This window comes from Gobio gobio (assembly GCF_949357685.1).
Source record: "Gobio gobio genome assembly, chromosome: 10".
Classification (NCBI taxonomy): domain Eukaryota; kingdom Metazoa; phylum Chordata; class Actinopteri; order Cypriniformes; family Gobionidae; genus Gobio; species Gobio gobio.
In genome coordinates, this window is record NC_137116.1 from 33,242,598 (window position 1) to 33,386,776 (window position 144,179).

Consider the following 144,179-nt stretch of genomic DNA (forward strand, 5'->3'; position numbering starts at 1 on the left):
TGCAATGTTCGTGAACTGAAATTCAATTGAAATATCATTATTATATATAATATGTGATAATATATTATAATCGTGTAGCTTTGTCAGAATCAAGACTTTGGGTAACCGAGGTTATGTATTATAATAGTATATAATAATAATAATAATAATAATAATAATAATACAAATAATTTTCCCCAAAGTATTTATTTTAAATAATATAATAATATATTATTATATTATTTAAAATAAATACTTAGGGGTAAATTCAGGTTGATTGGGACACATTTTGATTGGGACCCAGTCATCTCAATGCCAAAATCAACCTGAATTCACCCCACACTACACTGTAAAACTCAACAAGTTCAGCTAACTCATTTAATTTGAGGACAACGATTACCTCAAACCATTTAGGTTTATGAAAACCAATAGTTATGAGTACTCTGCACTTATTTTAATCAAGTCCACTAAAAAAGGATATTTCTTAATATACAATTAAACTTTAAACTGCATTCAAATACTTTATAGCTGAACCTTCCCTATATTGAGTAAAACAACTGAAATTACAACCTTTAAATTAACTCAGAGTGCTTGCATTTACTGCTAGCTCACAATAGCACACTCAAAGTCAAATCTAGTAAGTTAAGCTAACTCATTAAATTTGAGGACACTGATTACCTTAATTATTTTTAGAAAACAATAGTTATGAGTACTTTGAACTTATTTCAAATGAGTTCACTAAAATAAGACACTCGTTGCAATCAAGAAATTAAGTGATTAATTAAGTGATGATTGAGCATTAGGGATGAACACCTGATGATAATGAGCAGAATCACAGAAGGAAAGAGAAACACAAGAACTAAAACTGACTTAAGCCGCAGCTTTAGATGAAATAACAGAAGATACAATAAGACATTAAATCTCTGAAGATCTCAGCAGAGGAGGATTAAACAATTTCACAAAACAACACTACCAGATTCACACATTACTAACCAGACTGACTTAATTTATGTCATTTCTGTTTTAATGAAAATAATAGTTTATTTGAAGTCACCATGATGGAGATGAGTGTTTGCTTTAGTTGGGCTCTTGACCCTTAAATCTTTAACATTAGTTTTTTTCTTTGGCTGCTGTAACTGTATGTTTAAAAAAGCACATTTGTTGTGGTAAGGAATGCCAAGAGAAAATGTGATTAGGTGATATTGGTTATACAATGATGGGTGGTATAATCATCATGTAGTGGCTTAAGTTACTGAACTCACTCAGAGTCTTATGCTTTGGTTATTGCAGTATTGTGTTCTTAATTTTTGTATTGTTCATCATAATGGTGGCTTCATGATTCAATAGCACGAGATCCAGCACTCTTGTGGTAATTGAATAATATGATTTTAAAATCATGTAGTGTTCAAAATGTTTTAATCTATGGCATTACTTAAAAACACACAGACATCAAGAATCTGTGTATGAATCTCAACAATGGTGATAATCAATGAAAAGCTTCATGCTGCAGTGCATGCTGGGTACCACCGATCAAAACTCCCTCATGGGTCCCAGCATGCATTGCGGCATGAATAAATTATGCATCTGAATTGTGACAAATTTTCTTTGATTCTTACTATTTGCTTTTACTTTTGCTGTGTTTTTTGTGATGTTTTTGTTGCTTGTTTTATGTTCAAAGTTGATCTGTTTATCTTAATTTTTTTTGATTGTCACCATTGTTGAGATTCATACTCTGATTATTGATGTCTGTGTGTGTCCGAGTATTGATGTACATTAAAACATTTTTTGCATACATTTTATTCATTTAAATTCTGCATATTGTTTGATTACCATAACCATCCTGGATTGTGTGCTGTAGAAATACATATAGGTTCTATTATGAATAATACAAAAAAATAATAACACAAAACCTCTATAACCAGAGCATTAGACTCTGAATGAGATCAGTGATTCAGTTACAACATGACGATAATATCATTAGCAAAAAACAACCAAAACCAGTTGATCACATTTTCTCTTGGCTTTTCTTACCATAACAAATGTGCTTCGTAAACACAGTAAAAGCAGCCAGAGCTAGACATGTTTTGTCAAGGGTCAAGATCCCAACAAAAGCAAACACTGAACACCATCGTGGTGAATTCAAACAAAACTATTATTTTCAATATAACAGAAATGACAGAAATAAAAGTTAGTCTGGTTAGTAATGTGTGAGGCTGGTAATGCTGTTTGTGGAGTTGTTTAATCCTCTGCTGAGATCTTCAGAGATTTAATGTCTTCTTTTTTTCTTCGGTTGATTTCATCTAAAGCTGTGGCTGAAGTCAGTTGTAGTTCTTTTGTTTCTCTTTCCTTCAGTGATTCTGCTCATTACCATCATCAGGTGTCACCACCAATACGCAATTATCACTTATTTAATCACTTAACAATACAATTATTGTCCAATTATCATGCTGGGCACTAGAAATGTTCTAGAACTCATTCAGTTTGAGTTCTGTTTCAGTCATTGTGTCCACACAACATTCGGTAATATTTGAGTGCAGTGAACTCATTTTTTTTTTACTACATACAACTGTTAGGTTTTACAGTGTACTACATAAATAAATAAATAAATAAACACATACATACATACATATATATATATATATATATGTTTATGTATGTAAGTATATGTATATATATGTATATATATATATATATATATATATACACACATACACACACACACACACACACACACACACACACACACACACATATATATATATATATATATATATATATACACACAACATACATAATACAATATGTAATATATAAATAATATATTACCTCTGTTACCCAAAGTCTTGAGTCTGACAGAGTACACTGTTTCAAAAAGATAATTAGACACCTGGTAACTACATAAGAAGGAGAAGTTCTCAGCTCTAATGCCGCAGGTCTGTTCTTTTCTAGGCTGTAACCCATCTTCCACGCTGACCTTTGATGAGGGAGACCACAGCAATAAATCCTGTGCAGAATCCACTCACACCTTCATGTTTCAGCCCGGTAACTACATTTGACCATTCAGAGGGTTCAAAACTGCAGGCTCTAATAGCCGAGCAGATGGACCAGTAAATGATGGCCAACACACGGCTACAAATCTGAAGAGTTTAAGTGCTCATGAGATAAAACATAGCTGGTTGGAAAGGGTTTTTCTAGCCTTACACTTCTGATTTGAAGTTAAATTTGGAATGCTATCATTTGCTTAAATATTTGCATAATGCATTCCACATACTAAGAGTACTTTCAAAATTCATATTACATTAGTAAGCTTTATAAAGGCCTCTTTGTCTTGGCATTCATTTTTGATTTTGGCTGAATTCAAATATGTTTTCTGTAACATTTTTTTTTGTTACAACATAAAACAGAGATCAACAGCTCTACTCCAGGTCATTATTTATCCGTGATCTTAAACACACGGGGAAAAGGATCAATGCTTGGACCGGTTTCAGTGCTCTGAAAGTCTCATGGGTTGCACCGAGACCCCCGGGTCAGCACATGCAGGGAGCATTGAATGTGTTGATAGAGATGAGGGGGTGCTGGATAGATTCGAAATGTTCGCTTTTGACAGACGCTGCACAGATCTTCATCTCCAGATCCAGCCAGCTGAGGAACATCTGGAGGGATCCCCACTCAGACGCAGACCTTGAGAGCTGTGTCCTGAGTTGCATTTATGGCACGGCAATGGCGAATGCGGTCTTTGAATTTGTCACAATTATATTATAACACTAGTGCTGTCAAATCGATTAATCGCGATTAATCGCATCTAACATAAGAGTTTGTAAATATCTAATGTGTGTGTGTGTGTGTGTGTGTGTGTGTGTGTGTGTGTGTGTGTGTGTGTGTGTGTGTGTGTGTGTGTGTGTGTGTGTGTGTGTGTGTGTGTGTGTGTGTATACATACATATACATGTACATACATAGGCCTACTATATGTTCAAATATGTAAAAGAAATTATAAAAATATATAAAATGTAATGTACACACACACACATATATATATATACATATATATACATTTATACACATATATACATATATACACACACATTATATATATATTTAATAATAATTATATAAATAATTAATAGGAAATAATACATAATAATTTTGCACTGAAGAAATAAACTATATATTACATTACATTTGATATATTTTTATAATTTTCTTTTACATATTTGAATATATATTAATGTTAATATATTAATAATATATTAATATATAACATATTTTATATAAATTAATGCTGGGCAATCGATTAATCACATCCAAATTAAAAGTTTGTGTGCATACTGTGTATAATTATTATGTATACATGCGCACACACATGCATGTATACATTTAAGAAAAATATGTTATATTTACATATAAAATATTTAATAATAATAATTAATAATATCTGTTGTTGTTGTTATTATTATTATTGAAAAAAGAAGAAGACAAAGAAATACTATTTTATATTTCACATTAAATACTTAGGAATGTAGACGTCCTGAGGTATGACATACAATTATTAACATTATTGTTATTCATAGAGATTTAATAACCTCATGTTCATTTTACAAATTAATTTGTCAGACCACAAGACTAAATAGACTAAAATAAACTATTGACAAAAAGCAATATGGCACCATCCACAGTATCTAAAGTAAGATTAATAATAATGATAATATAAGATATACCCATATAAATTGGCATATGGTTCATCATGGTTCATGGACATTCGTCAACTATTATTGTTATTATTATTATTATTATTATTATTATTATCTGTGTAAGAGGTTGAAAATCTAAAGAGAGAGACCAAAGGGCTGTCATTCATCAAAGCACCTTAAATTTGACTTGAAGTCTTGATGTGAAACATTAAGCCATTACCTTGATCCCTATGTTTCCCCTTTAATCTTCACGGCACACTGTTGGTTTGCCATAATTACAAACCAGTGACAAATTTTCAGACATCAGCTCCCCTCAGTGTGGCGACTCTAAATCTATTTAGAACATCTCAATTTTCAGGCCGCAAGACTGGTTACACACATTTAATTTCAAGAGCTCTGACTGAAGTTATTCCTCCCACAAAAGAGAAACAGGGGATGTATGTTGTAAATGGCACGTATCCTAAAATCAGACTCAGAGCCGCCACTGAGCCTGCTTTGCCATGGGATAAATAAATCAGTCTGGAGAAGAACCGAATGAACAAGACAACCATCTGCTGAAAAGCATCGTAAATCTCCTCTGGTTTGGGAAACGTTACCATTCCTTCAGTTGCTCTATAAGGAGTCACAAGCCTCACAAATGTCTTAACAACACTCTTTTCCAACAACAATGCAAATGCTAATAGTGTTATCATGACTCTGAGTGCATTACCATTGCCTCTCTGCTAAGGATCATTTGTTGTTTGGGATGTGTGCTGGTATTTCTTTAGCATTAAAAGGATACAAATTTGCCAAAATCTGCAAGCATTTTCATCAGACATTTTCCAGATTCAATGGAGAAATCAAACACATCTTCTCTCAACACAGTGCCTTTGTTAGCTTTACCTAAAATAGTCTGTTTCATCTTAAGCCAACTTTGATCTGCTTGAGATCCTGACCTTTGATAAGAGCACTCTTATGAAAGTGAAAGAAATCTATCTATCGTTCGTTTTGTGTATATTTTATTTAAAATGCTAAAACCATGAGGATAAAATAATAATTATAATGTGAAAAGAATATTATGTGGATGATAATGATGTATATTGTTTCACATGTAATATCATAAAAACTATTGAATTTGAATGTTCATAAACTGAAATTCAATAGAAATAACATTATATATAATAATATATTAGTTTAGCTTTGTCAGAATCAAGACTTTGGGAAACTGAGGTTATATATTATATATTTTATTATAGCAACAGCAACTACTATTATTATTATTAAAGGTTATTATAAATTATTATTATTATTATTATTATTATTATTATTATTGTTATAATATTTCAGATATATACTTAGGTGTGAATTCTGATTGATTGGGACACTTTTTCCTAGTCATCTCAATGGCAAAATCAACCTGAATTCACCCTATACTACTAAATTATATGTAGTATAATAAATAAAACTCAAATGTATATAATATAATATAATATAAAATAATATAATATAATATAATATAATATAATATAATATAATATATAATATAATATAATATAATATAATATAATATAATATAATATAATATAATATAATAATATAATATAATATAATATATAACATGCGTTATCCAAAGTCTTGATTCTGACAGAGCTACGCTATTTCAAATAGGTAATTAGACACATGGTAACTACATAAGACTGAGAACTTGATTATTTCTATCTATCTCTTTTCCTAAATGCAAAAAAATAAATGTTGTTAGTTGTTTTCTGTTTAAAACACTGAGTCACAGAATGTGTGTTGTGAGCAGTATTAGATAAAAGTGCATACTGAATATGCAAAATAAAAAAACGTTGCAAACACTGAGACAACCACGTGACTGTCAAAACCATTAACGTCAACTTACAGCTACCAGTCTCATTAAACATGTTCAATGCCGTGATTAATAAATCTGAACTAAGACGGCTCAAAAAACTAAACAAAACCTGTTTCATCATGAGTAGCCTACGTCAGTGAAAATGAAAAAGTAAAAATGTGTTTGGCCACTGGAGGGCGATATTTACCCTCTATATATCACTGAGAATTGAGACAGCAGGTCCTTCAAGGGTAAACTGAAGGCTACTGAACTGCTCTCGGCGCTGAAGAAGTAATAACTACACTATATAAGTCATTTATCAATATTAATGGGTTTAATGCAAATAAGTAGTCAATGTAAATTCAAAACTTGAAATATAGCTAGAAAAATATTTGACTCAAAGTTTCATAACGAAAAGTAGCCTATACATTAAAGTAAATCATCTGTTCATCGCACGCCGTGTAATGTAATTTGTTTGTTGATATTATTATTATTTATTGTTAAATCAATAATCTTACACAAGAATTCGTGTGGTTGTATAAAGCATCTTTCTGGAAAAGAACTTTGTAAGGAAGACGCTATATTAAATTACTAAAGCTATACTAAGTTAGTTATTACATGCTCCGAATGTCTTGTTAAATTATTCATTCTTTTTTTTTTTATTCTTATTCAGTGGATTTTGTAATGCATATTTGTAAATGAGTGAAAATAAGTTAAACTAAAGTTGCCTTTTATCTTGTGTTCAAGTGTCTGAAAAGTGAAAAGGTTCATTATAGCAAACAGTCATTAAAAGATCAAAGTGGAACTAGACATGAAAGTTCACTGCCACGTACAATTTACTGTATGTGTCTGTTTCTCACTGTCATTAGCAGGGTTGGCTTTCTTTTTCAGGATTTGTTAAGATAAGTGAAGGATTAACCCGTATGCTCCAAAACAGCTCCAAGATTTACCCGACATCTTTGTTTTCTTTTGTTTTGTATAGACAACGTTCCTGTGTGAGACTTAAAGGGAAATATATTTTAAAGGAAAAATTGAAGATTAAAACGAGACATAAAGTGAAAATTATACTTTTTCTTTTAATTAAGACATCTATATGCAACTTTAAATGCTACATAATCGGTTAGATGCATGATAAGAATTCATGATAAAGAATTGATGGCGTTGTTTGTGTAGCACAAGTTCTCTTCTTTTTTTTATCTTTTTTTTTTGCCTACTTTTTATTTTCAAAATTAGCCGCTTTCTATGTAGATTTAACGAATTATTTATTATTATTATTATTATTATTATTATTATTATTATTATTATTATTATTATATTTCCATCGCGTAAGTAAAGCACGCTGTCCAAAGGTAGTCCAATATTTTTGATTATTCTATTTTTTTGCAAAACCTTTTACATGCATTTTGCTAAATTTGTCGATTGATAGCCCTACTATAAAATGTAAATAATGTAAAATATATATATATATAATAATTATAATTATATTTCGATGACGTTATTTCGTTGCGATCAAAAGCGAGTATGCATCGTCAGATGGTAGTGATACTCTCAGAGCGCGTCTTGTCGCGCTTCGTCTCAATTGTGAACACTACACCGCCATTATTTAAATGAGCTCCAATCTGAGGTGTTTCTAGTTTAAACAGATTCCATACTTCACTTCATAGGCTACTTCATTTACAGCCATAATTGTGCAAATTCCTATTTGTATACAGAGTAGCCTTTTATTATTATTAGGCTATTAATATTATGGCTATTATTATTGTTGCTGCTGATGTCAAATGTGTATTATATTGTCGTTCCTTTGATTTTGTTTGCATTATGACAAATTATTATTTATTGTAAAACGGTATATGGTTATAAGTAGGCCTATTAATAGTATAACAAGTTCAATTTAAAGATGTTAATAAATGCCAATACCTCGCATTATATAGGCCTACTTAAAGGGAAATTTCCCCTCAGGAAACGAAATTATTAGGCTGATTTATCTCAATTCGATTTTATTTATTTTGAAATGGAAACGCACTTAACAAAATACTACAAATAATACAATAATACAAAATACCCCTATTTTATATTTTCGTTTTCGGTGCGTAAAATAAATTTTTTAATCTGTCAGTTAGCTTGGATTAGCCTACATTACGATCTTTTATCCGTTTTCCATTCTGGATAAACATATTATTGCGACCGGACATAATAATCACTATTAAATATTTGCATTTTTCATTATTCGTTTCTTTATAAACGAGCAGTTTAAGCCATCGTAATGTATGTCGCGTTGTTCTTACCTTGTGGTCGAATTATCCGAGTTGTTTAACTAAAACAGTGTAGCAAAGCTTGCAAAGCTTTATTGAGTTTAGATTGGCTTTTTCGCCCTCTCTCTCACTCGCTACGGCGCACGTGCCACACACCTGCTGCTCGGAGAGGGAGGGGTGTCTGAGAGAAAACAATTAAAGAGAGTTTCTCAAGCAACATTGCATAAATCACATGTATTTGCGTTTCTCGCTTTGGGCCTCCTTGTCAAAATTCTTCAGAGACCAAAGTTCAGAACCCATCTCGTGCGTTCACTAAAAGCCTTTCAACTTTTGTGGGCACAACATTTGGGCCTTTGCGCCACCAGTGACGGAAGTCAAACGACTTTTAAGGGACTCTAAACATGTAAGGCGTTCGCTCTGATTGCCTTTCATGCTTGTCCAATGAGATCCGTCTTTATGAAACACTTCGTAAACCAGAGTTCCAAACAAAAGGCCAAGTCCCTAAAACACACAAGTCACGCCACCAGCATATTGCTGAAGGCCTTGGACACAGTTCATTCCTCTCTATAGCAATTACTTTCTTCATAGCACATCCCTGCTGCGGAAAAAAAAAACATCAAGCCTAAGCTAGTTCCCTCGATTTAGCTGGTTCGCAAGCGGATTTTTAACAGACATGTTTTGTGTTAAAACTGTGATGCAAGAGATATTTGTGAATTTTGAGTGCACTAAACATGTTATGAAATCTCTGTATTAATTGCTCTTGATCCAGACATCTTTATACAATCGTCTTTCTAATAATAATCTTGTGAGTTTCATTTTCTCAACACTTTCTCAGCAATCTGTCTGTCATTACTCCGTTCCTCTGCAGATCATTATTGAAACGCAAGGGGGAGCCTTACACAAATCTGGTTTAGGCACAAGAACGAGCCTCGGGCTCTAGTTTCACTACAATGGATGTTCAGTGGACCTCAATCAAGGTAAATGATCCATCGATCTTTTCTAATGATAGTGAGTCACAAGGTGTTTTATTTTTTACATTAAATTTAGAAATAGCCTAGTGCCTCGTTGTTTTTATTGTTTTGTTTTTTTAATTATTAGTTTTTGCATTAAATATGCACGTAATGATTTTTATGTATTGGAATTAGATCTCTGCAAGGGTAGCATCACAAGTGAACATTCTCGAATTTCCTTCGACACTGCAGAATAGCGAATTACTTTATTCTGAAACGTGAAATGTTGGATAATAGATGTTAAATAAAGATGTTTTGCTGGTCATGTGATCTCAACATGGCAGCGACCATGACAGGCGACATGCCCGATGTAGAATAATGAAATCTTCCACTTTAAACACAGAAATATTATTCGTTTATTTGTGGGTTAAAGTTGTTTGTTTCAGAGTATTTTTAACAACACCAATATGCATTAAAGAAAATGAGCCTAGTTTTTGTTTTTAGCTATTATTGTTGTCATTATTATTATTATTATTGTATTAATAATAATTGTATTTTATTATGTGTATATATATATATATATATATATATATATATATATATATATATATATATATATATATATATATATATATATATATATATATATATATATATATATATATATATATATATATATACACACACAATAAAATGTATATATTATATATATAAAGTGATGTCATAGCCACATAACCTATATTTTTTATCACATACTTGCTTATGATGAGCTCAGTGTTGATTTTTATTAATGGAAACATATACATGTAAATATAGAAATTATAAAGCTTAACTGTCCCACTTTACCTGTATTCGCCCTATATATATATATATATATATATATATATATATATATATATATATATATATATATATATATATATATATATACATAAATATATATAAATGAGAGAGAGAGAGAGAGAGAGAGAGAGAGAGAGAGAGAGAGAGAGAGAGAGAGAGAGAGAGAGAGAGAGAGAGAGAGAGAGAGAGAGAGAGAGAGAGAGAGAGAGAGAGAGAGAGAGAGATTATTTATTTTGAACTTTTAATGGGTCACAGTATCCAGTTGTTGGTGTACCATCCACCTTCCTGCTAATGACTATATCTCAATAGTTTCCCTTAAATCTCTGCCCACAATTTATCATTGTTATCATCTAAATGTAGCCTATTGTTCGTCCTTTGACTCTCCTCCTGTCTTTATATTGAGTATTTGATCGCTGACCAGCAGCTTTGCTGATCATCACGCGCGCACGCTGCAGTGTAAATGAAGAAAGTGCTAAAAAATACACAATCAGTAGAGTTCGACTGAGAAGAATAACCCGTTTAGGAGACGGTAATGAACTGTCCGCCGTGGCCTGTGGTTTTCTGAGTGTCAACTGAGACATTTCTTTTTAAAGGTGTTGGGCTGGTCGGGGTTACTCTATAATGAAGGGTCGTCATAGGTATCTCACTTGGCGACTGCTTGAAGTCTCCTAAATGGCTCGGAGGTACGGAATCCCGGGAGTGAGGCGGTAACAGGGGAGCGTGACGAATTGTGTATAGCGCGAGGAGTTAAGCGCGTGCATTCCTCCCTCTCAGTGTAGCTATATGATGTTGGGAAAACTCCCATGCTTGAGTACGTGACTTAAGGCGTTGAAGGCAAATCGTTGTTTTTAGTTATATTAAAAACTGACGTTTCAGAGAACAAATCCCATTATATTTGATGAAATATGCAATGAGCTAAAGTCATTTTCCTTTCTTATTTTGACGAATTTGAACTGAGGCTTTTTACTTTAAGAGTTATTTTTTTTGCTAAATAAATAGAGAACTAGAACTTGTCTGTGTAGTTAATCTCAGCAACAACTGAGGACACGTGCAATTAATAAAGAGCTGAAGATGAAAGGCGCAACCATTAGTGGCTCTCCACCAAAATATCCAGCACTGGGATCCTAACAATTGCTCTCAATAGGTAGTCAATGTATATCATTGGTAGTCATGGCTATCGTTAGCCTGTCTCAAACATTTGTGAAGCAGTGGGTTGCCATAAATACAGCTGATTTATTGCTTTCCCTCATGATCAAAACGGTGAGCAAAAAAAAAAAATCCTTACAATACCGCTATAAATTATGCTGCGCAAATATATTTTTTCATTGAGTTAAACGATTCTTCGTTGTTTTTAATAAGAACGAGATGTCTAATGGTTACTGGAATTTACTCCCCTAAATAAATTGCCAAGGTAACAGAATAATCAAATTACAAAGAAGCTACACATTTTAATAATGTATAAAATATGCATCACTTATCTGCTGCATCATTTCATTTGTTCAGATGCGTCCTCTTTTTATTGGTTTATTGGTTTTTGGATGAGAATAGATCGAACCAAAGTGGTCCCGCCGGAACAAAACCACAAAGCGCACTAAATAAAATTAGCTCGATTTTTATCTTTTCTGTTTAATCGGTAGTATTATTACTCTATCCCAGCCTACCAATACAGGACTGCGCGAGGGCTTGCATTTGAATTCATCTGACTCTTGTCATCCGCTGTCTGTGGTTATCGGCCCTGATCTCCAGGTGCATCGTAGACGAGGGTCAGAAGGTTCGAGGCTTCATAATGGACACAAAAGCACAAAGCATGCGGACGGAGCAGGCGTGATGCTCCGCTACCTGATATCAAAGCCAGCAGCCTCTGCATGAGAGGAGAGGAGAGGGCCTCGGAGCAGCCGGAGGAAAACCAAAGAGTAACATGCGCTTTAAGCTCTATTTACGACAACAACAATAACAGTAACATTTTACATTACAATTGCGCATGGTACAAATTTGCCGTTATTGTGATTGGCTAATTAAAAAAGAAATTACGCGTAATTGCAAACAGAGCCAGATTAATTACAAATGACGCTTTCTTCTGTATTCACCTTTTAACATAAACACTGCGATACATCTGCTACTACCACCACTCCTAAAAATGAACAGTACAAATAACAGTTAGATGTTGTTTTTTAGACTATTAACAGATAAAATACATGTGCAATTTTTTTTATTTAATTTTTTTTGCGTCGTAATTTCGATACATTGGCAAGTTGTTCATTAATACGCAAATCATATATTGTCCACAAATATGAAATACGCGCGACTATTATGTGTCTATGTATTACTGTTTTTCAAAATGCAACATTTCTACATAGTCTGTGGGGCAAAATCCATATTTGAAGTGATAAATACATGGATATAGGCCTATATAAAACAATGAATGAATATAGACCATATTGACTCATATTGACCATATTGAACATGCTTTCTTTCTTTCTTTCTTTCTTTCTTTCTTTCTTTCTTTCTTTCTTTCTTTCTTTCTTTCTTTCTTTCTTTCTTTCTTTCTTTCTTTCTTTCTTTCTTTCTACGCTTTAGGCCAAGCTTTAGTCTGAATTAGACTGTGTTTTCAGACTCGTTTGTTTCACCACAATTTTCCTAACGTTGTTTACCATCCTTGTGCGCCTCTAGTTTGGGAGGCAATGCGATTTTGAAGGCGGAACGCATTTAGTTCCACTCGGCAGAGCGCACGAACACTGGCGCACCAATCGCATCCCTATGTCAGTCAATAGTCTGCAAAGTGACGCGACCAAAAGGGGAGGGTGCTTTCTCTCAAGCCTATCTCAGTTTTGAGATTTCTCAAGCTGCAGGGAGCCGAATGGCGCACTAATTTAAGAGTTAACGTTTAGACATCTCCTTTATATTTTCCTGGATTTTATACTAATTTCCTGAAAACTTTTGCGGGTCAAGACGACTTGTGCACGGTGTAGGAAAGGGAGGATCTTCCCTTGCAGCTCGTGATAGCACAGCCGGGATACAAACTTTACGCTTCGTGCAGAAAACGTCTAGACTGACTCGGCCGTTAATTAACAGGTGATTTAGTGCGTGTTTTAAGTTTTATAGTTATGTCTTGTTGTTCTTCAATATCGAGGTTTGATCAAGAGCATATAGTAATCTTGCAAGTGCCAGTTGCAATGAAAAGTTTACTTGTGCTGGCCATCTTAGAGTGAGATTTCTGTAATATCAACTGATGTTGTGTGCTAGTTTTTGGGATTTAAAGCGTGGACAACACTGACAAATGTCTTGTTATGGATATTACAACAGGTCCCGAGTCACTAGGACGGAGTTTCCTTGCAGGTAACAGTGGGAATATTTCAAGATGTTGGACGGTATAAAAATCGAAGACCATCCGCTGCGGTCGGGACAAGCTACGCTTGGAGTTATGCTGGGTAAGTGCTTCTATGTCTTCAGTAGCCTGTATATTTGGGGAACACGAAAAGCTCATTTCTGAGACTTTTGCTGTTTTTTATCAAGATGTTCAAAAGAACTACAGCTGGAACTGTGGCAGGCGGCTGGGATGCATCCTCCTCATGTGTCATGCATTTCACCGGCCGGCCGCATATCTGTGGAATATTCAAAGTTATTTCCCAGAGAAAATAACCCCAATGCACAACTGATGGATCAAACCATTTCTCTTAATTTTTATGCGCAACATAAGGCATTTATTTCGATGCTCCAATACTGCTATTTTCACGATACAAGCGGTTCTCATTTACACACCTACACACACATTATCACACACACACACAATTTTTAGTATGGCTGCATCAACGATTGCAAGGTCTAAATACTGACGAATAAAAAAAGCTTACCGTAAAAATAAAAAATAGGACGAAATAAATATAAATAAAAAGAATACACACAGTCACACACACACATACACGCTGTGTCCAAGCAAGGAAACAAACAACAAAAACAAACAAAAAGGCTGCATAATTGTAGCCTATATTTTTTTTATTCCAACTGTTTTTGTACGATATATAAACAAAAAGTATATTATGTATTATATATCCAATTATTTAGCATCGCATAGGCTATAACACCACAATTATGTACATTTTTATAATAGCTTTTTAGTTTGGGCTGAAAGTTTGTGCGTTATTTTAATTTTTGAGCATATACTATAGCCTAATAATACTAGTAATAAATCCCATCACAGTAGGTTGTAAATTGACAGTTATTCAAACACCACTTTTTCCACCGTGTCATATTGGTTTATTTAATAGGCTAAAATATTAAGAACATGTTACCATAATCACTTGTTCAATAGGCCATTTATGAATCCTTATTTTTAAAAATTCAGATGCAGTCAGCGTGTTATTAAAATGATGCATTTGCCCTCCAGGGACGGAGTGCCATCACCAGGCGGTGTGTGAGGGGTGCCAGCGGCCGATATCTGACCGCTTTCTGATGCGCGTCAACGAGTCTTCATGGCACGAGGAGTGTTTGCAATGCGCCGTGTGTCAACAACCGCTCACCACCAGCTGCTACTTCCGGGAGAGGAAACTTTACTGCAAACATGACTACCAACAGTAAGGGCATGGATTATTTGAATGATATTATTGGTGTAACGCGCGCAGGTTCATTGCTTTACTTTACAAGTGATCAAGCAAAGACAGATGTCATTTTCGTTTTTACGCACTGAGACTATTTCCGTTCGTAAAGTTGAACTGGTGAAGTTGGTGGTATGATTTTGTTGAACGTGTCAACATTTTAAAATGCTGTTATTTCTACAATTGAGCCACCAAGTGCACTGTGGTGTTGTCAAAGATTAGTCGATATTTCTAGACCTCCAAGTTATAGACAACCTAAAGAATTTAGTTTGCATTTCATGCGCATTCTTGTTCTTTTTTCTTATTTCTGAGATTAGCCACTGTGATTTTGAAGGAACCTTTGGAATGTGATATTTTGCAAGGCAATGACAATGACAATTAAGCGATTTCATTTCATCTTTGACGAATCCATGCCGACATAATTATTTGATCACCTGTCGTTCATAAAGTAGGCCGCACATTGATGCTGATGGTCCCCAACGATTATGAACATTGTACCTATATTTACATGCCAATGCTAAATCGCCAGAATTTATTTAAATGAGACATTCGGCGTTATAGCCTATATTTCTGGGAAATATATATTCTTTAATTTCTTGTCTGCTCGCAGATAATAAACAAACCGTTTTTCCTATTTATTTTAATTCCTTCATCAAAGTTTTTACATAAATGTATTTAGCTATACATTTGTTTTATAATTATTATACTTATTGTTAGTAGCTAGGTCTATTAATAATATCATAATCATAATAATTATTATTATTGTTGTGTTATGCACTCGTGGTCGTTTTGTTATATTGCAGAATGCCATTGAAAAAATTTAGCTAACCATACAATCATGAATGTCCAAACGCTGCGGTGCAGATACAAAAAGCCTTTTCTTTTTTCTGTCTTTGTTTTTGTAACACCTTGTAGCCAACAACCATTCAAATCTGCTCTAATCGTACTTCTTATTCCTCTTTTCTAAAAACGATGAAGGCCTAGTCATGGTATGGGACAGTTGCTCAGTTGGTGGGTGCTGTGGTGATATTCACCCGGTCCTGAAGCTGTGAGTGGACCGCAGGGCGCCTTATGTTGCATGTCTTCTTCCCGTGTTTGTCTCTATACTTTAGCTAGCTTTTGTGTCAGGGGTTTTGAAATATTACCCCCTCTTTTATGGTGATAACTGGGAGGTCCCTATCGGACACCAAGCAACAATTAAAGGGCCATATCTACCGCCTGACTTTAATAGTCGACGATTTTTTTTTCAGCTTGACCGTGAAGAGTTAGTGTTAACTAAATTAATTTCATAGCTCTGGTCTTATATTCCATTGCCCTGGAGACGGCCAAACATGTGAAAGAGGTTTTTGAGTAGGCTATGTTTAGCCTACCTGTCATTAGACTTTCTCCCTTTTTTTTCTTTCTTTTTTGTCCTTTATTTTTTTTGCTCTGCATCTAGCACTAACTCTGATTTCTAAGACTGGATATCAATCAGATGTTAGGTTAGTGTAAATAAATAATATTTTCCAGTCTGATCTTTTATTTTTTTTTTATTTTTGGCTCGCATTTAAACCTGCCATTTCATAAACAGCAGTTTCGTTCACCTGCAATGGAGGTCCTTCCACACGCGTGCTACACAGGTAGCTAGCAGTAATATTTGTTTATTTATTTCTCAATGACGGGCCACTTAGTAGATGTAATTGGCACCTTTTTGACTTTTATGACGTTCATTTAGGTTGTACTTGTCAACCCCGCAAAGCGCCCGTGGCTTCAAGATGAAGCCTTTGGCCGTTTCTGGTGGAACTCCGCCTAATGACATGCTAGCATCAACTGATTCATGCCCTATAATCATTAGAACCGTAAATCACGACATTGGGCAAACGTTCATATTCACACCTCTCTGTCAGCTATTTACAGCACGAGCTTACCGGCGGGAATTTATAGCTTGTTTTGGCGCGGAAATTTCACCTCGCTGTAGTTCAAGAGTAACCTGGAATAACAGCCTTTCGTTATTAGAGGATTAGCTTTGGAATTACGATCTGCATATAATGTTCTTTAAATGGCTCAGCAGACCTTTGTGTTAGTGCCAATTAAAGACACAGGTCATGGAAATATAAAATGTGTTTTCAACCTATTAGTGGGAATCCTCGTTAGGCTACTGTATTGTAAATTAATCGGAATTCATTTTAACTGCAACGCCACTAGCCTCTGCACTATTTTAACATTTATTTTCTTGCTTGCTTGCTTAAAGGAGGCAGAAAAAAAACCCAATAGACTATTAAATTAGACTATTATATAAACTATTACATCTCAATTTAAAAACATTTACCTGTTAAATTCAGAAAAGCTGTAAATACTTTTTTAAGTTAAATGTTATTATAATAGCCTAGTTTTATATGAATGTTGTTAAAATACATGTTTTTATTTATTACAATGAATATATTTTTTGAAAAGGAAATTAATTATGCTTTAATGTTATGAAGTGTGAGTACTGCACATCCACTGTAGAAGTTTTGAGCTTTTTGTGGCTGTATAACATGTTGTGACTTGAATTATTCTCAAATAGACATAATTTCTGTACCACATACAAGGGGAGTAGGTAATGAGGATTTCTGTGCACGTGTGTGCAAGTGAGATAGATAGATAGATAGACAGACAGACAGACAGTCAGACAGACAGACAGACAGACAGACACACACACACACACACACACACACACACACACACACACACACACACACACACACACACACACACACACACACACACACACACACACACACACACACACACACACACACACACACACACACACACACCGTCTGCAGTGCAATTGTACAGTGTTATTAATTTAACAGAAGTGTACACTATATACTGCATTATTTGAATGCCGAGTGTTCGGATGTTCCCCTCTGGCCCTTATGTCAGTGGAACCTGGCTCAAGTCTGTTGTTAGTCTTGGTCCAGGGATAATTTGCTCGAAGTAGGAAGTTGTGGATGATCCCCTGGTGTGCTGATAGTTCTATTTTAGCACCGTGGGGGCGTCCTCCTGCGATGTGTTGTTTTTTAATTAGCTCTGCTTTGCGAGCGGGATGCCATATTCCCGCTGACATGAGTGGATTTTGGGTCTGGCAGTGTGTTTTCTACATGACTGGAGCCGTACACCCTCCCAGTACACCCTGACATCATGAATGCCTTTACTGTCCTATAGTATCATTGTTTTAAAAAATCCTGTGAATCAGCATGCGAATGATTTGTAATGTTCTTGAATATTTGTTTCGCCAGTTGTGTAAATATAAAAATGAAAGCTGTTTTAATGAAAGTCTGAGTTCTCGCATGTTTAGAGAAGCGGGGAGGCCGGGTACTAATCCTGCAGCGTTCAGGGGTTTTTGCTTGCAGTGTTGAAGGCCCTCGTATAGCGCTCTGCTCTGGGACGAGGCCGAGCCTGAGCCAGCCTGTTCCTCTGCAAGGAAGTATTAGGTTTTGTGTCAACATTAGCCCAGCCTCTCCTGGCAGCATTAAAATGATGCAATCATCTGTCATCTCATGACTAGTGCCACACACCCCCCACCACCACCAGACGTTTAACGCTTTGACCTAACGGGATGTTATTCTGGTGTAGAGAGGAGCGTTTTGCTTTTAAACTCATTCATGGAATAGATTATTTCGTTTTCTCTACAGGTCTCTTCTCTTTTAGATGTGTTACTAAATGTCCTTGACATGTAACTCCACAGCTGTGAGATTATTTAACCATAGGATCGACAGTATGTGTGCTATGTCTAAATGTTTAATGTGCCAGCCAGAGACAACTTTAAAGGATATTTATTTTGCTATTATAAATTCAGTACATGCAGAAGCTAATATTTCTTGAGTCATTCTATACATTATGAATGTGATATTATGAAAATGTTGTCATATATCATATTATATGTCATATGTTCATAAATTTGAACTGACCTCGGAAAAATGGAGCTAAAATGACGTTTTGTTGACACACTTAATGATTTTTAAAGCTTGACTTTTTGATTTTGAAATGTGTTTTTACCTAAACTGAATTATTAATCAATTTAATCAAATTATTAAGTTTAATACTTGAACTTATATATTAATATTTATATTAAATCGATTCATCGTGATTATAATCACATCTAACATAAAGGTTTTTGTTTACATAATATATGTGTGTGTGTGTGTGTGTGTGTGTGTGGGTATGTGTATATATATATATATATATATATATATATATATATATATATATATATATATATATATATATATATATATATATATATATATATATATATATATATATATATATATATATATATATATATATATATATATATATATATATATATATATAATATCGATTCATCGTGATTATAATCGCATCTAACATAAAAGTTTTTGTTTACATAATGTGTGTGTGTGTGTATATATACATACACACACACACATACACACATACATACATACATATAGACACACACACATCTTATGTTAACAAAAAACTTTCGTTAGATGCGATTAAGCGCGATTTGACAGCACTCATTTCTAAATTTACATATCTATATTTACATACTCAAATAATTTTGTACATATCATTCGCTCTACTATTTATATTATAATTGCTAAGAATAAGATGACATTTTTGATGGATGTCACTATAGCATCACAATGAGGATATCTCCTAGAACTTCTAATACAAAATGAAATATCTTACAATAATGTATTAAGACATTTCTAATCTATAACTTTAAACATTGGCTAATTATCCAGAATATGATACTCAATGTGTGTAATAAAGTGTGTAATTTATTCACCACTGTAACATCACCAAACAAAATAGCAGAAATAATGACAGGAACACTCCCCTCGTCAACCATTGGCTGAACAAACAGATAAGGCCGCCCCTAAATGCCATTTATGATGTATTTTGTTGGACTGGTTGGGATGCTGAGCAGCAACAGTGGGTTTTTTAATTTTGTTTTCAGAGAAATTAACGGATATCATCCACTATGCAAATAAAAATATTCTTTCTATTTTAGCGTAATACTAAGAAGCCATAAGCATGACATATTTCCATCATTCCTCTTTAATGTGCTGCCTCTATTTCACAGTGTTCTCAACATAGTAATGAAGCTCAGTGTCTCCACAGTGTTATTCCTACAAACAGGCTTTTCACAGGTACGCTAGAAAACATTGGCACTGGGGTGGCAAGTGGTGCCCAAGGGCATCACTATCTCCACGTTACATTCTACCTATACATGAAGACATTACGCAAGTGGGTTTGTCTCAAAACAAGGATCTTGAGTTTGCAAATTAAACTACATCGATAGAACAAAGCTAGAATTTGCAGATGCAAAAACAGCAGCTACATAATCCAGTGATATAACAATTATTGGTCTCTTTCAAAGTCTCCGCATCCTCCAAAATAATCCTGGACTATTAAGTTGTCTTGCAAGAGTGTTTCAACTGTCTTGTCATAGACAAGAAGATTTAAGCTTGGCGCATGTCTTAGATGCGAGTTATGAGGATGATAATCAAATCTCATTGGACTTTCAGACTCTGTCTCTCCCTCTCTTTCTTTTTCATATCCTAATGAGATTAGCCTCCCAACAGCCATAGTACTAGCCGATTTGAATGACAGGTCTGCTCCGCTATCCAAGGCTATCTTACTAAGCTCTTCGCCGCATTGTCTTGAATGGAGGGACTGACGGAAGCTGTGTGCCCTAATCCTCTTATTTGTGTCAGAGGGAGAAAAGAGGGAGGAATGAGGTGGAATGGGACAGCGCTTTGGAATGGCACCGCTGCCACTTCCTCACTCTGAGCCCTCTCTCACAGCCAAGTGAGCATGAGAGGGATCTTATGGGGCTCAGGCTCGCAGACAGGCACAATCACACATGCGTTAAGCAGTTTGCTCCCTCCATTTAACCCTTGTTCCGAATGCATTTTCATAAAGTACAAAGCTCTTGATGGTCCATAAATAGAAAATATCTCGGTAGCATTTTGACACAAATTGACGAATTCTGGCAGGCGTTCATGTACCATTAAAGGGATACATTTACTTGCCCTCTCGTGGATACAAACTTGTATGACTGACTTCTGTGGAACACAAAAGAGAAATTTCTGTGTTCTTTGAAGAACTTTGTTTGGACTCTAACATTCTTCGAAATATCTTTTTTTCTGTTCCACAGACAAAAGAATGTCATACAGATTTGTGAACGACATGAGGGTGAGTAATAATGATGACAGAATTTTCATTTTGGGGTGAAATATCCGTCTAAATGTCAAATCTTGCCTCACCATGGATGGGCCCCAAATCAGGGTGTTTTAGGGGTCATTTGAAAGAATGACTTTTGCTGGTTCTTGCTGGATGCTTTGTGGTCTTTTGCACCCGCTCAGTTTTCCTTCACGTGGAATAAGCTTTCTCCGGGTCGGACCCTCCTGGAGCTAGAGGTAATCTGTCTTCAACTGGAGCTCCCACAGTTCTTTATTTACTCATTCAACTAGTTGGAAGTCTGTTAGACTGAAGATCAGATGCTCTGAAACCAATCTGATTACCTCAACCAGCCAATTACCTTCCTCCTCGCGACCACGGTTCTAAAGCTCCGCATTCCAGATTGGGATATTTCTTCATTTTCATTACAAAGGGAAAGAGAAGAGTAGCAGTTAGAGCGATTTTGAATGTTGTCATACCACCAATGGAAAATTAAACCGTAATATCGGAAAAGTTACTCAATTGAATTCCTACCATTTAGCACATTCTGATGTTTGCAGTGAACATGACAGTTTGCATTTTGGTTGGCTAAAATGTTTGTGTGGTTGAAAGATAAAACATTATTGATGGAACTTTTTTTTTTTTTTTTGGATCAATGATTTTTTGGATCAATCAACTTTACAGCTACGGAAAAAAAGTTTAAGCAGAATTAATGAAAATTCTTTTAACATTTCCTGCTTTTAAATTTGGCCCCATCAACTTCTAAATGCTTAAACCTCATTGACCTCTTGTATATGATAAAAGGAGTTTCCTTGGTGTACTAAATTAGTTTAATTAATTCAGTCTATTAAATAATTATTAAGGTAAACCCTAATTTATGAGGAAAAAATGTCCCCACAAAGATGGCAATATCCGAAATCCGTGTCTGACATTTTTTGGTTTCCCGAAGGAAAACAGCTTATAAATCAGACTAAATTATGTTTTTTGAAAATGTAAAAATGCAGAAAGTTTTCTGTGATGGGTAGGGTTAGTGTAGGGGGATAGAATACACAGGTTCGTACCATTATGTAATCATTATGTCTATGGAAAGTCCCCATACAACATGAAAACACAACGTGTGTGTGTGTGTGTATCCGGGACGAAATCCTGAATCTCGAATGTAGTGGTCTAAATATTCCTAATCTCCCTCCCAGGGTTGAGGGGAAGCTGAAGTAGGAGACAGGTTAAAGGGAACTGAAAAAAAAAACAGCGTTCTAACCAGCAAGACCTCCTGTTTCCCCACCCACGGTCCTGATCTTATGTCGCTATGGGGATCACTGCTGATCGGCCCATCGCTGACTGGACCAAGGAAAACAAACGTGAGAAGGAGATGGTGGGGATCGTATTTCCATACCTCCATGGGACTGCGAGCCCCCCGCAAGCAGCTAAAATGATTTGTGCTGGAGGTCAAAAGACCCATGGCAGCTTCAAAAAGTGGAGAGTGGAAATATTTGGATGTTAGGCGGAGACACAGTGATGGAGAATGGAATGACAGGAAACAGAGTTGAATAAGCAGCTAACTGGATTGCAGATGTTTCAAAATTTTAATAATCTTCTATCAGAAGATTCAGATGTGTTAAACACATTACCGCACCAATGTAAACACAATTGTTTTTAATTTCATAGTCATAGGAACTAAAGGAATATTCTGGGTTCAGTGCAAGTTAAGATCGTTCGACAGCATAATTGCAGCATAATGTTGATTACTACAAAGCTGCTTGTACATCCTTTAAAAAAATGAAAAGGTTTTCAATAAGGCACTTACGATGGAAGAAAATTGGATCAATGTGTAAAATTACAATAGTTTCAATAGTATAGCTAGTAAATATTAATAATGACAAGAACAACATTACAATAAAATACTAAAATAAAATACAATTATAAAAAGAACAGTTAATGTAAGTGCTTTTATAAAATTATAAGCTTCACATTTTTTATTTTAAATCCTTTAACAATTAGCCCCATTCACTTCCATTGTAAATGTCTCATTGTAACCTTGATTTTTGCCTTTTTAAAGAGAATGAGAATCATATTTGTATTGAACCCAGAATAGTTTAATATATACAGTATATATAATAATATATAATTTGAGGTCTTTGGGATGTCATCTTTAGGTCAGGTCCCATCTTGCTTTTTTTATGCAGGGATGCAACCTTTGTGAGCCAAAAAAAAAAACAATTCCTGAAAGTATGATACTGATCGTCTGTGCCTTTTTTCCCTCCCTCCCCCACCCCCCTCTCCACTATCCTTCCATGTCTCTCCTGCCTGGATGCTAATATTTCCCTGAAAAGAGCCACAATACATCTTCCTGGAAATTTCCACGACTCGCAAGTGCAGCAAAATGATCTGCTTGTCTAAAAAAAGGTGGATGAGGGAATGAAATATTGAGGATTTCTGAAAATCGAATAAAGGAAAATGATTTATTCCATAGTGCCATTTTAATGAAGACTCATGTGTCTTTGTTTACAGAGACCGAAAAAAACTAAAATATTGTCTGATTAATATTGAGATATTACGTGTTCTTTGTTTTTGTGTCAAACAATGCATCCTTTTTATTCTGTTTTAACTCGTGAACGCTGTTGTTTTGATAGTACACTTTTTACCAGTCCTCCCGATGCCCATCCTTTTTGGCAGGATTCATAACCACAAACACAAACATGCTGTTCAGACATAATAGTGTTTTCGAAGAAACACTGAACCTTAGGATTGCTTATTCAGCAGTAAGGACTGGATGAGAGTCATAGCGAAACTCACTGGAGTCACATATGGAAAATAGATAGACCTGACTTTTGCATTTTTTATCCCTAAAAAGATTGGCTTTGGAGTCAAGCATTTCTGTTATGGCCTCAGACATGTTCTCCATCTCAGACCAATCCATCTCTTCTCCTGGCTTCCCTGCTTCTGTTGTTTTTTCTTGAGAGTGAGTGAGTAAGTCCATTCCCTCCTCCCGAGGTGGGCGTCTGTCTGTTGTCAGGCGTGAGGAGCGGCCCCTGCCCCTGCAGTTAGCAGGGGGAAAGCGATCCTGACCCCCGGCCCAGAACATGAAACCAGAGCCGGTGTGTGGCGCTTGGTGCTCAGCTGGAGAGGCGGCAGAGCCCTGACCTCTAGCTCCACATCACACCGTGCGCCAGACTCCTCTCTGCCCTCCTCCTTCAGCTCTGTAGTGGTGGGACACGGTGCCAAACCACCTGAGGGCAAAGCCTGAACACCCCACGCGCTCAAAAACATCTCCATCTGTGAGATAAACAGTCTGCTACAATCCAAACAATTTACTGTCACATTCATCCTCGTTTGCATAAGTACTCTTTACAAGAGTTAAAGGATTAAAATATAGCGTTATACATTAGGCTATCTAAAATAATACGCTTCCAATATTTAATGGAATAAAAGCAAACTGTAGTCAAATACAGAAATGAGACTCTTTATTTAACTAAAGTGCATTCCTATTGGTTGTGAGGCTCTGGGTTTTATTAGTATACAAAGAGATTGGTATCTAACAAAATATTTCTAAAACATCTCAGGCACTGTTTACATCGGGTATTAAGATGCGCTTTGGTCGATTTGATCACAAGTGGACAATGCTAAATACAGGTCTCAACAGAGTCTAAAAGGTTTTGAGCTAGTCCACTTTCGACCACTTCCATAGTCTAAAACGCATTTTCACCGATTTCTTTCCTAGTCTAGACGCTCATGTGGTCGAATACATTCGAACAGCTGCAAAAGACCACCTAATGACGCATAAACATTATGGGAAACGCGCTAGCCAGACGGGATTTAAACTTTGGATGGAGAACCAAGTTTGGTTTGAAGACAAATAAGGTAACAAGCACAATGTTCTCTCACCATTCCTGACATATACTCACTGCATTCGGCATAGTCTTGCGGATGTAAGAGCAGATATGAAAGCTACTGCTCTCCGTATGTTTGCACAAGCTTATTTCATCCATTAGGTTGAAAGATCTGAAAAAGTCCATATATTTACCCGCCCATAGACCCTCCCCTTGAAGAAATCAGGACAGAAATGGTTAAAAGTGGACAAAAGAGACAGATTAAAACACCAGGTGTAAACATGTCTTCCTCGTTTACTTGTGATCCTATCGACCAAAATATGTTAATAACAGGTGTAAACAGGGCCTCAATTATTTATTTCTCAAATATCATGTGTTTCTCAAAAGCTAAATTGGTCGTAGAGATCATTGGTGGCAATAGTTGTATTTAGGCCTACGATGCTTTTGAGAAATGCAGCCCAGGGCCGTTCAATCCATTAATAGCATAGTATTTAATGTTCTAAAGTCCTCCAAAGTACATGTCCAATAACTCTACATCATGTTGCTGTTTTGGTCGTTCACAAGTTTCACATGCAGGTTTTGAACTTTTTAAAGACCTTCTTCTTCGTTGTCAAATGAGAGGATTTGCAGTGGATTGTAGATATATATTCACTCAATCCAGCACTCTTTTCTCCATTCTCTGTGTTCTGAGAATAGTGTTGTTTCACTGAATGAAAACCACTCCAAATGATTCAGTACGTGAATGAGCTGTCCGAATGTTTCAGACTGAATCGTGAACAGATTCATACAGTTTTTCCAATTTGTTTTAATGATTAGTTAGGGGAAAAAAGGACTCAAAGGAGTGATTCATTCGAGAATCGGAAATTGCTATGATTCTAAACCGAATGTCTATTTTCTGTCGGCGGTTTAGAATCATAGCAATTTCCGATTCTCGAATGAATCACTCCTTTGAGTCCTTTTTTCCCCTAACTAATCATTAAAACAAATTGGAAAAACTGTATGAATCTGTTCACGATTCAGTCTGAAACATTCGGACAGCTCATTCATATATATATGAATATATATATATATATATATATATATATATATATATATATATATATATATATATATATATATATATATATATATATATATATATATATATATATATATATATATATATATATATATATATATATATATATATATATATATATATAGTAATCTCAGTGTAATCCACCACCAAACTAGAATTTATCAGTATTTTTTTTTACTGGGGCTTGTGCTAAAATTGAGCAATGCGCAAGTTGTTCAACAAATCCTGAAAATGGCTTGGTAAGTCATCGCCGCTTAACAGCATATGCTGGTCAGGTATGTTCTGAAGCGTGACAGCTGGTTTGAACTGGTTTAAGCTGGTCATGAGCTGGTTTAAACTGGTCAAGTGCTTGTCCTAAGCTGGTCCTAAGAAACTAGCTCCAGCTCAGGACCAGTTTGAACCAGCTCATGACCAACTAGGACCAGCAAAAACCAGCTCAAACCAGCTGCCATGCTTCAAAACATACCTAACCAGCTTATGCTGTTTTTTTTTCAACCAAGTGGTCGGCGACATCACATTTACCATTTGATTCCATCATTGTACCATAGTACTGCTACAGCAGGCTACTTTTAAAAATGGCAATTTAGTGCAGTGTCATGTGAATAAGTCTTTTAGAAATGCTTTTGAGAGAGTGTGCCAGTGAACCAACTTCTTATTTTGGTTCTGTTCTCCAATTTTGTCATCCCTCTCTTTTTTTTTTTAATCAGTGAGCTTTACCTAGATCAGTGGTTTTGCTTCAGGGCTCAGATTTTGCATTTGACATTGAGTGGGGAACACTGCACCACAATTTCCAATACTATAAAAGTAAACAAAAATGACTCTTTTTTGTTGTTTTTTTGCGTTTTTTTTATTTGCATTTTAGCACTGTTTGTTCCCCTGCATTCTAATATATCGAAATAGTCTTGCAATACATTTTTGCGTCACAAAACACCACTTGAGAATGACTGGTCTAGATAAGATGTTCTCCCAACCATTTGACATACTATTGGCAAAGCACAATCAAAGCAATGTCAGTAGTCATAGTTTTCAAAAGAGCAAACACATCGTCCATAACGTTGGACCCAGTGATGTAAGCGGAGAAGAACAAATGATCTGCTCTGAAGTGTTAAGTGCTTTAGTGTTATGATATCAAATGGAGCATGAAGGCTTGGACAGAGGTTTATGATTTCACTTCTGTATCCCTTTCATGGCTCTTTCCTGTCATTATTTCCCAGTCTCAGAGCAGCTGTCTGTCACTCACACGTGGGCTGTATTTGCATACAGTTGCCGAGTTGTCTTTGTAGTTGACTACATAACATCATGTGACAAACAGAAAAGGATACAGTATATATCAACTGTTTTTGCTCCTGGGGTGCATTTGTGGCAAAATCCTTTATTGCACAAAATCAAACCAAAACTGCCTTAAAGTGGACTAATATTGAACTGCACAGGTCAAACTGTTCCCCAAATGAAAATGACAAACTTATCAAAATCAAATCTGCAACCTGATTTTGAAAAATACTTTCGTAAACCATGCGACGCTCACACAGACACATGCTCTGTAAAAATCTATCTGTGTCATTGTGGTGTGGGTGTTTGCCTTTTTAACAAAGTGGCTGGTGGCGTATTTGTTTCGTGGTTTTCAAGTAGTGCTGATGTTTCTGCATCTGACAGGCTGCAGAGTTTTTTGAAGAGCTGACATTCGGTTTATTCGCAATGGAAGGGCAGCTGCTGTATCCTCTCAACATTTTGGCCTGATCCGCCGGTTACACGCTTGCAGGCACGCATACACGCCGCACATCTGCATCCCACATGCTTCGATACACGCGTACACATGTTGTCGGATTTGAGACTATAATCAGATTAATTGGTCCATCTTTCCTTGGAAACCCAACATACATTTTACGTTAAAGCATTTTTTTTACAAGAACCGTATCGATGTAACATTAACCAGAAGCCATGCTCGGAGTGTGGGGTCAGAGGGAGACTTGAGGGCCCCTGACATGACATCCTAATGAAATAAAGACTGCAGAAAGAGAGCGAACGCAAGAGAACCTCTCAGAATTAGCTATTAAGAGAGAAGAATGATTCCTTTTCTCTGTACTGCGCTCACAAATTATACCCCTAAAAGTGTTTTCTACCTTTTTTGTTTTTAAAAATGTTAACTTTTACCTCAGATGTTATGTCTCCCCATTTGAAAAACATGAGTAAAAATCAGTCATGGCCCCACGAGGGAACCCGAACATTAGTTGAAGTATGTTTCTAATCCTTATTAACATTCTCCAAAGTCATGCATGAAATATGTTTTGTGCCACACTACGCACCATGTGTTTTTCTTTTGCTCCACAAGTATTTTTCAAACAGAGATCCACTACACACACTGCTGTGCATTATTTTATTATAGGGTTGAAGCTCACCACAGCCCTGAGAGTTTAAGAGAAGGAAAAACTGGCCTTGATTTTCCACCAGGTTACGTCCTATAGCAATCCTTTTTGCTTGATTGTTATTTCGTAGTGATGTCATCAGTGCACGTGCGACATGAAGTTTTATTTCTTTTCGCAAACTGTCTGTTGTTTTCCGACAGGCCTTTCATTACTCAAGCGCATTTTCTCAATGAGGACCGTCCTCTGCTGTCTCTGCCATGAATCTGTATTTTTTCTCTGTCAGGATTTTAAGTCTCCCAAAAACCGTATCAAACTCCAGGGAGGGATGTATGATCAATCAAAAGGCTCAAACGTCATTATTTTTTGAGAACTCCAAGTATCTCCCACCCATGTGGGTTTTTTTTTTCCCCTCCGTGGGAGACGTGCGAGCAGCTGCGAAGAAACTCTTTTGCCAGCCATCGGATGAACCTCAGTGGACATTTGTCAAGGATTGTGAGAAGTTTTTCTTTCTTTTTGTTTTTCGTAATTGAAATGTTACGTTGTTCTGACCAGTGAGAGAAAGACAAACGAGCAGCTTGAGAGCCAAACAGGACTCTTGGCCTCTTGGCCCGAGTTCACGTAGTGTATCTGAAAAACACTTTTACTTGTGCCGAATTTGAACATGTAGTCTTTCAGTCCCACATAATATGTAATCAGCAGAGAGCAAGGAGGAATGAGGGAAAGGGAGAGAGAAATACGGCGAGTGGCAGCATTAACACAGGGTTCTGGAGTATTAAAAGAGATTTACACCCTAATGTTTTAAAGCAGTTTTCTTTAGCTCACTAGCTCCTCTTTTACAGATATTTCAAGGAAGCTATAAAAGTGAACCGACAACTGGAGCAAAAGCCCTGACACAGCATTGGAGAGCGGCCCTCAAGCCATACTGCATCTAAGACCCGACAACTCTTGGGGCCCTTGGGTTTGAGTTCAACCGCAGTTGTTGAAAGTCAAAGCAAGATAAATAAGTATACGCTTGCTCTAAGGTTTCATGTGACTTCGTTAGGATGTGCTTTTTCTTGCGTTCAGCGAAGACCAGGATTGTATAGCTTGTGCTCCTCATGATACCTGTTCTTACTTTTTCTGCTGGAGGCCCATTTGTGACCCAAACGTAGCAGTGTTGTCTGTTTCCCATGCAGTTCTTTTGAAGCATGGGGTCTGCGTGGTCCAGAACTCCTCTGTTCTGTGTCAGATGTCATACTCCCCTCTGGGCTGACCAACTTTGCACCCTGATGTGCCCATAACATTTAACGGTGCTTTGGCAACCCCAAATGGAAACTCTTATTTGGCCTCTGCAATCAGTGTTCATTTCTTCTCTGGTTGAATTTGTATCTTTGTTTCCCTCGTTATTATTCAATTCGCTATTTAACCCTGAATCTTTATCTGCGAGGACGAAGACATGGACATTTGATGGAGAAAGTTAAGTCTTCTCACAGGGGTGCTTGTAGGAGCAATAGCTTGTCCAACGGTAGTAGATATGTTTTGACGGCAGTAAGTTGCAGTATTTGCAGGGTTTTTTGTGAGTGTGTTTGAGATCCACAGGTTAAATGGTATAGTTTTGCTTTACAGTAGACATTTGGTGCACATGCACAACACCAAGCCCAATTGTAGTCCAATTAACCTGCATAAATGCTAGATAATGCTAGAACAACCCATTTACTCACCAAACATAATTTAAAAACCAGATATTTTTTTTTTACCATACAATGGAAGTCAGTGGGGTCCAATGTTGTTTTTGATTGTGTTTGGAATCACTGGAACTCGTTTTTAACGCTATAAATTCTCATTCCACAGAGGAAAGGAGTATATGAAAAGATATCAACTGTCATGGGATTTGGAGTGTCTTTCATTTGTTTCACCAATGTCCAGCGTTTGCAATTGCCTCTATTATCTATAAACCAGTACCACATCATTATTAGTCCTTGGTAGTTTAATGACTATACTGTATTTTGATTATATTTCAGGGTACTGTACGTGGGACGTGAACATCAGAGACTGATTTCTGCAAGGTGCACATTCTTTATCTCGGTTTTCGTGTCTAGGCTGTCCTCTTCGAGATGGACACTCGCCCTGTGGCGGCAAACCACCAGAGGCCTGTAGGTAATTGCACAAGTGGTTGATATTTCAAAGCCTGCGCTCACTCGCTGTCCTCCAAATGTGTTTAGGTGCTAGACTGGGAGCGTGTAACCTATTCTTAAGATATTTCAGATAGAAAGAGATGTCATTTTCCAGTGGTTGCATGAGTGTAGATGTCCGTTTCATCCCTGAGATTTGTGATTCTGGCGACATCCATGCAGATGCATTGCATCAAACCCAGGATGCACTTAAAGTGTCCTTCGCACGTAGCAGTTTATGTGGGAGGTTCATAAGACCCGCAGGATCAAAGAAAAGTAGGAAAGAACGCCATAGAAGGGAACAGGAAAAATAAATAGAGAGGGCATGTTTTTTCTTACTTTTTATTTTTTTCGTTGTCAACACTGTTAATCATGTTAGCATCGGCTTTACAGCTCCTCCCACGGCGGGGGCTCATGCTGTGGAGAGTTGCCCGTTATTTTAATTCGTTATTTTTATTGCCGTGAAGAAAAATAAAACGGAGAAAACGCAAAACAGACCTCTTAAACATAAGAACAATGGCAGTTAAAAATGGAAAAAGAAACACGAAACTTCACACCACAGACCTATATCCCATTTCTGCATATTTTTTATTGTGCTGTAACAATTTGTTCTCTGAAAGGCCAGTGAGCGAATGAAGATCATACTTGACAGTTGCTTATTTCTTTCCTACATTCACCATCGCATTTGTTTATTTTTCAGGTTAGCTCTGCATGGAAACATTCATCAATCTGCTGTATAAATGATACAATGTGTGTCAGGCCGGTTTTCACAATAAATGCCAATCCTTTCGTGTTCAGCGAGTCTTAATTGAGCTTATTGCCACGCAGATCTGTTTCTCTAACTGTTATCATTATAAAAACATAGCTTTTTTTTGTTTTGTATCCCCATGGCATATTCCAATACATTTACCACAAGGCCAGTAAAACCGATTCCCATCTGAAGCAAAACATTGCTAGAAAGCAAAGCAAGGGGGGCCGTGCAGGATCGGGCAAAACTACTAGGTATGATTCTCTGATTTATTAAGGCCACACAGACCTCAGAAATGTGTGGTAGGGATTCCGCAAGCACATTTCACCCCTATAATCAGAATTTATATGCCATAGGGTCGCAAGCGATTAGTTTTGGCTGTCCGTTGGAGTGCGAACGCGCGAGTGAAGAGGCTGGCGCGGACGGAAGGGGCGAACGGCCTCGGAAACCTCTGGTTCCTGTCTCGCACTTCATCTGTTTTGCTCTCGCTGAGTTTTAATTGGGAGTTATTGCTGGTGAGATAAGTGTGTGGATAAGCTTGCTCTGATCTATGAGGTGCTTGGACATCGCCAGTGGCGTGCAGTAACAGAATGTGTTCGGGGTCTTGGGCGTGACCCCTACTCCACTCCTCTTGCCCTCTGAAGACGTCTCCTGATCTCTTGCACATTTATTAATTCCTCGTCCCTTCTCTTATTTATTGAACACTTGCAATCAAGGGTTTGCTGTAGTGTGTTTAGGGGTATCGCTCATGCCAGTGATGGTGCGCTTTGGAGCATTCCAGCCCTGGCCGTGTTAATGCTCAGCCTAAGGGGGGCATTAAGGAATGTGGCGGCTTTGAAGCTATCACCTCTTTCCCTTTAGTTTTCTCTCCTTTGCTTTTTCTGGTCTCGTTTCCCAGCTTTCGTCTGATCCCACCTTCCTCCTTTTTTCTTCTCCCCCTCGTTATTTATAGCCATACCCATCCTTCACCTGTGAATAGATGGTGAGGATGACAGATTACCGCTCTTCAGGCGTGCATGACTGTTGTTTCACATGGATTAATGGAGCTAGGAGTGCTTTCCCTAAGCACAAAGAGACAAATTTGAGCATTAAATTAGACAACTCTTACATGCCAAAAGTGTTTGCTCATTGGACAATCGCCAGCTTGTTTCCAGAGCCTGTCAGAGTAAATCACCTTAGATTCACTGATGAACGCTAATCCTGTAAGCAAGCATGAGTATGCGAAGATCTAGACCCCGTTATATTCTCTTTTAGGCTAAAGTAAATCTTGCTTTGAGCTGTATATTTTCAGTCCGCAGGAATGCTTTGACGTTTCATGGATAGTTACAAAGACTTTTTTCTATCACTTGGAGTTCACTTAATGTTGGATGTAATTCACTCGCACCAACGTGAAGTTATGATTATTTGTGGCCCGTGCAGTTGCAGATTGCTCATGTAACTATCCACACTCTTTTGGGAAGCCTGTGAAATGGCTTTGTGAGTACAGTTTTATTGTGCTGATGTATTGAAACGGGAAGTTGGGATGGGACATACCACATGTTGATTGGCTTGTCCCTTTTTTAGGCTTAAAAATAGCCATAATTGTATATGTCAGAAGTTAACCATTATTTATTAATTGGCATTAGTGGGACGGACATTTACATTCTACATTTTATTGGACACGAATTTGGAAACGGTGAGTTCAAGATGAGTCATTGATATTTTTAGTCTCTTTTTATATTGAAGAGAAGTTGTGTATAATATAAATGAGTATATCTGCTAAAAGCTACATTTTCAAGAAGTTGTAGGGATGCACTTGTGCTAAAATTGGTCAATATAAAGGTGATAATTTTCAACAAAAAACAAAAAAAGTGTATATATATGTATATATATGTATATATATATATATATATATTATATATTTAAAGTATAAAAATGGATTGCTCTAAACAGGTTTAAATTATTAGTGTTTTTAAATATTAACTTTTAGTGAGCATTAGTAAATGTAAAAAAAAAAAAATTCTCTAAAATAACCGATGACATGTGTATATATATATCATACATCCCTAATATAGATGACCTCAACATATATAAAATGCCTTCCAAATTCTCGAATGTTTACAATAACAAAGTGTGTTTACAATTGTGACATCCTTCAGCAGTGCAGTTTCCTTCAAAACTCACAACCTCGATCCGCCCAAGGATACATTTACATACACATGGAGAGAAACAAATGCACAGTTTTCCTATTTAGAGCCGTTAAACACAGCTCACTGCACATTAATCATTAGATTGGTGTTGTGATCACTCTTTGGGACCGCGGGCCACGTTTAGCCACGTCTGTGTCTCAGGACCCCCGGGCTGACTCCCTCAGTGCCTGTACCTGTGCCTCGATTATTAGCTCTGGATCCAGAGACTGTGGCTGCTGTCTCCTCCTCCCCCCTCAGGGAGAGCCATAGCTGGGCTGCGAGATGAAGTCGGGCAGGGGTGGTGGGGAAAGGAGTGCTGGCTGTGCTGTAATTACTCCATTGATATTCCTTCCACAATAATGCTGTCACTGCTCATTTGCATAAGTGCTTCTCCACTCTCGCGGGAGCAGATGAGCACAGACAGAGGAGGAGAAACCTGGAGGAGTTTGGTTTTCAGTTCAGATTAACGGGTTCGGCTCACGCCGTCATCTGTCCTGATGTATTCCCCTAGAAATATACAGATATATAACGGTGTGGGCAGCAGTTGAATGCTAGGATAGTAGGAGAGGGACAGGAGACTGTCCCCCGAGTTGGACCATCAGTGTCAGGATGCTGATATGATTATAACATATGCGAGGTGATGGTCTTCGAGTGGTCTGTCTTGATGCAATGCAGCTGCCCTTGAATGTCCATTGAGATCCGGCTTCATTGAAATTCTGATGTATTAGTTCAGGAAACTCAACCAGTGTTGACTCTCGCTCTAATACCACTCTATCATGAGCATAACAGGTCAGTAGCCCATAATGCAATAACATTTACATAAGAATTCACCATGTCACAGCGTTAATAGTTTATTACTCAACCTAGTCGCATGAAAATTTGTGCGAGATGGCGAAACCGGTGGGTTTTTGCAAAACGTACAACCACAACCTAAACCATAGACCACCTATGCTGTTTTTAGCACTTCAAATAATAGAAAGATGGAAATAGTGGAATATTACACTAAAATATATATTTAAGTTTCAAATAAAGATATTTGGAGAACGGTTTACTATTTCAGTCTTTCTTCAAAATGTCTAGTTTTTCTTAAAATTATTCAAAAATGACTTTGTTTTCAAAATTAATGAAAAATTTTCTTTTTACAAATGGAAAAATAGGAAATGAACTAATATCATCATACTAATGATCCATTCATCATAACTGTACAGAAATCGTACAAACATGATTTCACTCCTTTGTACTCGGGTGTACGTATGATGTAAAATAAGTTGAAAAAACTTTACGATTTAGTAATTTCTGAGTGAGTTTGAGTGAACTCAGAGCAGTACTCTATTCAGCGAGTGAGAAAACCTGAAGTGGAGCTGAAACTGGAGTGGTCACAGAACGCTTTGAGTGGGGAGGAATATTGCCATCACTCCATTCCGTTCACACACTGAACCCAACCAGCTACTGCTGGTATGATCAAACATGTTTTCTCATACGGTTAACAAATCTATTTGTTTAACCCTGAATATAAGACCTTGTATGGCAGCCATCATAAACATCTGCATTGCCAAAATGGTTCTTTGACGGTGTGCATCCATCCAGTCTTGCCTGGACAGAGAGCATGCTGGGTAGATTTTGTGGATGTGTGCGCCCATGACAGGTCCTCCATCTTGGTAGCGGGAGGTGTTCGGTGCCTTTATTTAATGTCACTGATCTTCGCCTCGGTGCTGACGTGATGAGCATTGGTCATTGGCTGTTTCTCCTCTATTGCTTTTTCTGAGCAGGCTGAGGCCTCGGCTCTCTCCCCTTGGAGTCAGGCCCTCAGGCTCCACATCATTTATTGCTGTCAAGAGTCAGGGAGAGAAAAAAGATGGGGTGATGAGTAGAGAGCGCGAGAGATGGGGAGAGAGAGCGAGAAGGAGAGGCAAAACAGGAGAGAGTAGCGATTCCAAGGGGGACGCACAGAAGCGAAACAACCGATTTAGTCAAATCTCAGCTGTTGAATATTTAATGGAGCCTGCAGTGTTTATTTAGTTAGCCTGTCGATTTTTAGCACACTGTCAATAGCAGGCTCGCACGCCGGGCCCTGATGATCTTTAGTGTCTGTGCTCCCTGGGGTCCAGACGCTAAACACAATTATGGATTTTTTTTCCCCTCCCTCTCCCTTTCCTCTCTCTCCCCCACCACCGCAATGTGTTTGATATTTTTACTGATCTAATTTGCAATCTGGTAGTTTATTGTTTGGCATTTTAGTGGCGCTCAAGTGGCGAAGCAAATTCGATTTCTGCTCATAATTCTTTATAATGTCATTAATGCTGTTAGCGCACAGGCGCGGATCTTAAATAAAAAAAAAACTGAAACGTTGGGAATCTGTCCGCGGATGCACACATTCCTGCTTTTATTGTCTCTCCTCCCACTTTCATTTCACTCATTCGGTTTTTAATTAAAAATCCTTGCCTTGGTTTTCTGTCATTGTGAAATATGAAATTACAGTTGTATTGTATTTCAGAGTAAGAAACAGGAAGCTAAGCCTACGCTAGGATGTATAGCAACACGTCTCGCAGACAGACAAAATGGGAATAAGGAAAATAAAGAAATAAATCAATTATTGAATGAAAACCATGAAGAAAAAATGCTACTTTTTCCTTTTCTAAAGATAAATAAAGGAGGGAATTATTCATCCCACTGAACGTCTACAGTTAGGATTTGCATCAAAACAAGGTTACTTCAGCTTCAAATCTCCGAACATTCTCAACGTTAAATTTTTTAGCAGTTCGTTTGATCGTTTTTATTATGCCCAATGCAAGCCACGCTAGACGTGTTTGAGCGCTAGCTGATGGGGAGCACACGGCAGGTTAATAGTGATGGTGTGCCGTGTGCTAATGGTGATGGTGTGCAGCTCTTGTGAGGGATCTATTTGCTGATGATGGATGAGCGGTAAGCCACCCAAGGCCTGCGATTTTCCACACTCAAGAGTCTGTCAGCTTTTTAAGTGGACGAGCACAATTAGCACTGAAACCAGAGCGCAGGCTAATCTGATGGCACGCTTGACAAACAGAGAGGCAGAGAGAGAAAAAAAAGAAATGTGCTCTTTGCAACCAACCTGAAAAGAGATTAGAGCAATAGTTTCTGTCAACTATGACTGAGAATGCCAGGGATGGATAAGCATAATTGGGCGTTTCGTCAACTGTGGGCACTGGAGGTTAATGTTCATGGAGTTGATTTATATTTAAACTAACAGATCATATAATTCCAAATATATTCTAATATGTATATGGATGGATGGATGGATGGATGGATGGATGGATGGATGGATGGATGGATGGATGGATGGATAGATAGATAGATAGATAGATAGATAGATAGATAGATAGATAGACAGACAGACAGACAGACAGACAGACAGACAGACAGACAGACAGACAGACAGACAGACAGACAGACAGACAGACAGACAGACAGACAGACAGACAGACAGACAGACAGACAGACAGACAGACAGACAGATTTTTTTTACCCTGCCGTTCAAAAGTTTTTTATCTGTAAGATTTTTAATGTTTTTAGAAGAAGTATCTTATGCTCACCAAGGCTGCATTTGTGGTATTAAAAATACACAAAAAAGTAATATTGTGAAATATTGAGAACAGTATTTATCTGACATAGAAAGCTTTTGCAACATTATACCTTTCAACAGTTTTGGGTCAATAATACAAAAAAATTTGGGGTGGGGGGTGGGGGGTGGAGAACTTAAAGAAATTAATACTTTTTTCAGCAAGGAGGCATTAAATTGATCAAAAGTGACAGTAATGTTACAAAATATATTTTTTAAAAATAATAAAAAAAAATTAAACATTGATAGTTATCATAAATGTTTCTTGAGAACTGGAGTAGTGATGCTGAAAATTCAGCTTTGCATCACATAAATACAATACATTTTAATAATATTTCACAGTTTTTTTTACTTTTTTTTTGTTGGTATTTTTAATTAAAAAAAATGCAGAGAGAAATGAAGAGATAAAAGACATAAAAATCTTACCAATCCAAAACTTTTGAACAGCAGTATATATATATATATATATATATATATATATATATATATATATATATATATATATATATATATATATATATATATATATATATATATATATATATATATATATATATATATATATATATATATATATATATATATATATATATATATATATATATATATATATATATATATATATACATACATATATATAAGTATATCATATTAAGTATGAGATATGATGTGGAAATAATATTGCAGCTTGATTGGAAATGACCTGCAATAATTATGCAAAAGTGCAAAAAATGTTATTTAATTGTATTATGCATTTAGGATACATGAAATGCTAGTTATTAAATTAGCCTTAATTAGCCGAGCAGAAATGGGCAATATTGTTCCACAGTGTTTTATAGAGTAAAATTGGCCATTTTGTTCCATAGAGTCCAAAAATGTGTTTTGAGTGAGTCCATTTTCTGAAAGTCCACAGGCCCAAAAGTGCCCGTAGTTGAAGAAATGGTCTCTCTATTTCTGTTGTGATAGCATCAAGCACATGCAGAAACTGTACATGCATTTTGTTTTTTGTAAACAGTCAAAAATATTGGTAATACAGGTCAAGGCTGGCAGTCGAACAACTGTGTGCGTGTGTGTGTGTGTGTGTGTGTGTGTGTGTGTGTGTGCACGTGTGTGTGTGTGTGTGTGTGTGTGTGTGCGTAAGATTCCCAGGATGTCAAAGTAGTGCAGACAGGGGACATATCATCTGTGGGGTGATCTCTCGGGCACGTCACAGCAGCTCGAATGTGTTTCTCGAACAAACTGGCTACACATCAAAGAACGGCAACACCCTAGCCTGTCAGCCGTGTGTGTGTGTGTGTGTGTGTGTGTGTGTGTGTGTGTGTGTGTGCGTGCAACTTAACCTGTTCTCACCTGATACATACTTGCCATCGCTGGAGGGATTACCCGCCTGTAATTGAAGGCTTCTGTGTTGATGGTTATTTTAACACCTTGAGGAAAGAGCCAACCTTTGGACTCATTAAGCACTGAGCACGTATAGTCTTTGCGAACACCTGAGAAGGCTTTTCAGAAGTGCTCCACTTAATGTGGCTTCTTTGTATTGCAATTACAGCATAATAAATTAAGAGTTTAAGAAGAGTAAGGAGAAACCGCAGAGCCATGGGGGCCAAAACAAAGGAGGTCTCATGTGGAGCCAGAGACTCTTCCTTTTCTTATCCATTTTCGGCTCTTATATCTTCATACCGTTGTCTCTTCCAATGGCAAATAATTCAAAAAGGATATCAGATGTAGGTGACAGTGATTCATTGTAGTACGATTCTCTTGGGAATATGGTTAAAATGGACTGTGAAGGAATACGGTAACAGTTCTAAATGGTTTGGTTGAACCACATAAAAAGATGAGAAGCTCTGGACTAATAGACAACGTCTGTTCAGACATTAAGTAGTGAGTGGCGGCATGAGTTTAATTTCCTTTGGTTATTGGGAAATTATTATTGCATACTTGGGTGTTAAATACCAGTGTAGTCGCACATTTACGCATGAGAAAACACATCCTGTCAGAAGTATTTAGGACGGGCCAGAGTGTCATTTAAATACTGTAAACATATTGTTTTGATTGTCAGTCATTCCAGCAATTGCTACTGGTATGAAACTTCACCACACATGTTTTCCACAATTTATGAAGCTCTTCCACTAATTCTCACGCCCTTGTTCGCTGAATGTGATGAATATGATTTGGAACAAATATCACTGCAGTGAAGAGTTCTTCTGTCTTGTCTCATGCTGTATTTGGTGTGACTTTGTAGGGTAAGAGTATCTATCTATCTATCTATCTATCTATCTATCTATCTATCTATCTATCTATCTATCTATCTATCTATCTATCTGTCTATCTATCTGTCTGTCTGTCTGTCTGTCTGTCTGTCTGTCTGTCTGTCTGTCTGTCTGTCTGTCTGTCTGTCTGTCTGTCTGTCTGTCTGTCTGTCTGTCTGTCTGTCTGTCTGTCTGTCTGTCTGTCTGTCTGTCTGTCTGTCTGTCTGTCTGTCTGTCTGTCTGTCTGTCTGTCTGTCTGTCTGTCTGTCTGTCTGTCTGTCTGTCTGTCTGTCTGTCTGTCTGTCTGTCTGTCTGTCTGTCTGTCTGTCTGTCTGTCTGTCTGTCTGTCTGTCTGTCTATCTATCTATCTATCTATCTATCTATCTATCTATCTATCTATCTATCTATCTATCTATCTATCTATCTATCTATCTATCTATCTATCTATCTATCTATCTATCTATCTATCTATCTATCTATCTATCTATCTATCTATCTATCTATCTATCTATCTATCTATCTATCTATCTATCTATCTATCTATCTATCTATCTATCTATCTATCTATCTATCTATCTATCTATCTAGGAAAACATTGCTGCCTCCCCATCGTTCTGCTCTCTCTTTGCACCTTTTGACTGTATAATGAGAGATGACAATTAGACCAAGTCAAAAGAGCTGCACAATCAAAGGCCTGTGATTCCCCTTGGCAGAGCGGGCCCTCTTTTTACCCGGTTTGTGCCAAACTGGAAGCAGATGTGGGCTGCCACAGGGCCCTGACCAGACTGCTAGAGTGTCTCAGCAGGGCCTCCGCTCCCTCCTGCCATGCACACGTCCCCGTCTCTCAGCCCGCACAGCACCACACACCACCATGAGACGTGCTGGAGCCCAGCGGTGCTGCCGAGCCAAGTCGCCACAATAAATGAGAAAAACTCTCCGACTGGTTTCAGTAATGACAAAGCCCAGAGCTGTGGTCGAGACATAAGGTGGGCTAACCAGTGCTGAAGTTGCCTTGTTTTATCACTTTGTTCCTCTATATCTCCCTTTTCTCTTGCCTTCAGTTCGAGTACTTTCTTTTTCTCTTTCTGCGTTCCCATCTGTCATGTCTCATCCTTCTCCCCCTCTTTTCTCCTCATCTCTGCCTTTCTGTTCAGCTCTATCCCTCCTTCTCTCCCCAAAGCGACTTTCTGCCCTAATTTGATCTTTGTGGCAGATCAGAGGAATGTGATTGAATTTGCGGGAGAGAGTGTGGTGAAAAAAAAAAGAGAAAAGAAATCCATTCTGATTTATTCGCTCTGACTGAGGTGTATCACCAGATGTGTCGCTAGACCTGGGCTGAAGGGGCTGTAGTCTTTTCTTTTTTTTCTTCTTTGGGGTAGCGGCAAATGTTTTAGGGGCACAAGGATGATGAAAGTAAATTAATTTTGACTTTATTATTATTAGGTTATGAAAAGCCATGCCTGCAAAAGGATTATCCTTCTTAACATTTAGAACATTTCTCACGAAATAAACTCCGAAACAGTGGTGGATATAAGCAATACTTTAATCTCTTTTCTAGCTTCATTACTACAATAAAAGTGTTTAGTCAGTGTGCATTACTGTATAAAATTGGTGTTTGAAAACCTTGATGGCAGCATTAATAGCCAATGTAAAAAAATTAAACCGTAATTGAAAATAAATGTAATTATATGTTTTCTGCCAGGCCGTTTTCTGTGAAAATAAACTACTGTTAATAAAAAAGTGTAGTGTATATAGTTTGAAGTCATCACTATGTCAATTGGTCAAAATTATAGATGTAAAATGCAATGAAAGCACTGCAATTATTAGCCAGAAATATCCTGTAAATCTACCATAATTTTTTTTACAGATATTATTTTCTGGCTGCAGTCAGCACCAGTTCAGTCGTCTATAATAATTTTTTATCTGATTTACTTAGTTAATGAGAGATGTTTCTGGAGGCATATTTTGTTTGTTTTTATTTTGTTTCAACTTCTGTTATGTGTAAATATAATAGTTGAAAATGCTAGAACGATTTGCTTTAAATAAGTTACAGCGAGCCAAATGTGGTTTTGTATTTGCATGAAACTGAACCTGTGGATTGCTCTTGACAGACTGACTGGCACTCGATACTGGCCCGAACAGAGGGATGAAATCAGGCGGGGAAGAAACAGGGAGGGTGTGAACGGGCCAATAGAGTGCTATTGATTTGTTTAACAAATTAGCCATGATGATGGCAGGTGCGGTCGCCAGGGCAGGTTGCCGGGGTCAGCTCGTCATATGGTTGCTAACAGACATAATATTGCTCTGTGCTCTGATCTCTTCATACTCATACAAAAGGCTATAGGGACACCCATGGGAAATAAGCTGTCTCTCTCTCTCTCTCTCTCTCTCTCTCTCTCTCTCTCTCTTTCACACACACACTCAAACCACCCATCACTGCCACTCTTCAAATTAACTCCCCAGAAGGTTAAGCTCCCTTGATTCATAATTATTCAGTGCCCTCTCTCTCTCTCTTCATTCTTCCCACTCTCACCTCCGTTGCTTCTCCTGAGTGGCACTTGCCTTTTGGTGGAGGACCGAGGGAATTAAATTAGCTTTACTGACCTGAGAAAAGCATAGCCAGATGACGGGCAAGGGGAATACGGCTTGATCTCTGTCTGTTTGCCTGTCACTCCTTCTAATCTAGCTGTCTATCTGTCAGACGAGAGTGTTATTGCCCGCAGACCTCTCTGTGGACACGAGGCCGCTCCGGCTTCCACGCTTCGCCCTTGTGATTATGTTACCAATAAACACACCGGTGGCGACGGCCGTCCGTGCTTGTCCCTCACCAAAAACGGTATACACGAGGCCCTTTCGCAAGTGTTCCTTCAGTGAAATTTAATCTAATGGCTCAGGACAAGAATCACTCCGAAATTCCTGAATGACGTGTACAAATCCCAGCCAAGCCTGATCGTATTGTAACAGCAGTAGCTGTAGTTCATGCCGTAGTTCCCGTAGGGTTGCTTGGCATGGGGTTACATAAGGCAAAGAGCGAAAACAACCTCAAAGTGGGAATGCTGCGGAGCGCCAACACCATAGTGGTTTTGTTTTTAAGAGTGGGACTGACATGAAGCCTTTATCTCTCTACATGATATACTGAGTCATTTGGGCCAGTTGGCTCAGAGGACAGCAATCATTTCACTCCCATATCCAGGGTTTGTAAAAAAAAATAAAAAAAATGAGGAATGGGTAGCGATCAGATGTTTCAAGATTTTGTTAAATATTCACTCTGAACTATTATATGTATGGATTTCTGGTATTTTGTCCATTTCAGATTTGATTTGTGATATTACAGTTACACTGTTTATGATGTATCCATCACAATTCAACCGAGCTGTGTTGGGTTTCAGGGTAAATGTACTGTAGTTGTTTTTTTAAATGAGGCTAAGCATTTTATTTCACATTTATTATTTCACCACTAGTTACAGATTTTATCACACTGGTTCAATTGGCAATATGAAACTGTAATATTAAGATCATATAAAGGGTGATCATGGCAGTGTTATTATTAGTTATAGTATATATATATATATATATATATATATACATACATACATACATACATACATACATACATACATACATACATACATACATACATACATACATACATACATACATACATACATACATACATACATACATACATACATACATATATATATATATACACACAATGTTTATTTCAAGTAATGAAAATGTTTTCTTATGGTTTTAGTTAAAGGAACACGCCGACTTTTCGAGTCTTTAGCTTATTCGCCGTATCCCCCAGGGTTAGATCAATCTGCACATACCATTCTCATCTCCGTGCGTGCCATAACTCTGTCTGACGCACACCCACCGCTAGCCTAGCTTAGCACAAAGACTGGAGGTAAACGGCTCCATCTAGCCTACTGCTCAATAAGTGACAAAATAACACCATCATTTTACTATTTACATGTTGTGATGAGCTAGGCTAGCGGTGGGTGGGTGCGTCAGACAGAGTTATGGCATGCACGGAGATGAGAATGGTATGGACTTATCTAACTCTGGGGGATACGATGAATAAGCTAAAGTCCCAAACAGTCGGAGTGTTCCTTTAACTATAATAATTCAATGCACTCCATCATTATTGAAAAAAAAAAAAATAGATTGATTTATGTACAGTTTACAGTTCGCTTCACTATTTCACTATTTGTAATTTTTTGCAATTTATTGATGCTCTCAGTAAGTTTTTGCTTGTGTTAAAGGTGCAGTGTGTACATTTTAGCAGCATCTAGTGGTGAGGTTGCGAATTGCACACCCCTCCCTTTGTAGCTGTATCCCTTCTAGTCTTTACCCTTTTGAAGCACATAGAGAAGCTACGGTGGCCGACACAGGACAAAGATGTTGTCATCTGAGACCGCAGTGAGTAGCTAGCGCTCTGTAGAGCAGTTTGTCCGTTTAGGGGTACTGTAGAAACATGACGACGCAAAATGGTGACTTCACTGTGTATGTAGATAGAAATGGCTCATTCTAAGGTAATAAAAACATAATGGTTCATTATGTAAGGTCTTTATACACCCCTGAAAACATAGTTATGTATATTATATTGCATTTCTGTCAATATATCCTCGTAAAAATTACACACTGCATCTTTAAGATGGCTTATTCATCCCAGTAGTAGCAGTGGTTTTGTATTTTATACTGACACCTATTGGTTTGGATGTATGAAGTTTACTGGATGCTTTCCAGTTGTTTTGTGGTGCAACAGCTGTGACCATTGTGTGTTAATGCTCAGCACTTTTTGCATTTATTACAAATCTTAAGCTCTGTTTTTCGGTTTATGTTTTTATTAATAGTAGTAGGGGTGGATTCAGGTTGGATTCCAGTCATCTCAATGGCAAAACGTTTCTCAATCACCCTGAATTCACCCTGATGTGGATGATCATGTGATGTCAAAATGGCGGCACCCATGACGGGGCGACCCACTCTATGTAGAATTAAACAGCTGGGGTCTTCATCTCATTTTAATTATATTTTTTTTCTTTATGTATAAAACTTTTTTTAATTAACAAAGATTTAAATATTTTATGCTAATTTGATTGAAATTGCTAACACAGAAGATTTCTCAGTCATTCAGCTGCATTATCTTCTATTATTACCATTTCAAAACCCCTGAGCATCAATCGTGTCTTTCTCTTGAACATTCTTTAATGTAATGAATGTACCGACTAAAGTCTGAGCTGCTCTCCCTCAGAATACCGCTTAATGAATGCTTCTCACAAGCCAGGCAACAAGAGGCTATTCTGTGTCTCGTGATAGCCGCGTTTGCGTTCACTGCATAAAGGCCGTGTTCAGCTCTATGCTTGCAGTCTTTAAAACAGTTACGAAGCCATTCTTGTATGGCCTACAGAGGATTAATTACCAAACTACACCCTCCCTTTGGGCCCTATTAGGAGATAGAGCAAACGTAAACACACTTACAAGTACACATCGACACGCATGCAACATTCACACGTTCACTGACACAATGGGGCACTTCACAACCGAGTACTCTAATGATATGTCGTCAATTTAGATAATGACCTGCAAAGAGATAAACTGAAGTGTGCATTGGAGGTAATTAGATTCACAAAGCTGCAGAGCTAACTTCAGGTAAAGACCAATGGAGTATGTGTTTTTTTTTTTACTGTGGACCTCCAGTGTCAGAATGTCATGACATTTGACGAGGGATTCTTGTACAGTGGTGGAGAACACAAAGATAATCTGAGAGGTTCAACATGACTCCGAGTGAAAATAAATCATTTCACAAGAACAAAAAAGAAAGGCAGGTCTTCAGACTTCCTATTGTCATGGAACCCATCAATCGTTGTCAGTTAAGTGTTTGTTGTAGAATTGAAGATTGATTGATTGTTCGTGTAGCTACTACTTGTCGTTTGTTGAAATTGAGAAGTTATTTCAGGGCTTTAGACTAAAAAAGATGACCAGATGAAGGTGATCTACTGATGATCAAGATAGATACTGGCTCCTAAGATGAAACATTTAGGAACTGAGTGATTTTTTTTTTTTTATTTCAATACAAATGCGTTTTTCACTGCTGTAAGTGACGTTACTAATACCACAGCACATGTGACCCTGGACTACAAAACCAGTCATAAGTCGCACGGGTATATTTGTGGCAATAGCCAACGATACATTGTATGGGTCAAAATTATCGATTTTGCTTTTATGACAAAAATCATTAGAATATTAAAGGGTTACTTCACTGATTAGCATTAAGCTTTGTATTAGAAGAAACCCGGTAGTATATTCGAATGACCGTGCTTCCCTCCCTCATGTCCCCCTGAGAAGAGAGATTTCTGTATTTTTTTTTTCTGGAAAAAAAAAACTCAAATGATGCAAAAATCGACAATTAGACTACAGCCAGTAGTAGGAGCTAGTTCCGCATGTTTTTAACCCGTCCATGGGGGGTGGGATCTCACTCATAAAATGTAAAATGCGCACGGCCGCTCGGGCATTCATAATGGAGCGGTGCGGAGCAAAGCGAGTGTTTTCAATGAATTCCTATGAAAGTTAAGCTAAACTGTTAAACGCGGCAGACTGGACACGCTCCGTGAATGACAGTGCAGCCGTGAATGAATGACAATGCGACCATAAATGAATGCCCATGTGGCCGTGCTCATTTTAGTTTCGGTTTAGAATTAGCACCAATTCGGGGGCGGATTGCTTGAATTGTCGGTTCATTAGCCTATTATTCTTAATGAAAAACAAAATGGTACAATGACAAACTCGCTTAAATAGGTGCATTTCGCTTTGAAACCAAATCTTCGGCGATCATCTTGTCTGTCAGCTGTTTGCTCCCGTGATGAATGAAAGCTGACTCCTGCTGCGTTTGTGCTGTGACACTCATTCGGCTCGTGTTGTATTAGTCAGACACGTTCAGTTTTTAATTGTAGTGTATGTTCTCTAACTGAACTAATGGTTTTATTACTATAGAAATGAAACCGACGGTGGGGGCGGTGGGCAAGTGATGTAACCAGTAGGCGTGGCTTGGGAGTGGCCTCAGTGAAGCAAATGCATTCTGGGAGTTGTTGTCTTTCATCCAAATGAGCCAAAAATACATTTTCTGGCTTTTCTCAGTCTAGAAGGCACCAACTTCTAAAATAATTTTACATTTCACATTTCTACTACATAAATGACCCAATTTAAATACACATTCATATACACAAGTCCCCCTTTTAGTAAAGATCATATTCCATGAAGATATTTTGTAAATCTATTTTTCGGAGTAATATGCGTTGCTAAGGACTTCATTTGGACAACTTTAAAGGCGATTTTCTCATTATTTAGATTTTTTTGCACCTTCAGATTCCAGATTATCAAATATGTAATGTTGTATCTCGGCCAAATATTGTCCTATCCTAACAAATGGAAAAACATCAATGGAAAGCTTACTTATTCAGCTTTCAGATGATGTATAAATCTCAATAAAAAAAAATTGACTGGTTATGACTGGTTTTGTGTAAATAATCAATATTGAAATCACTGGAAGGAGTGACTATATAATTATTATTATTAATTGAAAAGAACCAGTGCATAAGTAAAAACTGCACTGTGTGCAGTTTTGTTGCTGACAGAGTGATGATTTTAAATGTGAAAAAATGATTTTAAGTTATTGTCACTTTTCTGTGGTCTGGATCCTGAACTTTCATGAAAAATGAACTTCACTAAATTGCTCATGGTGTTGAGTTTGTATTTGGCACTACTGTATTGACTTTGCACAGGCTACTATTATACTAATAGAGCATAACCTTGATTTAATGCTAGTTTTGATCATTTGTACTGTTGTCCTAACTACATACATCTGCAAAACACAGCATCAGAATGAATTGGAAGCTTGAAAGAAAAAAAAAAAAAGTAGCCTGTATTGGATATTGTGTCAGATCTTCTTAAAAAATAGCTCACTTTTACCACATAGCATGAGAACCACCAAAGAAAAGTCCCTGCCATTATGTGTGCCTAATGAAATAAACAGTGCAGTCAAGCAAAAGAGAGAATTTTTGCCCAAGGGTTCAGATACTGCCAATCATCAGAAAGAAATATGTCTGGCCAGTACAGTCATTCAAAACTTTCTCTTGCCAGAAGAGAGTATGTGTTGTGTTGGTTTTGCAGAGTGTGCTGCATGCGACTACAATCGGGGTCAGATTTTTTACCTTCTTAATTAGATGTGGGACAGGCTAATTAAATCAAATTCATTATCCGCAGGTCTGGAAATCAAGCGGCACTATTGGAAATAAGGTTAGGCTAGCCCTCATCCATCATGCTCCTAACTAACCAATTTACGGGCCTGACTTTTGCATGCCACGTTATTAGCTTGTCATAAACAGTTAGCTTTAAGATCCGTGAATGGAGCCCTGATAGCGTTGGCGTTTATCACATTAGTTTCTAGCACTGTGTCAGCCTCTTTCGGCCCAAGATAAAGCACATAGCCGGTAATCACGTTACTTCACACACACACACACACTCCATAGACTTACAGTACAAACGGCCGCCACTTAAAGCGAGCCTCTAATTCACTGTAATTAAGACATACTACTGCAGCCTTTTGCAAATAAAGGCTCTTTAACACTCTTTAAATGGGAACTTTTCCTTATAAAATGAAGCAGACAGCACGTTTATGCTTTTAGGATTTGTGCCTCATGTTTATCACAGTTCAGGGGTTTGTATTTTTATGCTGAGGTAAATTTGGCGGGTTAAGCATCATTTTGAAAAATGATGTTTTTGTCTAGTGAAAGTCAATGGGGTTCAATGTTGTTTTGGACCCCACTGACTTTCATTGTATGGACAAAAAAAACGGTCAAGCATTCTTCACCATATCTTTTGTGTTCCACTGAAGAAAGAAAGTCCTACAGGTTTTGAAACAACATGAAGGCGATTAATAAAGACACAATATTTATTTTTGGGCAAACTTTCCCTTGAATGACCAATTACACTGACTTTGTTTTACTCTACACCCCCTCCAAAAATGCACTGTAAAAAAACAGTATGGTACAAAAAATACTATAAAAAAATGTTCTACTTATAAATATTATGTTTAATTCAATGTATTTCTTACCATTTCTTTGTAATTGTTTGTGAAATTTACTAGCAATTTCTGAGTGAAAATTGTTTCTACACAAAAAATGTTTCAGTGTATCTTTCTTTTTCATTGTTTACAGGTAATTATATTCTTTCCTCCTCAAAACAAGCATTTGGCTACACACTTTTGTGTCTACAAATGGCACTTGTCCTCCACTTTGGGCATGAATCCGAGAGCAAGACTGTGGAGAGAATGATAGAGAGAGGGTATAAGAGAGGCGATTTGTCGTCTGTGTGTATTATAGCGCTACGGTCAGCCTGAGAGAGCGAGAGAGGAGGGGTGGAGGGTAAGAATGAGCGTGTGAGGGATAGCCTCATCATTCAGAGTTTACTCACACTAAATTGAGTTGAAATAATAGGCTTATTCAAGCAGCCCTCACACAATGACACCGAGGCAGGTCATATCAAAGGCTGGCCTGAGGGCCGGGGAGACACTGCACAGGGGGAGGGCTTTCAGAGGACGGGTGACGGCACTGTCACGGAGCAGGGGACCCCACTGACAGACACCTGGAGGAAGGGGAGAGGGGTCGGGGGTTTGGACGGGGCCCGGAGGCGCTGTCATTCGACATGGGTTGGAGGTTGATGACAGCCCTCGGGTCATTGGGTACCGAAGAGCCACAGTAGGGTCGAGGGACATCAGAGACCAGCCCAGGGTTGGTGGGACATGTTAGTAGAATCAATCACACGTCTGACGTCTTGACTTGCTGGTGTTTGGTAGTTTCAATCAAACACTATGTGTGCTGCTGTATTTCTTTGTTTGATGTGCCACTTTTATATATTCCTTTGTGAGTCAATGATAATAATTTTTTATCCTAAATGTTAACTTATTAAAAAAAATGTACAAATTATTTGAATACATGTCTTCTATGATTGAAGTGAACATGTTTCATAAATTTAAATTTCAGATTTTTTTTTAGAATAATTCACTGCAAAAAAAAACAAACATACAAAACCCAACTAATGCAGTAAAAAAAAAATAATAATAATAAAACATGAAAGTCATAAAGAGGATCCCTGCAGACCCTTGTAATGCCAGGAAAACAGAAAGAAAAAAGTCAAAATTGCGAGTTCATGTCTGGCATTTCTGACTTCTTTCTTTTTTTCTTTTTATTCTTGCAATTGCAAGTTTAAATCCTGCAATTCTGACATTTTTTCTTAGAATTGTGAGATATTTCGCAATTGCGAGTTATAAAGTCAGAAGTGTGAGATATAAACTCATAAGTGCGAGCAAAAAAGTTACAATAGTTGCAATAACCTTTCTTTTTTTTTTCATGGGGGAAACAAGCTTCCATACTTATGACTGTGTGCCAATGTCAATGTAATGTCCTGATATTTATGAATTAATATTTCATGATATTTGTAAAAATACACCTTATTTAAAATCTTTTAGGAAACTAATATTAATTGTGTAAGGAAAATGTGTTTTTGGTTTTTACTTCATGGATAATCATTTTAACTGTTGAACTAATGTACATGAATACAAAGAATATGTATATTTCTAGGACTTTAAAAAGCTTTTCCTTTTATTCATCATGGACACTCTTATGTCATTAACTCTTCTTACCCCAGGATCCTTGCTGTGTGTTTGTGTGTGCCAATCATTTTCACTGCCAGTCATTAGTCACTATGAGGCATAAAGTGCTGCCTTTGCATTATAGAAGCAGCTGCTTTTTCGACAGGCTGTGCGAGTAAACAATAGCCCACGCCGATATGAACAAAACTAGCCAAGACTGTGTAAAATCAGCCCATGAATACATCACGCACACTCCCAAAGTCAAAGGGTGTCCAATTGGTTCATGAATACACATACACTCCCTCCGCCACCAGGCATTTGTTAAAGGGAGTGTGTTGTCTGTGTGTAACAATATAAAGAGACGGCATATCTGATCAACACGAGGATTCGCACCGTGTAGGGAGTTGATGAGCCGCCCCTCCTGCGGGCTTACATGAGCTGTGCTTCAGACAGCTGGTGGGACAGAACTCAGCTGTGCACGGATCAACATGTGTCCGTCATACATTGTCACGTCTTATAGTTGCATTTGCAGTTGTGATTGTTATTCCATTAGCACTGTTTTATTAAGGCTGAAATAGAAGTTCCCACATTCAGTTGAAGAGTGCACTTTGGAGATGGAGGGTTTCCTGTCACTTTCACTGCCAGATCACTTGAGGCAAAATAGTTGAACACACAGGGATGAGAAGACTAGAATAGTAACGTTAGATGGGACGGGTGAAAAAAAAAATCCCCATTGCGATGATGGAGATAAAACATCCCTCCAGATCAGATACACTGGACGTGTTTAAGCAAGCAGCATTTTATACAATTAATTTATTGTTCTTTTTTGCCTGTTGTTTTTCTGCTTTAGTATTTATGGTGTAATGTCTAGACGTTACGATGTGTTGGGTTCGGTTCTCTACCTCTAAGATGAAAAGGAATTTTTGTATTAACTCATCTGAACCGATAATGATGTATGCTGTTGTTTTGTTGCCGCAATGACGCAATGACGCAATGATCACCCGTAGGATCAGGGTACTGAGGAATTTGACTGGGTTTGAAATATTATAAGCAGTGGCAATGAAACATGAGAATGTTAGTCTTTTATTGAAGTTTATCTTGATTAAATATTGTCAAATACAATTTGGGTCAGCAGTTTATTAGTGGTGAACAGGCCATCACAAAATCACAATATTTCATTAGGATTGCATAATATATCGGTTCCATTGTCTGATATTTGAGGGGGGGGTTTTGTTTTGTTTTTTGTTTGTAGAGGTATTAGTTGATATTGGATATTTCACTTCTTTCTCATTTCCTCTATCTTTACATTTCGATTACTTTTGCATAATCTAATGCTCATCTAAAGTGATAAAGTAATTTTAATAACAATCTTTAACAAACCTCAAATGAATATCTGTTTTCATACTGCAGATTATGCAATTACTGCAATGTTGTGTTGCCTAAATTCACTTTTAGCATGTAAAAGTACTGATTTTTGTGTTATGCGTTTTATATTTTTTCAATAAAATAATTTTAGAATAGAATTTTAGCATCAACCATTTATTGGTTAAAAAATATCATCGGCTTATTGGTATTGGCCAGAATTGTAATATCGGTGCATTTCATCGTATATATTCTGGCTAGCTATTTGCTTGCCATCTAAGGTATATACAAATCTTTTTATTATCAAAATTATATTATTAATGTTCATTTCTAAAAACTTTGCTGTCATTAAAAAAAGTAAAATGTCTTAACACACAGCATTTTAACAGTATACTACTGCATCAGAACATGTATAGTAGCAGAACATGAGGAGTGAGTTTAGTACCAGGGAAATTCTTTCTGAATCAAACTGGAAAGTCTTCTCCAATTGCATTTGTAACTGTAATTCAGTCAACTGCGGCCAACTCCATCTGTGTATGCGAATTTGTGTGCGAGTGTATGTGTGTGTTCAGAGTGGCTTTGTGGGCTGAAATGGAGAGCCTTTGGTAAGTGGCTGATTGGAGGGGAAGTCTGTCGGTTTGGCACGTGCCTTGTCCCATGGGACATGTGATAGCCCGGTGCCCACGCACCAGCGCCAGTCTGTGCCAGCAGGGGATTTCATTTCATCCTGCCTGTGCCAGCCATGTGGAATTTCTATAACAAAGATCTGAAGGCCTGGCTCTTTTCAAACAAAAGGTCATGCATGACGGCCTTCAGAAGTATTGTTCTGCTTGATTTCAGATGAATGGAATATGGTGACATTACTGGGTGTTTTTTCTGCTTGAGAGGAAAGAGGCTTTACTTAGACATTTACTATAGGTGCTACGGTATCTATATCGTGATGTGGCCCGTCAAAATGTTATGGCAGTGTTAATGCATGCTGATCTTTCAGCGTGAAGACCTGCCGTTGCCTCTTGCCCTGCTCTGCGTCCATGGTGGATCCTTTACCACTGCGCTCTTCCTGCTTTCTCTCTCACATACCAGAGGAGTTCAGGGGCATCTCCACATCTGACCCTGTCCTCTGCAGCTCGAGGATGGGCTTTCAAACCCAGCCAGCTCCCCGTCACGCCTGGAGCCCCACCAACTGGCCCAGACTCAGGGCAAAGAGAGCAGAGAAGAGACTGACTCCTCCTTTCTGGACATTAATCTGGCCAGTCGAAACAATTGTTGGATGCCTTCTATCACACACACCTGCTGTTTTACAGATGCAGTCCTTCTCAAAAGTATCCAGACCCTGTAGGCATTTCTCTCGCTTTTAAACATGCACTGTAATGCAGCGCTGTGGTTATTTTTAAGCACTAAAACTCTAATGTATTATTGTGAAAATAATAAATAAGACTGAAGTAGCCATACATATTTAATTTTTACATTTTCACACGTTATAGAGCCACATTTTGAAGCAGGAACAGGTTTACTGATCAAATTTAGACTTTTTGGCCCATTATTTTAGTGAGATTCGTTTTTTGGGTCTTTTGCTCAGGGTAGGTTTATTTTTTAATTAATTCATATTATTGTTATATGATATATTATAGACATGTGCCTTAAAGTCATGGCTGCAAAATAGCCATTATCCATACATTTCCACAATTATCACACGCACACAAAAAAGGAACACAATCGCAAGGGATTTTGTCACAAGTGTTGCCAAGTACACGGTTTTCCCGTGGAATTAGGCTACTTTTACACTGTTATCGGAGGTGAAGCGATCACGGAACGCGTATTTCTGCAATTTGGGCTAATTTTGGCCGTGATTGGCTGGATTTTGAATAACAATTTGGCTGTTTTTTTTATACAAACCTGGCAAACCTGGTTGTCACACTATGTGGGGTAACTGCCTATTATAGAGATTCCAGGTAAATTTAAATAGTAAAACAATCCACCACGCAGAAAATATTGTCATTAAAAATTGTTATAAATGCCACATATTTTGTCTTATAATATTTTTACAGTTCAACCATTTTGTCCTTGGACTTTTGACTCAAAACCTTATGAAATAGCCCTTGTGACATCATCTCCATGTGACAACTGGCCAGGGTCTCCTCTACAATATATACAAGTATATGTTTATCATAGAAGTCAGAAGAACAGCAAAGAAAAATCATCAAAATGCAACAAAAGCAAGAGAGGAAAACATCCTTTGTTCATTGGTGGTCTCGGATGGTCTCTTGTGTGTGTTTGTGTCTTTTTCCCGCATTCCACCATCGCTCTTCCCTCCACTGCGCTCTCACTTTTTTGCCATCGTTGCCATGGTGACATCTACACATTTCATGCCAGCCCCACACACTGCAGACATATTTGTTTGGCTAGTGTAACTCGGCCCCACAATGAAAGACGCTTTTCAGCATAACACCTCCTAATCTGGAATTGAGCTTTTTGAAGGGGCCTGCTGAGCACAAATTCAAATATAGTTTCTCTATGCTAATCTGGCTGGTAATCCTCCAGCCTTTGGGTCCCGAAACATCCTGTCAACAACAAAAAAAAAACCTTGTTTGTTTTTCATTTTCTCCAGCACTTCCCCCTCAAATGTAGCATTCTTTACCAGCAGAAACCGATAACCAAGCGCCTTTTTTCCCTTCGCCACCAAATTTCCTTTATGCCCATGTTCCCATAGTGAAACCCAGAAATGCACCAAGACTAGGATCCCTTCATGAACTTTGCCCTCTACTCCCCTGTAGCAGCTGGTCTTAGCATGTACTTGTAGCCATCAGCCGCCCAGACACCGCCTTGGTTAATATGTGCCCGCAACTGCTAACATATCCATCATGGAGGATGTGTGCTCTCCCCGCACTGACTAGCGTACCCTCCCGGCTCTTTCTCGCACACCAAGCTTCTTTTCCTCATTCATCACCGGTGGCTTTAATGCTAGCGAGCCTGCCAGTGATGCCATGGCAACAAGGCTCTGTACAAAACAATCTCTAACAGGTTCTTTTAAGAGTGTTACACTCAGGTTAAGTTCTCGAGGCATTTTGGCCTCTTTTGTTGAGATGTAGAATCAGAGCAACATTTACAACGTCATTGTAGTAGCTATGGAGCTGTTAGTGGCAGAGTGCAATATGAATGGCAGAGTACATTATAAATGTACAATGTAAATGTGACAGTAATGAACTGCTAACCAACCCAAACTTAAATAGCCAAAGTACAACAACCATAACTTGGTTTTAGGTGTTATTACAATATTATTACAAATTAAAAATAGCTGTTTACTATCTTAATATATATTAAAAAAAAAAAAAAAAAAGATATAGTTGGTTTAACTTAAAAAGTTGGTTACCTGGTACATTTTGAGTTCATTGAAATTAAAAAAAAAATAGTTAATACAATGAAGATTAATTTAATAAATAGAAACTCAAAATATTCTGTTAACTAAACCACATCAATTATCTAAGTTTGCGATAACATATCATGAAAATAAAATTACAGTGTGTGATGGTAAAGCTGAATTTTAAGCATCATAGTCCTGTCAAACGATTCTTCAGAAATCATTTTAATTTGCTGGTAATAATAATTTGGTGCTCAAACATTTCAAGATTCTTTGATTAATAGAACATTATGTGAAATGTTATTTTTTTTTGTAACATTTTAAATGTCTTTATCGTCACTTTTGATCAATTTAATGCGTCCTTGCTGAATAAGAGTATAAGTTAAATAAATTACAAAATAATTTGTTTAATATTTCACCTTACCATCTTAAAGGTGCAGTGTGTAGTATTTATGAGGATCTATTGACAGAAATGCAATATAATAAACATTACTATGTTTTCAGTGGTGTATAACGACCTTACATAATGAACCATTATGTTTTTATTACCTTAGAATGTGCCATTTCTATCTACATACAACGCAGGTCTCCTTACAGTGAAATCGCCATGTTTCTACAGTAGCCCTAAACGGACAAACTTCTCTACAGAGCGCTAGCTACTCTCTGCTGCTCAGACGATGACATCTTTGTCCTGTGTCGGCCACCGTAGCTTCTCTATGTGCTTCGGAAGGGAGGGGTGAGCGGTGTCCGGTTGCAATTCGCTACCTCACCGTTAGATGCCGCTGAAATTTACACAGTGCACCTTTAAACCAGCAAAGGCCGATTTAAGCATTTTTTTTTTGGCAGGTTAATCTGGACTTGTTTAAAACCGGCATACCAGGTCAGGCTAGTTCAAGCACTTTTGTCAGCAGTGCTTATGACAAAATGATTCAAATCGTGAAAACCTTGCTAGTGCACCTACAGAACGCAGTAGAGATTATCCTTACAAAATCGTCCAGTGGCGATCTGTCAGTAAATCGTGCGTTCCTCCACGGCTCCTATCTCTTCCACTGCCCCGTGAACTGACATGGGCCTCTTCAGCAGCTTTTCATGGGGTCAAGAGAGCAGCTGTTGACTTTATAACTCTGCAGAGCCTGCCGTTTCACAGCTAGCTACCGACTTTAAACAGGTCTATTAAATGTGCATTCGCCACATCTCAGCCAGACAGTGACAAGACAGCCAGGGAAGGGGGTACACAAGTTTGGAATGCTCTTGTCAAGTCCGCTGAAATATATCTCGCTAAGAAGATGTGTCATTATAGAGGTGAAGAATGGGGTAGAGGGACTAAATTGACTTTTACGGTCACATACTCTCTTTTTATTATTTTTCCTTATAGTCCTATACTATGGCAAGACTGTAAAAGCACATGTAATATTACAGTTACATTAAGATTGTATTATTCATATTGAATGTCAGTTGTAAAAGACAGAACTGAAGATAAGCCTATCAATGATTTTGGCTTGTCACATTGGATAAGTGCAATCTTAAATCACAGAAGAAACCGTGGGAAGCTTGATTTCAATGTTTCAAGAGGGATAGTTCACCCAAAAAATGAAAATTCAGTCATAATTCACTTACCGTCATGTGCTTCCAAACCTTACTTTCTTCTTTCTGTACATTGAGAAATGAAGTGTTTTTCAAAACAATGATAGTCAATGGGGTCGAAAAACAACAACCTTTCTTTGTATGGACAAAAACAGTAAAAACTTGATTTAAAATATCTTCTTTTGTGAATTAATGGTTGCAAATGACATAAAGGTGAGAACATAATTAAAGTGAAAGTAAAACTATTTATTTAAAACAGTGAATAAGATTCCATCCATCAGCATGACCAATTTACCAATTTAAAGTGTTTTTTATTAAAAAGTGGGCATAATAAGGAAATAAACAGTGATATTCTTTTTCACAGTCACAGTTGACTTAGTGGGAGAATTTTCCCTATTTGAAACAGGAGAAGGAATCTATAGGAATAAAGAAATAAGTAACAGTGCAAACAAACGAGTCCGGGTTCATCTCCACGTCGACTAAGCCCTTGTCACCACACATTCTCTTGATTTCCAGCTTAAACTAAGACTCTGTCACGTAAATAGACCCCCCACCTTAGCGTGCTAGCATCCAAATAATGACAGGGTCATTCCTGCTAATTAAAACGAAGGTAAACACTCCTTCTTTTTTCACTTTTTCGGGAGTTAAGGGGTCGGAGAGAAGAGAGGGGAGGACACACATACGCGCACAAGCATCTTTCCAGACTCTGCTTTTGGTAATCCACTATTTATTCATTCCGGGTAAACTCCACAAGATGGACAGGGCATGGTTCTCCATGGAAGAGTAGGGGGTTGGGGTGAGTAAGCAGACAAGCTTCTCCAGCCTCTGTATGGAGCTAAGGAATTTTTCATTAGTGAACAGCTGGGTCACAAGTGGCTCCAAAGCCATCTTAATATTGTGTAGGCCCACAGATTAGGCTGCCCTGAAAAGGAGCCAACGCGTGACGTTCTCCACCGAATCCTGCCTTTGCATATTTGCAGAGCCCTCGCTTCAGAACACCTTATATTACTGTTTGTTTTATTTCTCAGAAGAAGGCCCTCCAGGGTCAATAGTAATTATGAAGCCCTCTACTCCAAATGTTGCTTTTTAACCACTTCAGCGCTGAAGAATTCCGCTCTTTGTTTTCCTTCTCAAGTGCGTCTCAGGAACGGATGGGAACTAGAACGCTAGACCAGTATTTCAGATCTGTGCGCCATACCATTGATGATAGAAAGTGGTACTTTGATATACCTCATGATAGTAGTAGTAGTAAATCATATTAGACGGACACATATAAAATCATATTGAAAAAAATATATAAATAAAAATAAAAAAATTCATTTTATGTGTATACTGTGAACATATATATAATCACATTAAAAATATATATAAAATATAAATAAATAGTAGTAAATAATATTAGAAGAACAAATATGAAATCACATTGGGAAAATATATTTTATATATATATATATCTATATCTATATATATATATATATATATATTGTGTTTAGTATAAATTAGATCAATATAGTAGAAGTAAAAAAATATTAGATGAACATATATAAAATCACATTGAAAAAATATATAAATATTTTTTTTCCGATGTGAATCGGAGTAGTAAATAATATTAGATGGACATATATAAAATCACATTGAAAAAAATACATAAATAATATTTTTTTCCCCGATGTCAATATACACTCACCTAAAGGATTATTAGGAACACCATACTAATACGGTGTTTGACCCCCTTTCACCTTCAGAACTGCCTTCATTCTACGTGGCATTGATTCAACAAGGAGCTGAAAGCATTATTTAGAAATGTTGGCCCATATTGATCGGATAGCACCTTGCAGTTTATGGATTTTTTTGGGATGCACATCCAGGGCACAAAGCTCCCGTTCCACCACATCCCAAAGCTGCTCTATTGGGTTGAGATCTGGTGACTGTGGGGGCCATTTTAGTACAGTGAACTCATTGTCATGTTCAAGAAACCAATTTGAAATGATTCGAGCTTTGTGACATGGTGCATCATCCTGCTGGAAGTAGCCATCAGAGGATGGGTACATGGTGGTCATAAAGGGATGGACATGGTCAGAAATAATGCTCAGGTAGGCCGTGGCATTTAAACGATGCCCAATTGGCACTAAGGGGCCTAAAGTGTGCCAAGAAAACATCCCCCACACCATTACACCACCACCACCAGCCTACACAGTGGTAACAAGGCATGATGGATCCATGTTCTCATTCTGTTTACGCCAAATTCTGACTCTACCATCTGAATGTCTCAACAGAAATCGAGACTCATCAGACCAGGCAACATTTGTCCAGTCTTCAACTGTTCAATTTTGGTGAGCTCGTGCAAATTGTAGCCTCTTTTTCCTGTTTGTAGTGGAGATGAGTGGTACCCGGTGGGGTCTTCTGCTGTTGTAGCCCATCCGCCTCAAGGTTGTGCGTGTTGTGGCTTCACAAATGCTTTGCTGCATACCTCGGTTGTAACGAGTGGTTATTCCAGTCAAAGTTGCTCTACTATCAGCTTGAATCAGTCGGCCCATTCTCCTCTGACCTCTAGCATCAACAAGGCATTTTCGCCCACAGGACTGCCACATACTGAATGTTTTGCCCTTTTCACACCATTCTTTGTAAACCCTAGAAATGGTTGTGCGTGAAAATCCCAATAACTGAGCAGATTGTGAGATACTCAGACCGGCCCATCTGGCACCAACAACCATGCCACACTCAAAATTGCTTAAATCACCTTTCTTTCCCATTCTGACATTCAGTTTGGAGTTCAGGAGATTGTCTTGACCAGGACCACACCCCTAAATGCATTGAAGCAACTGCCATGTGATTAGATAATTGCATTAATGAGAAATTGAACAGGTGTTCCTAATAATCCTTTAGGTGAGTGCATATATAATCTGTGTATATATATATATATATATATATATATATATATATATATATATATATATATATATATATATATATATATATATATATATATATATATACACACATACATACATACATGCATACATGCATACATACACTCTAAAAAAAAAAAGGCTCGTAATCATAGGGGAACCTTTTTTAGTGCTATATAGCACCAATTTTGGTGCTTCAGTGGTTCTTCAGAGGTGCTATATAGCACCTTAGTCAAAGAACCTCTGAAGAACCGGTGAAGAACCTCTGAAGAACCGGTGAAGAACCGCTGAAGAACCACTGAAGCACCAAAATTGGTGCTATATAGCACTAAAAAAGGTTCCCCTATGATTACGAGCCAAGAACCATTTTTGGTGCAATATAGAACCTTTTTTTTTTTAGAGTGACATGCATACATATTGTATGGACGGACGTACATAAAATCCCATTGAAAAAATATCACCTTTGATTATATAATATTTAATCATTATATTATTAATATTTTTAATAACATTTCACCATATGTCCAGCCTGTAATTGTCATAATTAAATGGTGGTCTAACATTGTCCATGCACTTCATCTATAGGCATGTCATATACCAGGGACTGACGCTAATGCTGAGGATTTGGTCTGACCAGTATTCCTTTCATTAGGCTATCTATAGGAAGTTATGGCTCATAGCATACGTTATGCCATCTGAAAGTTATTAGTCCCACTGTAAGCAGATTGTCTGCAATGGCCTGCACAGCAAGGAGGCCTGTTAGACCTCATTTAAAGTGGCTTGGAAGGGTGAACCACTGAGTTATTAGTATTATTAAATAGGTACAGAAGACTTTACAGGGAGTCCTTTGTCTGTTTGCTGTACAAAATCTCTTTCCTCTGTCATTTTTCTTTTGTTCCTTCCATTTTTTTTTTCTCATTTGAGTGCTTTTTTTTTACTCATATACGGTTTTCAAAAATAGAGTTGAATCAAGAGTCCTCGCGTCCCCCCTTTCGCTCTCTTTCAGATGCTCTCTCATTTGCAGTGCATGTGCTGTAAAGATGTCAGGTCTCCAACGGGGCCAGAGAGGAGATGAGCATTACTGCAGGCTAGAGTTACAGAGCAGAACGCTGTGATGAGAAGCAGAGCAGTCTGCAGAGCTCTGCCCGTAACTCACGCCCTTCTGCCTCCTTTACAAGGGAACACGCTGTAGCACAATGACAAAGGGTTTGGGAGATGCTAAAAGGGGGAAATTCACTGATCTTTACATCTATGAATCTTGTCTTTTCCACGCTGAAAGAGACCTCTTAAAGCAGGTTTGCTGGTCATAAGTTGTTTAGGATGGTCTCCCAGAATAGCCAAGCTCATTAGGTTGGTCTGGTTTGAGCTCATTTTTAGCTGTCCAGGCTGGGAATCCAGTTAAACATCAGCCTAACCTGGTTAAGAAACCTTTTAAGACCAGCAACCAAGCTAGTATCATTTTTTTTGGTTATTTATTATTGCACCGGTGAACAACATTAGGCTTGTTTAAACTTTCTTTACTTTATGAATGCAGTTTGATCTTCTAATATCGTGATTAGCACTATCACAAAGCAAGGGACAAGTTTCAGAACTCTCATGACTCATCATTTTGTGTTTGTTGTAAATCTGACTCGGATGGGTCAGTTCTTGCATACGGATCGTCGTGCTCACGCCCACTCAGTCCCCCTTTTCTTTTATGTTTTGTGAGAGGCAGCGCTGTCTCTTTGTACACAGGAGATGTGGTTCTGCATTGAGCATGCTCACTTGAGATCTACAGCTGTCCAAACACACACTGTGTACCTGTCTGCCTGATGCCCAGGCTTAGCTGTGTACTCAACCTCCACCGCTCACATATCCTTTTCATATCAGTGTGGCCATCTTTCCACACTCATCCTTCTCTCTGATTTTTTCCTCCCATGTGAAGTGAATACTTATTTAGCAAGAACACATTAAATTATGGAAGCTTGTTTCTGCCATGAAATAAATAGATTAATAAGGTAATTGCGACTTTTCGTCTCACATTTCCTTCTCTCATTTCACTTTTTTTCCCCGCAATTTCAAGTTCATATCTCACAATTCAGACATTATATCTTACAATTAAATTCTTTCATGGTGTATAACTTGTTTATATAATTATCATTTATAATCGTTTATAATTATAAAGTTTATAATTGACTTTTTTCTCAGAATTGTGAAATATAAAACTTGAAACTGCAATAAAAAGTAAAAATTTTGAGATATAAACTCACATTTGCAAGAAAACAAATCAGAATTGTGAGATAAAAGCAACCTTCCATATTAAATTTATCAAAAGTGACAGTAAAGAAATGTTTAAAGTTACAAAATATTATTTCAAATAAAAGTTATTTTGAATCAAATAATCCTGAAAATTGTATTACAGTCAATTACAGTTTCCACAAAAATGTTAAGCACAACTGTTTTCAACATTGATAATAATAATAAGAAATATTTTCTAAGCACCAAATCAGCATATAAGAATGAGTTCTGAAGGATCATGTGACCCTTAAGACTGGAGTCTGGAGAATTATGTTGAAAATTCAGCTTTGCATCACAGAAATAAATTGCATTTAACAATATTTAAAACAGTTATTTTAAATTATTTTTTACTGTTTTTACTGTATTTTTTATCAAATATTTAAAGCCTAGGTGAGCATAAGAGACATCCCATTAAAATTGTACTGACCCCAAATGTTTGAACGATGTAGTGTATATTTTTAGTGTTTATTACTAGTATATTACTAAACTAGTGTAATGTGTGGTCAGATTTTGGTTTCACTTTATTTTGATGGTCCCTTTGACACATTCTGTCACATTCTACATGTCTCCTAACTCTCAGAGTGTTAGTAGAGTATTAGACTGGTAGGGTTAGGGTTAGAATAAGTTGACAAGTAGTTGCAAAGTTACTTCTAGTCAGTAGAATGTCTGTTGGAGGACCATCACAATAAAGAGTTAGCAGATATTAAGCATACAGTCTACTAATACTCTAATGAGAGTTAGTAGAGTATTAGTAGACTCGTAGGGTTAAAATAAGCTGATATGTTGTTGCAAAGTTACTTCTAGTCAGTAGAATGTCTGTTGGAGGACCATCAAAATAAAGAGTTAGCAGATATTAAGCATACAGTCTACTAATACTCCAATGAAAGTTAGTAGATTATTAGTAGACTGGTAGGGTTAGGGTTAGAATAAGTTGACACGTAGTTGCAAAGTTACTTCTAGTCAGTAGAATGTCTGTTGGAGGACCATAACAATAAAGAGTTAGCAGATAGCATACAGTCTACTAATACTCTAATGAGAGTTAGTAGAGTATTAGTAGACTCGTAGGGTTAGAATAAGCTGATATGTAGTTGCAAAGTTACCTCTAGTCAGTAGAATGTCTGTTGGAGGAGCATCACAATAAAGAGTTAGCAGATATTAAGCAGACAGTCTACTAATACTCTAATGAGAGTTAGTAGACATGTAGTTGCAAAGTTACTTATAGTCAACAAAATGTTCAAAAGGGACCATCAAAATAAAGCGTTACCCAGATTTCTTTTTTTCTTTGAATAGTGTACGATTGAAAACATAATGTGCTATTTACATAGACAGCATTTAAACTATGATAAACATGAAAGCTGTTCCAGGAAGTACAGTTGGCATTTGCTGGTAGGCTGCATCCAAAAACTTAAAAATGCTGCTTTCGTAGGAAGCATTCCGAGATGGGAAGCCACCAAGACATGTCCGAATCCAATGTTAGCTTCACTTCCTGTCTCCTGACATACTTTCATCTGATCGATTTTTTTTAAAGCAGCAAAGATGTATCCTTCGCTGCCTTTATTATCCCACAATCCTGTGCGTTCCATTCCGTGAAAGATGGCATCTAAAAGTTGCAGTTTCGTGGTCAGTTTCTGTGTAAATGTATGTTTTATTTAAAAAATTAATCCAAGATGGCGGACAAGGCAAATTGTTGATTGTAAATAAACTTTGATTTCATTCATCACATGTATTGTTTGCTGAGAAGGAAATCCCAGATTGCATTGTCAAAAATGTGAAATAAACCCTAGATGGTGGACAAAGTGAAATATTTAATGTTCATTAGAGTAGCTAAGCGGCATAACACTAAACTATTGGATTTAAAAGTATGCTAAATGTATACAGATGCTGCCTAAAGAGCATTCCAAATCTGTCAATTGTGATGTTCAATGATGTTTTTGATGCCACCTTAGAAAGCAGCTACCTATAGGCAACAAGGTGGCTCGCTAGGTCTTGAAACAGAGCTACTGTGTCTACAGGAATTTATAGATGGACTTTTCTGCTCCAATTTTCTGACAAAATATGATAAGACAGCTTGAGTTGTGTTAACTCAGACTGTGAATGTTGCGCTTGGCCCCGTGTTTCGCTGAGAGGCATTGAGGTAAGTGTGTAGACATGTTTGGACACTGATACTCTCCCTCAGCCATGCCTCCCACCTTTGCGAATGACCCCTCAAGTTTCTTCGTCTTTCAGTTCATCGGAGCAGAAAGCATAACATTACTCATGGACATTTTTGATGATCACGCCTGAGAATAATTTAACCGCTCAACCAGGTAGAAAATGCGTTGTACATTTGAATATATCGCCTCATGTTGTGTGATACCGCTCAGTTTGTCAGATCAATAAAGGGGTTTCAGCCATGCGTGGAATATTATCCTGTCAGATGTATAACAGGAGCCGCACGAAACATGTGTTTCTGTGAGCAGAAAGAGAAAATTTAACATGTCACGTAACCACTTTCCAAAAGAGTAGGACAGAACCCCGAGGCACTAATTTCATTTAAGTCCTCAAACATCAAATGGGTTTTTGGATCTTCAAAAACACAGATTGGACATGAAATATGTAATATAATGAGAGTTTCCATTCAAATTTGGCATGTGTAAAGCGACATTGCTATGCATCCTTCTCACATTGATTGCGGTGATTAGATGTTTTTGTGAACGTCATTGACCGTTTCAATAGTCTTATATATGGCAGATTCAGGACTGTGGGAATTCATGTGAGCTCACTTGTATGCCATATAGAAATTCAGGTGTTGAATTCTGAGGGGTAATAAATCAGCTGTTGCAAAACAAATATGAATAACAATCCCTGCAGCCAGCCAGCCACCTACCTGCGCTAAAAACCTCCCAGCATTCTTAGATGCATAAGACAATGGTGTCATAGACCAAAGGAGAACCTGTCTAGACAAATCCGCTTATCCATCACGACGAGGTAGATGATCACAGAACGTTCTTTGCCGATATGGTGACTCATACCATGGCTTACGAGCCATTTGTTAGCCACAAGGCATATCATCAACACCCCACAAGCTTCAAAAATGGTTTGCTTCTAATTTGATAGATATTTTAAACGTACAGGGGACAAAATGAGAGATGAAACGTGTCTTCTGAGATCTTCCTTCTGTGTTCGTCAAGAGAGAGAGAGCCCAAAGATTGTTTGATGGAGGAAAACACCTCTGGGCCAGTAATGAAGGTGCACATTCTCGTCTAATGTGTTTTACTTTTACCTGCTGGGAGTTTAATTAAAAAACAAAGAGCCTCAATTTAAAGCCCATTACTATGCTAATTTAGTATAGAGAGGGTGGTGATTAAGCAGCTCTTAGCGTTGACTTGAGCTTGCCCAGGGGAGCATGGAGAAGACACTCTTTATTTGCCTTCATTAGTTCACACTGTAATCTCTCCACGCCGAAAAGAAACGCTGATTCTAAGCAGTAATAGAGGCCCATTTCCTCATGGATTATTAAAGAGAAGTTTTACTTTAATGATTATGGTATTTGTCTAATGAAACAGCATTTTTTAGTCTGTGTTTAAAGTTTAAGGACTTGAGTTATGATCAATTGCATTTAATCTCACCCCCATAAATGGCAGAAGGGTTGCAGTTATTCTTAAAGAATATTAAAGAGCAATGATTTTATGGCACTCTAAACCAGTAAAAAACTTGATCTATGTTGGTCGTTCACAACCAAGTCATGATTTTGGCTTCCGTTTCACATGCTGATTTTTTTCGTGCTCATATTTGCTTACGTAATATAAATGTATTTTAATTCTATGGTCTTTTAGAGTATAGACTGCAAAAATGTGCAGTATAACCAGCAGGATGTACTGCAAGTACAACCAGCATGTGTACGTATATGGAAGGTGTCACAGCGTGTGTCTCAATCAAGTGCCCTACTTCAGTAGCCAGTGCAAATTGTTCCAATGCAGTAATGGATTATGAACAAAACTATTTATATCAGAAAAATATCTGTTCTGTACTGTAGATGGATGGATGGTTGGATGAAAGAACACTACATTTCCCAGAATGCATTACATCTGTAGAATTTTTTGTAAATAGCAGGAGACACAACAACAGTCTATACAATGTTACACAACATTGCTTCACCTATGTCTATTTCTATCTTGTACACTCTAAAAAATGCTGGGTTAAAAATAACCCAAGTTGGGTTGAAAATGGACTAACCCAGCAATTGGGTTGTTTTAACCCAGCGATTGGGTTGTTTTAACCCAGCAACTGGGTTGTTTTAAGCAGGTTGGGTTAAAACAGGCTGGGTTAAAACAACCCAATTGCTGGGTTAGTCCATTTTCAACCCATCTTGGGTTATTTTTAACCCAGCATTTTTTAGAGTGTATTGAATTTTCAAAAATACAAGATACAGTCTCAGAATAATCTTTCCCAATGGATCTTTTAGCATTCAAAAATGATTTTACCACTTCACATGTCTTTCAAATTGAATCTGTAACTGGGAAGCTGCCCTTCATTGTTCTCTTTTACACATGTCCACCAAAGCATTCTTTCCCAAGGCTAGCGTATTTTTTCAATGGGAGTGTCGCAATTTTAAAGCGGCAGGAGCGTAACGAGGCACTGAGCGTCTATTTCACGCTGAAGCGCTGAGTGTTCAAAAAAAAAATTCTGGTCACCGAAAGTTGAAACATTTTCAACTTTGGGTAAAACGAAGCGCTCATCACCGTCACTTTTTACCCAGCCGACCAATCACAGTGGAGGAGGGGCGAGACAAATACAACACAGAGCAACTGCCACATTCTGCTTGTACAACGTCAACAGATGACAACAACAAGCATGCTAACGGAACAATATCATTTAAAACAAGAGCCAGAGCAAATACTTTACATTGTATCGACCTTTTTAGATAGAAATAATACAGAAACAAACTACCAGTTAAATGAGTAAAACTTCCGTGGATATTCGAAAACGCTCTCAAGCGCATTTTTAGCAGAGTGCTTTGCGTTTTCAGCTGGCTAGAAATGCTTTGGTGGACACGTGACCTTACTCTTTTTCTTTCTTCCTCTCTTTCTGTGTTGGTCTCCAGGACACAAGATAGCCTTGTCACATTAAAGAAAAAGCTCATGAAAGCCATATAGCCTGTAACCAGGTAGCTCCCTGATGCAGATTCTGACAAATCTCCTTCAACCGGCCCCCTTTTCAAACACCTCAGTGTTTGTGTCTTCATGATTGACACAACCAGAACACATCGCAGGCCTGGGGGGTTCAGTTGAAGAAGCCTGGGGGGACTTACTGTCTTCAAAGTGATTGTTTACAGCTGTTAGACAGAGCCTTTGATGGAAATGTGGTGACATAAGAATCCATTCTGAAATTGTTGCAGGCTTTTTTTTTTCTCGTTCCACTGGATGTTCAGTACAGACAAGAGGATAGGTGGGAATGAGAGCATGTGTTGCTAAATGTACGACGATTATCGAGCCGCACACTCCCCCACACCTCTCTCCCTTCTCTAGACTCATCTTTAATCTCCTCTGGGTATGTGATCCTTATCAGCGAGTTAGAGGCATTGAGGGAAAGGTCTTTAGTGGTCGGGAAATCATTGGCAACATGTGGTGAAAGCTTTAAGATGTTGTCACACTTAAAGTTGCTCATAAGCTGTTCAAAGAGAATATGCGTACTCTGACGGCAACCACTCTGTGAGGAATTGGAAGATGAGGGCCTAGACTCTGGGCCTGTTTCGCTTTTTTTTTCTCACAGAAATGTCTTCCTCTGATGAGCTGTCAAATGCTCTGTCCGTGCAAGACGCAGAAAGCCTGCAGGGAAAACATCATGCCAGAAAACAGGGAATGTAACGATCAGTATGCAGCATTTTGGGGGTCTTTTGCCTTTAACAGGGGAATGAGGTCGGGATATAACGCAAGCCAGATTCAAACATGGTCCAAATGAGCACATGATGTAGGCACAGTGCCCATAATATTTTTTTTTTAATATTCTTTCATAATTAATTTTATTTTTTATTTATATTATATTATATTTTTAAATATATTCTACTTCATTGTGATTCCTGGTAATTGAGCACCTGTTGCACTGAGATTCCAATGGTGGACATTTCCTCTGGCTGAACATACAGTCTTAATGCATGATCAACCGGCAAATACACTGAACTATGAGAGTCTGGAAACAGATAATGATCTTTCCCGAAGTTATCTGTGTGGATTATCTCTGATTTGACTTGTGGGGTCTGAGTCTGGGAGGGTCTGAATCAATATTGGCACCGCGCTGCCTGAATTGTGCCTGTTGATCCAAATGTGAGGGTCTTATCTGCTAATCTGTGCGCTCAGGTGTTTGGTGGGGAGTGTACATCCTCAAGACAAACAAATTGGGTGTCTAGTGGTCTTTAAAGTCTCCCCCTCCCCAATCCTGTTTAGCCTGTGTCTTTTTTCGTTGTAATTTGTGTTAATATCTCAATAGACTTGACATAGTCTTGGCACTGTAATTTCACCTTTATAATTCATCATACACACATTATTCACTCTCATTATAGGATCCACAATAAGCTCTGCTTCACAACCTAGTGAGCCACCTTGCTGTCTATTGCCTACTATGCCTTCTAACTAGAATGAAATCTGATTTGCTCTGCATAGGCAGCAACTAGCACTCTGCACTGGCGACTCCCAATTCATTTCAAATTGATTTGTGCTATACAGAATTATTATTATTGAGGTATTTTAGAAGGAGTCTTCATAAGCAGCTTATTATATTTTGGAACTGTGCAGTAGTGTCCACTAATGCATAATGTAAATGACTCTTCAGAATCGATTTGCTCCTCAAAACTAATACTAGGAAAGGTGGGATCTGTAGCCCTAGCCCTACATGATCTTGTGTTTTGTGTCCGATGGTAGTACTTTCTCTTATTGAGTTTGTAGAGGCAGATCATCTAAAAAGGCCCAGATGTGTCTCAACTGAAGGATTCTACACTTCAGACTCTCTTGTGCTTTCATCTCAGACCGCAGGACAGAAATCCCCTCCAGAGGATGCACAGCATCCCAGTAAGCGCTGCTGTTGTTTACGTCCGTCCTGACTGTCTGGTCCGGTCTTCCCCTCCGCAGCCATACTCCATTCCTCGCCCAGGCTAATCAGGTAATGTTACGGGGTATTGAAAGCAAACCCCCCCCACCCAACCCGGTCAGCCTTTGCCTGCTCACACTGCGGTGTTGTTTTAAAGCGCATTCTTTCGGCGCTGAACTTGGAAAGGTATTAAAGTGGGATTAGGGGCTCCTCCACAATCCAGCGCTTGTGTCATTCACTGGGCTGCTCTCTTTCACCCCCTCTCTCTCTCTTTCTGTTACCCCCCGCCTCTGCCCTGTTTGATTGTGGCGATCAGTGGGAGTTGAAGTGACTGTGCCTTTCAAAAGGAAAAAAAAGGGGTAGGGTTAAATCCCTACTCCACTGCTCCCTGCTAATTCCCCTTGTTCCTCCAAGAAGGATTTACTTCTGCTGCCAGCTTGTGAAAGGCTTTCTCTGCCCATCCGAAAAGTTAGCCGTCGCCTTCCTGCGGAGGTGTGGTTGCTATAGCAGAGGCGTCATGCGTGGCTATTCCATCAGAGGTCCCGCTGAGAATGGGGAACGGGTCAGGGGGGCTGACGACAGCCAAAAAGTCCGGATTAGATGCCGGGACAAAGCCAGGACAGGAAGATTCCAGAAGGAACAAATGGGAATTACAGCAGCAAAAATAATGCAAAGTGACAGAGAGGGGAAATAGAAAAATAATGGCTTACAAGATTAGAACGGGTGGGGGAAAAGGAGGTGAGAAGAAAAGAGGCGGATGAAAGGGAATGTTTTCATTTGGATGAGAAGGATCCTGAGAGCGGGGCGGCGTCGAGGTGAGCGGGCGAAACTAGAAAGTGTCACCACTGCTCAATAGGGATCATTTCCTGTGCTTTCCGGCCTTTATCGCCTTGGAATATTTGGAAGGGATTCACATTGTTGAATAAACATTTGATTCGGACTGAGTCATGACGGATTCATTATTCTGTTTGACTTGTTTGACAGATCCGGCATGTAACTGGTTAATCTAGTCAAAATACCGTGTCAGCCATCATTTAATATGAAAGTCGTGAGTGTTTGGATGTGTTTAGACAGCAAAGATTCCATAAATATGATGGAATGTGCAAAATCATCTTGTTATTGTTACCCACTCATCTTTTTGTAATGTTCTTTACAGATGTTTCAGAAGATCATATCACAGCGCTGTGGTCTTCATGCCAAAAATTACAACCATGCTAATCTTCAATACTTGATTTGTTGGGAAAAAATCATTCTATTTTCATGTGATTAATGAAATCTGTATGGACATAATTGCTTGAACAATAGGGAGTAACCACAACAGATCAGGCTGTGTCTAAACACAAAATGATGAAGGTGTATTCCTTAGAAATACTCCTTTGCTTCCTTCGCTCAGATTGGAGAACGGAGCCAGGTAGACAAATATCCCATGAGCACAAGAGAATTGTCGACATGCCAACAGTTTAGTTAGGATTAATAGTTTTCCACTGGCAAATCAAAATCTTCTAATCTTCTTATTGTCCAACAATAAATAAAAGATTATAAGCTTATGTACAGCCTGCTCCATATTGTTATACTCCAAAAATAACAGAGTTTGTTCAACTTTTTGATGCCAAAGACCCCCAAATATGATGACCCCCTTGTGAGGAAGCTAAAATATCGAGGCAGCTGTATATGTCGATGTAAAAAGACTTATTTATGTTGGGGAAAAAATAGTGAGCATAACATAATTCAGAGAACAATTCAATTAGAAAACTGCTAATCATAAAATGATATAAATTGATATTATGTAATTTCCAAGTTAATACGAGTATAATATAAATGTATAGTAAATACATCTGTGGAATTTAAGTGGGATGTTATCATTGAAATCTAGTGGACACCAATTAGAATACAAGTTTAACAGAAACTGAAAGTACATAAAACCAACAGTATCCACCAATGAGCATTATTTCCCTGCATTAATAATGATGCAGCTCCATAAATGACAAGGCATTTCCACTGTATGCAACATCATTTTTTTTCTTTCTTTCTCATGACAGCTCAAAAGACGCCCATAGAATCTCTGACGTGCACAACAACAGTCGCGACAAAAAAAGTACCCAGCTATACAAACTCCAACAAACAGCGATGCAGCTGGTCGTGTGTCCAGCGGGCTGTCATTATCAGTCCCCCATCACCATCTCACAATGAAATTACCATCACAAAACCCACCATATTTACACATATTCATCTGAACTCATATTAACACATATTCATCACTGTCAACCATCCCTGTCCACCATCAACAGAATATGATGATGGGCATTCTCCCTGTCTCTCCCTCCCGATGAACAATGCCACAGATGAAACGCAGAGATACGCACAAGCGCCGGGGCAGCTGTCCTACCAGCCAGATCAAACAAAAGAACCAAGGCTAATAAATCAGCTTTTATGGGCTGGACACTGTCACACACCCGCTTCCTGTAGAGGTGGGCTCCCGCTGAACCTCAGAAGATGAGAGCGAGATGGCAATATCTCTGCCTGTAATGAAAGCAAAATGATTTTATCGACACCCTTAGGAGGAAATGAAGGGTTGCGGGGGCGGCCGCGGTCTGTTATGTAAACAGACATGTATTGTGGCATGGCGTATGATTTTAGAGTATATCTGACAGGAGATGAAGATGCCATTCACAGCAACATAGTGTACGTTTTGCATAAAATGTGAGCATTTTTGTATTTTATTATTGTATGAATTACTTATTTGATCAGATCAATAGGTTGTTGATTGATTCCAAAAATTTCCAGTTTTCTTTTTATTTCATGAGCAGCGCTAACCGACATCTCAAACCTCACACTTTTTAAGCTATCTTCCCTTAAGAAATAACTTCCCGTTTCAGTAGCATTGTGTGAGTGGCGGTGGAGCCTGTCTAATCACTGCAGTGAGTGGGGTAAAGCCAGTGGAGCTGAGGGCCCACGCCGCTGATTGAGGTTTGCTGGTGCGTTGGGTCGAGAGGTGATCCCGTATTTCCTCCCATTGGGTTCTGCTGAAGCGTTGAGGGGTTATGCGGGCTGCATTAACAGATGAGCCAGTGTCAAAGCAGATCGCTCAGGGGCTCAGCCTCATGCCCCCTGCCCCCTTAATCACCAAACTGTGATGGACAAGCACATGTAAAGACATTCGCTGTGCTGTGATGCCTTCTGACTCTTTACTCTTATGGTATTTTTAAAATCTCTGAAGAGCTAGTTCACCTTAAAGTTAAAAGTCATTATTTACTCACGTCACGCCATGTCGTTTCAAACCTATGCTGTTATTTTTGTTTTCACCATAAAAGTAGTCTAAATATATAGTTTTAGATATATATATATATATATATATATATATATATATATATATATATATATATATATATATATATATATATATAGTCCTAGATAAGTATGTATCAATCAATCCTACCCTAACCTAATAGTAAGTACTTGTTGTTAAATAATATTATGCAGTACTTAAATGTATAATTACACTGTAATGACAATGTACTTATTGTGTTCATATTGTATTGCAAAACACTTTTGCTGATATTGAGGTGGATACGGGTAAAGTTAGTGGAATATGTGGTGGCATGGGTAAGTTTAAGGGTAGGGTTAGGTGTAAGGGAAATTCTGATATTGATTATGTAATTACAGAAATTTATTACAGATGTAATTACATGCAGGTATTTTTAAAAATGTAAGTACAATGTAAAAACATGTATGTACACAATAAATGCATTGTATCAAATGATTGATTTAAAATTTTAGTACATAGTAGTTAAGGCCACCTAATATAAAGTGGGTCCATAAAGTTTTACTAAATAATTTTATTCGGCAAGGAAGCAATAGTTGAAAATTGACAGTTAAGACATTTATGAGATTCTATTTTGTTAACACTTTACAATAAGGGAGCATTTGTTAACGCATTAGTTCACATGAACTAACTATGAACAATATGTTACAGCATATTTTATTTAATCTTTGTTAATGTTAGTTAATAAAATGTTCATTTTCATGTTAGATCACAGTGCATTAATTAATGTTACCACATTTGATTTTAAAATGTATTAGTAAATTCTGAGATTAACATTAACTAAAAAAGTTAACTAATGAAATCTTATTGTAATTTATTTCTAATTTAAATCAAAGTAAATGGGGGGGGGGGGGTATAAATGTATCCCACTTTCTACAAAAATATCTTGTTTTCAACATGATCATAACAATAGGAAATGTTTCCTCACCAAATCAGAATATTAGCATGATTACTGACAGTGTGACACTTCACTTTGTAAGTAATTACTGCATATAGTTATAGTAATAACTGCTCAAAATTCTGCTTTGCTTGATTACAATTTAAAATAGCAAATTTTCGATGAGCATAAGAGTATTCCTTTGAAAACATTTAAAAAATATTACTGACCCCAAATATTTGATTGATAGGTTTAAAACAAAGTTTTGACCTTGTATATGCCTTTATAGAGAGAATTTTCTTTTGAGCATTTATACATTTCTCTCTTTCTCTTTGTCAATTTCTCAGGTTATTTGCGACCAAATGCAGCGGGTGTCTGGAGAAGATCGCCCCCACAGAGTTTGTGATGCGGGCGCTCGAGTGCGTGTACCACCTCAACTGCTTCTGCTGCTGTGTGTGTGACCGACAGCTACGGAAAGGGGATGAGTTTGTTCTGAAGGACGGACAGTTGCTGTGCAAGAGCGACTACGAGAGGGAGAAAGACCTGCTCGGCTCTGTCAGCCCTGATGACTCAGATTCAGGTATAAATAAAGGCTATTCTATACACCGTAGACCATGATGTCAGTGTTTTCATGATCATATTATTGGGCCGAGATATCATTCTCATCTCATCTGAAGACTTTCTTTCTTCAGCAAAACACAGAAGATGATATTCTAAAGAATGTTTCAGCATTCTACGTCAGAAAAGTGTAGAATATGGCCACTTTAAACAACAATCATTTGGAGGAAGAGTAGTTCTGACAGAGAGAAGCCACACTGTGCTGTCTGATTATTGGCTGGGGGGGGAAATGAGCTTGAATATCTGAATGACAAGAGGGATTTCAGGCCCTGCTCACTCCTTATCGGATGCCCTTTCCCTCACTTCACTGTAATGATGCATCTCACCAAGCCTCACTTTTAACATCCCCATGTGGATTTCATTTAAACACGCGCAAGCACGCAGCAAACTCTCTCAAATGCAGAGAAATGCTTCAGCAAGTCAACTTTCTAGGACATTTGTCTCTTAAATTGTTTTTTTTTTCTGTATGTGTGTTTGGGTTTTAAGTTGACCTGAACACAAGAAGTGAAGTGCGATGGCTTGGAATTCATTTGGTTTGCAGCTCACCACACTACTGGCAGAAAAAAAGATCGGAAACAGATGCGAAAGAGGACTGAATCGGCCCATCATTGTATCTCCCGCTGATTACTTAAAAAGGCCAAACCATTTGCAGGCCTAATCGCCAGAGATGTTCACTGCTGATGCCACAAAAGCCACTAGTGCCAAATTGCAGAAGCCCTTAATCTCGAAAAACAGTCACTCTGGGAACGTGCCCATTTGGGTTTTTAACTTTTGAACTGGGCCACGTTATGGAGTTTGGCACCTTTTTTTTAATTACTATTATTATTCTATTAAACACAAGCTGATGTGGCTTATTGGATGAAACCTCCACCCACTGAACAATAAAGCCAATCCCCCGTTTGGCTATAATAATTACAGTAGGAAAGCCAGGAGCCATTTTGTGAATATGGCACATTAGCTGGACCTACTGAGAGAGATTACCACGACACAGGGCAGGCTTGATTAACCCGCCCGAGGATCACCTTAGACTAATTGAGACACTTTGATTAGTTCATATGAACAGGCAGTGTACATTTTGTGATATGAGGCGAGATATTGAATTGAACTTCATGGATCGGTGATCTTAAATTGTGCTCACATAGTTTTTTTTTTTTTTTTGCCTCATGTTCTTTCTGTGAGCATGTTCACTGTTTGAATTTGCGGTTTTGCTATCTGTTTCACTTCCCCTGGATATTAGACCTCTTTTCCCATATGTACTCCACTTTCATACCTTCCCCAAAACGTTGTATCCGCTGTGTGTTGGATTCTTATCAAAGATTTATATAGTGTTAAACAGCCAAAGCCGTGCGCTATTAATTTTAAATGACACAATGTCGAGTCCAATGACAAATTCACATACTTCACAGTAAGGGCTGCAGTCTTGCAGTGGATGTGGCCCACTCGTGCACTAATAAATTGATAACAAAAGTATTAAAACCACATGTGTCTCCTTTCATTATGGATGCACTGTGACTGAATCTCCTAAAATTGAAAAGAACAAAAACATCTATTTATCAGTAGGTTGTCAAAAAGTTTTAAAAGTAAATACTGATTCTTGTGAATGATTGATTTCTTTCCAGAGAAAAGCGAAGATGAGGAACTGGATATCAAGCCGGAGAAGGGCTCAGGAGGCACTGGGAAGGGAGATGATGGGAAAGACCCGAGAAGACCCAAGCGACCACGAACCATCCTCACCACGCAGCAGAGACGCGCCTTCAAAGCATCGTTTGAGGTGTCTTCCAAACCCTGCCGGAAGGTGAGTTCCTCTGGAATATCACTTCATTTGTCTTTCTATGGAAGTCACTTCCAACTTAATAAACAGAACATTTTGAGATAACGTTTAAAATAAGAAATAGTCTAATTGTGAGATATAAAGTTGCAGTTGTGGTAGTCACAATAGACCCTTTTCACATTTCCGGGTTTCTCAGAGCGGAAGTCGTCATAGTTGGGTTAAATATTATAGCTGTAAATGAGAGAATACATTAAATATTTTTTTGTGTGCCCATTTGCTCAAACAGCAAAAGAAAATTGCTACAATAGTGATTTCACAACTTTCAAAAAGAGGGAAAAAATAGAGTGAGATTGATAACGGCAGTCAAAAGAGAGAAATATGTTAATTTTTACAATCACTCCCATAGACGCTGTATTACAAACACCCTCACAGCAGCGGTAACTGTTTTTTTGTAATTTGATGCAAAAATAAAAAAAGACAAGTATAAGTGTTATAAATGTGCTTTTTTTTTTTTTTTAATGAAAATGCAAAAAAAAATTGCAGGATTTAAGATATTGATGACCGTTAAAATGCGTCATCACAGTCTGTGAAAATGGTCTATTACGTTTTTATAGTATAGTATTACAGTGTAATTATACATTTAAGTACTGAGTAATAATAATTAACTACATGTACTTACTATATATTTAGGGTTAGGATGAGGGTTTGATTTAGGGTTAATTGCAATTATGCATAATTTATAGTTATGGAACATGTGTAAAGTTGTAATTGTGAGAAATAGTCAAAAAGTTAAGAAATAAAACCACAGTTGTGGGTTATAAAGTTATTATTAAGTTGTAGTTATGTGAAATAAAATTGTAATTGTAAGATATGAAGTCACACTTATGAGAAAAGTCACAATTACAGGATATGCAGTTGCAATTGTGAGATATAAAAGTTGCATTGTAACATTGTAGTCGTGATTGCATGAAATAATGTGTAAGTTAAGAGTTTTAATTAACGTGGCAATTGTGAGACATTTGCCATTCAGATTTGAAGTCGCAATTGTAATGTATATTAACTGTAACAGTCACATATGCAAGCAATGAAGTTGCAATTGTGAGATGTCGTCACATTGCAATAAATAGTCAAATAAAAAAAGTTGGGTTACACTTTATGTTAAGTTGTCTTTGTTACACTGTAATTATACATTTAAGTACTGACTAATATTAAGTAACTACATGTACTTACTATAGGGTTAGGGTTTGGTTTAGGGTTAGTTGCATGTAATTATGCATAATTTGTAGTTATTACTATAGTAACTACATGTAACATGTAACAATGACACCGTAAATTAAAATGTTACCAAAAGTAGCAATTGTGAAATATCAAGATGCAATTGCAAGATATGAAGTTGCAATTGTGAGGTCAAGTTGCACTAACAAAAAAAGTTGCAATTGTAAGATATGCAGTCACATTGTTTGAGATGAAGTCACAATATTGAGAATTTTCAATTTGGAGTTATTTTTTAAACACTTTGAAACGGGTTTCCAAATATAATACACAGACTCTTCACTAAAGACATAAATATTTTTTTGTGTGTAATCTAGGTAAGAGAGACGCTGGCTGCAGAGACGGGCCTGAGCGTGCGCGTGGTTCAAGTGTGGTTCCAGAACCAAAGAGCTAAGGTGAGTCTAGACCCTGTACACTACCTTATTAATCATCCAGTATTACCCGCGCAAACCTGATAATGTACATCCAAGGACCAGATAACACAACAATTTGCAAGTAATCCTCCAACAACGCACTAAAGTCCTCGCAACCGCTGCCAAAAGGGAAAGAGCGAGTGAGGCTCGAGACAGCAAATCTCAGTCGCTATCTGCCTGAAGCTTAACCTCTCGACGCATTCCACAAAACTCCCCAAGAGTTCGAGAGAGATGTATTCACATCCATCCTGCTCTTACGTTAGCGTCTGAAACCCACCTCAGAGCACTGATTTTATCTTCAAAAGGCTGTGGATAATATAATGCAGCCAGATCAAGCTTGGCGTAGTTCAAGCAGAGGTGAACAACAAGGAGCATCTCTCTTTAGATAGCCGAGAGTTGGTCTGGGGAGTCGCGAAAGTTTTCTGATTGTGCTTTTATCGTTATTTTTTCAGATGAAGAAGTTGGCGCGGAGACAGCAGCAGCAACAGGAGCAGCAGAACTCCCAAAGGCTGGGCCAAGGTAAAATGTCCTAATATGAACCTGAAGGTAACCAGATCAGTCCGAAAGAAGATTCCTTGGAAATCAACAAACAGAAATGGCATTTATCTCCAATCTCCAGATGTTTTGTAACATTTTTGTAATTGTGTGGACTTGTTAAAGGCCCCCTGAAATCAAATGTTAGTTTTTTAGCTTTTAGTATGAATTTTTTAGCCTTTAAGGTTATGAATAAAATATTCGCATTTAGGAGATATAAGCATTCCACTAAAATGGATCTCGGATTTTTAGGACATCACCACAGACTTCAGCTTCTCATCACATCTTCTGTCCAATCAAATGCTCTCTAGAATCTGAAGCGCCCCGCCCCCAACGGCTGAAATCGTTCACTTGTTCACTTGTTCACACATTTACTATTTTCTACATGGTGAAAGCACTATATAGGACATAGGGAGTGATTCAGACAGTGTAAATATGCTTTCAGTTGAGGTGAATGAAGTCTGGTTTCACATTAGTTTCACACGCACCACCGTGGTGCGCACACAGTCTGCTCCAGTCCAGAGACACGAGAGCACAGGGTGGATCACATGTGCGAGTCAGTGCAGACAACAAAAACATATCGGACCCATTTGAATTCTGCACAGAATGCTGTATTTCAAAGAGATATGGAGGAGATTATGATGAGAAACGGTTAGAGATTAGGAGGAAACTGCGGCTTTACCGAGCTGAAAGGCTCTCGTCAAACTGTGATATAAACGAAACGCTATTGGCTGTTTTTAAAAAGGGGAGGAGTTGTTTGATAGGTCACGCCCTGTCTTCCTGTTTCAGGGGAAATTACGTCAACACATTGAATAATTTTAAATGTTTTAAATGCATCTGAAATTGCTACAATCAGATTAGCCAAAACATTTAATAAAAGCACACGTTTGTAGAAATACGATAAGAAGTTAGAAATAAGAAGTTATCTCATGAAACTCTAGATGCCATAGGCATAGATCCCTAAGGGAACACTCCCCTTTTTTTTGAAAATCGTTTTTCATTTTCCAGCTCCCCTAGAGTTAAACAGTTGAGTTTTACCATTTTGGAATCGATTCAGCCGATCTCCGGGTCTGGCGGTAGCACTTTTAGCATAGCTTAGCATAGATCATTGAATCTGATTAGACCGTTAGCATCTTGCTCAAAAATGATCAAGAGCCATACCATGAGTGCAGCGGCGCAATGATAATACACAGCGCCTGAAAATAGGCTAACTTCCGTCAACATAACCAACGTGACAACCTGATTACACAGAGAGCGCTGGGGACTATTTTCAGGCGCTGTGTAATATCATTGTGCCGCTGCACTCATGGGACGGCTCACAGCTCTTGATTATTACTCAAGAATGAGAGTATAGTTCCTAGCCACATCGGTCTAGAAAATCAAAGTTTTTCATTTTCCGCTGGTCTTAGTACACAATGTATATACAGAAGAAGTTTTAAATAGGAAAAATATTGAAACTCTTTGGTAATTTTTGAGCGAGATGCTAACGGTCTAATCCGATTCAATGATCTATGCTAAGCTATGCTAAAAGTGCTAATGCCAGACCCAGAGATTGGCTGAATGGATTCGAAAAAGGTAAAGCTCAACTGTTTAACTCTAGGGGAGACGGAAAATGAGCCTATTTTCAAAAATAGTGGCGCGTTCCTTTAACTCAAATTGTTAGTGATCACATTGTTATCTACATAGTGTCGCTGATTGGTTGCTGTGGCATCAGCAGCCAATGAGCTTGCTGCTCAACATCCAAATAATTGGCATTGTTTGCTGTTAGCAGTCTGCAGCGTGCTTTCAGAAACCCTCCACCTTCCCCAGCTCCACCTGTATAGATCGGGGTTATTTAATGTAAGTTTTATGTGCAGCACCAGAATAATAGTGTCTGGAAAGGTATTGTCAGTAGCAAGTCTCTGTACTTGCTCTGCAGCAGCAGCAAAAGTCAACAGCAGCAGCAGCATAGCAGATCTATTCTGCCAAGACCAAATCTCTTCAAGAGTTGTCATGAAAAATCGTGTAGAATTACCATTTTTCTTCACTTAAATCTGATTTCAGCAAGCGCAGATAGCAGGCTTTTTATAGGGAGTTTTACTCCATCTAGCTGTGACTGGTCAAAGTTCAATGTTTGAAAGAATATCTGAGGGTAGAAAGTGAGGTATCCCAACTGACCTCCTTCCACATCATCCCTTGCTGTGTGAGTTGTGTCCACCCTCCCAAAAACAGGGCGAGCGACACAGACGCTGACCCCTGGTCGCTGCAGATTAGGTGGAAAAACGAGTGCAGCCCTTGTGTGAGGGAGGAAGTGTGGAGGTGGATGAATTAATTTACAACATAAGCGCATTGAAGTTGCCTCCACTTTCCCGTTCCCTCCTCTGTTGGAAGTCACCCAGCATCCTAGTTTCAGTAAAGCGGTTGTCTCAAGTTGCCATGCAGCCAGGCGCAAAAGATGAGCCTCTGTATGTCTGTGATCTTCACACTCATGGAGTTCACAGCCTTCATGTTTTTAAGACAATCTGTTGCTGATCATGCTTGGCGACGTTCCATGTATTAATACCATTTTTTTAGCAATGCAACAAGGCTTTTCATTTTTGAGTGTTAAAGATCTAATCCGTCAAGTAAGTGTCTTTTCGACAGTTAATATGTTGTTGAGACGATCCAACTGAGCTTCTGTAACAGATGAGTTTGGATGAGACTGTCTGGAAAATAGAAATGTGAAGAATATTATTCCAAGCGCTACGGAGGAGGACAAATGTTTCCTCTACAGCTCAAGAGTCTTAATTCCTGTACAAATATTTGTTGTAAGGCAGTGGAGTCCATTCCTCCATCAGTCATATTTATTCCTTCGCTCTCTGCGTTTCTCTTTAGCGACTGTGGAAATCATCATAATGCAGTTTTATTTTAGAGATAACGTTTGAATACAGAGAACACATTTCCTTCTTATGGCTGTGTTGGATAAAATATGCACCTTATTGTACTTAAGGCTTACATTTTAATAATCAAAACATTTAAAGCAGACTATACTGTATGTATTGCTTAATAATGTTAAGACCTTGAATTTAATGATAGCACAGAGTCTGTTTACATTTGATATCCTTAAAGCTAAGCTAATCTAAATTTTAATAATCAAACATGTTAATTCTATTGAATGTGGCTAATAATATTGCTTAAGACCCGTTTTATTTACATTTTAAATCCTTACAGAGACATATAAACACGTGTTTTGTTCTTTGAGATAAAAGCTAGTCTTCCTATCTTTATTTTGTGGAAAACTGAGGGTTTATATTGACATTTTATTGCTGAACAGAACCCCTTGTGCATGCTTTCCTGCAAAGCCATAATCCAGGCGATCATTGAATCATCTTCAGTGATAAACCACAAGCAATAATACTTTTATTTTATAGACCGATGTTGGACTATTCTCACGATGCATTCATTTATGGAGCTTTGACTCTGCTGTGTCGAGCAAAAAGATCACTGCCGAACATCAGAAGTGTAAAGTCATCACATTGATTCTAGTTTCTCTGCGTTTGCTTCAGCACTTTTATGGCCTTTGGCTGTGTCACGTTTAATGGGATAACTCAGGTCAGATAGTGATCCATCTTTGGCCATGAACCCTACCCTCATGAACCAATAGAAATGTTTTCTCAGAGAAACGAAGGGAAATGATAGGGTGATGGGGACACTCGAGAGAGACAGCTAGGTGTAGATGAACTATTCTGGTGGTCTGAGATACTGAGAAGTCTTGTGAAGTCAGACTCCCCTTTGGGAAATACCAAGGCGAGTCCATGATGTCATGAATCATGGAATTGGGCTGGAATATGTCATCCGATGGAGCCCCACGGTTAATACATCGTTATATTTGTTATCGTAAATCCTATCTGTCTTGGTTATAAGTGTCAGCTTTCCAATAGCTTCAGCTATGGAGCCAGTGATTGGTGTGAAAACATTCTAGAAAAGACTTTGCTGCATCATGTTGTGGTTCAAAGGTATTTAAAAGATTTCCTGACATCTTACAACTTTATATATGTAGGTCACAGACAGAAAGAAAAGGAATTAGTTTTTTTTTAAGATTTTAAAAAATCTTACATAAAAATGCTCATAGACATACTTTGTGGATGGTTTTTAAAAAATCATGGATTTTTTATCTATATTTATATTTAATGATCTATATCATTACGTTTTTGCAGAATTGCACAAATGACATTTCTGAACTGGCCTTGTCTTTTCATAAAAAGGTCAAAATATCTCTATATTTTAAGCGAAATCACATACTTCCCTATTATATAGTAGGCAAAAACCAGTATGTCACAAAAGAAGTATGTCCTAATTCACAGTACTCAAAAAAGAGTAGGCAAAAAAAAAGTACCTGTAGTACCTACTTCTTCCGGCGGGATTCTAAAGTGTGCATACAATAGACACTTTACTATCCCATGAGGCCACAGAAGAGGATTTGTGAATGGCATATATAGAACATACTTTGAAACATTGAAAAAACTAGGGCTGTGCGATATTGAAGAAAACTGTGATATGCGATATCCTTGTTAAATAAGGCGATATGCGATACGATATTGCTTTAAGTGTGTAAAATCCATTTCTTTCCCCAAATGATATCTTTCACTTAAAGCATAACCAACTGTGTTTACATGAATACTCATCAAGACAGCCATTTTGACACAACTGTGTGTATTTGACAGTTCGGGTGTGTAACAAGACATGAAAAAAAGAACGGCTTGCGTGCACATTTCGGTGTGTGTGTCAGACAGCAGACAGCACGAGACTGCAAGGAGTTGTTTTTCGCAAGTTATTGCGTTTAATAACTCTTTTTAACGTCAAGCAAGTCACATATGGTAACAGTCGTGTGCCCAGTCTATTCTCTGCTATATGCGTCGACCTAAAACGTACACTTTTCACAATGTTGAAGTAGCCTATTAAAATAATTCAGATATTGCGTGCCCTTGCGATTATGCATATTGCGATATGTACATTTGCGATATTTCGATAATTTCGATATATTGCGCAGCCCTACACTCTAAAAAAAAAGGTTCTATATGGCACCAAAAATGGTTATTTGCTCATAATCATAGGGGAACCTTTTTAAGTGCTATATAGCACCAATTTTGGTGCTTCAGCGGTTCTTCAGAGGTTCTTCACCGGTTCTTTGACTAAGGTGCTATATAGCACCGCTACCATATACAGAACATGTTAAGATATGGTGCTATATAGCACCAAAAGTGGTTCCTCTATGATTACGACGAAGAACCATTTTTTGTGCCATATAGAACCTTTTTTTTTTTGAGTGTAGAAAAAACATAATTTTTAGCAGTCGTGAAGTAATTACTTATTCAAAGTAAGTACCTACTCAAGCGAGTATGCGCTTTTATGTTGTTGTTTTTTTTCCATGTTGGTTGGATCACTTTTGATTTGGTGTACTTTTAAAAATATATATATATTTATAAGCTCATTTTTTTATTTTACAGATAGGACCAAAAAAAAAAAAAGCATAATTTATCTACCCTTTTATTTTTATTTTATGATGCTCCGAAAAATCCTGGATTATGGGTTAGAAAAGTGTCATTGTGGTGAAACTCAACATCAGATGTCTTTGCATCAGAGTAGAAGATGTAATGGAAACTTGTGGAAGCCTGTAGAAATGAATTGCAGACATCTTTCTTGCGAGAGCTCACCACTCAAAAGCAGAGGGCTGAGATGGTGGGCTCCAGACTGGAAGCCACAAGAGTCATTCCTAGCCCTCGGCATTGTGTGTGACTCATAGAGTACTGCCCTATAGGGCTGGTGTCACAGTGTTTTCTCCCACTACAGAACGAGAGTGTTTCTTGTTTGTTGCTTTTCATGAAATTCAACTTGATTTCGAGGCCAGATACCAGACCCAGCCTTGATTTTTGGAGAAACCCAATCCACAGAAAGAACAATTCTCACTAAACGAAGCATTAATGTTTTGCATTATGTACAGTTGTTAAACTAACTATGGTCTCCAGTTTGCAGAGATGATGTCAGTCATCTCTACCGTGAGAATGTCGCAAGGGCTGATCAATGTCTTCTTTTTTTTTCCCCTCTCCAGAGGTGATGTCCAATCGGATGGAGGGAATGATGAACTCCTACACGCCATTGGCTCCAGCCCAGCAGATGGTTGCCATGGAAAATGGTTACAGCACCGATCCCTTCCAGCAGGGCCTCACCCCTCCTCAAATGCCCGGTGACCACATGAACCCATATGGTGAGCATCAACCCATGAGTTCTGTCATGTTTGCTCCCTGAAGCTGGGGCATGTGTTTGGACCACAAGGTTCACAGAATGCGACCACACCACCCTTCTTTCCTCATGAGATTACGCAAGCACACCACTTTATTTTGAAGTATTCCTTCCAAATGAATTCAGTGTGTTTCTAAACCATACTCTCCCCTTCCACTGTTCTCAGAGCTACCCGTTCGGTTTATTCACTCGAGGTCTCGTAGGGATTAATGGTGTAGTCTGTTATGCTGTGTGACACAGTCTATTGGATGTTTGGTAAAGAGCCGAACGATGATCTGTGGTGCGGCATGTAAAAACAACAATGGTTAACCATGATGACTGACGCTCTAAGTACCATGGGAAAGCATGGGTCTGCTAGCAAAACAACGCAATGAGCAAAACCATTGAGAGCTAGCTAGCCACATGCGCATTTGTCAAAAAACAAATAGCATCAATTGTCATTAAGCTTTTGGAGAATTGCACCCCATGACAACTCACCTTTCCTTCATAAAAACGTTAAATTACCTGAAATTTTAAGAAACGTATATGCTCCTTAAAGGCACAATATGTAATTTTCACCACTAGAGGTCACTTATTCAAAACAAAGGCGTAGCTTTAGTGATTGCTAATGAGAGACAAGCGTGACACATGGCTTGAGAGAAGTAGAGCTTTTATTATGCCGCATACGACCGTTTCCACTTGTTCCGGTCATGTGCATGTTGGGTACGCAGTGCTGTTTTATCACATTAGATACATATGAGTGTGTTGAAAGTTATGTTATAATGCTATTGTGTGCGTTCGCTCGGCAGCTGCTATGAGACACTGCAGTAAGCTAGATCAATATTAGGCATGGTAAACATGGTACCTGTGGTAAATAAAGAAAACAAGATTTAAAAAATAAGACTAACTGTGTTAAGCTACAAAACAAGAATTAGTTTTCTGTTGATGTAGCGCCTTTGGTGTTTCCATGGTTTCGGAAATCGAGGGTAACATAGGTATGATGCCATTGATAGACGACGCACAGAAACGGTCCGTGTCCTGGTTAAAATAGCTTATTTCTCTGGATTTAAACATTCTTGAAAACATTTGAGATAATGTAAGTATGCAAGTCAACAAAATATATAACATTGTTCTAGCGGTTTCTGGATATATTAATCCAAAACGCCTTTAACGGGCCTGCAAGGGTCCTCTCTAAGGTATCGCTTCCTGTTTGACTTTTTTCTGTATGTTTTTTGCATGTTGGACGCACCATCTTAAAATATTTTTAATAATAATAATAGAAGAGTAACTGTCTGATCGAGTTTTCTTTTCAATAATTACATTTTTCATTCATTTTAATGAGGCTTTCTTTTACTTCATTATGTTATCGGGACAGTTATATCACTGTACCATGGGAAAGCATCCATGGGTCTGCTAGCAAAACAACACAATGAGCAAAACCACAGAGAGCTAGTCACATGCGCATTTGTCAAAATTTGGTAGAACGTTTGGGTAAGATGCGAACATTAATTCCTCAGAGTGAGGCGGTTTCTGCACAACTACAATTGTTCGCAGTATTATTGACATTAACTTCAAGCATTAGCCACATAAATCTGGAGACATCGGTCACAGCCAGCCTAAAAACAGGTCCCAAGTGTCTTGTCATTCATTCTTTCTGAATGGCAAGGCCCAAATCCCCGGTCTCATCACACTCCAGCTTGGGTTTTATGGGAGAACAGCAGGGACAGACAACATTGCCAGCTCATTAAAAAACCATAGCCCATCAACCTGTCACTGTCTTGCGGAATGGTGTCATTAAGTACTGCAAAGCGTATTACAGCTAACTGTGCCCACAAGGAAAATGATAGAGCGGGAAGATTACCTCGGAAGTAAACATTTGCTATTAGCTCGGTTGTTAGTGAGAAACCATTCAGTTTAACAATATCCGATTGTCTAGAATGTGGGATCCCACTCAAATACATAATTGAACAGTCATAAATTTAATGTTGTTTATTTGAAAAGTTACTCAATTTAAGGATCTATGATCATTCATTTTCCAAAGAAGTTGAAATTTACATTTTGAAAGTCGCACCACTTGACATGTTACAATCTGAACTAACCTTTCCTTCATAAAAACTTTACGTAACAGGATCTATAGTAATTTTATCTATTGTAATTTTACGAAACAGGATCTATAGAGTTGTTTGCACCACATTAAAATATTGAATAATAATAATTACATTTAATGTGGGAATTAAAAACATAAGAGGTGTATTAAGGTCATTGTATATATGATTTTCTAAAAGTATTTCTGAATTCAAACAAAAAAGACCATCATATCGTTGACTCTGCTTTCTCTTTTCTCTTACCACAGGAAATGACTCGATATTCCACGACATTGACAGTGACACTTCGTTGACCAGCCTTAGTGACTGCTTCTTGGCCTCGTCCGAGGCGGGCTCAATGCAAGCGAGAGTGGGGAATCCCATCGACCGACTCTATTCCATGCAGAGCTCCTACTTTGCTTCATGAAAACCTAAGCAGACAAGGAAATGCAAGAGTGGGTCACTCGCTGCAGCTCACTAGTCAGACGCCGCCTATCAAGGAAACACAACAGAATCGTCAACAAAGCTTACAGACGAGACATCTTAGATAGACAAACAGGCAAAAACAGAAAAGACAAGTGAACCTGAAGACAAACGGTCCTTATTTCTCTGCAGTGAAGCGCCAGCTCTGGACGCCCAGGCGCCTGAGGCTGAGATTTTTTTTCTAGTTACTTGTAGATTGTTTGTACATGACTTTCTCAGAAGTAGCATTTCACCTTATCCTCATCGACTTGTGGAAAAAGAGCATTGATGTACAGTTTGACGTCACTGAAGCATCAAGCCTCGACTCACGATTTCCTGCCAGGAGAGGCGGAAGATCAAGACACAAACTCATAATGCATGAATCCATATTCTTGTGATTGTTACATTTTAAAAAAAAATGGAGAAAAAAAAAATCTTGTGTTGTTCAGATGTTGAAATGTGATGTTCGGACTCATAATTTCCTCTCTTTCATTATGTTCAGCATTGCATTTTTATCACTTTAATAGGTTAGCCCTCTGAAAGACAATGTAGAAAAGCTTAGAGGGGTGATATGTATAGTGCATTTGTATGTTAGTGAGTGTGAGTGTGTGTGTGTGTGTGTGTGTGTGTGTGTGTGTGTGTGTGTGTGTGTGTGTGTGTGTGTGTGTGTGTGTGTGTGTGTGTGTGTGTGTGTGTGTGTGTGTGTGTGTGTGTGTGTGTGTGTGTGTGTGTGTGTGTGTGTGTGTGTGTGTGTGTGTGTGTGTGTGTGTGTGTATGTACGTACGTACGTGTGTGTTCTAGTCTCCTCGGCCTGTATGTTGTACGAGTGTGAGCATGAGTGTGAGCATGAGTGTGAGCATGAGTGTGAGCGTGAGTGTGAGTGAGTGCGTGAGTGCGTGCGTGCGTGCGTGCGTGTGTGTGTGTCTGTGCGATGGTAAGGTACTGTCATTGAAAGCTAAAACCATGTGTATATATACTTTTCCCAAACAAATCAGTTGTGCATGTTAAAAATGGAGATCATTCTATTTATTTAACTAAAACATGCTTTTGAAGGTACTTAAGAAACTGAAAAGCTTTATTTAAAAAGGAGAAAATCATGTTTAAGTAGCTGATGCATTAATTTCACACCATACTTGTATGTCTTTTAATTAGGAAATACAATGTATCTTTATTCCAGCAATGTACAAAATGTTTTGCTATTTATTTGATTCAGCCCTGACATTGCCGGAAAATGCATTTCCAAATGCGAAGATTGCTAATTTGCCAAAGTCTGTTGGTAGAATGAATAAAGTCCATTTCTCCTTGATTTTCCCACGTCCACAATGCTATTTCAGTACATTATTTATATACATAATGTATTTTTTTTCTTTTACTTCTATTTTTGTTATTAATATTTTATTTTTATTTTAATATTTACATGATGATTTTCTTGAAACCATGAGATGGAAACTTAATAAAGTTAAAAACTATATAGACATATTTAAACAAAACAAAAACTAATTTAAATGATAAAAGCACAACACGATTACTAAAAATGTAACCGATATTAAAATGACAAAAAGAGAAAATATTAACTAAATCTATAATAGTAAATCAATGATACTAAAATAACGCTAGATGGAAACACTACCTTACTCATAAATTGATTTTTCAGAAATTGTTTTCTTATTTACAGTTGTAATAGTTATTTAATAATATTTATTTATAAATGATTATATATTAAGTGATAAATGTATCACGTAATAAATAATAATCAATTAATATTATAATTATAAATAATATTTTAATTAATGGAATATACCTAATGATGCAAAAGCTTAAAAGTTAAGTTTAAAACAATTATAAATATAAAAAATATATAAAAAACGGCCCTTCAAATTTATAAAAACATTAATTAAAAAAACAATATACAACTAAAATATTAATAACACACTCAAACTAAACAAAAAAGCATAATGGCCTGCACATTTCAATGCATATTCCATCTGTCACACATATAATTATGAAGTCTGAGTGGGCATTTTCTATTAAGTCAATATGTTTACCGGAGGATATAATCTGTCTTCTTACAACAATAGGTTTTGAGTTACTGGAGATGGGAACAAAGCTTTGCAAGCATGAGTCACACGTGTTCTCTGGTGTCACACGATCACGCATCACATGCCACACACTGAGCTCATGCATGCGTGTTGGTACAGCAATGGGAGCTCTTGCTTTCCAAGTCGCATAGGCCGTAAATTAATCCAGCGCAGTTTTAGATTCCTCAGCAGACAGAGGCCTGAAGGCCAGATCTAGTACCAGCACCGCAAGCCGACTCTCTCTGATGATCAAGTGGTGGTATATCTCTCGTCTTATCTCGCGCTCATCTGCCATCGCAGGTGTTAGTAGGTGTGGTTGTTCATCTAGTCTCTGTCAGAGCAGGTCTTATCAGCAGATCCACCGCAGGAACTCCGCCAAGCCTGGGTCTACAGTGACACGGCAGCTCCTCATATGCAAAGAAGTGGGAAGCGGGTGGCACTCTGTTCGACCCACTGACCTTTCCGTGGCTTCCTCTAGAAATGCATTTCTGTCATTCCTTCCCATACTGACCACCCACTTTTTACTCAAACCTTTGCATTTCAATGAGGACTGTCACTTACAAGTATGGCTGTAATGGGCTTTTCACATTTGAATTAGTTAACCCTGGATCATGCTAAACCCTAGGTAAATAGAATCATGGGTGTTTCACACTGCTCACAATTCACCCAAGGTTAACAATTAATACTGGATATTCTAAAGCTGATAGTTCACACTGTGTATTCCTAAACCCTGGGTTAACATTCTTATTTGCATATTGGTGGTGTCACTGTCACTGATTGGACAAACACAGCATGTGACTTATTTACATAAAGTTTCTTGCAGTGCACAACCTCATATATATATATATATATATATATCTTCACTCTTCACTCTAATGGACGCGTTTCCCTTCAAAAGCGGAAACTACTGTTTATATTACACGCAGTGTTTGTGTGACTCTCCAAAGCACCTGAATATGAGTCACGTGATTGGCTGTCTAGTCATATAGTCGTAACATTCTAAGACGGCATCATTCCACAGTGACTGTATAATTTTGACACCACAGTGCAGAGTTAAAGTCACCATGAAATCAAAATTGACTATTTTAATTTTTTTATTAAATATTGTAGTGTTTATTTTAATGCACATATAAAAAATATAAAAAAAGACATGACTCGCATAATCTTTAATCAAAATAACTTCCCTTCCCACTTGCAATGACATCTCATCTCTTCTCTGATGACGTGTTTACTGGAGTGAGGACAGGATAACCAGTCGCTCACATGAGATCACAGCAATGGCAAACGATTCAACAATCCAATCAATTCCCAATGGACTAAATTAGGTTTCTCCATTTTTTCTTGTGTCACAATAGAGAAGAAGCAGAGCAGGGTTTCATAACCTCTGAAAAAAAGCAATACTAAATTACAAGGGTAAAACTTTCTTCTACCTGGGGTTAAAGAACGATGAAAACGATGATAAACCTTTAATTGTATCTCAGCGGCCTTCTTGGTTATATTCCTACAAAGCTATTTTCTGAGCAAGTAAAAGGGATGAAAGTACAGCTCTTATTTACTTGAAGAAAAAAAAATATTTTTAAAGATGGTGTTTTAGTAACATTTCAAATCAGCAATAAAATGATACTAAAACAAAAGCATTTAAAAAAACATCTCAGACTACAACTGTAACCATGGTTCCCTTAGAAGTGAAACAAGACACTGCGTCTTGGATCGACACTATGGGGAATGCCATGAGCATGACCGGTATCTGAAGCATGTGTAAGCACAGTCCAATTTCATTGGCTGGTGACAGCCCTTGACATCATAAGTAGAAATATAAGAGGGCGCCCATAGCACACGTCATCAACTGCTTTGTCTGAGGAGACATGCAGGCAGACCCACTGGCATGGAAATGAGACGCAGTGTATTGTTCTCCTTCTCAGGGAACCATGGTTACAGTCGTAACCTGAGATGTTCCCCTTCCAAGTGAAACTCAACGCTGAATATTAGATCGATGCTGTTGTGATCAAATACCCACTCCGCCATGCCACGGGGATGCCTACCTCACTAGGTGAGACTATGTACAAACATAGTGAGCATAGCATAACTTGACTCAACAAATTGTTTATCCAGAGTCCATAAGTAGACTTACACAAGCCGTTTAGTGGTAACATCCCTATGCCAATGTCTCCCAAAAACAATGGAAGATATTCTAGCTTATATGCCTTTATAGGAAAGGATGTCTCTAGAAAGGCATAACTTTTACAGAAAAAATGGCTATGCTGTGACAGTGCTTTTGTTGATGGACACAGCTCTCAAGGAATGCCTGCCGCAGGGAGTTTTTAACTATCGACCTTGGCATATCACTACTCAGGGGAAATGCAGCTTCGATTCTTTACAGAAAAGGCTGTAATACAAGAATGGCAAACACTTAATTGCAAAGATTCTTGCAATGAACTCATCCCCTGGCAGCTGCAGGGGAGCTGCAGTTACGTTTAATTGCCCAAAGCAAATAAGGGGAGCCCTCACTACCTGCCTGTTTTCTTACCAGAATCCAGGTAGATATACACTACTTTATTCAAATAATACATGCAGACTAACAAGAATAACTGGGACTTTAAGAAGGGGGCAAGGGGGCCTGCTTTAATACCCGAAATTGTCTGGGAGGGAACACCTCACTCAGCCCTAAAGGCTCGAAAAGGGCAGCTTGCCAAAGGGAGCCAGCTCTATTGTTAAACATTCTCAGTGGCTACCATCTCTGATGTTGCTGTCTCACCAAGAAAAAGCCTTGCACAGTGGAGGCTCAACTCCAAGGAAACCACAGGGAAGCCTAGACTTATACTCTGAAATCTGGGTAGGTGGCTCGGACCCTGCTTTTAAAAGGGGAGCAAAGGATCCTACCTTACACTTATAGAGTGACAGATAACAAGGTGGGGGGCCCAGCAGGCAAACTTCTTCCACTTATTAGCATTGTCAAAGCAGGGGCATTCCAAGGGGAGGGCTGTCCCTACTTCAAGAACCAACCATAGTGGAGGAGGAAAGTGAATGAAGTAGAGGGAAAACACTGCCCATGTAGCTCGTTCATCTAGCATCAACCCTTGGGGCCATCCAAGAGGGAGATACACTATATTGCCAAAACTATTGGGACACCCTTCCAAATCATTGAATTCAGGTGTTCCAATCACTTCCATGGCCAAAGATGTATAAAATCAAGCCCCTAGGTATGCAGACTGATTCTACAACCATTTGTGAAAGAATTGGTAGCTCTCAGGAGCTCAGTGAATTCAAGCATGGTACCGTGATAGGTTGCCACCTGTGCAATAAGTCCATTCGTGAAATTTCCTCACTACTAAATATTATATGGTCAACTGTTAGTGGTATTATAACAAAGTGGAAGTAATTGGGAACGACAGCAACTCAGCCACAAAGTGGTAGGCCATGTAAAATCACAGAGCGGGGTCAGCGCATGCTGAGGCGCACAGTGCGCAGAAGTCTTTCTGCAGAGTCAATAGCTACAGACCTCCAAACTTTGTGTGTCCTGAACTGAAGCACAGTTCAACCCTGACTTAAATAAAGGCTCTTCTCCAGGACCTGTTGTAGCCAGCACTTTAACATGGGTCAAACTAGCGAGGCCTATACAACACCCACCCAAAGGGGAGCATATATCACTTTAAGACCAAAAAGTGGTTAGGGATGATGGTAAATTGCCCTATATACTCTATTCACCCTGCATCAACTTTAAGGGGGTACCTCCCAAGTAACCATCTGCAGAGGAGTGTACAATTTTACTCTAAACCCTAACAGAGGGGGAAAAATAGCTCAACCCTGGGAAACAAGATACTTCAAGGTATCAGAGCAGATCAACAGATATGTCAGACACAATCAACCTCCGCCCATAGCCACTTTCCCATGCCACTCTCACTTTGGGGGGCATGTGAACACAGGGACAGGATGTCCAGGACCAATGGGTAAAACTCTCACAAACCGCCAGGGAGGGACATATCTCCTGGAAAACTCTGAGATCAAGAAGAAAGACATTCTCTTTCTCCTTATTACAGATTTATCTCAACGGCACCTATAGCAACCATTAAACACCCAATTTCATTGGTAGTGTTCTTTGGGCATGGATGGCTAGATGGAGAAGGCACTCAACTCTCATCCCTCAAGAGAGAGTCAAGCATAGGAGGAGCTTCTCACCGTGACCTCATCACAAAGAATGCATTCAACTCCCCCGAGAACAGAACACGCTCTATTCAATAGAGACAGAGCGACACGCGTCATAATCTGAAGACCACGCCCACCGTGGAGGGAAACAATCCAACGCTCTCCATTGACTTTGCATTGTGTGAAGCGGCCTCCTTGCCATTTCGGACTTATAACTAAAAACAGAGCAATGTCTAAAAGCTGATATGTGACAAAGTGTACAGCAAACAAGCTAAGCAAAACCCACAACCAAAAACCCAGACGTTTTTATAAGCTATTGACCCAAAAAACGAGCGTTTAAGGACAAAAAAGTGGATACAGGCCATTGAGACACGTTATATTACACTGATAACTACACCCACTAGAGGGGAACGTAATCAGCGACAGGACATATCATATATAAAACTGACATTTGGATATTTGACTTAACAGTAACAACATATTTACTGCACACATAGGTATACTGAGGCATACTGATTGTCAGGATCCCAAAATTGACCCATTCTTCCTGCTGAAGCGTCACGTTTTACTGCCTTTATCCACTTTTGTCTCCTTAAACTCTCGTTTTTTTGGGTCGACAGCTTATAAAAACTTATTTTTGTGTTTTTTAGCTTGTTTGCTGTACACTTTGTCACATATCAGCTTTTAGACATTGTTCTGTTTTTTTTTTTATAAGTCCGAAATGACAAGGATGCAGCCTCACGCAATGCTAAGTCAATGGAGAGCGTTGGATTGTTGTCGTAACCCCCCCCCCCCCCCCCCCCGGTGTGGGCGTGGCCTAAATACACTCTGTCTCTATGCTAGATTCTTATCATTCTATCGAGAATCAAGTGAGAACAGAGTTTTCTACCATGAATGCATCGCTATGAGTGCCTTCAACTCCCCTGAGAGCAGAACGCGCTCATGCAAATGCTAACTACTATCCCTCGGGTGAGAATCAAGGAAGAACAATGCTTCTTACCGTGATCTCTTTCAGTCTTTCAGTCTTGATAATGCATCATAATGAGCACATCCAGCTTCTTCGAAGAGGCTAAAGAACTCCACCTGTGGCGTTTGTCTTACACATGCATAGCCTACAAACAAGTGTCTCCTGAAGAAAAAAAGGTTGATGACGTGTGCTACGGGCTTCCTCTTATACTTCCGGGCGCATCGCATAAGCCATCACAGGATGTCGCCAGCCATTCAAACTGGAGTGTGTTTACACATACGTCAGACACTGGTCACACTGATGACGTTCCCCATAGTGTCGATCTAAGATGCAGTGTTGAGTTCCACTTTGAAAGGGAAACTAATGTTCAGGCTGGCATAGTTAATTTCACATTGTAGAGTAATCAAAGAAATAACCGGCTGTTTTATAGTTGTTATAACAGAAATAGTAAGAGATATTTTCTTTCTTATTGTGATGTACATCCAAGTGAAACAAATTATTGAAAGGAAAAAAAGTTGGACAGGGACTTGGTTCAATTCATCAGTTGTTGATTGGATGGAGGCAGATCTGAATGCAAGCTTGCAGTTCATTGGTGGGATGGATTTATGCAGACTAAATGATTAGAGAAGTCAGGCATACATTACCAGAGTTGTCTGTATCTGTGTCTGTCATTACACTGGAAGACAGATATTTTTCTTTAATTTAATTACAAATTACAAGAGAAACAAGAAAAACAATTAAACATATGCATGACATAATTATTCACAATACGATCAAAAGCATGCATTTAGAAAATAATAAAGTTAAAATTTTTGTTTCATGCCAACTTTAAGGCGAATGAACATTCATGCCTCCTATATTTCCACAATTTCTCACATTCATTTTCCAAGAGTGATTCATCTCCCTCTACACAATGCTTCTGGTACATCAGGTGTAGAACATTCAGTTTCTCTTTCTCTTTTTACTATTTTGCATGGATTTTTTTTTTGTAGATGCCGACTATCATGCTAACCCAAAACAAATTATGCACATACTCTGAGTACTTTCTCACTACTTGTATATTTAAATATCATGTGGTAGTGCCGTATCGTGTTCAACAATATCATGTACTCATATTATTATTTTGTATTATATTATATTATATTATATTAATTATATTATATTAATTATATTATATTATATTATATTATATTAATTATATTATATTATATTATATTATATTATATTATATTATATTATATTATATTATATTATATTATATTATATTATATTATATTATATTTATTATATTAATTATATTATATTATATTATATTATTGCTTAAATATACTTAAAGGGCTAGTTCACCTAAAAATGATAATTCTGTCATCAATTACTCACTATTTAATTTACATAGAGCACTCAAATATGGTAAAAAGAAGCTCAACCATACTTGCTTGACGCACAAGAACAAATCTCATTGGTTCTTGTAGAAACTCAAAAAAAAAACAAAAAAACAATGAGGTTTGTTCTTGTGCATGCTTGAGTTTATGTTTAGCTACCAAATTTGAATGCTTAATGATTACTAAAGTTACAGGCAGGTTAGTGTTTTTTTCAGGGTTGGAAATAAACTCTGCCAGAGAGTGGCCCTCCCGGATCAACGTTCCCCACCCCTGATATAAAGCAACCATGAGCTCTTCGGAAGACTTGGATTAAACCGCTCAATTCATATGGATTTCTTTCATGATCTCTTTATGATTGTTTTGAAGCATCAGAGTTTTGGGAGAATACACTTTCAATGGAGGGACAGAAATCTCTCTGATTTCATTAAAAATATCTTCATTTGTGTTCAGAAGATGAATTAAAGTCTTATGGGTTTGGAATGAAACGAGGGTGAGCTACTGATGACAAATTTCATTTTTTGGTGTACTCACATTGTAACACGGAGGCTATAATGCAAAATGTGACCGTCTTATCTGACCACATATTCCTACATCTTTGCATATCACACCATGTTGTTTAAACATCTAATATTTCCACACAAAGACCTTCATTGACACAGGTAACGCTAGGGATCGTGGGCCACCCTCTAATCAGAAACACAAAACCTCTGTCCCACTCAGCTCATATGTCAGAAATTAGAGTGTAGCTAATTGTGTCCAAACAGAGAGTGAACTGAGGTGAATACAGCTCTGATTGACTGACCAGAGAATGATCCATACCACTCTTCAGAATACTTGAGATAGGACAAATGGGCTGGCGCAAGTAGACATCTCCCCTGTAATATGAGCAAAGACACACACATTGACACAGGCAGCAGTAGTTTAACCAGTCAACTTTTCACACATTCTCTCTTTAGCAGCCCTGGCTCCACATAGGAAATTAGCCCTGCAACAATATTTTTGTTAGATTAACTCATTGCCTCATTTTCAACGTGTGAGACAGTCATGCGCCTATATCACCTCTACATCCCCCATTGCCATGTTTGTGCCGTTCTCTTCAAAATCCTGACCATGAGAAATCCCTTAGTTTGTTGATTCAGTTTATTAAATGAATGAGTGAATAAACTCTCTGCAGTAGCCTCTTAGGTGCACAGCTGGATAGCTGACATCTATGAAACTGTTCACTATTTTGGTGTAAATACCGTAAGGTAACCAACCACACTGTAAAATTTTTGTCAGGTATAAAATGTGCTATATGTGGTCAGCATCATACAAATTAATTGGTTTTATTCAAGCAAAATATATATGATTTAATATGACTGAATCCACCTGGAGACAATAGCCTTTACAGATTATGTACATTAATCAGATTACATAAAAATAGACCATTAAGGTAAAAACTGTACTGCATTCAGCTTGTGCAGTGCATATTCAAAACTTACCAAAAACAAACATAAAAAATACTGTTCATTTAGACTGTATTAGAATAATAAGTCGAAATAATGAAATATTAATTAATATTACTGGGTAACAAGACTATGTCATCCTATATGCTCTGTTACTGCGGAAAAAAAACAAAAATTGTCTTACACATCCAATTATAGCCTCTACATAGCCTACTTCTGGATTATGAACAGAAGGAATATCATGCGGTAGGCTATAAACGCCCACTGTTGCTATTCCCTACTCAATGGATTCTTTGTTATACATATTCTGTGCCCTAAATACAGCGACGAATGAATTGTACACAGTAAAGCAAAAATGCACCTAAAGCCAACTTTGGAAGTGCGTTTTGTTGAAGCACGCGATCGATCAGTCTTGCAAAAAAAAACTATTCAGTGTGTTGACAATTGTTTTTGTCAAATTTTGGAGCCTTAACCAAACTCTTCCAGAAAGACCTCACCGATTTTGCACGAACCATGTAAATCGACGTATGTTGAATAAAAAACGAAGGCGCGCTTCCAGCACGGTGCATACAGACACGGATGGCAAGCGATTTATGAGGTAAATTTAAAAAATCCCTCAAAAAAACAATTTGTTTGCACCCTTCTTGTTTTTTAATGTGGACACTTTGTTTTTGCAACTACTGTGTTGCATCCTTTAATTACAAACTCAGCATTGTTGGCCAGTCCTTTAACCACATTTTCTCTGAACCAATTGATTCCAGACTGGGCTTCGGAGTTTGGCTAAGCCAGCCTTAATGCTCAGAGGTCAAAGCCAGTCCAAATCAGCAGCTAGTTGTGTGAGAGTTTTGTGTGTGTGTGTGTGTGTGTGTGTGTGTGTGTGTGTGTGTGTGTGTGTGTGTGTGTGTGTGTGTGTGTGTGTGTGTGTGTGTGTGTGTGTGTGTGTGTGTGTGTGTGTGTGTGTGTGTGTGTGTGTGTGTGTGTGTGTGTGTGTGTGTGTGTGTGTGTGTGTGTGTGTGTGTGTGTGTGTGTGTGTGTGTGTGTGTGTGTGTGTGTGTGTGTGTGTGTGTCACACATGTTCTGTTGTCTTGGATTCATAGTTTGTGAGATTATTCATCATCTAACACTTCCATGAGAGAGGCACTTCTGTCTTGTGCTTTGACTCTCTTACAGAGGTGTGAAGGGTTAACCTTTATTAGATTGGAGGTTGTGACCAGTGAAAGGTAGAGAGCTCATGCAAAGCCATCAAAATATCTCTACACATAATAGCTTAAGGGCTTGTTCATTTGTTGATCCTGAGTTGTTGTGTGCACTTTCTTTAAGAATGAGAAAAACATTTAGACTTAATGAAGATTTTAACTGATTGTGTATGATGGTTTCTTTCTGAATCTATTGAACCCTATAAAGCCTACTGTATCATATACATGCATTTCTAAAGCCTCTAAATTATCAACATGATCAAAACTTTGCTGAAGAAAACTGTTGTACACAATCTTCTGCGTGTCTTCTGCTCTCTGAATTTATAGTTCATACTTTATAGCAAGTAAAACACCTTTTAGTTTTGTTCTAAAAAATGTCCACCTTCAGGTTGTGGTACATGCGTCTATCTGCTATGAAATCTTTAATGATTTTTACAAAGTAAACAAGAATAACTTTGACATTTTAATCAATATTTAATGAACATTTATACAACTTTTATTATCCATAGATGTATGTTGTTGTTGTTTTTTGTTGTTGTTTTTTTTTAATCATGTTAAAATATATGCATCAAATATGATAAAACATGATTTTGAGGAATTTATTTGTTTTATTTTATTTGATCATGATTGTATTGTACTGCATTATATGTTTTGCAACAACAACAACAACAAAAAATACAGATCTTTAATGATGAAACTAGGCAAGTATAGAAAGACATATTATTGTGATATATACTGTATAGAGCAGGGTTCACACATCCTGGTAAACCTGGAAATTCTGAAAAATTAATGACCAATTTCCAGTCTTGGAAAACGCATGGACAATGAGAAAAAAACGTAAAATGTCTATATAAACCTTTTCTTCAAAGACTATATGGGCCATGAAGACTCCCCAGAGTGTGTATGTGAAGTTTTAGCTCAAAATACCCCACAGATCATTTTTATAGCATGTTAAAATTGTCACTTTTGAGGGTGAGCAAAAATGCGCCGTTTTGTGTGTCCCTTTAAATGCAAATGAGCTGCTGCTCCTGGCCCCCTTTCAGGAAGAGGACTGAGCTACAAGAGTTTACGTTATGTTCAGCCTTTTATGCTCAAACCAGAGTCAACATGTAGAATGCAGCAAAACTTTTCTGAATGTTTAGTTGATGAATTGATGTATCTGATGTGGAGTTAACTACAACCCCAAATCAGAGAAAGTTGGGACAGTATGGAAAACGCAAAAAAAAAAAAGAAGTGATTTCTAAATTTACTTTCACTTGTATTTCATTGCAGATAATATGAACACAAAATATTTCATGTTTTGTCTGCTCAACTTCATGTCATTTGTAAATATGCATCCTTTCCTGTCATTCAGACCTGCAACACATTTCAAAAAAAGTTGGGACAGGAGCAATTTAGGGCTAGTAATGAGGTAAAATGGTTAAATAATGATGTGATTTGAAACAGGTGATGTCAACAGGTGATTGTAATTATGATTTGGTACAAAAGCTGCATCCAAGAAAGGTCTAATCCTTTAGGAGCAAAGATGGGCCGAGGATCGCCAGTTTGCCAACAAATCCGTGAGAAAATTATTGAAATGTTTAAAAACAATGTTCCTCAAAGAAAGATAGGAAGAGATTTGGATATTTCACATTCAACAGTGTATAACATAATTAAAAGATTCAAGGAATCTGGAGGAATTTCAGTGCGGAAAGGACAAGGGCGCAAGCCTAAGCTGAACAACCGTGATCTCCGATCCCTCAGGCGGCACTGCATCAAGAATCGTCATTCATCTATTAGCGATATCACCACATGGGCTCAGGACTACTTTGGCAAACCTTTGTCAAGTACCACAATACGTAGTTACATCCACAAATGCCAGTTAAAACTGTACTGTACCAAAAGGAAGCCCTATGTTAACAGTGTCCAGAAGCGCCGTCGACTTCTCTGGGCTCGGAGGCATCTGGGATGGACCATCACACAGTGGAAACGTGTACTGTGGTCAGATGAATCAGTATTTGAGGTCTTTTTGGGGAGGAATGGACGCCGTGTGCTCCGGACCAAAGAAGAAAAGGATCATCCAGACTGTTACCAGCAACAAGTCCAAAAGCCAGGGTCTGTCATGGTATGGGGTTGTGTCAGTGCCCTTGGCAAAGGTAACTTGCACTTCTGTGAAGGCACCATTAATGCTGAAAAGTACATAGAGATTTTGGAGCATAATATGCTGCCTTCAAGAAGACATCTTTTCCAGGGACGTCCATGCATATTTCAACAAGACAATACATAACCACATTCTGCACACATTACAAAGTCCTGGCTGCGGAGGAAGAGGGTACGGGTTCTTGACTGGCCTGCCTGCAGTCCCGACCTGTCTCCAATAGAGAATGTGTGGCGCATTTTGAAGCACAAAATGCGACAACGAAGACCCCGTACTGTTGCCCACCTTAAGACTTGTTTGCAGGTAGAATGGGACAAAATTACACCTGAAACACTTCATCACTTGGTGTCTTCAGTCCCTAAACGTCTTTTAAGTGTTGTGAAAAGGAATGGCAACATTACAAAGTGGTAAATGCTTTACTGTCCCAACTTTTTTTGAAATGTGTTGCAGGTCTGAATGACAGGAAAGGATGCATATTTACAAATGACATGAAGTTGACCAGACAAAACATGAAATATTTTTTGTTCATATTGTCTGCAATGAAATACAAGTGAAAGTAAATTTAGAAATCACTTCTTTTTTTCTTTTTTTTTTGCGTTTTCCATACTGTCCCAACTTTTTCTGATTTTGGGGTTGTATATCTTCAAGTCATTGATTAGCATATTCTGTCATGATAATCTATAAATCGCTCATGTGGGAACTGTTGTAAGATGCCTTCAAAGCCAGAGAATATATGCTGCATGGAGATAGAACAGGTATAGTTTAATTTAAATACGGTTATAACTTATGTTGTCATCTTGCTTTTATGACATGCTATTGCATTTGTGTTACGTACTGTATTGCAATAAATGTGAAAAGATGGATGTGACAGCTTGAGCGACTTCCAAATGTGCTCAACATGGCCTTTGTTGCGTGTTCCTGGAGGTGGGTTTATTAAAATTTTAGGGTTAGTGAAGCTTGTAGTCCATATAACAGCTGTTTGATAGTCCTTAAAAAGCGATTTCTGTAAAAGAAAATATCTCCCTTTGCTTTAAACTTTGAGCTTTGTAACTTTGCAGATGTTGTTTATGCTAAAACAGAAACATTACACACTGACTAAAGTTAAGAAAGTGAAATCATAATCAACCACCCGTTTAACACTTATTGGTATGGTTGAGGAATTCAGGCGGCTGGTTTTGATGTGGGAAACGGACTCTAGGGCCAGAGGGCATTGAGAGAATTGGCCATGACCTCAGTGACTAACACCCTTACCCTAACCTGAGATACCATCACTAATTCAAAAGCCTTGTTTTGATCCATTCAAGTTTTCCCACAGAATTGAAGTGCTAGTTTTAGATGTCTGTGATAAATCTGTTCTCAAGATTGGGGTTCATACTCAGAGTTGAGTCACTACCTGCAATATACAGATGCATGTCTTTTGTTTGTTCCATTCGTAGCTGTCAACATAGAAATATTTAAATATAATACCACAATAATATTTTGACTTCAGAGAGAGTAACACTGATAGAAAACCAACACATTGTTTGCTAAATGTATCTACTATTTCATATATATCTAATGCAATAAACCAATCAAAAATTTACATAACTTGTAAGCTGGCTTCATATTTTCCTTTTTTTTTTTTTCTTTTTTTTTTGATGACTTAATTTTGTGCATGCAATTCAAAAGTGTACAACATTAAACTATTATAGATCATATTAAAATTAAGAGACATTTATCTCATTTAATCTATCCCATACCTGTCATTAAAGTAAACTATCAAACCTCAGACCCTTGACAATTGCACATTCAATGAAAACCATGTCTATTGTTCCCCTTTGGTTTGGATTATTTAACATGGTATGAGTTGTAATTAAAGTAGTCATGGACAGTCTTATTATGAAACTGAAGAATAACGCAATCCCACCTGGACAAACACTTCAATGAAAATTCAGCTGGTCATGTACAAGCTTAATTATGTGTTCTAGGAACAACATAGAAGTCATTATTTACACTCCACTTTAGTGAAGTAAAAGATAATTAATATCAGTGTACTGTAGAAATACAGTGTAATCTGATAGCTGTCTGTCCATGTCTATTGCACAACCTGCATGACATGAAATGTACAGTAGAGTGAATTTTTTCAATGAGCCGCTCTCACATATAACAATGTATGACAATAGCAGCGGTCTGTGGAAAGCGTGTACATGGTGTCAACTTACAACCGAGACCTTTACAAATACATTCAAAAGAGCTTCATTGAAAGAAATAACCAGAATTATTCAACAAGCATGCATTAAATTGATCAAAAGTGATAGTGAGACACTTATACAATGTATGAAAATAGTTATGTAAAAATGCTACAGAATATTTATATTTCAATAAATGCTGTTCCTTTGAACTTTATTAATCAAATAATCCTGAAGAAAATGAATGATACCCATAAAAATAATAAGCATCACAACTGTTTTAACAATTATGAAAATAAGAAATGTTTGTTGAACAAATCAGCATAATTTCTTTGCAATTAAATCAGTATATGTCTATATTAATTTATACGTTTATATATTATTTCAATAAAAGCTGTTCCTTTGAACTTTGTTCATCAAAGAATCCTGAAGAAAATGCATGATTTCCACAAAAAAATTATAAGCATCACAACCGTTTTTAACAATTATGATAATAAGAAATGTTTGTTGAGCCAAATCAGCATATTAGAATGATTTATTTGCAATCATGGGAATCAATGTATTTTTATATTATTTTAAACATTTATATATTAATATATATTTATATAAAAATATATGAATATATAATAGAATAAAAACATGTTTTTTTATTTTATTTTACAATGTAACAATATTTCAGTTACTTGTCAGGGTTCTGTCATTTCGGTCTAGCTTACTCTTGGTTTGTGACAAGTCAAGCCTAAAGTCAAGTTTTGTTTTTCCCCCTCGGGTAGTTTTTGTTTATCTTGTTTTATTTTATTAAATAAAGCCCATTGTATACTTCACCCAACCTGACATTACTGTATTTACTGTATGATCAAATAAATGCAGTAAAAAAAATTTATAGAAGTATCTTGAACAGAAGTGTATATGTGTGTAACTTAATATATTTATTTTTAAAATGTACATTCCAATTTTTTTTTACACAAGTGCACTTATAGGGCATGTCCGAATCCACTTTTGCTAGTTTAACAATGGGAAAAATGGTCGGCGTGCCCAGAGTTGTCCCTATTCTCTAAATGAGTAATGGGTGTGTTTTGGGTGTAACGTGCAATAAACGCGAGTCTCATCTCCCATGCCCTTTAAAAGCCAGTTGCACTTGCGCCATGGCGGATTCGCTATTTACATGGCGGAATTTGTGAGCACAAAAACTTGACCCCTTCTTTAGAGAGGAATCCTTTAATATGTAAAAATGTTTGTGTGCTGCTGCATGTCCATGTGTGTGTAATAAGCAGAGTGTGTGCGTTATGCATCTGCCTATAGGTGCATATTACTCTTTAAATAAAAAAAAATTGCGTTGACTTTAGACCAGGTTTTTGTTGGTCAATGGCGCAGTCATTTTCAGATGCCTCAAAATAGCAACGCGCCAACAATGCACCTGAACACACCTCTTTTCAGACCAGCATGCCCCTGGGCGCACAAATGGGCATTAATGCATTTGTTATTTAAAGCTGCAGTCCGTAACTTTTGGCGCTCTAGCAGTTAATAAACAGAACTGCATGCGTCTTGCAGAAGAAAATTGCAGCCGGAGCTATACTTCTCTCTGTTTATGTCTATAGCGAGTCAAGCAGGGACTGTGCTCCTCCGCAGCGGTTCCTGTGTGAAATAGTCCCAATATAAACACTTATTATAAGCGTACCATGGTTTGAAAAACACGGTTTGGAAAATGGATTCATGCTGTACATTCTCATTATATAATTTTTGTAAATCTTGAACACAAATAAAGTTACAGACAGCAGCTTTAAACAACATGGCACTGGACGTGAAAATGATAACTGCGTCAGGCTGAAACTAACAAAAACATGATGCGCCTAGTGCTGCATTGCGTGTATAATATAGGGCCCTAAGTGTCAGTGAAATAAATACAAAACAGCAGCGAAAAGTTATTGATCAAAGGCTAAGGACTGAGATTTTGAATGTCCACAAATGTAGTTTTACTCTTGAAGTGAATGTTTGAGAACCACTGGGTTAGATATACTTGCTCCCCTGATGGATAGGCAGCCTGACTTCTTGGTGCTCTTTTACAATCAAATTTACGTGAAATTCAATAGCAAAGTGCTTGTTCAGGTTTCCCTTACAGCTTAAGGTTAAGGATAGAGAGAGGTTTACTCTTGAGGGTGCAATACCTGAACATGCATTAAGCCATAACACTGCAGAGAATAGAGAATCAGTCGGCACTATAGTATTTTACCTCAGATACTCTCCACAGTAAACCACAGACAGCCTGAAAATCTCAAGCAGACAAGAAAAAAAAACCTGTCAATCCACAGTAAATATTCATGTCAACAGCCAATTAATGAGCTGCTGCTAAGATTTCTGCCCTTGGCATAATTTCTATCATGTTGGCTCTATTTATTATGGAGTTCTAATTCCACCAATAACAGCCCTATTTTGGGAACACTCCGAAAGACGTCGCTGTCTTGTACAAGGCTTCAGTGGGCTCTCCAAATGTCGTCCTAGCTGGAGCTTTTATTGATGATGCAACCCAGTCAAGTTGAAATGTATGCTTTAAGTATTTAGCCTTGTTGTAATAACCTAGATTGAGAGACTCTTACTTCCATTTTTGTTATATATACTGGTTTTAGAGTGCTTTTCTTCTTGTTAAGAAAGTTATGTGCAAAAGTGAGACATTTTATAGTCGCTGGATTGCAAAGAATCTACTGCATTACATCTTTTTATTGTATAAAATCCTTTAAAAGTTAAATATAAAAATCCTAAATGTTCCTAATGGATTTTTTGTGTATGCATGCTGCCAGAACAGATCGTGAGGACACGGACGGCACACCTGGAGTGAATTCAGCCCCTTTTTTGAAGGCTGGATTGAGTCTTCCACTTTCACCGCATCAATAGTCACATGACCAAGCTCTGGGAGCAGTATTCCCAGCAAGAGGACCTCTGGGTAATGTTCAGACCAGACAGTGAACAGGATTAACTCTACACAATCAATGCAAAACAATGAATCTGCCAAAATCCAATCTGCTGACTTCTCAATTATTTAAGCTACCCTGCCTTCCCTATGGAGCTATGCTTAGCCTCCACCTCCTCAGTCGGGCTATTAAATGTTTCTTTAACTGAGCTAACTAAATGACAACCGGGCTGGCTTGGGGACTAGTGTGGCAGGCTGACCCAGGGTGATTGACCTGATAATAACTTGTTTTCACTGGGTGAAAAACAGAGGGCTCTAACATGTCACCGCTTGACCCGGGCTGACCTCCAGTGAGATATTATAGGGTCAGCGTCTGTGTCAGGTCATCAGTGCAATTATGTTGCTTTGATGTTGGTGTGACTGTGATACGAGGGAGTGTAAGCGTGAAGTTAAAGAACTATTTTCCTTTACATTGAAGTATTTTTTTTTTCTAATGAAAACGTTCTACTGTTCAAAAGTTTGAGGTCAGTAAGACTTTTTTTATGTTTTTGAAAGTGCTCACCAAGGCTGCATTTTTTTGTTCAAAAGTAGCCTACAGTAAAACTGGTAATATTGTAAAACATTTATTACAATTAAAAACAAAGAAACAAAGTTTTTTCCTATTTTCACATATTTTAAAATATATTTATTTCCTGTGATGGCAAAGATGGATTTTCAGTGTCACGTGATCCTTCAGAAATCATTCTAATTTGCTGATTTGGTGCTATGGAAACATTGGTTATTTTTAACAATGTTGAAAACAGTTGTGCTGCTTAATATTTTTGTGGAAAACATGATTTTTTTTATTTTATTATTTGATGAAGGGAAAGATCAAAAGAATAGCATTCGTTTGAAATATAAATCTGTGTCACAGTATACAGAAAATAGCCAATCTAATGTGCTATTGCTGAATACAAAATTATTTAAAAAAAAAAATATTATAAATGATGAAAATGAAATCGTAAGGTGGTGGTCATGTTACAGGGGTGCTGCTTGTTTCACCAGAACGTTCCTTCTGTTGGTCTACATATCTTTCTGTTGTCATACTGATATCAGCAACATTAACTGAATTAGTGGTTCCTGACCCTTTCTGACCCTGACATCTTAGGATGAATGGATAAACATGTCCACCTCCATATTCTCTAGTTTTGTATTGGCAGATGTATTTTCTAAATGACTCATATAAACCAAAACTTAACAGGCACAGTTTCCTCTCCTTCTCCAAAGCTTTGTAAATATAGATTTTCAGTCTGGGCTCTAAAATACCACAGTTAATAATTAACCATCAGGACATTTGTAAGCGGGGAGCTTTTATACGATGGGTCAGACTGGTAAGGTTAATTGTTGGATTTGCCAATAGCAAATTAGCCAATTGTCCTTTCGTCTGCAGTAATAAAGATGGATTTTAAAATGAACTGCGATGAGCTAATGAAAGAGCTCTCAATGTATTTTCTGGCTTATTGTTTGGTCAAACAATCATTTCTAAAACTAAATTGATTTTTTTGTACGATTTGTACATAAGGAATAATGAATTTAACAAAATCTAAATGGTTCTGTTTTGATTAGATTCAGATTTGTGTATATTGCATATATTTCAGTTATATATGTGTCAACTTTGCTTGTATATGAAAACAAAGTCTCCCTCTGCTAATACTGTAAGTATTACAGTGCAGTGTTTCAGACGAGACCTAATTCAAATAGATACACTGGAGAAAAAAAAATTGTTCACTCAACTTACATTTTCTTGTTATCTTTTTGCTTTGTCTCAGTTAAGTTTTATTTACTTAATAAGTATTTTCAACTTAAAATGTTTAGTAGACATAGTTAATATAGTTGACCCAACAACGTATTTCTAGTAACCTGTACTTGCAATGTTTAGTTGAAATACGATAACTTACATTTTCAAGTTATCTGTACTTTTAAGTTGAGTCGAAATATACTCTAGTTAAGTCAACTTACAGACTAGTTGAAACAGTGAAAACTGTTAAGTTGAATTAATAAATTCAGAAACTGCAAGTTGTATCAACTTACAAAATTATTTTGAGAAAACTAAAATGCGTAATCATTTTTTTACACTGTAAAAGGGATTAGTTTACAACTTAAAAAATTGAGGAAACCCCTTGCCTTAAAATTATTTATAAACTTCATACGTAAATTCAAAACGTAAAAAAAAAAATATATATATTTCTATGAAATTGTCATGTTCTCACAACTTAATTTTTTTCAATTACGCATGAAATGTATTACATAAATAATAAATTATTTTTAAAGAGTAATGCTTAAAAACGCACATTATATTATACGTTTTATTGAGAATCATAAGCTTTCATGATAGCGCTGTACTGCAAAAGTCGTTAGACAATTGTCCAAAATCTCTACCGGTTGACAAATAATAATAACGGTATTTCACCCCCCTCTAATTTTAACCCAGCGTACTGTGCCTGTCATCTCATTTTGATGATTATTATGAATATTCTCCCTGATTCATTGGTCTTGACTCGTGATTTATGATAGTGTTATTATTTTTCCATTTGAGAACCATATGCAGAACTGTTGATCGAGGTGGTGACCACAAGCAGTCTTCTTACATTCATTCACACACACATCCCACCCCACCCATTCACACTGTAACCACCTTGAGTGATCTGAACACAGAGGCTCAGTGTTCGCTGGTGGCGGCTGAGGAGATCGCGGCTTCCATCACCCACAGCCAGGCTTTGCCCTCTACCCCGGGCCTTGTGTAAGCACGCCCGCTGCCTCATGTGTTGACACGATAAGCAGAGTCCCCATCCGGCCATGGCGCTAAGAGTGCGTGTCAGTCCATGTTTGCGTTGACGTACGAGTGTGTGCATATGTGTCAACTTGTGTACGTGCACGTGTGCGGACGTTTTTAGTTTCAAAGCTTCAGTGTGGCGGACGGGTCGTAGGAGTTGCCGGGTCACAACGGACGTGCGTGGATTTCCCTTCCCTTACCCCCTCCTTTCTCCCCATTTGTCATCAAAGTCAGGGTACCCTCATCCCCCCGCATGCCACCGTGCACTTCCTCTGCTGAAAAGGAAGGGTTGACGTGCTTGCGTTGAGCACCAGCCACCCAGAGCTGCCATACATTAAGATGAATGGCACTTATGTTAAATTGCCCCTTGATGCCTATATTTTACATTTAGGTTAATGTTAGTTTGATGATTCAAGCTTCACTAAACTTTATTTTATGAATGTATGGGCTCTTTATGGATTTCCTGAACTTCATGCGTGAATTTGTTAATGAGCAGAGGAGTAAGAAAGCGCCTTATATTCAATTCATAAAGCTACTGGATGAAATCGACAGTCACTTCCTTAGTCTGCTTTATAGTCGTGACCTGTTCATTTTCACTCAACTTAGATTTAGTGTAACATAAGCCCTCATCTCAGTTGTAAATCAATCAAGTGTGGAATGGCTTTTCCACAGCTTCCAACCATCAGCACAAACGGCAACCGAAACCGACACAGGAGAGCTGTGTGTTCAAAATCATTACAACACATTGTTATTGCCCTAAATCCAAACTCTGATCCACTTGGCAGCTGCTGTCAATCTTAAACGGAACTGATACGCCGGGATCGGCCCGATATGTTTCACGTAGCAGAAAATAATACTTTGACAAAGGCCTTCAGGAGCAGGTTGAGGAAACTGGGCAAAATCGGCAAGCCCTGACAGAGAGTCGAGTTGTGAACCATGCTGGAATGAGACCTCGCTCGCCTGGAGCCAAAGACAGCTGCCCACAAACTGCTTGCCCGGTGGCTGGGCGCTTGAAAGAAACTGCAGGTCGGTTCTTGTCTTCTGATGCCTTTGGGAACGCTGAGTTCTCGTGTAGTTTTCTAGAGCATTTGGAGGACTTGTCTCTCTGGTAGGGCATGGCAGCGGATGTGATAGTATTGCAGAAACTGGCACTTTGTTGAAATTGGCAGAACATTTGAAGCTCTCAAATTAATTCATAGTTGAAAGTGTTTCCTGCAGCCATTTATATTTTGTTTCTCGCCACGTTAATCAACACTAAAACAACATAAAATGGCGAATACCTATTGCCAGATCTAAGGCTATGTTCATACTTGTGTATCCGATTGGAATCTGATCTAAAATTATTGACGTCCACACTGTGTATTGCAACTCTTCAGATCCGATTTGTGGCAATGGTGTTGAGTTTGTATACCAAAAACAACAACAACCACAGCATGGATGAGTTTACAATGCAGATGTTGTCTTATTTACAATATGGCGTGTAGCTGGCACGTGCTGGACTACTACAGTATGATACTGTGGCAATGGCAGAAAAGAAATGTAGAATGCAGGCGGTTTTATTCCGTGCTGCCATCACCGCCGGTTTCAAAACATGTCTCCGTTATAGACTATTGTTATTCTGCTCGTCCGGCACTTTGAAACAACATAATTTTGTTTCTGTAGCGACTTTCAGCTTGTTTCCTGTAACAACGTCAGACGTTTACGTTTTACTTGGCTTGAGAAAGTCACATAAACCACGCGGAATCTGATCAGAGCAGTCAGACTGAAACTGATTTCCAGAAATGCGATTTGAATAGGATTTCAAACCACATATAAATGTAGCTCGAAACATTTCATGTGATTTTTGGCCATTCAGACTTGCTAAATCTGATCGGATTTGCACAAAAATCGGATTTTGACAGTCTGAACATAGCCTATGTAACGAAACACTAGCCCAATGTGTTTCCAGGGTTTCCAAAAGCGCCATAAACCTCTACAGTGGCGGACGGAAATTACAACAAATATAACTTCCTATTTGTATCAAAAGGACAGGGGAAAAAGGGATTTACAAAAGAGGGAAAAAATAGAGGTATAACCTATGGCAACAGTTTAAAAGTAGCCCAATTCTTGGCAGCCCTGAATATGATCGAAATACTCTTGGTACCGAACATGGCATGATTGCAGGGCAACAGCAATTGGAACAGAGCTCTATTAATAGATCACTGCTCAATTTAATGCAATTAAGTGGAAATTCAGAGAGCTTTTCTACTTCTCTATGTCTCCAAACAGGTGACAGCCATCTTTAGTGGTTATGACACAGCTTGCCCCTCCAGATGATGTTATATGGTCCTAATTGAGTTAATGAGTGATGCCCAGAGAGTAAGTGTGTTTCAGCACGAGCTTACATCAGTCTCAAGCTGTTAATGATCTCAACAGGGAATCACACTCTAAAACAATAAACTAATCAACTTGGAAAATGCGCTGGCCACTCGCGTTACGGAGCGGCGATACCCAATGGGCTTCATGCGATGAGGGATTTCTCAATAGAGATTGGCTGCAACACACCATTTTTGTGGTTTTGAGTGCTGATAGGCTGACATGAAACAGTTACCGGGGCATACACAAAAAAAGTCCTTCCTGCATGAAGAGATTTTATTTAGTCCTGAAAGATGCTGAGTATCTGATAATGTGGAATGCTTGATTGTTGACCAAAGAGAATTAGAGGGATTTGACCAAAAATGAATAATTTACTCAATATTCACCATCATGTGGCTTGAAACCTGTATGCCTGACTGTCTTCTGTGAAACCGAAAGGGAGATATTCTGAATAATTTTCTGGTCTTTTTTTCTTTTTTCTTTTTTCTTTTTCAATTACAATGAATAAAGACTGAAGCTTTTAATCTACAAAAAAAGGGGGGGGGGGGATTGGGGGCTAGGTCTACGATAAAAAATACAACTCTTTATATTCTGAAGTCATATGATAACTGTGATGAACTGGCTGAATTTAAGTCATTATTCAAGGATAATTTTTCAATCAGCTGTTAATTTTCTGTCTGGTTTATTGAGTCTTTGAGTTTAAAGTCCCCCCCCCCCCCCCCCAAAAAAAATTTACTCACCCTCAAGCCATCCCAGGTGTATTTGTCATTCTTCTTTCAGACGAATACTATCAGAGTTATATTCAAAAATGTCCTGGCTAATCCATGCTTTATAATGGAAGCCCAAATTTGAAGCCCAAAAAAGTGCATCTATCCATTATAAAAGTAATCCATACGGCCCCGGGGGGTTAATAAAGGCCTTCTGATGCGAATCGATGGGTTTGTGTAAGAAAAATATCCATATTTAAAACTTTATAAAGTTAAATAACTTCCGGCGGACCGCCTTCTGTATCCTTTATTAATTTTGGGCTGCCATTTACTACCATTATAATGCTTGGAAGGAAGCAAAGGAAGCAAGGAGGAAATTTTTTAAAGGGGTGGTAAAACAAGATTTCACTTTTCTAACTTTAGCTAGTGTGTAATGTTGCTGTTTGAGCATAAACAACATCTGCAAAGTTACAACATTCAAAGTTTAAAGCAAAGGGTTTGCTTTTAAATAAATCAATTTCTAAGGACTACAGCAAACGGCCGGTAGGGACTACATACATTCCTCCAGGGCTGCTGACATCACCAGCCCCAATATTTACATAAACCCCTCCTCCGAGAATAAGGGGGGCGAGGCCATTTTGTATTGCTGTGGGGAAGAGTTGTTGTGGTATAGTTAGTAGGCTGGAGTGTTGTTGCCGCAATGCCGGCGAAACGCTGTTATTTTCATCCGGATTGCAGGTCCACTTTGTTCAGCCTTCCTAGGGACGGGGTGCGTTGCAGTGCGTTTAACATACAACATGTTATATGCATGTGTGTATGAGACATAGGGGAACAGGTCGCATTTGCAGCAGATATATGCTGCCCATCATTAATCAAAGCACAAGACAGACAGGGGTCGGAGGAGAACACCGGAAAATGTGACATAATGGACAATATTCATCTGTATTTGCAATACACGAGCCGCGGTTCAGCTGCGCGAGACAAACGCTGCCAGTGTGTGAATGCACAACGGGCGCGCGCGGCTCCCGCTGCACATTTCACGGCGGAAAGCTTCCACAATCTTCACGAGTTCAATGCAAGATTCGCACAAAGGCTTGTCCTGAAAGTTGGATTTAAAAACAGAAGCTGTTTACGGGCCACAACCTGTAAGTATGATTTATTTTTCATCGATGTGTTTTCCTGTAATAGTTTGTTGTAGCAAGGAAGTAAACAAATGACAACGCTTTTTGGCTCTGCAAACCAGTTTGTTAAATGCTCATTCATACTTAACGTTATCCGATAAACACCTAAAGTTACAAACTTTTTAAAAATCTCAACAGCGAACTTGGCATTACACTCTAAAAAAAAAAAGGTTCTATATTGCACCAAAAATGGTTCTTGGCTCGTAATCATAGGGGAACCTTTTTTAGTGCTATATAGCACCAATTTTGGTGCTTCAGTGGTTCTTCAGCGGTTCTTCAGAGGTTCTTCACCGGTTCTTTGACTAAGGTGCTATATAGCACCTCTGAAGAACCGCTGAAGAACCACTGAAGCACCAAAATTGGTGCTATATAGCACTAAAAAAGGTTCCCCTATGATTACGAGCCTTTTTTTTAGAGTGTAGTGTAAATTATTCTTTGATTAGAGCTTTTATGTATTGTTTATCTATATGCTTGTTTATCTACGGGCATGCTAAACATGGTTCTGTGTTTGATTTGGCTACTATAGTAAAGCCAATGTTTAGTGTTCGTTTTTGGGTTAATAGTTCTTGCGACAGATATTTGGCTGTAATCGTTCTAAAAATACAAAAGTAACGGTGCCATTCAGTAGCAATCACTATAGATCCACAGTCTTTATTCGTGAGGACTGAACAGGTTGAACAGGTTCTGCTCGATCATCTTCACTAAAATTGTCTGGGTCTGATTCGGGCTCAAATTGGTTTGGTTTTATTGATGCCATTGTTTCTAATCCTACCAAAGCACAATCTACTGGTAAAGGTAAGGGGCGTGATGTTTCCGACAAGCGTGCACTAGGCGGTTAGCGAATCACAACACACTGGGCCAGCTAACCAATCTGAGCCTATTGCGTATTTTTGAGGGACCGGCTTCATAGAACCTGGAAACCATCAGACCGTTTTTACAAGGAGGGACAGAGCAGTGTAGAATAAAGGTAAAATATATGAAAAATAATGCAATTTTTTAAAAACGAAGCATGAACACATGTTACAGTGCACCCCACAAACACAATCAAGCCTTCGAAAGAATGTGTTTTACACCGAGAGAAGAATGTCATATACACCTAGGATGGCTTGAGGGTGAGTAAATCATGGGCTAATTTTATTTTTTGGGTGAACTATCACTTTAAGAGTCATAAATGAATCATTCAAAATGGTTCAGTAAACATGATCAGCCGATTCACTGAAAAAAATCTGATTGAACAATTTGTTCAGAAATTGAAGATTGCTACTTTAAAGAACTTTTATAAATGTGCAAAGGGGATATAAAGTGATGTCAAGGTTATTGAACTAGTCACATGGACCATGGTACTGGGGGTGCCAGCCCTATAGTCCCCATTTATATTCATTGTAATAAAAATAGTTTTAATGATATTCTTCCATAGAAGAAAGTAAGTCATACAGGTTTAGAACAACATGAGTTTTTTGACAGAATTGTCATTTTGGGTTTAGAGGTTTTCTCACTCTCAAAATGCCTACATCATTGAATTGCTCGCATGCTTTGGTCAAAAGTCTATAGCGCTAAATCAATCCTTTTGTTTGTATTAACTGTGTCTATTTTTATGTCAGTAGAGCTTCTCCCCCATGGTGTGTATACTGGCACTTACCTTCAGTTGAGTTTCTTAGTTTGTTTTATTGTCTTTCAACCACAAACCATTTATGCTAAGGCTGTGGGTAACCAGCACTCGATGAAGACGCATAACATAAAAATCTCAAATGACAAACTCAATGTATTCATTGGCCATGGCAGTCCAGGAGCATACTGGTATAACATGAATTCATTCATGCCATAACCAAGTCTTAACATGCACAAAATGTCCATTTGTTGGGCTTTAAAATGCTAATTTTTGTTTATGGGTAATTAAACTACTTTGCATTATCTGCATGGTGTAAGAAAATGTCTATACAGATGAGAAAATCTTGATTCGTGCCGACTTCATGGTTTAGCAAACAAGACACATTCATGAGACATAAGCAGAAAGAATTTGCTGTGTAAATCGTTCACAAAACCATTCTTACGTAAATTGCTGCATTCAATTCAATGCAGTAGTTCATGAATTGTGTATGTGTGAATTGTGCATGCATGCATGTGTATGTCTGTCTATATGCACGTGTCAGAGTGTCACAGCGGATGGGGGACAGCTGGACGACAGAAAGCACTCCATCATTAGTACAAAAAGCTGGGAGGAGAAAGGGAGGAGCGGCTCGGTTAACAGCACTGCACGCTCCTCTTTCAGTCTGCCAGGAGAGGTGGCAGTGATCAAGGACCCGCTGCCCTTCGCTGTCAGGGCCAAAGGGCCGAGTAGCAGGTGTATGTCTGTGATGCCATTGGTGGATGGAAATGTTTCAATTGACTTCATGTTGGAGATATTTAGGAAAAGTTTGTTTATTTGCTAGTTTGCGTTTTGTTCTCTTTATGATAGAATATTGTGAACCAGCAGCATCTGTGTGGTCAGGCTTTGGAATCATACCTCATCACCACTAAATCCAAATGATTTAGTCAAGCACTTTCTGTTTTGGAAAAATCGGATATCCTGGTCCCATTGAGCAAAACAGCTAAAGCCAGGATCATAGTTTGGATTCAGTTTTGCCATAATTGTGCTTTGAGCTAGATAATATTTTGAAACATGGCTTACATTTAATAGGATAAAATGACACTGCCGGTATTTCATATAACAACTGTCTAGACATCCACATCATTGCTATACGGCTTCTGTCGAATGAAACATTGTGCTTCCACATCTGTCTTTATTTTTATATGGCTCTTTCACTGTCTATCAGGCTGTGGCTTTTCTAACTCACTGGGTGTTTCTGAAAATCCCCAAACAAGAGACCTATAATAAATTTATTACCATATTTTCCCCATGTTCCTGCTTCAGTAGCTCTGGGAAAAAACGAATGTATTCCTTACACTATACTCAATGCTGAAAACCATGCAATGTAAGCAATCAAATGCTTTGTTAAAACCTCTTGTGTTATGTGTTTTCAAGAAATACATTAACCCATTAAAAACGGCCCATAACTGCATGATTTCATATGAATACAAATTATATGTATTTATTTATTTATTTGTGTGTGTGTGTGTGTGTGTGTGTGTGTGTGTGTGTGTGTGTGTGTGTGTGTGTGTGTGTGTGTGTGTGCGTGCGTGCGTGCGTGCGTGCGTGCGTGTGTGTGTGCGTGTGTGTGTGTGTGTGTGTGTGTGCGTGTGTGTATTAGTGATGGCCATTCGATTAATCGCATCCAAAATAACAGTTTGTGTTTACATATGTGTGTGTACTGTGTATAATTATTACACACACATGCATGTATATATTTAAGAAAAATATTGATGTATAAAATATTGATATTTATATATAAGCTAAATTATATATGTATATATGCATATATTTCTTAAATATATACATGTACGTGTGTGTATTTATACATAATAATTATACACAGTCCACACACATGTGTAAACACAAACTGTTATTTTTGATGTGATAAATCACGATTAATCGATTGGCCAGCACAAGTATATATGTTTTATTATTTTTTTATTTTAATTATTTATAATACATACATGTATTATATTGATATAAAATAATATAATATAATAATCTTATAAGATTTTTGGCCAATTTTAGACCATACCTACAAATGTTTAAGTTCATAATATCATAGGTTATCTTGATGGTACAGCATGATTTTATAATACACTCTAAAAAATGCTGGGTTAAAAACAACCCAAGTTGGGTTGAAAATGGACTAACCCAGCAATTGGGTTGTTTTAACCCAGCGGTTGGGTTAAATGTTTGCTTAAAACTATCCAATCGCTGGGTTAAAACAACCCAATTGCTGGGTTTGTCCATTTTCAACCCAACTTGGGTTGTTTTTAACCCAGCATTTTTTAGAGTGTAGTTATAATATTTTATATTATAATAATAAAAACATTATTATTAATTTGGTTTAATTAATTAATTTAGATTTTTCCAGATTGGATAACTGAATTAATTCTGAATTATTAACTAAATAATTGAATATTTCTCCATTATTATATTTATTATATTATATTATATTATATTATATTATATTATATTATATTATATTATATTATATTATATTATATTATATTATATTATATTTATTATATTATATTATATTATAATTATATTATATTATATTATATTATATTATATTATATTATATTATATTATATTATATTATATTATATTATATTATATTATATTATATTATATTATATTATATTATATTATATTATATTATATTATATTATATTATATTATATTGTTTTAGTGAAAAGCAATATCTATCCATAATATTAGCAAAATTCTAGTTCTTAAATTCTCACTATTTTTTTTTTTTTTTTGTCTTTCCATGAATTCTTTGAGAAGCATGGCTGCAGGTTTGACTTGACTCTGTCTAATCACTTGGTCTTGTGTTTGAACTCTCAGCCTGATGGAGAGAAAAGCTGTGGAGAAAGCAGGTCCCACAGTCTTGAATTAATTAACAGAGGGATACTCCCACATTTAGGAGGCTGGCATGGCAGAGGCTGATGTTTTCCTAACAGTCTTTTCCACAGGGATAGGTTTGCACTCATCTTTGATAGTTAACCCAGGCTGACCTTTCCTTGACTCCCACACCAATTCTGACCTGCTTCCTATTAGTGGCTGTCCAGCCATTCAGCCGGCCAACCGACTCTGTGGGCCGATTGTGCAGACATAGTGCACGCACGCACGCTCAGGGTGCTGGGGCGGAGGTTTCTAAAGTGGGAAGCCTAACACATCATCAAAACATGCTCGGAATAAACAGTGTGGGCTCATTTTTTTCATTTTTGCGTCTGAATTATACAGTCTGTATTTTACAAGGGAGAATTTTAAATGTAATACGCTGTGTGGTTACTACAGATGCACAAAAAGTCATCTAAAAAATATCACCTCAGAAATACAACACAGCGGTGACTGCGTATGGACCAATTTAGTGAGATTGTGTGTTGACTCTGAGCCGGAGGAATTTGTTTGTTTATCGGCATCTCCAGCACACCATCACTTTTGTTTTGTTGTCTGTTATAAGACCAAATTGTTGAAATAATGATTGTGGCTACGTAATCATGCTAATACAAAGGCTTAAAAGCGTTCTAATACAAAGCACTTCTGAACCTTCATGTTGCCACGACTGTTTCAGAGTGATATTTCTCTGAAAATCCAAAGGCACAGTCGAGTCTGTCTGTGTGGATTGCTGTGTTTGAGATCCTCACTTCTCTTTAAACTTATTGTCCTTTACAAATTGGCTCATATGGCGGGGGAGCTCTGAATCAGGGCATCCATCTTCAACGGCGCTAGCTGTTACTGTGTGCTGTGGTCGGCATTTATCTTGCAGACTCGCAGAGGCACAATAAACAGGGTGAAGAAACTGGCCCGAGGCTCTGCCGAGGGGGCACACTTACTAAAGGACACCAGACAGCTACCACCTGCATCTGAGTCCCCACGGAGCTGTGTGTGTGTGTGGAGGTGGGGGCTGTATTTATGCTTGTGTGTTTGTGTGCACATTCTGTTGTCTGTTACAGTTATGGGGTATGCTTTTGCATGTGCGTTCAAAAATAATGCAGCTGGGGTTTGCACCTGAATTTACCCTCAGGGATCAATAAAGTATTTCTGTTTATCTACAGTTTCTATGGTATATATTTTGGATGTAGGAGGAATAATTGATACATGACGCATTTGCAATCAGTCATTTTGATTTACATATTTATAATGTTTATTAAAGGTCTTTGATAAAAATGATTTATGAGAGGTCAAATGAAATAAAATAAATCTCACCAGGAGGGCAACAATAAGCAAAATGTAAAAATGCACACAAAAAATTACAGAAAAATAAATAAATATTACAAAATATCCCAATTTTTTCATTATAAGAACAGCCATTGTTTTTGTCAACAATTGATAAAATGTGTTTTGCTTTATACCAGTTTGTAACCTTTTGAATAATTTTATCATTTTTAGCATTATTAAATGTTTTTTTTAACAGTAAACAAAATAATCATTTTCATTTGCATACTTATATTTTTTGTTAAAGGTCTTAGCACAGATTTTTAAAAAAGAAAAAAAAAACTAAAATAAAATATTTGAAAAGCGTTGCTATTTGAAATATTTGAAAACATTCGGAAACGTGTAAAAAAAACTGAAAAAATAAAACAACAAAATAAAAAATATATAAAATGATAATAACATAACTCCATTATCCAAAAAATAATACAACAGATATTGTGTGTGCATGTGTGTATATATATATGCATTTTTTTTCAGGAAAGGTAACAGGACACAAGAGAGCATTTATCTACAATTGCCACAATGTGCTTTAATATACTGTGTTATTTGCTACTTTTGTAATAATTTGCAGCATAATCAAATCTTTTTGTAGTGAACATAATCTTTACAAATCCAGACACGTTGGGGGAACAAAAAAGAGATTCCTTACTATTTTATGTGGCTAAATTCATTGACCATTTTCCTCCTATTAAAATACTGTATTGAATTACATGGTCAGACTTCTATGAATGGTGTTAGCGGAAATGGTGGGAGTTCAGACCCCAGTCGGGACTTTACAGTAATTGGACCAGATATGATTAAAACACTCCCCAGTCAGAGCTAGTCGGGCTGAGTTAGTTGGAGCGCTGCATGTGTCCCAAACTATCAACAACCTGCCACATACTGTAGGCTAATTTGGCATATATGAGCGACTGAAAGCACCTTGTGTTCCTGCTGTCACTCCATCTCATCACATTCTGTGATTGCCAAGGAGATCTTTTGGATTGTTTCTAACTACTGCATTGCCCAAAAATACAGAACCCATATCATTGAATATTTAACAACTGCTCCAAAGCGTATTCTATGAAATCTATGTGATTGCACCATTAGACTTTATGAAGTGTTGCCAATATGAATTCCATGTTTGTGTTGACCTGCTGTGCAAGTACTAACATGTCTATGTGGTTTAGATGACTAACAATTAGAAGAAATAAATCAACACCATAATAGAAGTCTTCAAAAAGACTTATGAAGTAAACTCTTTCCTAATTTTTACATTTAATGTCAGAGAGGTTTTCTTGTCATGGCACTAATTCTTGGCATGATTATCAACTTCAAACAACAGTATATGTGGCATATTTGCCTATGTGATTCAGAGCATGCCCTCAATTCTCAATTGTGGTTCCTGCCGTAATATTTCAGTGTTGTAGCACAAACTTTTCAACCTGTAAAAGTCCATGTTTTGTCACTGGTTTAGCTGCAGAGAAAAGAAACCAATCCCCATGATATGGAAATAAAACCTCTCTCAGTTCAATACTGCCCCCTACATTTCAGCCTGTGCACTACAGTTAACATGAGAATAGAGACATAAATATATAGAGATGGATAATGTTTGTGGATATATTTATCTTATTTTATTTCATTATTTTATTTTATTTTATTTACGTTTTTTTTTACCAGAGAAAATCATTTACATTTACATAAACCGTACACATCAGTATCTTATTTAGAAAAATAACTAAATAAGATTTAGATTTTTATTTACCTCTCTTTTCATATATCCCATTAACTAGAATGAAATCATAATGGCTTTGCTGACATTATATAAAATGTATTGCCATATAATAGTTTCTGACATTATTTAGAGTTTATTGATGTCTAACGACTTTTCCAAACAACCAAATGATAATTATGGAGAGAGTATTGATTGTGCTTTCAGTGAATTTCTTCTGCAGATGCACGCTATTGTATTCAGTGACTGATATGTTAATGATTCTGAATTTTACTGAGGGCTGTTCGCACCGTTTGACTGCAAAATGCAGTAATCTAATTTGTGTTTGTAATTTTATTAGGTGTAATCATAAATGCTCGTCAATGTCCAACAGCAGCACAATAGGGAAGGATGAGTGCGAGTTCAAATTAATGCTATTAAGAGAAGCTTGCCTTCAATCAAAAGGCCATAAAACTCATCATTATCAGACATGACCCCTCTGGAGACCCATCCACCCGCTCGCTAACCTGAGTTATGGCTCAAATCACTGCTTTCATATTCTACACAATATTACACTACGTCCACGATCGTTCCTGAGAACAGTGCTGAAATGTGTGTTGGTTTTAAATGGTTCTTCTCATCGCCGTCTTTTCCTTCTCCTAGTCCGTGCCAGTGTCACCTTTGGCTTGCTTAGCTGGGGTTTAATAGACACTTAGGACTGGATTTACTAAACAGGGCAAATTAGCATCTGGTTTAAGACATGCTTTTTGGGGGTGGTAAATAATGCCGCAAATACCAGTAGATTGAATAGCGCAAACCTTAGTAAATCACCTTGCATGATTCATTTAAATACTCTCATCCCATAAATTTTGCGTCTGAAAGGGAAACTCCTACAAATGCATATGCAATAATGTCAGCCGCAAAATAACGGTGTCCAGAGCTAATTTTTCACTGCGTGTCTTAAGTAGATCCTGACAGTAGTTTTTCAACGCCAAAAGAGTGTTTGCAATGGCGCAAGCTGTTAGCAAATCTGGCCCTTAATATTCAGTATCAATATCAAATGAGAGCAAAACCTGAACTGAGTTGCGCTGGATGATGACACTATTGTCTTTCTGCTTATAGTTGAATATATAGTTGTTGAATAACAACACTAGTCAATGTTTATTCAGTTCGGTTCAATAACAGTGTTGATGTTGCACAATCTGTCAATTATGAAATGAATTGCCTTCAGTAAAGCTGCTTATAGCTAAATTGAACTTGTTTAATAATTGATTAACTTTACACAGTTATTGATCTGAACTGAACAAACATTGAATTGACTGAGCTGAATAATGGCGCTATTGTCTTTTTTTTTTTTAGAACCGCTTTACAGCTGAATTTTGCATCATTTATTCATGTTTCATCATTATATTTTCCTGTTTATTACTGTGAAGCTTCTTTATTATATATAAATCTGTATTATATATAAAGCTCTACATAAATAAAGGTGTAACCCTTTACAGAAAGGTTCCATTTGTTAACATTAGTAAATTACATTAGTTAACAAACTAACAGAGAAAAATACTTCTAAAGCTTCTATTTATTAACTTTAGTTCATGTTAACTTCAACATTTACTAATACACTATTATTATTATTAATTTATTTATTTATTTCAACATTTTCTAATATAGTAAAATCAATATTTCGGTAACACTTTAGTTTAGGGTCCAATTCTCACTATTAACTGCTTATTCTGCGTATTACTAGGATATTGGCTGTTTATAAAGCACATATTAATGCCTTATTCTGCATGACCATATTCTACAACCATAATCCTACCAATACCTAAACTTAACAACTACCTTACTAACTATTCATAATACTATTAAAAAAATAGGAGTTTATTGAGGCAAAAGTCGTAGTTAATAGTTATTTAATTGTGAGAATTGGACCCTAATCTAAAGTGACCAAAAGATCTTGCTAATATTATAAACCTGAGCTAACATGAACTAACAAAGAACAGTTATATTAACTAGTTGCTTATTAGCTTGCGTATTATTATTGGCTGTTTATTACTTATAAAGCACATATTAATGCCTTATTCTGAATGACCATATTCTATATCCTTAATCCTGTCCAATTCCTAAAATTAACAACCTCACTAACTATTAATAAGCAGTAATCAGGAGGCAAAAGTCGTAATTAATAGTTCGTTTAATAGTGAGAATTGGACCCTAATCTAAAGTGTGACCAAAAGTTCTTGCTAATTTTATTTAATAGTTAACATGAACTAACAATGAACACGCGCTTATTAGCATGTGTATTACTAGGACATTGGCTGTTTATTAGTATTATAAAGCACATAATAATGCCTTATTCTGCATGACCATATTCTACATCCATAGTCCTACCCAATACCTATACTTAACAACTACCTTACTAACTATTAATAAGCAGTAATTAGCAGTTTATTGAGGCAAAAATCGTAGTTAATAGTGAGAATTGGACCTTAATCTAAAGACCAACATTTCTTGCTAATATTATTTAATAAACCTGAGCTCACATTAACTAACAATGAGCAGTTGTATTTTTATTAAATAACTTTAACCAACATTGGTAACACTTTAGTTTGGGGTCCAATTCTCAATATTAACTAGTTGCTTATTACCATGCATATTACTATGATATTGTCTGTTTATTACTACTCATAAAACAAATATTTATGCCTTATTCTGCATGACCATATTCTACACCCATAATCCTACCCCATACCTAAACTTAACAACTACCTTATTAACTATTAATAAGCAGTAATTAGCAGTTTATTGAGGCAAAAGTCGTAGTTAATAGTGAGAATTGGACCTTAATCTAAAGACCAACATTTCTTGCTAATATTATTTAATAAACCTGAGCTCACATTAACTAACAATGAGCAGTTGTATTTTTATTAAATAACTTTAACCAACATTGGTAACACTTTAGTTTGGGGTACAATTCTCAATATTAACTAGTTGCTTATTACCATGCATATTACTATGATATTGTCTGTTTATTACTACTCATAAAACAAATATTTATGCCTTATTCTGCATGACCATATTCTACACCCATAATCCTACCCCATACCTAAACTTCACAACTACCTTATTAACTATTAATAAGCAGTAGCAGTTTATTGAGACAAAAGTCGTAGTTAATAGTTAGTTAATATTGAGAATTGGACCCTAATCTAAAGTGTGACCCAAACGGTAATACATACTGTAACAAATGTATTGCTCATTGTTAGTTAATTGGACCTCAATGTAAAGTGTTACCAATAAAGGTGACTAGACTTGATTAGTTCCTGGTCTAAACTACCATTCATTCATAGTACACTAACAATGCTTTAACCTCTGACCTTGGCTGAGAAAACAAGCATTGATTTGGAGAATCATAAAGACAGGCACGGTGCTCCACGGGATCCCAGTCCGGACAATGGAGAACGAACCGAGGGCATAAATCCCCCTCCCAGCAGCGGGCCTGGTCCGATCCCCATGCAAAATTCCTGAGAGGGGTCTCGAGGAGCCTTCAGGGCAGAGAGGGCTGGCAGGGTGCAGGGTTTGTGGGAGTCTGAGGAGCCTCAAGATTTAGGTGGGGACACGGTACCGCAGGAGGCCTATTTGATGCACATTCTTGACCCCCTCGTGCTTTTGGTGTCTCGTATGTGTAAGCGAGTAGGTTCAACAAAAGTTGGACCGCGCATCGCCCCCCTCGTTGTAGTCTCATCTGCGTCTCGGCTTGCCTCATGCCAGGTTTGATTCCCAGAGTTTCCATGGATGAGGCTCGGAGAGCAGGAGTAATAATGTGCGCCTTTGTGAGGAAGTTCAGACCGAGGAGCGGTGCACGCAGAGTTCAGAGCGAGGTCGCGGGCGCTACTCTAGGGCCAGACACACATCTCATATCGGCGACTCGAGAGAGAGGAAAGGCACTGTCTGTCTGTGAGAGAAAAACAGCATGAATCACTACAGGGAGTGGGGATGGGGTAGGCGGGATGAGAGACAGTGAACGGTGCAGATTTTGGTAGGCCCTCGAAACGCCTGCGTTTTCAGTGAGGATTTGTTTACTGAGACGAAAGTGTTCTTAGTGTCTGTTTGTTTTAATAGTTATCAGAGCTCTCATACACTGGAATAGCACTGAGAGGAACAGGAACGGATGTGGCTTCTCTGGATGGAGAGAAGAAAAAATGTTTTACATTATAATGTCTTTATAGTTACTTTTGATCAATTTAATGCTTCCTTGTTGAATAAAAGTATTAATTTATTTAAAAAGAAAAAAGAAAGATCTTACTGACCCCAAACTTTCGAAAGGTGGTGTAGGCCTATATCAAACTGTCATACACTGTAAACTGGTTTGAGTAGACCCAACTCAAATTAAACAAATTAGTTTAATCAAATGAACTAGTATTTAGAACTTTCTTTTTCTTTTGAGTTCACAAAACTGACACATTTGAAGTCATCTGAATTGTTTTATTGTTTTGAGTTTTATGAACTTGTTTCTTTTCATTTAGACAAACTCAAATGTAACTGAAACCGGGCAGGAATTGCTATTTCCCAGCATGCTTTGCCATGACACTTAAAAGGGGATAGTGAATGATAAAATGAAGTGTTATATAATGTTTTTAAGCAAAATGAATGTTAAGTGGGAGATTTAGTAGTGTTTAATGTTTTGTTATGCTAGTTTAGAAGAGTTTCTGTTATGTTGGGGGGGGGGTGTTACCATTGTGACAAGTGGAACATGAGCTTGGTTTGAGAACAGATATAAACTGTCGTAAATGTTCCATATTACTGCATTGTTATGCTATGCTAATGCTATCAAAGCATTGTGTTACTAATAAGCATTTGCTGAATAATCTAGTTAAAGCTAGCCAAGTTTCCACTACTAAAAATATTTAAGTTGATATTTGTTTAAGTTAAATGTATGAATTAGCTTACTCAAATATTTGAAGTTAAGAGCAATTAAAATGTATGAGTTAAAATGTAAAAATCTGCAAGTTGCATTAACTTAAAATATTTGATGTAACTGATTGCCTCAATTGTTTTGAGTTTTGCCAACTTAGTCAGGTTTACAAAAGAAATATAAAAGATGTATAAAAGAAATATCATGGTCGCAATTGTGCCTGTGGCCTTGTGTTTACAGACGAATCACTGTTCTGCTGATATTCAGTAAAACAGCTCATGTGTAACGTGTGAGCAGGGATGAAGCAGAGTGAGAATCCAAATGCAGTACGACCTAATTTAATAACAAACAACATAAACAGAAAATCCAAGAACACGAGAATCCACAAACAGGCATCAGCACAACGACAGGAGGTGTCTGTAGAAAAGGAACTCCTCCACATAACTCTCAATCCTACGGTCATCTTGAAAAATATAACAAAGTTTGCTCAACAGGTCCCTAATACTACAACCCCAAATCAGAAAAAGTTGGGACAGTATGGAAAACGCAAAAAAATAAAAAAAATAAGTGATTTCTAAATTTACTTTGACTTGTATTTCATTGCAGACAATATGAACACAAAATATTTCATGTTTTGTCTGGTCAACTTCATGTCATTTGTAAATATGCATCCTTTCCTGTCATTCAGACCTGCAACACATTTCAAAAAAAGTTGGGACAGGAGCAATTTAGGGCTAGTAATGAGGTAAAATGGTTAAATAATGATGCGATTTGAAACAGGTGATGTCAACAGGTGATTGTAATTATGATTTGGTACAAAAGCAGCATCCAAGAAAAGTCTAATCCTTTAGGAGCAAAGATGGGCAGAGGATCGCCAGTTTGCCAACAAATACATGAGAAAATTATTGAAATGTTTAAAAACATGTTCCTCAAAGAAAGATAGGAAGAGATTTGGATATTTCACATTCAACAGTGCATAACATAATTAATTAAGATTCAAGGAATCTGGAGGAATTTCAGAGCGTAAAGGACAAGGGCGCAAGCCTAAGCTGAACAACCGTGATCTCCGATCCCTCAGGCGGCACTGCATCAAGAATCGTCATTCATCTATAAGCGATATCACCACATGGGCTCAGGACTACTTTGGCAAACCATTGTCAAGTACCACAATACGTAGTTACATCCACAAATGCCAGTTAAAACTGTACTGTGCCAAAAGGAAGCCCTATGTTTACAGTGTCCAGAAGCGCCGTCGACTTCTCTGGGATCGGAGGCATCTGGGATGGACCATCACACAGTGGAAACGTGTACTGTGGTCAGATGAATCAGTATTTCAGGTATTTTTTGGGAGGAATGGACGCCGTGTGCTCCGGACCAAAGAAGAAAAGGATCATCCAGACTGTTACCAGCAACAATTCCAAAAGCCAGGGTCTGTCATGGTATGGGGTTGTGTCAGTGCCCTTGGCAAAGGTAACTTGCACTTCTGTGAAGGCACCATTAATGCTGAAAAGTACATAGAGATTTTGGAGCATAATATGCTGCAAAGAAGACATCTTTTCCAGGGACGTCCATGCATATTTCAACAAGACAATGCAAAACCACATTCTGCACACATTACAAAGTCCTGGCTGCGGAGGAAGAGGGTACGGGTACTTGACTGGCCTGCCTGCAGTCCCGACCTGTCTCCAATAGAGAATGTGTGGCGCATTTTGAAGCGCAAAATGTGACAACGAAGACCCCGTACTGTTGCCCACCTTAAGACTTGTTTGCAGGAAGAATGGGACAAAATTACACCTGAAACACTTCATCACTTGGTGTCTTCAGTCCCTAAACGTCTTTTAAGTGTTGTGAAAAGGAATGGCAACATTACAAAGTGGTAAATGCTTTACTGTCCCAACTTTTTTTGAAATGTGTTGCAGGTCTGAATGACAGGAAAGGATGCATATTTACAAATGACATGAATTTGACCAGACAAAACATAAAATATTTTGAGTTGTCTGCAATGAAATACAAGTCAAAGTAAATTTAGAAATCACTTTTTTTTTTGCGTTTTCCATACTGTCCCAACTTTTTCTGATTTGGGGTTGTAATATTCTTCAAAATGAGATACTAGGAACACATTATTGCCATGGATATTCTATATCATATTCATAGCAATCAAAGTATCTCAGCTGGAAAAACGCTGCCCTTGCAAAGCGCTTTCAAGTGCCACCAACTGGCCGTTTTCAGAAGAGCACCAGGCGTTTTTTTAGCTGGCTAAAAATGCTTTGATGGACAGATGATAATTTAATATTTATTGCTAGGCATATGGCCAATTAGTTTCTTTAGCATTTTTGCAAAATACTGGAGCCAAACCTGAGAAAGAATTCCAGAAGATTCCACAGCGTTCCTGGCCACGTCATTTGCAGTTGTAACTCATGGGCGAGTATTATGCTAATTATGAATGAGTGTGCACGTGTGTCCTATTTATGAATCTTTGGAATTCATTAATATGCACACGTTTAACTACCGAATCCGTGGTATACAAAGCGTTTGTGAATCTGGAGGACAGTTTTTTTGTAAAGGTCAATTTTAAGAGCAAATTACTCAGAATTTGCTCATATATTTACGAACGTTTCATGAATTAGGCACATTGCACATATGTTCATTTAAACACGGATTCGTTTGTAAACAAGAGACTGGATTTGCAGACAAGATGAGATAACGTGAACGAATGAAACAACACACTAATGTGACTTGACTTGACATTTGAAGGGCGCGCACTTGTGTGTGTGTGTGTGTGCGGTTCACCGTTATATTCATCGATCGGGCGGGCCAAGTAACGTTAATTAAAAAATAACATTCCAATCAATCACGGGTGGATGAGAAATAAATCATTGTGTTTGTTTGATAAAGATATTTTGCGAGCCCTGGCTGTGGGCTGGGTGCTTCATTTCAGTTGTCGTTTGCCACATGCTTCCAATGACAGGGGGAGAAGAAGCTCATTAAATATGCATATCTTATCCAATCCTAGCCGTGGGCGTTTACTTACAAGTCTTCAGTGCGGCACGCCCATCAAAACAAGGGGCGTGTCTGCTGTGAGACTTCAGTGAAAAAGCCCACTGTTGTGATTGGCTGACATCTTTGCATCTGAAATGAGTATTAGATTATGTGGCGGAGAGGGCGTGGTTTAGAAAGGTCTGCAAGCGCTGCCAGAGAGAGAGAGAGACGGACTGGGCACTTGTAGACCAGAAAGACGAGAGCTGGACTGGAGGAAGATTGCTGTGAAAAGTTATATTGTGCTGAGTTGTTGAGAGCGCAAGTTTATTTTGTTTGTATCTGAGAGTTCTGAATAAACACGATTCCCAGTCACACCTACCCTGTCGTCTTCTTCCTTATTCTATGAACTTTGTAACATGTGGAACCCCTCTCGAATACTTTTACTACGTTTTTTACCATTACAGCTGTCAAGCTTTATTTTTAGATCTTTTCCTATCACATGAAAGGCTGCAGTGATGAGCATTGAGTACACATGCAGTCTGTTGATCGCATGAATGCAGTGATCTCGTCATTTCAACACGTTTTCTCTCACGAAATGCTTTGACCATAACTAATAGCAAACACGACATCGATATGAATACAGTAAGAGCCTCGTTGTGCATCATAACAGCGTCATTCATTATAACGGCAGTTTGGGCAAGTGTGCAGATACACTCGCGATGTGTGATTGACAGCTTCGAGCATTATAAAGAGAGTGTTCTTTGATCGCTAATCACAATTTAAATAACAGATTTATTTCATGCTACTAAGAGAAACGATGTGAAGTTGATCGTTTAGTCCCTAGCTTGATTCACGGATCTGGATGCATAAACTATTTAGAAAGAAAGTGTGTGAACTTGAATGATTAGCTACACATCAGAAATCACTGATCCCAAATCAGGCATTAAAGAACACTGTTACTCACTGTTTGTGGCGGTGCTGTCGAGTCCATATCGTAAAAAAGCCTGTGCTGACATTGTAAGTAAAATAAACAGAATCCATTTTCTCCAAATTCTCTGGGCGGGCAAAGCAGAGGAAGGGAGGTAACCGTTCCCCATATGACGGCATACAGGGAAGATTCCAGATCGGCTCGTCTGAGCTCTCATTTTCTCAAAGGCAGAGCAGGACAGCCAGAACTCGGTTTACACCTATAAAAATTTCTAGCCACTTGGGGACCATATACAGAGGAACTCATATTAATGTTAAAAAAACTCATACAATGAAATTTTCATGCTATGGGACCTTTAAGATTTATGTATGCTTTAGAAGTGTTTTTTCATTGTTAGTTTGTTAATTTAACATTTATGTTAATAAATAGAACATTATTGTTAAGTATTACCAAATATTTTGTAACATTAAATAAATGTCCCGGTAATGTTTAATCAACCTAATGCATCTTTGCTTAATAACCATATTACGTTCCTTCTTAAAAGATCTTACTGACCCCACACTTTTGAACAGTAATGTATATCAAATATATAAAAGTGATATCACATTTACAATTGTGCTTGTGCACAGTTCTGCTGATATTCAGTACGACAGCACACTTGCTCATGTGATTTGGTTAATTCTCAGGCATTTATTGCACATTTTACAATTCTTGCGTTTTCAGTGAGGATATGTTTACTGTGACAAAAGCATTCTTAACCTCTCTTTGTATTAATAGTTATCAGAGCTCTCATCACACAATACTCTGGAATAGCACAGAGCATTTAAAGAGGAACAGGAACGGATGTGGCTTCTCTGGATGGAGAGAAGAAAAAAGAGGTTTTCTGGTTTGATGAAAACCAAATCCTGTACGCTGCTGCTTCAGCAGAATACCAAAAGAGGAGAGAGGGGGACAGATGAAAAGTTTGCCATGTCTGCCGTTCTCTTCATGCATCTTGATGTACAGCGAATTTCAGAAAGATGCTTAGCAATCAATTCCCTCAGTCAAATAATAGATTCTCAAGTAGTTGTTTGTAGTATGATATAAAACCGCTAGTTCCGGTTCTCAAATCGGATTGGCTGAGCGGCGTTGTAAAAGAACTGATATATAACTGATATAATTCTGCACTGTTAAGGTTGCAAACTATGGTGAGGCAACTATATATTTTCATGTAGACCCCACTTTTTCACGAAACTTTTTAAACCAAATCCATTTTAACTAAAATATTTCCTTAAAATTATATTTTAAAATTATAAAATTATATTTTAATTTAGTATTTCAATAAAACAACAACTTATTTACATTTTCACAGTTCTCTGAAGTCAGATAATGGTCACATGACTTGCAGGTTAACAAATAAAACATTTCATATTTTTAGTAAGTGTTTTAATTTGATTGTTTGTTTTAAAATTGTTGAATTAAATTTTACATTTTTAGAATTGATTTATTAGATTTCTGTCAACTCCCAAATCCCATGTAAAAAAAAAAAAGTTGCTGCCTTAAATTAAGTACAATGAACTTGGATGTTTAAGTAATTTTAACTTAAATTACTGTATATCTTGTATAACTTATAAAAAAAAATTGAAAACACGTTTTCATAACTTATTGATCATATCATTTCTTACAGTGCAGTCGGGAAACCCTGCATAATTGTATAAAATGAATAATAATAATAATAATATGCTGAAAATGCTGATTTGATGGTCAAGAAACATTGCTTATTACTATCAATGTACTGAAAACAGTTGTGCTGCTTAATATTTTTGTGGAAACTGTGAAACATTTTTTGCAGTTTTCTTGGATGAATAGAAATCTTTTGCAATGTAAATGTCTCTTTACTGTTACTTTTAATCAATATAATGCATCGTTACTGAATAAAAATATTAATTTCTTTATTAAAAAAAAGAAAGAAAAGTCTCACTGACCCCCAACTTTTATATGGTATAGTTAAACTATTACATAAAAGCAATATCATGCTCGCAGTTGTGCCCGTGGCCTTGTGTTTACAGCCGAATCACTGTTCTGCTGATATTTAGTACACAGCACATTTGCTCATGTGATTTGTTTAATTCTCAGGCATTTGTAGCACATTATGCAAGAGACTCCAGCAGGCCTTCAATGCAAATGGTGCTCCTCAGAAAACCCTTTGATTGTGAAGCCTTTCTGGATGACAAGGCCACAGTTCGATGACACAGGCTCGTGAAGAGGAGGAATGTGCATCTCCGCCGCGTTAGCAGGCAAGCGATCCCGCCTCAGCCCCACCGAGGGGGCGTCTCTGGTCACTGTCCATTAGCTCTGACTGGTACTGCCCGCACAATGGGCGCACTTTGTCCAGGCCTGTCAGGGATGCACTGCGGTAGGCATGAGGGGGTGGTTCGGGAACCTTTGATCCGCAGCAGCTCACTCACTGGGGTGTGCCGTGTTGGAAAACCGATCCTCTGATATTTCTGTCTCTGTGCATCACTGTGATCCAAACTATAGAGCGAAAGAGGGGGGAGGTTGAGAAAGATTTTTTTTTAAATCTGCAAATTATTAAAAGTTCTGCCTTGAACTGCTCGGTGTAGCACGGGAGGGAAGATTTTTTTTTTTTTTCTGCACTCTTTTTTGTGTTGTATGTCTTAATTAGAAAAAAAAGAGAGGGCTCAAGATAAAAGAGATAAAAGACGCTTTTGTGAGCATGTGTATCGGTAATGTTTATATAGATCTGACCCTGAGTCTGACTGTCTCAGACAGTATTGTTGAAAAGCAACGGGTTATGGCCTCTACATGTTCTTATGTATCAAATGTACATGTTTGAACTCTTGCGCATGTGTGTGTGTGTGTGTGTGTGTGTCTGTGTGTGGTGAGAGTAACCACTTTAAAGTGCTCACTGAAGTGTGATGACACTGAGACATGCTGATCAGTGCGCCCGTGAAACAGAGAATGGGAGTTGTGTCTGTGTGTGAGTTTAAAGGTATAGTTCACCAAAAATAAAAATGTGGTCATTGTTTACTCGCCCTCATGTTGTTCCAAACCAGGGGTGCGTTTCCCAAAAGCATTGTTAGCCAACTATGGTCGTAAGTTGTCATTATCAGCATAGTTCCACGAGTCAGTGTCTCCAAAAACCATAGTTCCCTTTCGTTCAGTCACTACGACGTAACGTTAGTGACTAACGAATGGGGGTTTCGCTTAGAAGCCTATCAACTTCGAGTTTTGAGAAAACGCCCAATGGCGTGCCAATGCCATGGGGCATGCGGAATTTGCATACGTAGCTCCGCCTCACTGCGTGAGTATATAAGGAAGTACGAGGCAATATCGCATTATGTTTCTGCTTTCGGAGCCAAGAGTACCTACCTCTTCACTCCTACAGCCTTCTGAGACTCTGTCAGCTTCTTCGAGACGAGCAGCTTTCCAGTCGGTGTTGGTGTGACGGCGCGTTCCAGTGATCGCATACTTCCTGCCTGCTGATCTGTGCAGTGGTCTGCATCCAGCTGGTGTGTGTTTCCCTGGGCGCTTCGGCATCGACTGTGAAGTTTCCTCTCATAAAAGAGCTTGCACGTGACGCGTCCTTTTCAGGATGTTTCGTCCGTGCACTTCTGGGTGCGGTAGATCGCTTTTTTCTTTCGACGGGCACGAGCGCTGTGTGACGTGTTTGGGCTTTCAGCACGCTCAGGCAGCGCTCGTGGATGACTCATGTTCTCTCTGCGGGAACCTGGCCATCTCAGTGCTACGATCGAGACTCCGTGAATTCCGTGCTGATGCCGGAACGAGAGTCCCCTCCGTCCCCCCCCAATCTGCGGTCTCCTCTGGAGGCGGCACTTTGGCTGGTGACCAGGGTGATCTGAGGGTGACGGTGTGGAATAAAGCTCCGACGCTAGTTCCTCAGCCCACACCCCCCTCTCAGGCACTTGACCCGGCCCGCGCTCAGGCGTCTACATCGGGGCCGGCTCCTGCTGTCCCGACTGTGGCGTTTGGCGCGGCGGAGGAGGAAGTGATGTCTATCGCCGCATCACAAGGTGGGCTGGAGTCATCTGAGGATGAGGATTCGGCTGTGCTGCCACCTTCGGGTGTCCCAGCATTGCCCGAGTCGGACCCAGAGTTGACAGCCATGCTCTCTCGGGCCGCCGCAGCGCTTGGACTGGAGTGGAACCCTCCGCCTCAGCCCGAGCGTTCGCGGTTGGATGATTGGTTTTTGGGGGCGGCGCGTTCGGACACCCGTCCGGCCGCTCCTCCAATACCTTTCTTCCCCGAGGTGCATGAAGAGGTCGCGCGTTCCTGGAAGGCCCCGTTGTCTTCCCGTGAACGTTTGGCGGCCTCTTCCGCCTTCACCTCTCTCGATGGAGCCGCGGCTCATGGGTACACTGGGGTCCCCCCAGTCGAACGTTCTGTTGCGATGCAACTGTGTCCACAGAGCGCTTCGTCCTGGCGTGGTGACCCAAAGCACCCCTCCAAGGCCTGTAGGTTTTCGTCATCTCTGGTGGCGAAGTCCTATAGAGCTGCGGGGCAGGCCGCCGCTTCTTTGCATACCATGGCAACTCTTCAGGCTTACCAAGCCAAGTTGCTGTGCGATATGCACGAGAGAGGGGCTGATCCAGGGCTCAGCAATGAGTTGCGTGCCGCCACCGACCTCGCTCTCCGGGCGACGAAGGTGACCGCGCGCTCCCTGGGTCAGGTGATGTCCACAAATGTGGTCCAGGAGAGACACTTATGGCTCACCCTGTCTGATATGCGCGACGCCGAGCGAACACGTTTCCTCGACGCCCCCATATCACAGGATGGGCTATTCGGCGGAGCGGTCGAGAGCTTCGCCCAACAGTTCTCGGCCGCTCAGAAGCAGACTGAGGCAATAAAATACATCCTGCCCCGGCGGTCAGCTGCTGCCTCCACCCCACCGCCCGCGCAGGTGCCTCAGCCTGCTCGCCGCCGAGGACGTCCTCCCGCGGCTTCCTCCGCCTCTGCGCCACCCAAGCAGCAGCCTCCACCCGGGCCGCGCAGAGGCAGCCGCAGGAAGGCGTCCCAGTCCGCTCCAGCCCCGCAGCCCGCGAAGAAACGCCAGGCTAAGCGGCGCTCCTGATGCGGACGGCTCAGGGATGGGCAGTTCTTTCCAGGAGACGGCGGCAGGGCCGCTCCTTCCCCCGGTGGAGGGCCGGGGGAGAATCTTTTGTTCAGCTGCTGGCCCCCGGGTCAGCAGCACCCTAATGTGGTTAAAGAAAGAACTGACAAACCCATCCCTGAGCCCCCAGAGATCGGTGACGGCAGTGCGCGCCACCCTCGGGTCACGCCACTCTCGTCCCTCTCTGTCGCCAGCCCCCTGGCAGAGCAGACCCCCGTGGAACGCGAGTCCTTCCCTGGTCTCCTCTGTCAGGGCGCAGCCGTTAACCGTGCTCCGACCCGGGGACGCCCAACAGCCTCCCCTGTCCGCGCCGGTAACGCTGCCTCGCTGCCCCACCCGGGGTACGCCTACTGTCCGTATGACCCCGTTGGTGCAGTCTCTGGAAGCCTGGCTTCAGCTTCCGGGGCTGTCCCGCTGGGTTGCCCGGACCGTCAGGCTCGGCTACGCGATTCAGTTCGCGCAGGCTCCTCCCCGTTACAGGGGAGTCCGCTATACCGTGACCGGGGCCCATGCCCCCGTCATGCGTGCGGAGATTGCCACTCTACTGGCGAAGGGTGCGATCGAGCCTGTCCCTCCAGCCGAAATGAGGTCGGGGTTCTACAGCCCCTACTTCATTGTACCCAAGAAAACCGGTGGGTTACGGCCAATCCTGGACCTTCGCATCTTGAACCGATCCCTTCACCGGCTTCCGTTCAAGATGTTGACTGCGAAACGCCTTTTCGAATGCGTTCGTCCGGACGATTGGTTTGCAGCGATCGACCTGAAGGACGCCTACTTCCATGTCTCCATCCTTCCTCGACACAGACCGTTCCTACGGTTTGCTTTCGAGGGGCGGGCATACCAGTACGCAGTTCTCCCATTCGGGTTATCTCTGTCCCCTCGCGTCTTCACGAAGATCGCCGAGGCAGCCCTTGCGCCCCTTTGGCAGCACGGGGTCCGCATCCTGAACTACCTCGACGACTGGCTCATACTAGGCCACTCTCGAGAGCAGGTTTGCGGACACAGAGATCTGGTTCTCCACCACTTAACCCGTCTGGGCCTTCGGGTCAACTGGGAGAAGAGCAAACTCTGCCCAGTGCAGAGGATCTCTTTTCTCGGTATGGAGATCGACTCGGTCGCCATGTACGCGCAGCTTTCGAGCGAGCGCGCGCAGTCTCTGCTGACTTGCCTCCGACAAATCGAGAGCAAGAATGCGGTTCCACTGAAACTCTTTCAGAGGCTCCTGGGGCATATGGCATCTGCAGCCGCGGTAACGCCGCTCGGATTGCTTCATATGAGACCGCTTCAGCACTGGCTTCGCGATCGAGTCCCGAGATGGGCATGGCAGTCTGGCACGCTCCGGATCCAAGTGACTCGGGCCTGCTTACAGACACTCACCCCGTGGTCGAACCTCAGCTTTCTACGGGCCGGTGTGCCCTTAGAACGAGTTTCCAGGCATGTTGTCGTATCGACGGATGCCTCTGCCACGGGCTGGGGTGCCATGTGCAATGGACAAGCAGCCGCGGGCTCCTGGACAGGACCCCAGCGCCTCCTGCATGTCAATTGCCTCGAGTTGCTGGCAGTACGGTTCGCCCTGCACCGCTTCCGAGCGTTGCTGAAGGGTCAACATGTGCTTGTCCGGACAGACAACACGGCCGTAGTAGCGTACATCAACCACCAGGGCGGTCTACGCTCCCGCCGCATGTCTCAACTCGCCCGCCATCTCGTCTTATGGAGTCAGAAGCGCCTGAGGTCCCTTCGTGCTGTCCATATTCCGGGAGTCCTGAACCACGCAGCCGACGAGCTCTCGCGGTTTCAGCCTCTCCCGGGAGAATGGAGACTCCATCCCCGGACGGTTCAGCTGATTTGGGAACAGTTCGGCGACGCACAGGTAGACCTGTTTGCCTCCCACGACTCTTCCCACTGCAGCCTGTATTATTCCCTGACCGAGGGCACGCTCGGCACGGATGCACTGGCGCACAGCTGGCCGCGGGGCCTACGCAAATATGCGTTTCCCCCAGTGAGCCTACTCGCACAGCTTCTGTGCAAGATCAGGGAGGACAAGGAGCAGGTCCTTTTGGTCGCCCCGTACTGGCACGGCCGGACCTGGTTCCCCGAACTCATTCTCCTTGCGACAGCCCCTCCCTGGCCTATTCCTCTGAGACCGGACCTCCTTACTCAGAGACGGGGCACCCATTGGCACCCGCGTCCCGACCTTTGGAACCTCCACGTGTGGCTCCTAGACGGGACCCGGCAGGTTTGAGTGGCCTACCACCTACGGTGGTCGCCACCATCACTTCCGCTAGGGCAGAGTCCACTCGGCATGCCTATGCGTTGAAGTGGAACCTCTTCGTCACCTGGTGCTCTTCCCGCCAAGAAGACCCCTGGAAATGTCCGATCGGGTCCGTGCTTGAGTTTCTCCAAGAGGGGCTGGAGCGAAGGCTGTCTCCCTCCACCCTCAAGGTATATGTGGCCGCAATATCTGCCCACCACGATCTCTTGGAGAACAAAAAGGTAAGTCAGCACGACCTGGTCATCAGGTTCCTGAGGGGAGCTAGGAGACTGAATCCTCCTCGCTCTCCTCTCGTACCCTCTTGGGACCTCGCAGTAGTACTAACTGCTCTGCAGAGACCTCCCTTTGAGCCTTTGCGGTCGGTCGATATTAAGTTTCTGTCTATGAAGACGGCTCTGCTGACCGCATTGGCCTCAGTCAAGAGGGTCGGGGACCTGCAGGCATTTTCGGTTGACGAAGCGTGCCTGGAGTTCGGGCCGGCTAACTCTCACGTGATCCTGAGACCCCGGCCTGGATATGTGCCCAAGGTTCCCACCACTCCGTTCAAGGACCAGGTGGTGAACCTGCAAGCGCTGCCTTTGGAGGAGGCAGACCCAGCCTTGGCATTGCTCTGTCCAGTACGCGCTCTCCGCGCCTACGTAGACATGACGCAGTGTTTCAGGACCTCAGACCAGCTCTTTGTCTGTTATGGTGGAGAGCGGAAGGGAAGTGCTCTCTCAAAGCAAAGGCTGTCTCACTGGATAGTGGACACCATTGCTTTGGCTTACCAGCAGCAAGGCCGACCATGTCCCCTTGGTGTGAGGGCACACTCCACCCGGAGTGTGGCTTCCTCTTGGGCTCTAGCGCATGGCGCCTCGCTAGCAGACATCTGCAGAGCTGCAGGCTGGGCGACACCCAACACATTCGCCAGATTCTACAATCTCCGAGTGGAGCCAGTGTCCGACTATGTACTCGCCCCCCCGAGGGGCCGGTGATGGGCCAGGCTCAGGTGTCTTCGCTTGCTCGCCACTCCACTCCACGGACTGGATACGTGCGATATTTTCCTCAGGTGAGCTCCCCGAGAGCCCTGAGCTCCTCCAGCACTGTCGACGCCGACATCAGTTCAGTCTGCCCTCTCGAGCCCAGACCCTCATGTCCGGCCAGGTGCCCCATGTGCATGGTTCCCTCCGGCGACCCCCACATGTGTATTTCACCGTAAGTCTCCGCAGTGAGCGGGTTTCTTCCCTTGGCGTGTCCCCGCCACCCCTAGGGTTAAAAATCCACCTTCGGCTGGTACCCTAGAGATCTTCCATATGCAACCCTCTCCGGGTCATATGTGTCTCTTAAGTCCTCCCCACGGGTAGGCATCTTGGCATTCCCTCACTGGGATATGCTTCCCAGTGTACCTTGGTAATCCTGTGTTAAGTGGGAGTCCTTCGTCCGTACTAGTCTTACGACAGGGAACTCACACTTACGCAGGGCGCTGGAAGACGGCTGAGTGGCGGGATTATATTGGGACCCCCATTCGTTAGTCACTAACGTTACGTCGTAGTGACTGAACGAAAGGGAACGTCTCGGTTACGGATGTAACCCTCGTTCCCTGAGGAGGGAACGGAGACGTAACGTCCCCTTGCCACATCAGCTGTGTTGCCTGGAACGCAGGAGTTCAGTCTTGGCTCCTCAAGCAGGTAACATAATGCGATATTGCCTCGTACTTCCTTATATACTCACGCAGTGAGGCGGAGCTACGTATGCAAATTCCGCATGCCCCATGGCATTGGCACGCCATTGGGCGTTTTCTCAAAACTCGAAGTTGATAGGCTTCTAAGCGAAACCCCCATTCGTTAGTCACTAACGTTACGTCTCCGTTCCCTCCTCAGGGAACGAGGGTTACATCCGTAACCGAGACGTTCCAACTAACATTCGCAAACAGCAACGCAAAGTTGTGTGGTTGGAAGTACAGCTCTTGACCTTAGAAGCATAGTTTCTTGTTTTTAAGACATGTGGCCTTAATAAATCCTTATCTTGAGCAAAATAAGTAAGCTGACATTCAGTACAATCTATATCTTAAATTTCAAATATGTCATTTACGTCTTTTAGTTTGTCAAGAGATTTAAAGCGCTGTTTTGTGCTGGTATGTAATAAGGAGCCTATGATTGAATCTGGGAATAAAGCAAAATTGAGACAATTGAGAATTAGTCCTCAGATGCCATGTCTGTAATTTAGGGAAGAGAAGAGAAAAGATCTCAAAACGGGTTACTAAGAAGTTATTACTCCACCACCTGCGTGACATTACTAACCAACATGGCTGAAAGATAAATTTGCGACAATGTTGTTTCGGAAAACAGTCACCACTTGCTAGTTGATTTCTTCAATGATACATCGTGCTATGGTTGTGCAGGAGTTGTACAGGAAACATCCCCTGTTCGGCTTTCTTTCTTTTGTGAAAAATGTAAAAAAATAAATAAATAAATGTGTCTATACGGTGAAAGTCAAAGGGGTCAAATATTGTTTTGGACCCCTTTGACTTTAATTGTTTTGGCAAAAACAATTACAATCCCTTTCTGAATATATTATTTCATGCTCCACAGAAGAAAGAAAATCATACAGGTTTGAAAGGACATGAGGGTTGCTTCATGAAGGACAAGAAATGATTTGGATGGATCTCTTCCTTTTGATTCCTTTTGATTGGATCTCTTTCTGTCTGAGAGAAAATCCCAATGTTTGTCTATTCCAGACTTTTAAACTCCTTTGTTTGTCTTTGAGAAATTTAAGCTGTTCCCGGACTGTATTTAATTCTGTTGTGTTTTTGTCCAGTTATCTTTCTTTCTCTTTCTTTCTTGCTTTCTTTCTTTCTCTCCATATCTTGCAACCTCGTCTGTCCTCTCCTCAGATAAGATGGTTCCTTCCGCTCATTTGTAGATGGTCTCTTCAAATTCCTCTCGATAACAATTGCTTCTCGGGTCAAATTATAACTCTTGGTGCGGCCCTTTAGACATCTATTACTTCCATTTAAATATTTAAGCAACAAAGTTTTACAAGCTCTCCCTTGGGTGCATTTAAGAGGGCCGATACTGCCTGCTCACTGTCCCATGATGAGATGAATGGCGTGGTGGTGGAGTCATCCCAGATCGGGTAACTGGCCAAATTATGGCAGACACTAAGAAGCGCTTCTCACAATGACCTACAGAAAACAGAAGACAAAAGACTCTATTCTAGAGCCGGACAATGAAGGAGGTCAGAAAAGACACCTGAGACAAGCGTCGGCCCATAGGACGGAGAATGACACTGTGAGGTGTACTCCTCAGATATACACAAAGACATTATGCATACAAACCCATGATACACATACAGTACATACGAAAACAGCTATCAAGAGGATGCTGCGTTGGCCTTCACAAGAGTCGGATAGTGCGGATTGGCAAAATGTTGTTTTCTCTCTGGTGCTTTTACTGATGATTAGAAAGCTAAGCGTCAATCAAATTTACTGGAAATGCTTAGATTTACTTTGTCAGATCATTTCTGCTTCGAAATATCAAGGTTGTTTTCATGCTTGTTTCTATTCAAGGTCAAAATTGAGAGAATAACTTTCAACAATAATATTCAAAGAAATGTTATTAAAACACCCTTTTACTTAAATATTGACCATTGTGGCATTTGATGTGTCAGAACTGAACGGATTAGATGAAATGGCATCATATGCTGTACTGAAAATGAAGTTTTGAGCTTTTAAACTGAAACTTGCTTGTCCCTTCCTGTAATTTGCATATCACTTGGATTGTAGTGTTATAATCATATTAAATTAAGCAACAAATTAGTCAATATTATTCTTAACACGTTTTATTTATATATATATATATATATATATATATATATATATATATATATATATATATATATATATATATATATATATATATATATATATACACTATATTATATGTATATACTGTGTGTGTATATATATATATATATATATATATATATACACTATATTATATGTATATACTGTGTGTATATACAGTACATATACATTATTGTGTACACTATAGTCTTGGGTCAGTAAGATTTGTTAAATTTTTTATAAATTAATACTTTCGTTTTTTTCTGCTGACAATTCAGCTTTTTCGTTACAGGAATAAATGACATAAACACAAAAATATTACAAAATATTTTAAAACAGTTATTTTAATGAATTCATGCTTGGTGAGCATAAAAAACATAAAAAAATTGTCAGGGTAACCATAGTTCCCTGAGAAGGGGAACCTAGGATGCTTTGGTAAACGTTTTATAAACGTGACAATGTCATTGGCCAGTGTGACAATCTATGATGTCACTACCTGTGCGACCGTGCGTATAAGAGGGCGCCTGTATTACACGTCATCAACTAAATAAAACATGCCAATGAGTGTCACGTTCCCCTTCTCAGGGAACCATGGTTACATTTTTAACCTAAGACGTTCCTTTCGGATGGGAACTCACACTGTGTCCACTTTGGGGAACAAATACCCACTCTGCCATGCTGAGGGGAATGAATGCCCTATCGGCTGTGACTAAACACCTGACTCCATGAGATTAACTACCGGAGTTAAAGTTCCCCGTCCTACAGGCTTGCACTAGTGACATCAGTGACTATATTCCCTACGGCCACAACCCAAGCTACACACCCTGACAAGGAAGGTTCTGACTCTTTAAGTAAGGATGGCTCTCATAAATGTGCGGAGTCCTAACTACACCCGATTAAAAGAGCTCATCTCAGGTACTGGAGGGCCCTGCTTTAAGACCCACCTAGGGGGAGGGTGCTACTCGTAAACTTGGCGCCAAAGGGAGCTGCCTGCATAACCGACCCCAACATCTGGGGGAGGCAGTTTAAACTTGAACACTCGACTAGTTTTCTAATATAAAATACGACGAAGTACCCCTTCTTGGTTGGGGTCCAGCCATCGCCAGCCAATGACATTGTCGTGTTTAGACACATGCTTCAGACACCGGTCACGCTGGAGGTGTCCCCAAAGTGTCCTAGGTATAATATATACATATTGTAAATCTTAAAAAATATATATAAATATTTTATAGCTCTATTACTTTAACAAAATAATGCAATAAAGCAGTTTTTTGCATTGCTGTCTTAATGAGGCACCTACCCTTGAGTCAGGCGTGTGTCCCTGTGAGAGGCCTCCTCAGCCCCGGTCCATATCATCTGTCATCATCATACTCAAAATTCTTTCACCTGCACCCTAATCCCTTATTATTTACCTGAGAGCCAGGATGACAGCCATCTCTCTCTTTCTCTATCTTTCACAATCGTATCATTTCACTGTTCTCTCTTTACTTTTTTGCAATGATGATTAATTTGAAGGGCATAACACAAATTGGACAGAAATTACACAGATGACAGACAGTAAGGGGTCCTCATCTGGGTGGAAGCCAAATGGACTAATTTGTTAAGAAGTTTTAGTAGGCTTGTTATGGATGTCACACTGCTGTAGTCCTTCTAGATTCCCTTCAGACAGGAACTGCCCGAATTTTTTAGCATCCTCTGTTTGTCCACATTATCTTTGTGTGACCCTTTGACCTTTTTAAGGTTGCAAATAAGGTTTAATAACATTCTGTTCTCACAGGAGAGAGAATCATAGGTAAGCAAAGACACTGTTAATAATGCACTGTGGCGTTTTGTCAGCTACCAGTAAACCACAGTTGAGAGGCAAAAATGTGAGGCCATGGACAAAAATTCTTCACCATTGATTCACTAGCAATTTCCCAGCATTGATTTCCCTTTGTTGCCACCTTCCCATCAGAGACATTCTGAATAATTGATAAGAAAACGATATTCTCAGCCTGAAGCTTCCCTGTTACACATGACAACTTGCTCATGGATGGTTTTCCTATAGCTCACGTAGACTCGGAGGCATTGTTTAGGTTTTAAGGGCCATTAAAACATTGTTTTGTTATGTTTTGTTTACAACGTCAAGACCTTTTCTTTTGACAAGGATGTTTTCTTCGAGTTGATAATAAATTTTGTGACAACTTTTTGACTATATGGTGATATGTTTAGCTTTGGGCTTAAAAGCAAAAATTAAGGTTTCACCAAGGCCCTTTGAATAAAATTAATTGTGCCCAATGCAATAAATGCTAAAATACAAGTATAGCTACACAAAATAAATATTGTACCTGTTAACAGAAAACTTTTTACATAAAGAAAATTATAATTAAAAACTTTACAATTTACAACTTTACAATTCAAAAATATATAATAAAAATATAATTTATATTATACATGCTTTAACCAAAAATAACACATTTTTGTTTTTAAACCTTTGAAGTCCATGGCCTTGTTTCTTCCATTTCCTTAAACAGTGATTTTTTCCCCCCTTTTCTTTTCTTTTTGTAAAGCTGCTGGAAGAGTCAAATATTTTCCTATATGGTAATCTACATCATGCCACAAGTTCTTTCGATAGAGCTTATTACTAAGTTGACTAGATCAGTACTATATCAGCTTTTTATCGATTTTAATATAGTAATTTGCATTTATGATTTTTTTTGGACTATTTTTATCAGCAATGTTTGTGTATGTATGTGTACAGTATTTGCACATTGAAGCATGAAACAGTTACATCAAAAAGGCACGGTAATATCTCTCAGTACTATAAAGTTAGACACTGAGAACATAACACCCTGACACAAACTCTCCATGGCTTGAGGTTTCAGGGGTGCATTGACTGTGAAGTTTATGAAAACAAACAGCAGACACTGGGCATTGAAGAGATCTCTGCTTACATATGGTTTGCATTTCTGGAAATCTCTCAGTGCTATCTTCCAGTCCTTCTCTCACAGAGACATTCTCAGATGGTCGGAACGAAAGGCTCGGAAATCCAGTCTTAGATGGACTGGGAGGACCCGGACACTGGACAATATGTATCGAATCAAGCCATTCTCTTATTAAAATGCTAAGTGCATGTTGCTTTTGGAATTTTTCAAAGGCTTCATTTAGGGGAAGTTGTTACACTGGGAATTATAGAAGCAGTCGATGGAAGAGGACAGAACGCCATCTGTGTAAACACACAAGAGCTTAGCATGGCTAGCTGCAGGCAATGCACTGAATGGCCTACGCTAACTCTACGATGGTTAGCAGAGATGCTAAATTGGCATTAGGACCCAGTGGGGCTCTCTGCATGAGAAGCTTTAGCTCCATCACATCCAGGAAATTTAACAGAAAAGATAGGAGGTATTTCTTATGTGTTCTCTGGTGTATATGAAACGCTGATAAATCTGAGGCCTGAGCGAACATAAAATATAACTAGCAAATCTGGCTGCTTTTCATACAGATTCATTTCACCCTTAAGTCCAAAATCCTATTTCTATGCTTCATATGTTGTAGTGTTGACTGCTCTTTCCATCCAAAAAAACAAATGTCCTGTCAGGAATGTTTTTTTCTTGACATGTTTATTGTGAATGTCAACTATACATTGTGTTATTGTTGCCCTTTTTTGACAGGTTATCCTCCAACCTAATCTGATGCCGATAGTGAGATTTCAATCTTGCAATGCAATATCATCCAAGATGGTAGAACAAACATATATTTCATGCACATCTGTCCTTGTGTGCTGCACCTGTCAGACAAACCACCTTTTCATCATCACCATGTCATCATGTTGGATGAATTTTTTGATTCCTAGCTCTTTTTTTTTTTTTTGTCACTGGAATAACATCACATCGAGAAGAGGTCACAGTATGCATATAGTCAAATAATTGGATGCAGATCTCCATGTCCTGCCACAGTAGTTAAATACAGAAACTTTTCCTACTTTTGCTACTGATTTATGCATGTCCTTTACCGAGCTGTCACGACATCTCACAGCATGCAATAAAATCTTATTCTTGTTCAACTTGTTTTTCTATATCAGCAGAGCACTTTCTCCTGCAGGGCCAAACAGCTGTGATTTCTGTCGTTTACAGCTCTATATCATCATCTACAATGTTAAACCACAGCTGTGAAAACACACCTGAAATATAACTTAAATAGATATGGGAGATTACATAGTAGTACAATAGTTATATAATTTAATATTGAATTTGAAAAATTAATAATTGTAAATGTTGTATATACAAATAAATACAAATTAGTGTTGGGGAAAAATTAATCGTGAATTAATCGCATCCAAAATTTGTTTGTGTTTACATATTTGTGTGTCCTGTGTATAATTATTATGTATATATAAATACACACACTATATATACTGTATATATACACACATACAGTATATGCAGTCAAACTAAAACGTATATTCAGACCTTCAATATTGTCTCACATTATCACAGTTTATTATAGTTTAGAAAATGGTAATAAAATATGACAAGAATTTAGAGTTAAATTGTGTCAGAATAAATTAATCTTGATAACCTCAGATAACTTTGAAAGGTAGGCCCTATGTAATGGTTTACAATCAACCAATCAGCTGTTAGCTGTTAAATTTAAGTACCCAATTAGATAATACCAATTACCAAGCAATGTTTCATTTTGTTAAATCTGTGGTGTAAAAGGTTGCATTAGCAATTAAAGAAAAAACACTTAAGCAACACATGATGAGGTCAAAGTGTCTGAATAATTTTGGTCCCAAATTTTTATCAGTTTTACTGGTAGTGC

At 38.5% G+C, this 144,179-nt stretch overlaps 1 protein-coding gene across 3 annotated transcripts; it reads left to right on the forward strand.

Annotated features, from left to right (window-relative positions):
• Positions 1 to 13,363: 13,363 nt before the first annotated feature.
• lmx1bb (LIM homeobox transcription factor 1, beta b) lies at positions 13,364 to 87,623 on the forward strand. 3 transcript variants are annotated; one of them, XM_079826871.1, is made up of 9 exons: positions 13,364 to 13,616; positions 13,848 to 13,972; positions 14,929 to 15,115; positions 73,262 to 73,494; positions 75,152 to 75,327; positions 76,893 to 76,970; positions 77,441 to 77,507; positions 83,590 to 83,745; positions 86,113 to 87,623. In XM_079826871.1, the coding sequence occupies exons 2-9, from the start codon at positions 13,903 to 13,905 to the stop codon at positions 86,268 to 86,270; spliced, it is 1,125 nt and encodes a 374-aa protein (XP_079682997.1). In that variant the 5' UTR covers positions 13,364 to 13,616; positions 13,848 to 13,902; the 3' UTR covers positions 86,271 to 87,623. The 3 variants fall into 3 exon arrangements, with proteins under 3 accessions (XP_079682997.1, XP_079682996.1, XP_079682998.1); XM_079826870.1 differs by lacking the exon at positions 13,364 to 13,616 and having other exon boundaries at positions 13,832 to 13,972; XM_079826872.1 differs by lacking the exons at positions 13,364 to 13,616; positions 13,848 to 13,972; positions 14,929 to 15,115 and adding exons at positions 69,207 to 69,530; positions 70,755 to 71,415.
• The last annotated feature ends 56,556 nt before the right edge of the window (positions 87,624 to 144,179 follow it).

What these genes read in the sequence shown, in the direction of transcription:
- lmx1bb (XM_079826871.1), top strand. Translation starts at nt 13,903, where the DNA reads ATGTTGGACGGTATAAAAATCGAAGACCATCCGCTGCGGTCGGGACAA. An exon ending in CCCTGATGACTCAGATTCAG is followed by an intron (nt 73,495 to 75,151) that starts GTATAAATAAAG and finishes ATTTCTTTCCAG; the next exon opens with AGAAAAGCGAAGATGAGGAA. An exon ending in TCCAGAACCAAAGAGCTAAG is followed by an intron (nt 76,971 to 77,440) that starts GTGAGTCTAGAC and finishes TTATTTTTTCAG; the next exon opens with ATGAAGAAGTTGGCGCGGAG.